General features: G+C 52.2%; 1 protein-coding gene and 2 long non-coding RNA genes across 13 annotated transcripts in view; 1 reads left to right on the top strand and 2 right to left on the bottom strand.

Annotated features, from left to right (window-relative positions):
• The window catches only part of LOC308477263 (uncharacterized protein), a 110944-nt gene extending 89697 nt beyond the window's left edge, over window positions 1–21247 (top strand). Inside the window, exons 1-4 of one of the 11 annotated variants that reach the window (XR_013986416.1) lie at window positions 14260–14351; window positions 16561–16637; window positions 17000–17389; window positions 17760–18418. Coding sequence is in view for 5 of the 11 variants with exons in the window: in XM_081005795.1 (XP_080861921.1) it covers window positions 17332–17389; window positions 17760–17892; window positions 20498–20630 (324 nt within the window). In the remaining 6 variants the exon portion in view is untranslated. The other 10 variants (XR_013986417.1, XR_013986418.1, XR_013986419.1 and 7 more) reach the window with 10 other exon arrangements.
• Window positions 21248–33591: 12344 nt separating this feature from the next.
• LOC308477289 lies at window positions 33592–87882 on the bottom strand. The gene is made up of 2 exons (XR_013986449.1): window positions 86842–87882; window positions 33592–34266 (listed from the first exon to the last, which is right to left on the bottom strand). It is a non-coding gene; the product is annotated as an uncharacterized lncRNA (long non-coding RNA).
• Window positions 87883–89720: 1838 nt separating this feature from the next.
• Window positions 89721–92807, bottom strand: LOC308477291. Its single transcript, XR_013986451.1, has 2 exons — window positions 90978–92807; window positions 89721–90818 (listed from the first exon to the last, which is right to left on the bottom strand). It is a non-coding gene; the product is annotated as an uncharacterized lncRNA (long non-coding RNA).
• Between the last annotated feature and the right edge of the window lie 49738 nt (window positions 92808–142545).

Below are 142545 nucleotides of genomic sequence, written 5' to 3'. Positions count from 1 at the left end.
ATTGAAATAAGCACAATCAAAGCTTATTTGTCTTATTTCTACGCGCATGGAAGCGAAAAGACAGTATTGTGTTATTTTGGTCTCATTACACACACTTTGCGATTTCTAGGTCAATGTGCATTAACACCAAGGAACACGACGAATTAAGCGTAATCCAAGATGCTTCTTTCTATGTTGCTGCAACCCAAAACAACCTGTTTGGCTTTGTTTAGGCTTATTACACTTTGCTTTGCTATTTGCAGGGGACTGAACACCGAAAGAACAATGCAAGCTTATTCGTCCTCTTTCTATTGAGATGGAACCAAAGCACCTATGCTTGGTTTGCGCTGATAATAAACATGTCACTCTGCGATTTTTGGGTGAATGTGCATTCTAACCCCCAAAACACCAATTTGAAATAAGCCCAATCAGAGCTTTATCATCTTCTTTTTATGTAGATGGAACCCAAAAGACCTTTTTGCTTTGGTTGGTGGTGATTCTTTTGCACACCCATAAAACCCCATGCGAATTGAAATAAGCACAATCAAAGCTTATTCGTCTTCTTTCTACGCATATGGAAGAGAAAAGACAATGTGGTGTTATTTTGTCTCATTACACACACTTTGAGATTTCTGGGTCAATGTGCATTAACACCAAAGAACACGACTTGAAATAAGCTATTACAATTCGCTTTGCTATTTGTGAGTGAATGAAAACCGAAAGAACAATCCAAGCTTATTCGTCCTCTTTCTATTGAGATGGAACCAAAACACCTATGCTTGGTTTGGGCTGATAAGAAACATGTCACTGCGACTTTTGTGTGAATGTGCATTCTAACCCCCAAAACACCAATTTGAAATAAGCCCAATCAGAGCTTTATCATCTTCTTTTTATGTAGTTGGAAGCCAAAACACCTTTTTGCTTTGGTTGGGGGTGATTCTGGTGCACACCCAAAAAACACCATGCGAATAGAAATAAGCACAATCAAAGCTTATTCGTCTTCTTTCTAAGCATATGGAAGCGGAAAGACGGTGTTGTGTTATTTTGGTCTCATTACACACACTTTGCCATTTCTGGGTCAATGTGCATTAACACCAAAGAACACAAAATAAGCAAATTCCAAGATTCTTCTTTCTATGTTGCTGCAACCCAAAACAACCTGTTTGGCTTTGTTTAGGCTTATTACACTTTGCTTTGCTATTTGTGGGGGAATGAACACCGAAAGAACAATGCAAGCTTATTCGTCCTCTTTCTATTGAGATGGAACCAAAACACCTATGCTTGGTTTGGGCTGATAACAAACATGTCACTCTGCGATTTTTGGGTGAAGGTGCATTTTAACCCCCAAAACACCTATTTGAAATAAGCCCAATCACAGCTTTATCATCTTTTTATGTAGTTGGAAGCCAAAACACCTTTTTGCTTTGGTTGGGGGTGATTCTGGTGCACACCGAAAAAACACCACGCGACATGAAATAAGCACAATCAAAGCTTATTTGTCTTATTTCTACGCGCATGGAAGCGAAAAGACAGTATTGTGTTATTTTGGTCTCATTACACACACTTTGCGATTTCTGGGTCAATGTGCTTTAACACCAAAGAACAAGACTTGGAATACACGAAATCAAAGATTTTTCGTTCTATGTAGCTGGAACCCAAAAGATCCTATTGGCTTTGTTTAGGCTTATTACAATTCGCTTTGCTATTTGTGAGTGAATGAACGCCGAAAGAACAATCCAAGCTTATTCGTCCTCTTTCTATTGACATGGAACAAACACACCTATGCTTGGTTTGGGCTGATAACAAACTTTTCACTCTGCGATTTTTGGGTGAAGGTGCATTCTAAACCCAAAAACACCAATTTGAAATAAGCCCAATCAGAGCTTTATCATCTTCTTTTTATGTAGATGGAACCCAAAAGACCTTTTTGCTTTGGTTGGTGGTGATTCGGGTGCACACCCTAAAAACACCATGCGAATTGAAATAAGCCCAATCAAAGTTGTTTCATCTTCTTTCTACGCATATGGAAGCGAAAACACAGTGTTGTGTTATTTTGGTCTGCATACACACACTTTGCGATTTCTGGGTCAATGTGCATTAACACCAAAGAACATGAAATAAGCGAAATCCAAGATTCTTCTTTCTATGCAGCTGGAAATCAAAACAACCTGTTTGGCTTTGTTTAGGCTTATTGCAGTTGGCGTTGCTATTTGTGGGTGAATAAACACCGAAAGAACAATCCAAGCTTATTTGTCCTCTTTCTATAGAGATTGAACCAAAACACCCATGCTTGGTTTGGGCTGATAACAAACATGTCACTTTCCGATTTTTGAGTGAATGTGCATTCTAACCCCAAAAACACCAATTTGAAATTAGCCCAATCAGAGCTATATCATCTTCTTTTTATGTAGATGGAACCCAAAAGACCTTTTTGCTCTGGTTGGTGGTGATTCTGGTGCACACCCTAAAAACACCATTCAAATTGAAATAAGCCCAATCAAAGTTGATTTGTCTTCTTTCTACGCATATGGAAGCGAAAATACAGTGTTGTGTTATTTTGGTCTGCATACACACCCTTTGCGATTTCTGGGTCAATGTGCATTAACACCAAAGAACACGAAATAAGCGAAATCCAAGATTCTTCTTTCTATGTAGCTGGAACCCAAAATAACCTGTTTGGCTTTGTTTAGGGTTAGGGTTAATAACAACAGATGATAACAACAGATGATGCAAGGAAGGAACTGTAGCCCAAGATAAGGCTACTTTAGCTACTTTAAATGAGTTACAGGGCCTCATGAGCTCCTGCTGCTTCATCTTTGGCAATCACTCATAGCCATGAACATGGTCTTAACAGTGAGTTGGTAATTCTGGATCCACACGTCCTTCCACAGTGGGGACAGGTTTCCAGGCGGGAGTTGGTCACAGTGAGGGTTTGCCAAACATGATTTCCTTTTAGCACATTTCTCCCTTTCTTCCTAAGTTTATAATACATCTTTTTATATTTGCCTTTAAACCTCTTTTGTTGAAAGTGCATTACACTTTCCATTTTTAAGTTTGGAATAGAATAGTTGCTTTGGAAGACTAATGAGGCATCTGAACAACATGACCATTCCAACAAATTTGATGTTGAAGAATCATTACTGCTTCCAGTACACTGTCTTCCCAAGTGATGTGTAACATTTTTCGGAGACACCATATCCATGTTTCACAAGCATACAATAGCTTTGTAAACAAGCATTTTGATTTCCCTGCAAATGTCCCGATCCTCTGCACTTCAGTTGGGAGAAAGCTGCACTCGCAGAGCTCAGGTGATGCTGGATTTTGGTATCAATGTGGAAAGATAACTGCCCAGGTAGGAAAAGTGATACACACTTTCCAACATTTGTGGTGCTGCAGAGGGGTTGTTTTGTGCTGGTTGTTTTGTGCTTTTTGGTGCAAGCACTTTGGTTTTGCGGATGTTGAGCAATAGGCCAAGCTATTCGTAAACTTCTGCAAAGGTAACGAGGATGGTTTGGAGGTCATCCTCTGAGTATGCACACACTATGTTGTCATCAGCATACTAAAGCTCTATGACGGAAGTTATGGTAACCTTACCCTTTGCTTTCAACTTACTCAAAGAGCTTTCCATCTTTTGACACGTTATTTCTACTCCGTAGGGGAGTTTTCATGGTGTCAGGGGTTCAGGGACAGAGGCACAGGGTAGGCAGGAGATGGAGAGCGATGGGGATGAGTCCCAGGACAGCGAGGAAGAGGATGACAATGACTCAAGAGATTCCATGAGTCTTTCCAGCGAATCAGAGGATTCCCAGAAGGGGGCGCCGGTGGTCAAGGCCAGGGGAGCCCCAGGGGGGACGTGTCAGGAGCAGGGGGCCAGCGGGGGATCCCAAAGTGGCAGCTGGGCGTCAGGACCAGCCTCCCCGCCAGAGTGCAGCGAAGGGGGTGGAGGTTTCAGTGTATCAGGGGAAGCAGCTCCGGCAGCAGAGAAGGGAGGGAGGTCGGAGCAAGCCACCCTCCCGGAAGGGGAGGGGAGTAGTGAAGGGAGTAGTGTAGCTGTTAAAAGGAAGGTTAGAGGTTGGGCGCGCGCGCCAAGTTCAAATGTAGAGGCGCGCGGAAGTACAGGGAGCCCGGAGGAGGGGCCAGGTCCCAAAGCCCGCAGGAGGGGGCAAGAGCAGTCTGGGGATTCCGCGTCAGAGGAATCCAGGAGGGGCGAAACCCCAGCGGGCAGGAAGACCCTGCGGAAAAGGAAAGAGAGAAAGAGGTGGAGCAGCGCAAGCCTCTTAAACTGGTGCAGGGGAGGGACTGACTCAGAGGGGACTTCAGCGGTCTAAGCGTAACAGACGTAGGGCTGCGCGCCTCGGATGTGAAGCAAACAATGAACTGCAATAAACACTTTTGTATATAAGAAGAGATAGGCGTTGGTCTTTTGTGAGCTGAGACTTGAGGCAGCCCTGACAGTAAGTCCCCTCTCACAGAAACCGCAAAATTTTTTTTTGCAAAGCTCACGAAGTTTGGCAGACATGACTACTGAGGAGCAGATAACGACCCTGCAAAACGCAGTCGCTGAACTCTCCGTTGCAGTACGGGTCTCTCAGAAGACAGTTGCCGAAGCAGAAGCGCGATGCCGGGATCTGCAAGCCAGGTGGGATCAGGCGTGCAAAGAGGGGTTCCCGGGGTCCAGATCAGAGGGAATCGGACTCGGACGGAGGGGGGGCAATTTAGTAGCCCACTTCGATGGAAACCTGAAGCATTATCCCAGTTTCAGAGCAGACGTCGTATACGCGCTGCATTTGCTTCGGAAAGACTTCAAAGATGAGGAGGAGAAGGTAGGTGTCAGGGCTTTATTGTGTCCCATTTGCATGGGGAAGCTAGAGCCTGGTTACGCAATTTGTGGCGCGAAGATGGTCCTGCCCGCAGGAACTCTGATGAATTTATCAAAGTCATGGACGCTTGCTTCCAATCTACAGTTGATGTTGATGTGGCGCGCCGGGAGATGCATGGATTGAGGCAGGGCAAGGCTACAGTGCGTCAGTACCATTCTCGCTTTTTTGCTTTGCTGAATGTGCTGGGCTGGGAAAAGGACTCATTGGCAGTGAGAGACTTGTTCTGGGAGGGGCTTCATGGCTCCGTAAAAGATGAGTTGGCCAGGGGGGACAGACCTCAAACCCTAGCAGACGTCGTGCAGAGGGCACTCACGATAGGAGTGTGCCATGAAGAACGCCCTTGGCACAGTGAGGAGGGGCGCCAAGTCCGCGCACCAGCTAGAACGCCTCCTTTTATTCCCAGCGACCTGGGACGTACGCATCCCTCGCCTAGGCTGAGGGAGGGGGAGGAACCAATGGAACTGGGTGGTGCAAAGGCTCAGACAGCTGCCGGAGCCTCAGCGTCCGGAGCAGTCAAGGCGAAGCCTCCTAGAGGGACCAGGAAGTGTTACGTCTGTGACAGTGCGCAGCACATGGCCAAAGAGTGTCCCCAGAGGCTCCAGAAGCACACTGCAGCCTTAGCAACAGTAACAGGGGAAGCGTTCCAAGGAGAACAGTTTCAGGGAAACGACAATGCCTGGCTGGAAGCAGAGATGCTGGGGCTCCGCCAGGCAAGTCAGTGAAGCAGTCCCCAGCGCTTTTGCAGCCTACAGACCCCTTACCACCCAAGCCAGTGGTGCAGCTCACTGCTACTCTCCAGCTACCTAATGGACTCACCCTGGAAGTCCCCATTACGATTGACTCAGGGAGCAACGCAGACTTCGTGGGGATGCAGTTCATCAAGCAGCATCGCATAGCGCTACTACCAGCCACGCTGCCTCTGAACGTCGTCACGGTAGATGGCAGGAAGTTGCTGGGTGGGCAAGTGCTACAATAGACGCCACCCATGCTGCTGAAAATTGGGAATCATCGCGAGGTCATCAGTTTCAATGTCACCCGACTGTCAGACACGCCTATAGTGTTAGGCATGAGTTGGCTGGATAGACACAGCCCATCATTAGCGTGGTACCAGCGGCAGCTCACCTTTGGCTCGTCCTACTGCGCACAACATTGCATCCAGACCGGCCAGGAGGAGGAGGGCCAGGAGGAAGGGCAACAGTTGCATCTAGGCATGGTGCAGGCAGTGCCCCACAAGTACAAGGGGTTTTTGGAGGTCTTCTGCGAAAAAGAAGCTGACCAATTACCACCCCACCGGCCCTACGACTGTGCAATTGACCTCTTACCAGGGGCGACGCTACCGACTGCGAAGCTGTATTCCATGTCTGAAGATGAGATGCAGGAACTCAGGGAGTTCATAGATCACAATCTGAAGCGGGGATTCATCCGAGAATCCAAGGCAGTGGGGGGCAGTCCTGTGTTTTGCGTGAAGAAGAAGGAAACGCCCCAAAAAAGGCTCATTGTGGACTATAGGGCCATAAACTCGATGACAAAGCCCAAGGCCTTCCCCATGCCCAAAATTGACGACCTGCTCGCGACGGTACGGAAGGGGAGGATCTTCACCAAGTTGGATTTACGCGGAGCATACAATCTAATACGCATGAGGGAAGGTGACGAGTGGAAGACGGCCATGTTCACACCGCTGGGCACCTATTAATACAGAGTTATGCCGTTTGGTCTCCAAAATGGCTCCCACTGTTTCCAAGCCTTCATGCACCACGTGCTAGCGGGACTCCTCTACAAGAAGTGCGTATGCTTCCTCGACGACATTCTGATCTTCTCAGAATCGCGGGAGACTCACGAGAGAGACGTAAAGGAGGTCCTGCAGAGGCTGCGGGAGCACAGACTCTACGCCAAACTGGAGAAGTGCCAGTTCGACGTGACGGAGGTGGATTTCCTGGGCTACCGGCTGTCCGACAAGGGACTAGCCATGGACAGCGCCAAGGTCCGCGCGGTGTTGGACTGGAATAGCCCGCGCAATCGGAAGGAGGGCCAGAGGTTCGTCGGCTTCGCCAACTTTTACCGCAAGTTCATCAGGGGTTTCGCGAAAGAGACGGCAGCTATCACGGACACCCTCAGTTCCAAGAAGAAAAAGTTCACATGGACGGACCAAGCGGAGCAGTCCTTCAGGAGACTTAAGAGCCTTTTCGCGTCCGAAGAACAGCTGCTACACGTGAATCCCGGCAGGCCCATGCGGGTTGAAACTGACGCATCTGACAGAGCAGTGGGGGCCGTCCTCTTGCAGGAAGATCCGCAAGGGAACTGGAGGCCCTGCGCTTTCTATTCCCGGAAGCTCAGCAAGTCGGAACAGAACTACACCATCTGGGACAGGGAGTTGTTGGCCATCCACGCGGCTTTCAAGGCGTGGCGGCACTTCCTCATCGGAGCCAAGCACACCGTGCAAGTCCGCACGAACCACAAGAACCTAGAGTATTGGCGCACGACGAAGCTCCAGAGCCAAAGGCACATGAGATGGGCGGAGTTCTTTGCGGATTTCGACTTCAGGATAGAGTATATCCCGGGAGACAACAACGTCATAGCGGATGCCCTCTCCAGGAAACCGCAGTATCTCGAGGAAGCGGCACCAGTGGCAGCCAGGCACATTTTCGCACCGCAGGCGTGGGCATGCGCTTCCGCCGCCGTGGACCTGGACGCGGTACGCCGCGCGCTACAGACGGATCCGTTCGCACAATCCAAGATGGAGGAGGTGCGCAGAGGGACAGCAAAGGACGACGAATTCCAGATACGCGACGGCCTGCTAACCCGCAAGGGTGCTCTCTACGTGCCGGGAGACGATCTCCGCGCGAAGGTTTTACAGCAGTTACACGACGCACCCAGCGCGGGTCACTTCGGCAAAGAAAAGACGGCGGACTTAGTAGCCAGGGACTTTTGGTGGCCCCAGATGCGAGGAGAGGTCGCGGATTACGTCGCCAGGTGTGACACGTGTCAGAGGTCCAAGCCAGTGCACAAGAAGCCAGCGGGATTGCTGGAACCGCTGGAGACGCCACTACAGCCGTGGGAAAGGGTGGCGCTGGACTTTGTTACTGATCTGCCCAGTTCGCGAGGCAAGACGGCGGTGCTTGTGGTTGTAGACCTGTTCACCAAGATGGCGCACTTCATTCCTTGCGCGAAGGTGGCAACAGCGGAACAGACCGCCAAGCTGTTCATAGACCACGTGTTCCGGGTGCACGGCTTACCCCGGTCCATCCTGTCCGACCGGGGTCGCCAATTCATTTCCAGTTTCTGGCAGAAGCTCCTGGGCATCCTGAATGTCAAGATCAACTTAGCGTCGGCGATACACCCGCAAACCAACGGCCAAGCGGAGAGGGTCAACGCCATCATGCAGCAGTACCTGCGATGTTACGCCAATCAAAAGCCTGCAACTTGGGTGGACTACTTACCGATGGCCGAGTTTGCCTACAACAACACGAAGCACGCGTCAACGGGGGTGACACCGTTCTTCGCCAACAATGGGCGACATCCCAGAACCTTCCCGGCGTTGGAGACAACGACGCAGGGGGAGTCGCAGGGAGCTGAGCATTTAGCAGCAGAATTGCAGGAGGTCCACGAGGAGCTACGACGGCACTTGGAACTAGCTAAACACGCCTACAAAGTGCAGGCAGACAGGCACAGGAGGGCAGGAGAAGACATCCAGGTGGGGGACTGGGTATGGTTAGCAGCCCAGGCGGTGCCGGCCAAGTCGTTAGCTAAGAAGAAGCTAGGACACAAACAGTTAGGGCCATACCAAGTTGAGGGCAGGATCAATCCCGTAGCTTTTTGGTAGACCCTCCCGGAATGTTCCAGAATGCACCCGGTCTTTCATAGGTCGGTGCTTACACCCTACAAGGCCCCACACAGATTTCAGGAGCCAGGGACGGCACCAGACCCACGTAGAAAGTCACAAGGGGGGGGAAGTCACCGAAGACCCCGCCACTCAACGAGGTCACGGAAATTCTGGACTCGAGATGGGGGGAGGAGGGAGTAGAATACCTCCTCGCCAGGGAAGGTACCCCGGCCAGCGCCAACAGTTGGGTGCCAGATTATGCTCTGGAGGAACCTCTTCTTAAAGACGAGATCCATGCACTCTTCCCACACAGGCCCATGCCAGCGGAGTATTTTGACGACTGGCTTTTTACGCCCACACTTTCAGGCAGCACCTTCCGGGGGTTCTCCTCCGCAGAGGAGACCACGCCAGAATCGAGCCCTCCAAGGGGATCGTGCTCGGGGGTGGACACGGACCGCTCTTACTGGTGGGACAATCAATCAGAAGAGGAGTGGCGCAGGGGGTGGCTAAGGGGGCCTCGGCAAGCAGCATCGCCTGAAGTAACAGGGGGAGGGGAGGACTTGGATGTGTTGGGGGAGGACCCCGGTTTCGAGCACTCATACACTGAACTGGAAGCAGAGGAGATCGACGTTGACGAACTGTATCCAGCATCTACCCCCGCTACAACGGAGCTCCCGGAACCTGCGCCCGAGCAGCGGGAGGGGGAAGGGGGGGCTTCGAGGGGGGGATGGATGTCAGGGGTTCAGGGACAGAGGCACAGGGTAGGCAGGAGATGGAGAGCGATGGGGATGAGTCCCAGAACAGCGAGGAAGAGGATGACAATGACTCTAGAGATTCCATGAGTCTTTCCAGCGAATCAGAGGATTCCCAGAAGGGGGCGCCGGTGGTCAAGGCCAGGGGAGCCCCAGGGGGGAAGTGTCAGGATCAGGGGGCCAGCGGGGGATCCCAAAGTGGCAGCTGGGCGTCAGGACCAGCCTCCCCGCCAGAGTGCAGCGAAGGGGGTGGAGGTTTCAGTGTATCAGGGGAAGCGGCTCCGGCAGCAGAGAAGGGAGGGAGGTCGGAGCAAGCCACCCTCCCGGAAGGGGAGGGGAGTAGTGAAGGGAGTAGTGTAGCTGTTAAAAGGAAGGTTAGAGGTTGGGCGCGCGCGCCAAGTTCAAATGTAGAGGCGCGCGGAAGTACAGGGAGCCCGGAGGAGGGGCCAGGTCCCAAAGCCCGCAGGAGGGGGCAAGAGCAGTCTGGGGATTCCGCGTCAGAGGAATCCAGGAGGGGCGAAACCCCAGCGGGCAGGAAGACCCTGCGGAAAAGGAAAGAGAGAAAGAGGTGGAGCAGCGCAAGCCTCTTAAACTGGTGCAGGGGAGGGACTGACTCAGAGGGGACTTCAGCGGTCTAAGCGTAACAGACGTAGGGCTGCGCGCCTCGGATGTGAAGCAAACAATGAACTGCAATAAACACTTTTGTATATAAGAAGAGATAGGCATTGGTCTTTTGTGAGCTGAGACTTGAGGCAGCCCTGACACATGGCAATGAAAATAATAGAAGTGGCAATTTTCATGGCAATGAAAATAATAGAACACAACCCTTGTTAACACCTGAGGCCACTGTGAATGGTTCGCTTTGAGAGCCATTGTTATCTGTGATTGTTGCCGTCATATTATCACAGAGGAGCCAAAGGATGTTCACAAATTTATATGGGCAGCCAATTTTCAGAAGGACAACCTACAAGGCATTACAATGTACAGTGTCAAAGGCCTTAGTCAGGTCAATAAACAACATGTAGGGGAAGTCCCCCCCCCCCTTAGTGGCACAGTTTCTATCTTTTTGCTAGATCTGAAAGGCCTTCCTTTCAATCTCACTGTCATTCTTATGAAACCAGTCCTTGATTTGGTACCCAACAGGCTACAATAATAGATGTTTTTAGCATTGTCCAGTGTTCCTCGATGTTATCAAGGAACTCCAAAAGCAGATGGTCCTTAAGAGTCGTTTGGAAGCAATCCCGTTTAATAGGATCTTGAAGAGCTTGAGTGTTCATTTTGCACCTTGGTTTCCTTCCCTGAAGACTTTGTTGAGGTATAATCTTGATAGCCATCATGAAATGTATTAATCTGTGATCTGTCCTGCGGTTGTCAGCACTTGTCATAGATGAGCACATCACGGTAATCTTCAGCTCAGACAATTACATAGTCAAAGAGGTGCCAGTGGTTCGACCGAGGGTGCTTGTTATAGGTAATAATAAGGTTGTGCGCTGCACATATAGTCAAAAGTAAGATTCCGTATTGGTTGCTGTTGCCAATTCCTTCTTTCCCAATTTTCCCAGGTCACAGATCGAAATGCATCACAACTCTTGCATTAAAATCACCCAGGAGTATTTTTTTATCCTCCTTAGGCATCTCCTTAGGTGTTTGGGGTGAGGGGTCAGAGTCTAGGGTAGGGATTTAGGGTTAGGATTTAGGATTTAGGGGCTAGGACCCCTAAATTGACCCCATTTAAAAATGACCCCAAACCCAACCCCTAGACCTAACCCCTAACCCCTTAACCCTCGCCCTAGCCCTAGCCCCAGCCCCTAAATCCTAAACCCTAAATCCCTACCCTAGACTCTGAGTCTCACCTCTAACCCCAAACAGTAAGGGTTAGGGTTTACGATTTAGGGTTGGGGTTAGGGTTCGGGGTTGGGTTCGGGTTCGGGCATTGGTAGGCAAACTGAGGCCTGGGGGCTGGATCTGACCCAATTGTCTTCTAAATCCGGCCCACAGATGGTCCAAGAATCAGCAGTTTTTACATGAGTAGAATGTGTTGTGGAATTCGTTCATTTTTTCCCTTCAAAATATAGCTGGCCCCCCACAAGGTCTAAGGGACAGCCCGATGCTGAAAAAGTTTGCTGACCCCTGGTTTAGGGTTAGGGTCAGGGATCTAGGGTTTGGATCAGGGTTTACAATTTAGGGTTTGGGGTTAGGGTTCGGTTTAGGGTTGGGGTTAGGTTAGGTTAGGTTAGGGCAGGGGTTGGCAAGCTTCACCTGCCATGGGCCGGATCACTTCCACAGAGATCATCTGTGGGCTGGACTGGCGCAGCGCGATGTCGGAAATGGTGTCTGCGCATGTCCATAGCGCTGGAAATCGCTTCTGCGCATGCCCAAACGCCGAAAATAGTGTCTGGACAATCACAGACCTGATTTCTGGTATCTGCGTGTACGCAGACACCGTTTCCAGTGCCACTTGGTAAGTCCCTGCGCTGTGGTGTGCTGCTTTAGCGCAGTGCACAGGGGACTTGCCGAGCAGGCGGCTTGGTTTGCGGGCAGCTCGTGGGTCGGTAAAACCGCATCTGGCCCATGGGCCGCACGTTGCCAACCCCTAGGGTTTAAGGGTTTAATGTTTGCGGTTAGGGTTAGGATTTAGAGTTTAGAGTTAGGGGTCAGAGTCTAGGGTAGGGATTTAGGGTTAGATTTAGGATTTAGGGGCTAGGACCCCTAAATTGACCCCATTTAAAAATGACCCCAAACCCAACCCCTAGACCTAACCCCTAACCCCTTAACCCTCGCCCTAGCCCTAGCCCCAGCCCCTAAATCCTAAACCCTAAATCCCTACCCTAGACTCTGAGTCTCACCTCTAACCCCAAACAGTAAGGGTTAGGGTTTACGATTTAGGGTTGGGGTTAGGGTTCGGGGTTGGGTTCGGGTTCGGGCATTGGTAGGCAAACTGAGGCCTGGGGGCTGGATCTGACCCAATTGTCTTCTAAATCCGGCCCACAGATGGTCCAAGAATCAGCAGTTTTTACATGAGTAGAATGTGTTGTGGAATTCGTTCATTTTTTCCCTTCAAAATATAGCTGGCCCCCCACAAGGTCTAAGGGACAGCCCGATGCTGAAAAAGTTTGCTGACCCCTGGTTTAGGGTTAGGGTCAGGGATCTAGGGTTTGGATCAGGGTTTACAATTTAGGGTTTGGGGTTAGGGTTCGGTTTAGGGTTGGGGTTAGGTTAGGTTAGGTTAGGGCAGGGGTTGGCAAGCTTCACCTGCCATGGGCCGGATCACTTCCACAGAGATCATCTGTGGGCTGGACTGGCGCAGCGCGATGTCGGAAATGGTGTCTGCGCATGTCCATAGCGCTGGAAATCGCTTCTGCGCATGCCCAAACGCCGAAAATAGTGTCTGGACAATCACAGACCTGATTTCTGGTATCTGCGTGTACGCAGACACCGTTTCCAGTGCCACTTGGTAAGTCCCTGCGCTGTGGTGTGCTGCTTTAGCGCAGTGCACAGGGGACTTGCCGAGCAGGCGGCTTGGTTTGCGGGCAGCTCGTGGGTCGGTAAAACCGCATCTGGCCCATGGGCCGCACGTTGCCAACCCCTAGGGTTTAAGGGTTTAATGTTTGCGGTTAGGGTTAGGATTTAGAGTTTAGAGTTAGGGGTCAGAGTCTAGGATAGGGGTGTAGGGTTAGGATTTAGGATTTAATGTTTGGGTTTCGGTTAGGGCTAGGGTTAAGGGGTAGGGGTTGCGGGTTAGGGTTAGGTTAGGGTTAGGCTCAGGGTCTAGGGTACAGGTTTAGGGTTAGGAGTTAGGGCTCGGTTTAGGGCTAGGGTTAGAGTTGGGGTTGGGGTTGGGTTAGGGTTTAGGGTTGGGGTTTACAAGTGGTTAGAGCGTGTGGCTGGGAAGCATTACCTAGTGGTTACAGCGAGGGACTGGGAAGCTTTGCCTAATTGTTAGAGTGACTTAATGGGAAGCATTGTCCAGTGGTTAGAGCAAGTAGCTATGCTTAAGAGTGAGTGGCTGGGAAGCAAGCAGCACTTCCTCTGCTCCCAGTGTCCTTCGTGGCATAATTGGATACCTAAATATCCCTTAAAGTGCCATTTAAGAGTGCAACATCTAGCAATTAAATTCAATCACCTTTGAGCACAAGGTTGTGACGTTGTTCTGTGTAAGGGACACCTGCATATTTCTGCCTTTCAGCGGGTTGGACTGGATGACCCTTCGGGTCCCTTTCAGCTATATTATACGATTCTTTGGAAAGTGCTTCAGAAAGAATAAACGGTGGGGGGCATTCTTTTAAGTTAGCTCACATGGCGAGGTGGTCCCTCTGAAACTTTATTATTTCTTGCATGGCAATTTGAGCTTGACATATGCTATGCCTGTTTTTACACGGGGCTCCTCTTTCTGTTCTTGTGGATGGGGGGGAAATCGGTCCCACTGATATTTCTTAGATTTGTATGGGCACTGCTGAATTCCTGCTCCGAAAAGGTGAAGGAGAAGGAGGGAGGGAGAAGAGGAGGTGGAGAAAAAGTCAGCAGCCGGAGCTCAGGAGGCGCCCTCTGCAGCCATTTTAGGAGAGGCACGGAGGATGGAAGAAGAATGACAAAAAAGGGCGGAAACAGAATAGCCAGGATGGGGGGGACTGCATGTGGAGAGGCTGCGGGTGCCATTTTTGAAGAGGGAAATGGCTGCCCGGAAGTGGAAAAGGGCGGATAATGTTACCGTAGCCATTTTGGATGAGGGAATTAATATCCGGAAGCCCCTCCATTTATGGCGGTTGTTGCCAGCGGCGCCATTTTGTGTCAGGGAAATAGATGCCGGAAGCGCCTCCATTTTGAAAGATGGGGGGAGAGGGACGTCGGCGGCAATAGGCGGAACTTCTCACGAATCTGGGCAAATCGCTGGGCGGATTAGCTAACCCTTTCCTCTCCGAGGTAGGATCCTCTCCGTGTTTGCCACCAGCCGGAGCTCGCGGTCCACGGGTAGCCGCTGGCCCCGGAGGGCGAGTCCTCTTTGCCCCTTTGCCTGCTTCGTTGAGAGGGGGAAATGTGTGGCCTGCATGCGCGGCCGGGGAACCCTTGGTCAAAATTCATTTTAAAGGCTGGGGGGGGGGGGCAGAACCGAATTAAGGGCGACGCAGGGTGTTGTCTTTTATTGTTATTTACTATAGTGGATTTATCTGGCGGTTCACAGGATAAAAAGACGGGGTAGAAATATCTGTAAATAGTTTTTAAAAACACCAATAACCTTCCCTCCCAGAAGCGTTTAAAGGCTGTAAAGCCCTTTAAAAATGCCTAAAAAGAACATTTGGGGCTTAGTCTCGTCTCCCCTAACCCTTAACAGTAGAGGTTTTTTTATTTATTCTATTTTGGGGAGAAACACCCCCGGCCCTGTCTCCTTTCCCCATTTCTCAGCAACTCCCAAGTAATTGGCTTGAGATCTCTATTGCATTTAACCCTTAGACAGCTTTTGTGAGCCTAATCAAGCAATGTGCTGAAAATTTAATTTGCTCAGACGAACCATTGCTTCCATCAGTGGTTTTGGAACCAGGTAATTCCTCCAGATTTATCCACACTAGCCAAGTAAAGTGAAAACACATACCTTGAATTGAATGCCACAAGAATAAATGGGGATCAGCCCCTGCTATAGTGGGCAGCCCCAAAAGCCATTTGTGTTGTTAAGATTTTCAAAAGCAGAAATAATATTTACAAAACAGCAACTTCAGACCAGTTTTGGACACTTGCAGCACTTTGCAATGTTAAGAGGTGCTCTAAAGAAAAGCACTTTCTACATTCATGAGCCTCATTTCCCCCCCCTCCCCTTTTGCTGGAGGTATAAATGTTGTTAGCAATGTGCAATCACCCTGAAGGCTTCAGGTCTGCTCCTGACTGTTGAAATGCTCCTGGGAAGACTGTAAGTCAGTCAGTAAACTCTGCTTCCAGTCAGTAAACTGATTGCAAGGTGTCCTTCATGGCATAACTTGCAGCTGCAGGAGAAGGTGTGGATCCTATACCTAAATATCCCTGAAAGTGTCATTTAAAAGTGCAACATCTAGCAATTAAATTCAATCACCTTTGAGCAGAAGGTTGTGACACCTGCATATTCCTGGGTTGCAGCGAGCTGGACTTGATGACCATCACAGGATTCTTTGGAAAATGCTTCAGAAATAATAGAAATAGCATTCATTTAAGTTAGTCGTATGATGGCACAGTAGTCTCACTTCCCTGTAAACTGTATTTTTTGCCCCATAGGGCGCACCTAGTTTTTTTTGGGGGGGGAAATAAAGGGGGGGAAATTATTTTTTCCCCCAGGCTGCGCTCCCCGGCTTTCGGGCTGCAGGTTGCTTGTCCGCAAGCCTTGGGAGCCTGGCAGGAAGTCGCGCCGGTCTCCCCAGGCTTGCGGATATCTGCCCGAAGCCTGGAGAGCAAGAGAGCTACCCCTCTCGCTCTCCAGGCTTCAGCGAAAGCCTGCATTTGCCCCATAGGACGCACACACATTTCCCCTTCATTTTTGGAGGGGAAAAGGTGCGTCCTATAGGGCAAAAAATACGGTACTTTATTACTCCTTGCACTGCAATTTGAGCTTGATATATCCTATGCCTGTTTTTACATGGACCCCCTCTTTCAGTTTTTCTGAAAGAAACCTGTCCCACTGATATTTCTCAGGTCTGTATGGGCTCTGCTGAATTCCTGCTCCAAAAAAGTGGAAACACTATGACAAGCTTAAAAAAATGTTTTAGTATAACTGAAAAATACAGAAGCTTTTCTACTAGGGATAACGGACACAGGTATAGCAAGAGAAGATCAGAAAATATTCCTCTATGCCACAGGAGTGGCAAGGATCCTAATTGCTAAAAACTGGAAAAAAGAAGCTGTGCCAACAAAAACGGAATGGCAAGACAAACTGTTAGAGTATATTGAACTGGCTAGATTAACAGAGGCAATTAGAGATCACACTAGACAAAGAGTTTCAAAAAGCATGGGGGAAAAGCAGAGAATACTTCACAAAACAGTGCCCTAAAATACATATGAGCTTCCTTGCAGTGGGTTGGACTAGATGCCCCTTGATGCCCCTTTCATGTATCCCATGCTCCCTGTCTCTCTTCCTCTCCTTTTAATGACACTTCCCCCGGTTTTTTCCTAGCTGGGCCGCCTCCGGGAACCTAAGTGCTGGCACCTGCAATTTCGCCTGCTGGCATTGTTCTGACAAGATCCATTGTGGTAAGTTTTGGCGTCACCAAAGACCGCTGGGATTGCTCTGACAAGATCCATTGACACCAGTTTTGGCGTCACCAAAGGAATTAAGGAGATGTGCTTCAATTCCCCTCGCAGATAGTATTTAACCCATCACGGCATCTCTCAAAGCATAGGAACTGTAGTTTCCTATGGGGGGAGAGAATATTCTGCGCAACCTTTCCCAAGGGAACTCTGGGAGTTATAGCTCTGACAGGGTCTCTTTGGGAAACGGAACAAACTACAGTTACCACAATGTCCCCCCAAAGCACCCTGGGAACTGTTGCTTGCTCTGGGTGTTGAGGGTTGTGGCATCTGAACAGTAAACAATCTGTCCTTGCATTCCACAGTATACAACTCCTTGCCGTCCCAAGCCCATTTCTCTTCCTAGGGAACTCTGGGAACTGTAGCTCATGGGAGGAACAGCACTTGGTGCCCTGAACTCTGGGAACCAATGGGCTGGCACCGCCGAGTGTCGCCTTGGCCTGCGACTTTGAAGGCACCGCCTGCAGCTGGGAGGACGTCAGCATGGGCACTGACCAGGGTAAACTTGCTTCATTTGAAAGGCAGAGAAGCATTGCTAAGCAGTTAGAGCACCCCTTTGACCTGGTGCCCCCCAACCAGGCTGGTACATGAGCACCTCGGAGCAGCGAACCAAGCCACCTGACTCCGCTCCCTGACCATGAGTGACGCGGCCACAGCCTGTGAACTCCGCACCTGGTACAGTATGGCCGAGAAAGGTAAGCTTGGGGCACTGGTGGTCAGAAATCCAACAGGCGCAGAGCCATGTGCTTGGCCTTTTTCCCTGTGTGGAGGAAATGCCACGAGGCACAGTTGTCGTAATTCCATATTGATATCACATATTACATTTCTAAGCTGCAGGACATACCGTGGTGATATCATATAATTATTATTTATTGATTTCCAGACTACTGACCCGCCTGGTAGGGCCGGCATAATGAAATATCATTCTTATCATGAAATTTACTGATGCCCTGCTTCCCGTCCCCCTTTGGGATTCCTGGCAGCTGACCGATAAAAATGTTTATATATCTATGGTTCCCATCTGCAAGGGTCAGGCTAGATGACCCCTGGTTCCTCACCCTGCAGGACTCAACGGGAGCTTCCCAGTGGAGCTGAGCCTCGGAAGCCAGATTGTCCCCTGTGGCGAAGCCCTGCGTCACCCTCAGGTGCCCGGCGCCCCCTGCTGGCCTACACCGGAAGAATCCGCAGTGCTTTCCAGGTGGGTCTTGGGCTCCTCACCCTCCCCGGCCGCTCCTTATCTGGAGCATGTCAAGAGCGCAGGTGACCTTCTCGGTGATGAGTGTGGCACTGGACAACGTGTAGTTCAGGAACTGTCGCCCCCAAAGTAAAGCTTTATTTTCCGCCTCCCCAAAACCTGGCCAACCAGATAGATTGCTTGGAGGCAACCCATTAATCCTCCCAACATTTCCAGGTCCCTGGAGCTGCGCCCCAAGTGAGCCGTGCCTGCCAAGCGGCTGCGTGGCCCCTGCCCGCCCTGAGGACTGTGGCAACGGTGGAGATGAACGGGGTTGCGGTGAGCGGTCAAGGGGGCATCCAAGGCCAGGGGAACATTGGCACCACCAGAAGGGAGGGGGTTACCAGTGTCGCAGGAACCCCCCCCCCAATCATTCAGTTTGTACAAACTTCACACACACACACACACACACACACACACACACACACTACATATGCTACACTTCTGTTATAAATTCATAGAAAATCAACCATATATCGGATTTGCACTGTTCCACTTTTATTTTACTCCATGAAGGAAGGACTACAAAATGGGGAAGGTTTGATACAGGGCAGCCATAATCCCTTCAGCATACCAGCACATACACAGGAGCCCTGCCCAGTTTCTATGCCAACCCTGATGGTCCTAGACAGAAGACCACCAAGATCACAAAGAACTTGCATATGGGAGTGGATTTGGCACGGACTGGAACAAAGGACAATAATCAGCTCTTCCCTCTGGGGGCAGGAAACTGCAAACTCCCCTCTGTCACCTGGAAAGTACACATGGGAGGAAAGGGGGAACCAGCCAGGAGACAGGACACAACTCCTCCCTCAACCCCTCCTTTCTGTGATGTATGTTTCTGGGGGTGGTCTTGATCTACAAGGTGGCAATTTCAAAAGTCTTTATAAGGTCTTGCACACCATTTTTCTGGGTCCTTCCTCTCTCCTGCAAGTGAGGGGAGCACCCTGTTGCAACAGATCAATAAAGGCCAAGCCTACAGGCTGCTGTTTTGCTCCAAGTTATCCTGGTTGGTGTCTTTGTTTTTGTCCAAGGGAGCCCTCGAAATTTTCCGTTAACACCAGGAAACCTCCCAACCAGGCCAAAGCATTTGAGGAGGGTGCAGAGTATGCTGGCTGAAATGGGGCTTACCCTGGGGAAAATCCTGAGCGGAAGTTGCAAGTTGGTGGCCACCACTGCCTCTTGTGGCAGGAAGTTCCATAATGTGCGCTTTGTAAAGAAGTACTTCCTTTCTTTGATGTGTCCTGAATCTTCCAGCGTCCAGCTCTGTGAGTTCTACCGTTATGAGAGGGAGAAAAACTTTCCTCTATCCACTTTCTCCAGGCCAGGTCTCATTGGCCTGGAGAAATCACATCTTTGCACAATTTAATGCACAAACAGTCAAAGAACAAATAGGAAATAGGAACAAATAGGAAAACTCCCCTGCGTTTGCTAAATAACCACATCCCTCATTTGTGTTGCTGGGATAAATTTATTTAACACTCTGATAAACTCACCTGCCAAAACACAGGAGAATATCAACAATCCAGCACAGAAAATTTTACCCATGGTGTTTTGTTTTTCCAGAATCATCTAAAACAGAAGGGAGAGGTCACCCGTTAACCTGTAAGGGAGCAAATATTCCTTTGAGAAGTTTCTCCCGAAATGGAAGGCACATGAGACTCTGTAATTCTCTTCTTTGGGAGGTGGGTGTCGTGCAAAGTGGCCTTGGGGAGCTGGATGCGAAGGAGGCACGTCCCAGGCCTTTGAACTGCAACAAGAACAACCTGGGAGCATCTCTCACCTCCTCACTCTGGGAGCCTGCACCTCCTCACTCTCTCAATCGCTCCGCTCCCAGGCGAGAACAAAGACCAACCTCTCTTGTGGGGTTAATGTTACACATGGCGTTCCCATTATGTAGGGACTGGTGATTTGCTTCATCATTAGGGTCCAGACTGAGGTTCCCAGGGTGGCACGTGGACTCCATGGCACCCTCATAGCACTCACCAAGGCCCCCTCTTAAAAAAGTTTCCCCAAAATCTGTTACGTTTTTACAGTGCTACAAGACCATTTGTTTTGGCAGTTGAGGGATTATTTATTTATTTATTTATTTATTTATTTATATTGCCCTTTATTTTACATCACTGTAAATTATTAAATAATAAAAAATAGTGTTTGTTATTTAGATCAATCAATATAGCTCATTGGGCAGAGCACAAGACTCTTAATCTCAGGGCCATCCTTTGAGCCCCATGTTCCCAGGGTTCCCTGGCAAGAAGGGAACTCTACCCCTAACAAAATCCTAACCCTAACCCAGGGCCATGGGCCAGATCACTCCCACAGAAATCACATCTGTGCGTGTCTGCGGCTCTGGAAATTGCTTCTGCGCATACCCAGACGCTGAAAATCACTGGGACAGCTCAGTCTGTAGAGCAGGAGACTTTCCATCTCAAAGTCCTGGGTTTGAGGGGCAAAAAGATTCTTCCCTTGCAGAGGGTTGAACTACAAAAGGACCTTTGCTTTCCTGCTCTCTCCCAAACTGGGAAACTCCCAATGGAAAGTGCTCTGACCTTTCTCTTTTTCTTCATAGGGGTTTTCACACCGTACAGTATCTGCTCTCTGACCGGGCTTGGTTTAAAAGCCTCCAAGTATTCCTTGGATCGAGCAGTGCTAATATTTGCTCTGCTAATCTTTCCACCAAAGCTGGCCGGCTTCTGGATTAAACACTGGATTACGTTCTGTATTTAAAACAAATGTCAAATCAATAAAAAAATTTCAAGAGAAATGCTAAAAATATAATTGAGACGAGACAATTTAAGGAAAATTCACCAGAAAGTATTCCTCTTTGTTGCGGTTAGTGGCTGTGGACATGGCATAACATTACAGCACATGACTCCACCCCCGAAGAATCATGGGAACTGTAGTTTGAAAAAGTGTTTTCATTTTTAGATTCCACCACAGGAACACAGGTTCAACGGAGTTGCTGTCCATCTGAAGATCATAAGGCCTTTTGTGCCTATATCAATCCCTCGGGTGGTAAAATCAAAGAAGTACAAAATACTTTACAACTATATATATAAATATATATAAATTCCAACACACAGAGGAGCCTTTGCTGGAAGGCTGCGGGGCTATGCCTGGGAATCAAACTCACTGAACTAAGAACTTCTGAGAGAATGTGTATAGGATTGCACTATAAAGGCCTAAAATTTTGACCAAGATTCATGGGTTTGAGTCCCATGTTGCGCGAAAGATTCCTGCATGACCCTTGGGGTCCCTTCCAACTCTACAATTAGCGAAGTATACATCAATATAAAATAAAAATGTGCTTTTAATGAAAGGGCTTCTGCTGTGCTGTTTTTATTGCCATTATTAGTTTGGTTTTACAAGATATTTATATGTATACACACACAGTTTTAATTCTATCAGTGTTTAATTGCTTTTTAATTGTAGATCCCCCGCCCAGGTTTTAGCTTGTCTTCTTTTCATCCGTAAACTGTCTTGGGTTCCCATCAGGGAAAAAGGCAGGGTACAAATAAATGTATAATAATTATAATAATACCGGTAATTTCAAACTGGGCATTTTTTGTTTCCAATATACAATGCTGGCAAGAGAGAAAGGCCACCCATAACTTAGAGTGCAGAGGTGAAACAAGCATATGATCCCCCAATGAGGGGTGTCATAGAAATTTAATAAAATTAGTTTAATCAATGTAATAATAACATTGCCTTGACCTGCTTGGCTGAAAAATCTCGCATGGCTTCTGGAAAACCCAGTGGAGGCCGTAGTTGAACTGGGGGGGGGGGGCACATGCAAACACCTGGCCCATTGTCCCAGGCCTCCTTGCCACTGACATCCTTTCACCCATAATGCTGTGACCTCCAGGTGCTTGGGTCCCCTAGAAACACTGGTGAGGTGAGCTTTCATTTTCTTTTCCCACTGAGGATTGGAAAGAGTTGAAAGATTAGAAATATTTGAAAAAGATGGAGAAGAAGATCTGATAAGACCATTAAAACTAGCTGCCTCTGGTTGCTAACCGTTATTTTGGCAGATTATTATCAAACGGCCCTGGCTTCTTTTTTTGAAGTTTACAAAATAACAACAACAACAATTGTATACCCATAAATCTTACCCATAAATCTCAGGGCAGTTCACAGCATCAGATAAACAAAATAAAAAAACACAAAATACATAATAAAAACAAAGACAACCCAATAATTTATAGCCAGCCAAAGCTTGACTTTCTGATATCTGAAGATCAGTCTCCTATTAGAGGGACAGGAGCAGGCTTGGCAAAACTAGAAAGAAGTCTAAAGGAAATTCTCTGTGCCTCATCCTTGAATGATTTCGCTCTCTTGCCCATCATAAGGCAACCCTAGTGGGCAGCTCTTCCTCGGCTGACCCTTTGTCGGAAGGAGGGGGGTCCCTTGCTTCAGGGTCCTTGCTTGAGGCCGGGGGGCCTCTGTGGCCTTCCCTCCACTTCGACTGGAGACCCAGCTGCCCCCCCCCCCGGACAGGGAAAGCCGTGACAGCTGGACAGCCTCAAGGTCCGCATCTTGCCTCCGAAGACGCTTCGGCTGCCTCCAAAGACGCTTTGGACATTTAAGCCAGTGCAGAAGTTGGCAGCCAGGTTGCTAACCGGGGCAAGACAGATTCAGCATCTGACACAGATCCTACCTTGACAGCACCAGCTGCACCCAATTCCAAGGGCTACTTCTATTTATTTATTTTTTAATAATATTTATTCCAAATTTAAAATTACAAAAAAGAATAGAAAAGTCATACAAGATAAAATAAACATATAACAAAAAACAAATAGTAAAAAAGAAACTTAACAAAAAGTATAAAAATACATTACATTAAAATAAATCAAAAAGCAAATTAAACCTTTACCTAACCTTTTTTCCTTTTACTTATTTCCATGACCTCCTCGCACCTCCCCGCTTTGTATTCTAGTTTATATCATATTTCCAGCAGATCCTTCTAACCTTCTTTTCATTTACTTATTTTAACATTCAATAATATAATTAATCCTCCTCTTTCCCATCAATTTCTATACTTCATTTTTACTTAATTCATTATATCATATCTGCCAAAACGACCTAATATTCTTTTCCCAACCTCTTTCTAACATTCTTTTATGTTGCAATATTTTTGAAGATATGTGTCAAGGCTGCCTCAAGTCTCAGCTCACAAAAGACCAACGCCTATCTCCTCTTATATACAAAAGTGTTTATTGCAGTTCATTGTTTGCTCCACATCCGAGGCGCGCAGCCCTACGTCTGCTAGGCTTAGACCGCTGAAGTCCCCTCTGAATCCGTCCCTCCCCTGCACCAGTTTAAGAGGCTTGCGCTGCTCCACCTCTTTCTCTCTTTCCTTTTCCGCAGGGTCTTTCTGCCCGCTGGGGTTTCGCCCCTCCTGGATTCCTCTGACGCGGAATCAGACTGCTCTTGCCCCCTCCTGCGGGCTTTGGGACCTGGCCCCTCCTCCGGGCTCCCTGTACTTCCGCGCGCCTCTACATTTGAACTTGGCGCGCGCGCCCAACCTCTAACCTTCCTTTTAACAGCTACACTACTCCCTTCACTACTCCCCTCCCCTTCCGGGAGGGTGGCTTGCTCCGACCTCACTCCTTTCTCTGCTGCCGGAGCCGCTTCCCCTGATACACTGAAACCTCCACCCCCTTCGCTGCACTCTGGCGGGGTGGCTGGTCCTGACGCCCAGCTGCCACTTTGGGATCCCCCGCTGGCCCCCTGATCCTGACACTTCCCCCCTGGGGCTCCCCTGGCCTTGACCACCGGCGCCCCCTTCTGGGAATCCTCTGATTCGCTGGAAAGACTTATGGAATCTCTTGAGTCATTGTCATCCTCTTCCTCGCTGTCCTGGGATTCATCCCCATCGCTCTCCATCTCCTGCCTACCCTGTGCCTCTGTCCCTGAACCCCTGACATCCATCCCCCCCTCGAAGCCCCCCCTTCCCCCCTCCCGCTGCTCGGGCGCAGGTTCCGGGAGCTCCGTTGTAGCGGGGGTAGATGCTGGATACAGTTCGTCAACGTCGATCTCCTCTGCTTCCAGTTCAGTGTATGAGTGCTCGAAACCGGGGTCCTCCCCCAACACATCCAAACCCTTCCCTCCCCGTTACTTCAGGCGATGCTGCTTGCCAAGGCCCCCTTCGCCACCCCACTTCTGGTTGATCGTCCCACCAATAAGAGCGGTCCGTGTCCACCCCCGAGCACGATCCCCTTGGAGGGCTCGATTCCGGCGTGGTCTCCTCTGCGGAGGAGAACCCCCGGAAGGTGCTGCCTGAAAGTGTGGGCGTAAAAAGCCAGTCGTCAAAATACTCCGCTGGCATGGGCCTGTGTGGGAAGAGTGCATGGAACTCGTCTTTAAGAAGAGGTTCCTCCAGAGCATAATCTGGCACCCAACTGTTGGCGCTGGCCGGGGTACCTTCCCTGGCGAGGAGGTATTCCACTCCCTCCTCCCCCCATCTCGAGTCCAGAATTTCCGTGACCTCATTGAGTGTCGGGGTCCTCGGTGACTCCCCCCCCGGTGACTTTCTACGTGGGTCTGGTGCCGTCCCTGGCTCCTGAAATCTGTGTGGGGCCTTGTAGGGTGTAAGCACCGACCTATGAAAGACCGGGTGCATTCTGGAATCTTCTGGGAGGGTCAACCGAAAAGCTACGGGATTGATCCTGCCCTCAACTTGGTATGGCCCTAACTGTTTGTGTCCTAGCTTCTTCATAGCTAACGACTTGGCCGGCACCGCCTGGGCTGCTAACCATACCCAGTCCCCCACCTGGATGTCTTCTCCTGCCCTCCTGTGCCTGTCTGCCTGCACTTTGTAGGCGTGTTTAGCTAGTTCCAAGTGCCGTCGTAGCTCCTCGTGGACCTCCTGCAATTCTGCTGCTAAATGCTCAGCTCCCTGCGACTCCCCCTGCGTCGTTGTCTCCAACGCCGGGAAAGTCCTGGGATGTCGCCCATTGTTGGCGAAGAACGGTGTCACCCCCGTTGACGCGTGCTTCGTGTTGTTGTAGGCAAACTCGGCCATCGGTAAGTAGTCCACCCAAGTTGCAGGCTTTTGATTGGCGTAACATCGCAGGTACTGCTGCATGATGGCGTTGACCCTCTCCGCTTGGCCGTTGGTTTGCGGGTGTCTCGCCGACGCTAAGTTGATCTTGACATTCAGGATGCCCAGGAGCTTCTGCCAGAAACTGGAAATGAATTGGCGACCCCGGTCGGACAGGATGGACCGCGGTAAGCCGTGCACCCGGAACACGTGGTCTATGAACAGCTTGGCGGTCTGTTCCGCTGTTGCCACCTTCGCGCAAGGAATGAAGTGCGCCATCTTGGTGAACAGATCTACAACCACCAGCACCGCCGTCTTGCCCCGCGAATTGGGCAGATCAGTAACAAAGTCCAGCGCCACCCTTTCCCACGGCTGTAGTGGCGTCTCCAGCGGTTCCAGCAATCCCGCTGGCTTCTTGTGCACTGGCTTGGACCTCTGACAAGTGTCACACCTGGCGACGTAATCCGCGACCTCTCCCCGCATCTGGGGCCACCAAAAGTCTCTGGCTACTAAGTCCGCCGTCTTTTCTTTGCCGAAGTGACCCGCGCTGGGTGCGTCGTGTAACTGCTGTAAAACCTTCGCGCGGAGATCGTCTCCCGGCACGTAGAGAGCACCTTTGTGGGTCAGCAGGCCGTCGCGTATCTGGAATTCGCCGTCCTTTGCTGTCCCTCGTCGCACCTCCTCCATCTTGGATTGTGCGAACGGATCTGTCTGTAGCGCGCGTCGTACCGCGTCCAGGTCCACGGCGGAAGCGCACGCCCACGCTTGCGGTGCGAAAATGTGCCTGGCTGCCACTGGTGCCGCTTCCTCGAGATACTGCGGTTTCCTGGAGAGCGCATCCGCTATGACGTTGTTGTGTATACTCTATCCGGAAATCGAAATCCGCAAAGAACTCCGCCCATCTCATGTGCCTCTGGCTCTGGAGCTTCGCCGTGCGCCAATACTCTAGGTTCTTGTGGTCCGTACGGACCTGTACGGTGTGCTTGGCTCCGATGAGGAAGTGCCGCCACGCCTTGAAAGCCGCGTGGATGGCCAACAACTCCCTGTCCCAGATGGTGTAGTTCTGTTCCGACTTGCTGAGCTTCCGGGAATAGAAAGCGCAGGGCCTCCAGTTCCCTTGCGGATCTTCGTGCAAGAGGACGGCCCCCACTGCTCTGTCAGATGCGTCAGTCTCAACCCGCATGGGCCTGCCGGGATTCACGTGTAGCAGCTGGTCTTCGGACGCGAAGAGACTCTTAAGTCTCCTGAAGGACTGCTCCGCCTGGTCCGTCCAGGTGAACTTTTTCTTCTTGGAACTGAGGGTGTCCGTGATAGCTGCCGTCTCTTTCGCGAAACCCCTGATGAACTTGCGGTAAAAGTTGGCGAAGCCGACGAACCTCTGGACCTCCTTCCGATTGCGCGGGCTATTCCAGTCCAACACCGCGCGGACTTTGGCGCTGTCCATGGCTAGTCCCTTGTCGGACAGCCGGTAGCCCAGGAAATCCACCTCCGTCACGTCGAACTGGCACTTCTCCAGTTTGGCGTAGAGTCTGTGCTCCCGTAGCCTCTGCAGGACCTCCTTTACGTCTCTCTCGTGAGTCTCCTGCGATTCTGAGAAGATCAGAATGTCGTCGAGGAAGCATACGCACTTCTTGTAGAGGAGTCCCGCTAGCACGTGGTGCATGAATGCTTGGAAACAGTGGGAGCCATTTTGGAGACCAAACGGCATAACTCTGTATTCATAGGTGCCCAGCGGCGTTGTCAGAGCTGCTTCCAGATCCTAGCTCACAGAGGATCACGCTAGCCAGCGATCATTAAATAAAAGTCTTTATTGAGTTACAGTTTCCATTCTCAATCTGCTGCGTGCAACTCTACGTCTCATGGTTAGATCGGCGAAGCTCCGTCTGAGTCTCCGCCCCTTGTACACCAACTTAATATCCTAGCCCTGCTCCACCTTTTCCGCCTGACTGTTCTTCTCTGGGTCCCTCTGCCCCCCGGGGTCTCTTCCTTCCGGGATTCTTCTGACGCCGACCCCCCGGACCCTCCTGTCTCCTTGCGCCGGGCTTTAGGACCTGGCTCCCTTTCCGGGCTGCCTACTGCGCCACCTTCCTGTGCATTTGAACTTGGCGCGCGCGCCAAACCTTCCACCTTCCGTCTGACCGTTTCTTCGCTCCCCGATGGAGGTGTGGCCACTCCTGACTCGTGCCCTCCCCCCTGTTGTGAGCTGCCAGCGCTTGATCCCTGGCGCCCTTCCTCTTCCCTGCTCTCTGGCGGTGACGCTGGTCCCGATTTCCAACTGCTCCCCTCTGAGTCCCCTCTGGCTCTATCTTCCTGGGGTGTCCCCCTAGGCTCCCCCCTTGCCCTGGCCACTGGTGCTCCTTTCTGTGAATCTTCTGATTCACTGGAAAGACTCGGAGATCTCGGGTCGTCGTCATCACTCATCTTTTCTTCTGCCTCCTCCCCCTCGCTCTCTGTTTCCTCCCTTGCCCTTGCCTCTGCTCCTGAACCCCTGACATCCATCCCCCCCTCAAAGCCCCCTCTTCCCCCCTCCCCTCCTTCCGGTGCGGGAGCTGGGTGCTGCCGTGTCCGGGGGACGAATGTCGGATACAGTTCGCTCCCCGTGGCGGGCCTCCATCTGAAGTCTTCCGGTTCTTCCTCCCTGCTCTCGTCGACGACGGTCACCTCCGCTTCCATCTCTGTGCCGCCGTGCTCGAAACCCGGGTCGTCCCCGAAAACGTCCATGTCCGTCTCTCCCTCGCTTCCTTCTGGAGACGTTGCTCGTCCTGGACCCTCCAGCCACTTTCTGCGGAACTGCTCCTCTGGTCGATCATCCCACCAATACGAGGGTTCTGAAGCAGATCCCGAGGGTGACCCCTCCGGGGAACGGGCGTCTCGTGTCGGTTCCTCGTCCGAGTCGAACCCCCGGAACGTGCTGGCTGAAAGCGTGGGCGTGAAAAGCCAGTCGTCGAAAAAGTCTGCTGGCATGGGCCTATGTGGGAAGAGGGCATGAAACTCTTCTTTGAGCAGAGGTTCGTCTAAAGCGTAGCCCGGCACCCAGCTGTTGGCACTGGCCGGGGTGCCCTCCTTGGCGAGAAAGTATTCTACCCCCTCTTCCCCCCATCTGGAGTCCAAAATCTCCGTGACTTCGTTGATGCGCTCCTCCTGTGCCACTCCCCCTTGCCCGGTTCTCTCTCGGAGCGGACTCGGTGCCGTTCCTGGTTCCTGAAACCTGTGAGGTGCCTTGTAGGGAGTGAGCACCGATCTGTGGAACACCGGATGCATCCTGGAACCCTCCGGAAGCGCCAGCCTGAAAGCCACCGTGTTGACCTGCTCTTCGACTTGGTAGGGCCCCAGTTGTTTATGCCCTAGTTTCTTCTTCGCCAACGACCTGGCCGGCACTGCGTGGGCTGCTAACCAGACCCAGTCTCCCACATGGATCTCTTCGCCAACCCTTCTGTGTTTGTCCGCTTGTACCTTGTATGCGTGTTTAGCCAGCTCCAGGTGCCGCCGCAGCTGATCGTGGACCTCCTGCAACTCCGACGCGAACGCATCTGCTGTCTGCGGCTCCCCCTCCCCCATTCTTTCCAGTCCCGGGAAGGTTCTGGGGTGCCTCCCGTTGTTGGCGAAGAACGGCGTGACCCCCGTGGACACGTGCTTCGTGTTGTTGTAGGCGAACTCGGCGAGAGGCAGGTAATCCACCCACGTCGCAGGCTGTTGATTCGCATAACATCTCAGGTACTGCTGCATGATGGCATTGACTCGCTCCGCTTGCCCGTTGGTCTGCGGGTGTCTAGCCGACGCCAGGTTGATCTTGACGTTCAGGAAGCCCATCAGCTTCTGCCAGAAGTTCGAGATGAACTGTCGCCCTCGGTCGGACAGAATAGACCGCGGCAGACCGTGAACCTTGAACACGTGGTCTATGAACAGTTTGGCGGTTTGTTCCGCCGTGGCCACCTTCGCACACGGAATGAAATGTGCCATCTTGGAGAACAAGTCCACCACCACCAGCACAGCCGTCTTGCCCCTCGAGCTGGGCAGATCCGTGACAAAGTCCAGGGCCACTCTCTCCCATGGTTCGAACGGAGTTTGCAGCGGTTCCAGCAGTCCGGCCGGCGGTCTGTGCACTGGTTTGGCCCTCTGGCAGGTGTCACACCTCGCCACGTAGTCCGCGACTTCCCCTCTCATTCCGGGCCACCAGAAGTCTCTGGCGACTAATTCCACCGTCTTCTCCTTGCCAAAGTGCCCGGCAGTGGGCGCGTCGTGCAGCTGCTGCAGTACCTTGGGGCGAAGTTCGTCTCCCGGCACGTAGATTGCCCCTTTACGGATGAGCAATCCATCTCGCAGCTGGAACTCGTCGGTCGCTGCCGTGCCCCTGTGCACCTCTGCCATCTTTGCTTGCGCGAAGGAGTCATCCTGCAACGCTCGTCGCACCGCATCCAGGTCAACTGTCGCCGCCGCGCACGCCCACACTGTCGGTGCGAAGATGTGCATGGCGGCCGCTGGCGTTGCCTCCTCCAGATACTGTGGCTTACGGGAGAGAGCATCCGCCATGATGTTGGTGTCCCCCGGGACATACTCTATTCGGAAGTCGAAATTCGCAAAGAACTCAGCCCAACGTATCTGCCTCTGGTTCAGGAACTGTGCCGTGCGCCAGTGCTCTAGATTCTTGTGGTCCGTGCAGACCTGCACCGTGTGCTTGGCGCCGATCAGGAAGTGCCTCCACGCTTTGAACGCTGCATGAATGGCCAGCAACTCCCTGTCCCAGATGGTGTAGTTCTGTTCGGACTTGCTGAGCTTCCTTGAGTAAAACGCTCCCGGCCTCCAAACCCCCTGCGGGTCTTTCTGCAGCAGGACTGCTCCCACGGCTCTGTCCGAAGCGTCTGTCTCCACCCTCATCGGCCTGCTGGGGTTGACATGAAGCAGCTGCTCTTCCGACGCGAAGAGACGCTTGAGTGCCTGAAAGGACTGCTCCGCCTGCTCTGTCCAGATGAACTTCTTTTTCTTGGAGCTGAGCGTGTCCGTGATGGCCGCTGTCTGCATCGCAAAGCCTTTGATAAACTTGCGATAGAAGTTCGCGAAGCCGACAAACCGTTGGACCTCCTTCCGGTTGCGTGGGCTTTTCCAATCCAACACTGCTCGGACCTTGGCGCTGTCCATGGCGAGCCCTTTATCAGACAACTTGTAGCCCAGGAAATCCACCTCCGTCACGTCGAATTGGCACTTCTCCAGCTTGGCGTAAAGCCTATGTTGCTGTAGCCTGCTCAGCACTTCCTTGACGTGTCTGTCATGCTCCTGCTGCGATTCTGAAAAGATCAGGATGTCATCCAAGAAACAGACGCACGTCTTGTAGAGGAGCCCCGCCAACACGTGATGCATGAAAGCTTGAAAAACGTGGGAGCCATTTTGCAATCCAAAAGGCATAACTCTATATTCGTAGGTGCCCAGGGGCGTGAACATGGCTGTCTTCCACTCATCTCCCTCCCGCACGCGAATGAGGTTGTATGCCCCTCGCAGGTCCAACTTGGTGAACACTCTGCCCTTCCGTACCTTTGCGAGGAGGTCGTCGATTCGGGGCATGGGGAAGTCCGATGGCTTGGTCACACTGTTCAAGATGCGAAAGTCCACTACAAGTCTTTTTTGGGGCGTGTCCCGCTTCTTAACAAAGAATACCGGACTGCCCCCCGCTGCCTTGGACTCTCGGATGAAACCGCGCTCCAAATTATGATCTATGAACTCTTTGAGTTCCTGCAGTTCGTCCTCAGACATGGAATACAGCTTCCCTTTGGGCAGCGCCGCCCCCGGCAGCAGGTCAATTTTGCAGTCATATGGTCTGTGGGGGGGTAGCCTGTCTGCCTCCTTCTCGCAGAAAACCTCCAAAAATTCTGCGTACTTGTGGGGGACCGCTTGCAGCGTGCCTAGCTGCAGCTGTGACTCTTCTTCCTCTCCTTCCTGCCGGGGCACGATGCAGTGTTCAGCGCAAAAGGAAGAGCCGAAGGTCAGCTGCCTCTGGTACCAAGCCAGCGTCGGGCTGTGCTTGTCCAGCCAACTCATGCCCAATACAATGGGCGTGTCCGATAGTTGAGTGACGTTGAAGCTGATGATTTCCCTGTGATTCCCAAGTCGCATCACCATTGGTGGCGTCTGCTTCACCACTTGCCCCCCTAGCAGCTCCCTGCCATCCACCGTGACAACCTGCAGGGGCAGCGTGGCAGGCAGCAACTGTATGGCGTGCCGGTCGACAAAGTCCTGCCCTATAAAGTCCGCATTGCTTCCTGAGTCAATGGTGATTGGCACGTCCATGGTGATTCCATTGGGCAGCTGGAGAGATGCGGTGAGCTTCACTACTGGTTTGGGCGGGAGGGGGTCCATGGGCTGTAAAATCTCTGGGGACTGCTTCACAGACACGTCTGGCTGGGCCCCAGTGCCTCTTCCTCCAGCCAGACTCCGTCGTTTCCCTGCTGTGGTTGTCCTTGCTGCGTTGCTGCAGTTACCATTGCTGAGGCTGCAGTGTGCTTGTGGAGCCTCTGGGGACACTCTTTCGCCATATGCTGTGGATCATCGCAGATGTAACACTTCCTGTTCCCTCTAGGAGGCTTCGCTTTCACTGGTGCCGGTGCTAGGGCTCTGGCTGCTGACTGAGCCCTTGCACCTCCAACCTCCATAGGTTCCGCTCCTCCTCCTGACGGAGGCGTGGATTGCGCACGCGCTGCTTCTCTGGGAAGGAAGGAGGAGCCCCTGGCTGGTTCGCGCCCCCCACGCCCTTCGTCCCTGCTCCACGGACGTTCTTCCAGCCGCACCCCCACCGCCAGCGCCCTCTGAACGATCTCCTGCGTGGTCCGGGGTCTCTCCCCCCTCGCAATTTCATCTTTAACCGAGCTGTGCAATCCCTCCCAAAACAGGTCTCTTACTGGAGCCGAATCTCTGTCCCATTCCAGGGCACTGACCAAAGCGAAAAAGCGGACATGGTACTGCCTTACGCTGGCCCTCCCTTGCTTCAGTCCATGTATCTGCTTCCGAGCAAGATCCACGTCTATGCTTGATAAAAAGCACCCATCCATCGCTTTAATAAAGGCATCCGCATTTTGGAGCGCCGGATCCTTATCTCTCCACAAATTGCGCAGCCATGCTTTAGCATCTCCATGCAAATGGGACATGATGAATCCCACCTTCTCTTGCTCATCTCTAAAGTCGTTGTTCAGCAGTTGCAGTGCACACATTACATCTGCTCTAAAGTTGGGGTATTGTTGCAAATTCCCATCGAAGTGAGAGACCAGACCGCCTGTTCGTCTCCCCAACCCAATCCCCTCCGGTTTGGGTGTCAGTTGCCCTTGCTTCGTAAGCACTTCCAACCTGACCTGGAGATCCCTGTAGGCGGCAGCTGCGTCCTCCTCTCTCTTCCTGGATGCAAGAGCCTCGGCATTCAGTCGTGTCACTGCTTCTCTGAGTTCCGCTATCTGCTGTTCGGCCGTCATGTTGTCTGCCGTTCGTGAGCTCGCTAGTAGGCACCCGCTTTCTCTCCTCTCCGCGAGGCTGTAGATGCCCACAATTTGGGGACGGAGCTTACTGTCAGAGCTGCTTCCAGATCCTAGCTCACAGAGGATCACGCTAGCCAGCGATCATTAAATAAAAGTCTTTATTGAGTTACAGTTTCCATTCTCAAGCTGCTGCGTGCAACTCTACGTCTCATGGTTAGATCGGCGAAGCTCCGTCTGAGTCTCCGCCCCTTGTACACCAACTTAATATCTTAGCCCTGCTCCACCTTTTCCGCCTGACTGTTCTTCTCTGGGTCCCTCTGCCCCCCGGGGTCTCTTCCTTCCGGGATTCTTCTGACGCCGACCCCCCGGACCCTCCTGTCTCCTTGCGCCGGGCTTTAGGACCTGGCTCCCTTTCCGGGCTGCCTACTGCGCCACCTTCCTGTGCATTTGAACTTGGCACGCGCGCCAAACCTTCCACCTTCCGTCTGACCGTTTCTTCGCTCCCCGATGGAGGTGTGGCCACTCCTGACTCGTGCCCTCCCCCCTGTTGTGAGCTGCCAGCGCTTGATCCCTGGCGCCCTTCCTCTTCCCTGCTCTCTGGCGGTGACGCTGGTCCCGATTTCCAACTGCTCCCCTCTGAGTCCCCTCTGGCTCTATCTTCCTGGGGTGTCCCCCTAGGCTCCCCCCTTGCCCTGGCCACTGGTGCTCCTTTCTGTGAATCTTCTGATTCACTGGAAAGACTCGGAGATCTCGGGTCGTCGTCATCACTCATCTTTTCTTCTGCCTCCTCCCCCTCGCTCTCTGTTTCCTCCCTTGCCCTTGCCTCTGCTCCTGAACCCCTGACAGGACGAATAAGCTTGGATTGTTTTTTCGGTGTTCATTCACGGACAATTAGCAAAGCGAATTGTAATAAGCCTAAACAAAGCTAAATAGGTTCTTTTGGGTTCCAGCTACATAGAACGAAGAATCTTTGATTTCGCTTAATTCGTCGTGTTCTTTGGTGTTAATGCACGTTGACCCAGAAATCTCAATGTGTGTGTAATGAGACCAAAATAACACAGCATTGTCTTTTCGCCTCCATATGCGTAGAAGGAAGACAAATAAGCTTTGATTGCGTGGCGAGTTCCCGCCCCCCACCAGGATAAATAAAGACATGAGACACCATGGTTTAAGGTTAAATGGGCAAATTAGGCCACAACTTTATTGAATTCAGGAATGAGAGGCATTGGCCCTAACGACTATCCGGCTCCAGCCCATTTGCTGGAGACACGGGGAAGGGTTAACACTATATCAGGGGAGTCTCCCGCCGAGGCACGTCGACTAGGAGCTCCCCGGGTCACCGCTCGGGGGCGTGCCTTTGGCCCACACCTCCATAGGCTTCGGACAGGGCCACGCCCCCCGGAGTCCTTTAACGGACCACCCTTCGCTCACTGGGGGGAGGTGATGGCGTTCCTCCCCCCCCATCCTCTTAACCCCTTCTTACCAATGCCTACCGCCACACAAGCAATTGCTCACCGCCAATACTCTCATGCCTGAAACCAATCCCTTACCCCCTTTGCTATATCAGTAAGCCACATGTCATTTCCCGCATCTGAAAGATGCGAGCCATCAAGCCAAATATCATTTCCCGCATCCGAAAGATGCACGCCATCAAGCCAGTAGAGGGCCTTGCAGTTGCCCGGGTGGTCAATGACCCACCCACCCAGGGCTGCCACTCTACGCACCACCGCCCGATCCAAGGCTTTCCCTAGCCCTATTTATGGCTATCGGGCACCTGCTCTCTCTCCAAACCCTGCTTTCCATCAACAAGGCCCAAAGAATGGTGATGTTTGGATAAGAGGCCTTCAGTTCCTCAAAGTCACTAAAGATATGCCACATCAAGTCGGCTGCCTTTCTGTAAGCTAAATCCTTTTCGCCTAATTGGATAACTGAAGCATCTAGGGACCCTCCACTGCCGCTCTGGCCCTAATTGCGGGCCACATTTCGGCCCAGCGCCTTCCCCTCCGATAGATCCAAGATATATTGATGTAGTTAAGGTGCAGCCCGAGACCGGAATTGATGGCGCGGACCCTGGCCCAATGCACAATGCTGTGTCCGATTATCCAGATGCGCCCCCTCATAGCTCCTGCACCCTAGGGTCCCCGTTAATGGCATGGTTTCTATCCCAGTGGACAGTGCAGGGCCTATAATCCAAATGTGCACCACAACGTCACCTGAAAGCAAAAGAAGGTAACGAAGCCAACGAATATATCCCTTAAATGCATCAGACTTCCACTGCCCCCAAGTCCTTCATCCTTTCAGCTGAGAGTCCCAAATGCAGTGCTGTGGTGGCGGCCCCAATCCTAAAGGAGTTAGCCGCGAATTCAGCTGAGGATAAACTGCAGGCAGCAATCTCCCTTCGCATAATGCGCGTGGACTGATGCCGTGCAAGGCGGGAGCCATCCAAATGTATAAGGAATAGACCTGAGACGGTTGGTCTCACGTACATGAAATGTTTAGTGTCCTTTACTGCTGATCGGTTTTGGAACATTGGTCATGCAGGACTAAATTGGATCTGAACAAGGTCAGGTCTCTCAAACTAACCCCGGGCAGTGGATTCTGGTTGGCCCTTACAAACCACTTCGCCAATGCGCATAGCGCCAAAGGCAATGGAGTATGCAGCTGAAAATAATCGGGCCTTGTCCTCGGACCAACAGATACTTCTTATTTTATTTTATTATTATTATTTTAATTTTATTTAATTATTTAATTATTTTGGAATTGGCATAGAATGTCATAAGGGCCTTCTACCATCACTTTTAGGAGGCTGCAGCCTGCGCCAGCCCTACAACAACAACAACAACAACAACAACAATAATAATAATAATAATAATTTATTATTTGTACCCCGCCCATCTGGCTGTGTTTCCCCAGCCACTCTGGATGGCTTCCATAGAAACCAAAAATACACTAAAATATCACACATTACAAAACTTCCCTGAACAGCAGCCCTACAGTGCCCTTCACACTAATAAGTCCACACCAGGGTCTACGGATTAAACAACCTTACAGAAAAAGGGAGATTGCCGCCTACTGGATGTTTAAGAGTCTTTGCTGCACGACCCAGCACCCTCCAATGTACCAAGTATTGCAGAGCTTCAAGCCTAGTGTCAGGGGTTCAGGGACAGAGGCACAGGGTAGGCAGGAGATGGAGAGCGATGGGGATGAATCCCAGGACAGCGAGGAAGAGGATGACAATGACTCTAGAGATTCCATGAGTCTTTCCAGCGAATCAGAGGATTCCCAGAAGGGGGCGCCGGTGGTCAAGGCCAGGGGAGCCCCAGGGGGGACTTGTCAGGAGCAGGGGGCCAGCGGGGGATCCCAAAGTGGCAGCTGGGCGTCAGGACCAGCCTCCCCGCCAGAGTGCAGCGAAGGGGGTGGAGGTTCCAGTGTATCAGGGGAGGCGGCTCCGGCAGTAGAGAAAGGAGGGAGGTCGGAGCAAGCCACCCTCCCGGAAGGGAAGGGGAATAGTGAAGGGAGTAGCGTAGCTGTCAAAAGGAAAGTTAGAGGTTGGGGGCGCGCGCCAAGTTCAAATGTAGAGGCGTGCGGAAGTACAGGGAGCCCGGAGGAGGGGCCAGGTCCCAAAGCCCGCAGGAGGGGGCAAGAGCAGTCTGATTCCGCGTCGGAGGAATCCAGGAGGGGCGAAAGCCCAGCGGGCAGAAAGACCCTGCGGAAAAGGAAAGAGAGAAAGAGGTGGAGCAGCGCAAGCCTCTTAAACTGGTGCAGGGCGGGGACAGATTCAGAAGGGACTTCAGCGGTCTAAGCCTAGCAGACGTAGGGCTGCGCGCCTCGGATCTGAAGCAAACAATGAACTGCAATAAACACTTTTGTATATAAGAAAAGAAAGGCGTTGGTCTTTTGTGAGCTGAGACTTGAGGCAGCCTTGACAGTAAGTCCCTTCGCTAAAAAACTGCAAAAAAATTTTTTTTTGCAAAGCTCACGAAGTTTGGCAGACATGACTACTGAGGAGCAGATAACGACCATGCAAAACGCAGTCGCTGAACTCTCCGTTGCAGTACGGGTCTCTCAGAAGACAGTTGCCGAAGCAGAAGCGCGATGCCAGGATCTGCAAGCCAGGTGGGATCAGGCGTGCAAAGAGGGGTTCCCGGGGTCCAGATCAGAGGGAATCGCTCTCGGACGAAGGGGGGGCAATTTAGTAGCCCACTTGGATGGGAACCTGAAGCATTATCCCAATTTCAGAGCAGACGTCCTATACGCGCTGCATTTGCTTCGAAAAGACTTCAAAGATGAGGAGGAGAAAGTAGGCTTTATTGTGTCCCATTTGCATGGGGAAGCTAGAACCTGGTTACGCAATTTGTGGCGCGAAGATGGTCTTGCCCGCAGGGACTCTGACGAATTTATCAAAGCCATGGACGCTTGCTTCCAATCTACCGTTGACGTTGATGTGGCGCGCCAGGAGATGCATGGATTGTGGCAGGGCAAGGCTACAGTGCGTCAGTACCATTCTCGCTTTTTTGCATTGCTGAATGTGCTGGGCTGGGAAAAAGACTCCCTGGCAGTGAGAGACTTGTTTTGGGAGGGGCTTCATGGCTCAGTAAAAGATGAGCTGGCTAGGGGAGACAGACCTCAAACCCTAGCAGACGTCGTCCAGAGGGCACTCACGATAGGGGTGCGCCACGAAGAACGCCCTTGGCACAGTGAGGAGGGGCGTCACGTCCACCCACCAGCTAGAGCGCCTCCTTTTCTTCTTCCCAGGGACCTGGGACGTACAAATCCCTCGCCTATGCTGAAGGGAGGGGAGGAGCCAATGGAGCTGGGTCGTGCAAAGGCTCAGTCAGCTGCCGGAGCCTCAGCGTCCGGAGCAGTCAAGGCGAAGCCTCCTAGAGGGACCAGGAAGTGTTACATCTGTGACAGCCCACAGCACATGGCTAAAGAGTGTCCCCAGAGGCTCCAGAAGCACACTGCAGCCTTAGCAACAGTAACAGGGGAAGAGTTCCAAGGAGAACAGTTTCAGGGAAACGAGAATGCCTGGATGGAAGCAGAGATGCTGGGGCTCTGCCAGGCAAGTCAGTGAAGCAGTCCCCAGCGCTTTTGCAGCCTACAGACCCCTTACCACCCAAGCCAGTGGTGCAGCTCACTGCTACTCTCCAGCTACCTAATGGACTCACCCTGGAAGTCCCCATTACGATTGACTCAGGGAGCAACGCAGACTTCGTGGGGATGCAGTTCATCAAGCAGCATCGCATAGCGCTACTACCAGCCACGCTGCCTCTGAACGTCGTCACGGTAGATGGCAGAAAGTTGCTGGGTGGGCAAGTGGTACAAAAGACGCCACCCATGCTGCTGAAAATTGGGAATCATCGCGAGGTCATCAGTTTCAATGTCACCCAACTGTCAGACACGCCTATAGTGTTAGGCATGAGTTGGCTGGATAGACACAGCCCATCATTAGCGTGGTACCAGCGGCAGCTCACCTTTGGCTCGTCCTACTGCGCACAACATTGCATCCAGACAGGCCAGGAGGAGGAGGGCCAGGAGGAAGGGCAGCAGTTGCATCTAGGCATGGTGCAGGCAGTGCCCCACAAGTACAAGGGGTTTTTGGAGGTCTTCTGTGAAAAGGAAGCTGACCAATTACCACCCCACCGGCCCTACGACTGTGCAATTGACCTCTTACCAGGGGCGACGCTGCCGACTGCGAAGCTGTATTCCATGTCTGAAGATGAAATGCAGGAACTCCGGGAGTTCATAGATCACAATTTGAAGCGGGGATTCATCCGAGAATCCAAGGCCGTGGGGGGCAGTCCTGTGTTTTTCGTGAAGAAGAAGGACACGCCCCAAAAAAGGCTCATTGTGGACTATAGGGCCATCAACTCGATGACAAAGCCCAAGGCCTTCCCCATGCCCAAGATTGACGACCTGCTCGCGACGGTGAGGAAGGGGAGGATCTTCACCAAGTTGGATCTACGCGGAGCATACAATCTAATACGCATGAGGGAAGGTGACGAGTGGAAGACGGCCATGTTCACGCCGCTGGGCACCTATGAATACAGAGTTATGCCGTTTGGTCTCCAAAATGGCTCCCACTGTTTCCAAGCATTCATGCACCACGTGCTAGCAGGACTCCTCTACAAGAAGTGCGTATGCTTCCTCGACGACATTCTGATCTTCTCAGAATCGCAGGAGACTCACGAGAGAGACGTAAAGGAGGTCCTGCAGAGGCTACGGGAGCACAGGCTCTACGCCAAACTGGAGAAGTGCCAGTTCGACGTGACGGAGGTGGATTTCCTGGGCTACCGGCTGTCCGACAAGGGACTAGCCATGGACAGCGCCAAAGTCCGCGCGGTGTTGGACTGGAATAGTCCGCGCAATCGGAAGGAGGTCCAGAGGTTCGTCGGTTTCGCCAACTTTTACCGCAAGTTCATCAGGGGTTTCGCGAAAGAGACGGCAGCTATCACGGACACCCTCAGTTCCAAGAAGAAAAAGTTCACCTGGACGGACCAGGCGGAGCAGTCCTTCAGGAGACTTAAGAGTCTCTTCGCGTCCGAAGACCAGCTGCTACACGTGAATCCCGGCAGGCCCATGCGGGTTGAGACTGACGCATCTGACAGAGCAGTGGGGGCCGTCCTCTTGCAGGAAGATCCGCAAGGGAACTGGAGGCCCTGCGCTTTCTATTCCCGGAAGCTCAGCAAGTCGGAACAGAACTACACCATCTGGGACAGGGAGTTGTTGGTCATCCACGCGGCTTTCAAGGCGTGGCGGCACTTCCTTATCGGAGCCAAGCACACCGTGCAGGTCCGCACGGACCACAAGAACCTAGAGTATTGGCGCACGGCGAAGCTCCAGAGCCAGAGGCACATGAGATGGGCGGAGTTCTTTGCGGATTTCGATTTCCGGCTAGAGTATATCCCGGGAGACAACAACGTCATAGCGGATGCGCTCTCCAGGAAACCGCAGTATCTCGAGGAAGCGGCACCAGTGGCAGCCAGGCACATTTTCGCACCGCAAGCGTGGGCGTGCGCTTCCGCCGCCGTGGACCTGGACGCGGTACGACGCGCGCTACAGACGGATCCGTTCGCACAATCCAAGATGGAGGAGGTGCGAAGAGGGACAGCAAAGGACGGCGAATTCCAGATACGCGACGGTCTGCTGACCCGCAAAGGTGCTCTCTACGTGCCCGGAGACGATCTCCGCGCGAAGGTTTTACAGCAGTTACACGACGCACCCAGCGCGGGTCACTTCGGCAAAGAAAAGACGGCGGACTTAGTAGCCAGAGACTTTTGGTGGCCCCAGATGCGGGGAGAGGTCGAGGATTACGTCGCCAGGTGTGACATTTGTCAGAGGTCCAAGCCAGTGCACAAGAAGCCAGCGGGATTGCTGGAACCGCTGGAGACGCCACTACAGCCGTGGGAACGGGTGGCGCTGGACTTTGTTACTGATCTGCCCAGTTCGCGGGGCAAGACGGCGGTGCTTGTGGTTGTAGACCTGTTCACCAAGATGGCGCACTTCATTCCTTGCGCGAAGGTGGCAACAGCGGAACAGACCGCCAAGCTGTTCATAGACCACGTGTTCCGGGTGCACGGCTTACCGCGGTCCATCCTGTCCGACCGGGGTTGCCAATTCATTTCCAGTTTCTGGCAGAAGCTCCTGGGCATCCTGAATGTCAAGATCAACTTAGCGTCGGCGAGACACCCGCAAACCAACGGCCAAGCGGAGAGGGTCAACGCCATCATGCAGCAGTACCTGCGATGTTACGCCAATCAAAAGCCTGCAACTTGGGTGGACTACTTACCGATGGCCGAGTTTGCCTACAACAACACGAAGCACGCGTCAACGGGGGTGACACCGTTCTTCGCCAACAATGGGCGACATCCCAGAACCTTCCCGGCGTTGGAGACAACGACGCAGGGGGAGTCGCAGGGAGCTGAGCATTTAGCAGCAGAATTGCAGGAGGTCCACGAGGAGCTACGACGGCACTTGGAACTAGCTAAACACGCCTACAAAGTGCAGGCAGACAGGCACAGGAGGGCAGGAGAAGACATCCAGGTGGGGGACTGGGTATGGTTAGCAGCCCAGGCGGTGCCGGCCAAGTCGTTAGCTAAGAAGAAGCTAGGACACAAACAGTTAGGGCCATACCAAGTTGAGGGCAGGATCAATCCCGTAGCTTTTCGGTTGACCCTCCCAGAAGGTTCCCGAATGCACCCGGTCTTTCATAGGTCGGTGCTTACACCCTACAAGGCCCCACACAGATTTCAGGAGCCAGGGACGGCACCAGACCCACGTAGAGAATCACCGGGGGGGGAGTCACCGAGGACCCCGACACTCAACAAGGTCACGGAAATTCTGGACTCGAGATGGGGGGAGGAGGGAGTGGAATACCTCCTCGCCAGGGAAGGTACCCCGGCCAGCGCCAACAGTTGGGTGCCAGATTATGCTCTGGAGGAACCTCTTCTTAAAGACGAGTTCCATGCACTCTTCCCACACAGGCCCATGCCAGAGGAGTATTTTGACGACTGGCTTTTTACGCCCACACTTTCAGGCAGCACCTTCCGGGGGTTCTCCTCCGCAGAGGAGACCACGCCGGAATCGAGCCCTCCAAGGGGATCGTGCTCGGGGGTGGACACGGACCGCTCTTATTGGTGGGACGATCAACCAGAAGTGGGGTGGCGAAGGGGGCCTTGGCAAGCAGCATCGCCTGAAGTAACAGGGGGAGGGAAGGGTTTGGATGTGTTGGGGGAGGACCCCGGTTTCGAGCACGCATACACTGAACTGGAAGCAGAGGAGATCGACGTCGATGAACTGTATCCAGCGTCTACCCCCGCTACAACGGAGCTCCCGGAACCTGCGCCCGAGCAGCGGGAAGGGGGAAGGGGGGGCTTCGAGGGGGGGATGGATGTCAGGGGTTCAGGGACAGAGGCACAGGGTAGGCAGGAGATGGAGAGCGATGGGGATGAATCCCAGGACAGCGAGGAAGAGGATGACAATGACTCTAGAGATTCCATGAGTCTTTCCAGCGAATCAGAGGATTCCCAGAAGGGGGCGCCGGTGGTCAAGGCCAGGGGAGCCCCAGAGGGGACTTGTCAGGAGCAGGGGGCCAGCGGGGGATCCCAAAGTGGCAGCTGGGCGTCAGGACCAGCCTCCCCGCCAGAGTGCAGCGAAGGGGGTGGAGGTTCCAGTGTATCAGGGGAGGCGGCTCCGGCAGTAGAGAAAGGAGGGAGGTCGGAGCAAGCCACCCTCCCGGAAGGGGAGGGGAGTAGTGAAGGGAGTAGCGTAGCTGTCAAAAGGAAAGTTAGAGGTTGGGGGCGCGCGCCAAGTTCAAATGTAGAGGCGCGCGGAAGTACAGGGAGCCCGGAGGAGGGGCCAGGTCCCAAAGCCCGCAGGAGGGGGCAAGAGCAGTCTGATTCCGCGTCGGAGGAATCCAGGAGGGGCGAAAGCCCAGCGGGCAGAAAGACCCTGCGGAAAAGGAAAGAGAGAAAGAGGTGGAGCAGCGCAAGCTTCTTAAACTGGTGCAGGGGAGGGACTGACTCAGAGGGGACTTCAACGGTCTAAGCTTAACAGACGAGGGGCTGCGCGCCTCGGATGTGAAGCAAACAATGAACTGCAATAAACACTTTTGTATATAAGAAGAGATTGGCGTTGGTCTTTTGTGAGCTGAGACTTGAGGCAGCCCTGACAGTAAGTCCCCTCCCACAGAAACCGCAATTTTTTTTTTTTTGCAAAGCTCACGAAGTTTGGCAGACATGACTACTGAGGAGCAGATAACGACCCTGCAAAACGCAGTCGCTGAACTCTCCGCTGCAGTACGGGTCTCTCAGAAGACAGTTGCCGAAGCAGAAGCGCGATGCCATGATCTGCAAGCCAGGTGGGATCATGTGTGCAAAGAGGGGTTCCCGGGGTCCAGAGCAGAGGGAATCGGACTCGGACGGAGGGGGGGCAATTTAGTAGCCCACTTCGATGGAAACCTGAAGCATTATCCCAGTTTCAGAGCAGACGTCGTATACGCGCTGCATTTGCTTCGGAGAGACTTCAAAGATGAGGAGGAGAAGGTAGGCTTTATTGTGTCCCACTTGCATGGGGAAGCTAGAGCCTGGTTACGCAATTTGTGGCGTGAAGATGGTACTGCCCGCAGGAACTCTGATGAATTTATCAAAGCCATGGACGCTTGCTTCCAATCTACAGTTGATGTTGATGTGGCGCGCCGGGAGATGCATGGATTGCGGCAGGGCAAGGCTACAGTGCGTCAGTACCATTCTCGCTTTTTTGCTTTGCTGAATGTGCTGGGCTGGGAAAAGGACTCATTGGCAGTGAGAGACTTGTTCTGGGAGGGGCTTCATGGCTCCGTAAAGGATGAGTTGGCCAGGGGGGACAGACCTCAAACCCTAGCAGACGTCGTGCAGAGGGCACTCACGATAGGAGTGCGCCACGAAGAACGCCCTTGGCACAGTGAGGAGGGGCGCCAAGTTCGCGCACCAGCTAGAGCGCCTCCTTTTCTTCCCAGCGACCTGGGACATGCGCATCCCTCGCCTAGGCTGAGGGAGGGGGAGGAACCAATGGAACTGGGTGGTGCAAAGGCTCAGACAGCTGCCGGAGCCTCAGCGTCCGGAGCAGTCAAGGCGAAGCCTCCTAGAGGGACCAGGAAGTGTTACATCTGTGACAGTGCGCAGCACATGGCCAAAGAGTGTCCCCAGAGGCTCCAGAAGCACACTGCAGCCTTAGCAACAGTAACAGGGGAAGCGCTCCAAGGAGAGCAGTTTCAGGGAAACGACAATGCCTGGCTGGAAGCAGACATGCTGGGGCTCAGCCAGGCAAGTCAGTGAAGCAGTCCCCAGCGCTTTTGCAGCCTACAAACCCCTTACCACCCAAGCCAGTGGTGCAGCTCACTGCTACTCTCCAGCTACCTAATGGACTCACCCTGGAAGTCCCCATTACAATTGACTCAGGGAGCAACGCAGACTTCGTGGGGATGCAGTTCATCAAGCAGCATCGCATAGCGCTACTACCAGCCACGCTGCCTCTGAACGTCGTCACGGTAGATGGCAGGAAGTTGCTGGGTGGGCAAGTGGTACAACAGACGCCACCCATGCTGCTGAAAATTGGGAATCATCGCGAAGTCATCAGTTTCAATGTCACCCGACTGTCAGACACGCCTATAGTGTTAGGCATGAGTTGGCTGGATAGACACAGCCCATCATTAGCGTGGTACCAGCGGCAGCTCACCTTTGGCTCGTCCTACTGCGCACAACATTGCATCCAGACCGGCCAGGAGGAGGAGGGCCAGGAGGAAGGGCAACAGTTGCATCTAGGCATGGTGCAGGCGGTGCCCCACAAGTACAAGGGGTTTTTGGAGGTCTTCTGCGAAAAAGAAGCTGACCAATTACCACCCCACCGGCCCTACGACTGTGCAATTGACCTCTTACCAGGGGCGACGCTACCGACTGCGAAGCTGTATTCCATGTCTGAAGATGAGATGCAGGAACTCCGGGAGTTCATAGATCACAATTTGAAGCGGGGATTCATCCGAGAATCCAAGGCAGTGGGGGGCAGTCCTGTGTTTTTCGTGAAGAAGAAGGACACGCCCCAAAAAGGCTCATTGTGGACTATAGGGCCATAAACTCGATGACAAAGCCCAAGGCCTTCCCCATGCCCAAAATTGACGACCTGCTCGCGACGGTAAGGAAGGGGAGGATCTTCACCAAGTTGGATTTACGCGGAGCATACAATCTAATACGCATGAGGGAAGGTGACGAGTGGAAGACGGCCATGTTCACACCGCTGGGCACCTATGAATACAGAGTTATGCCGTTTGGTCTCCAAAATGGCTCCCACTGTTTCCAAGCCTTCATGCACCACGTGCTAGCGGGACTCCTCTACAAGAAGTGCGTATGCTTCCTCGACGACATTCTGATCTTCTCAGAATCGCAGGAGACTCACGAGAGAGATGTAAAGGAGGTCCTGCAGAGGCTGCGGGAGCACAGACTCTACGCCAAACTGGAGAAGTGCCAGTTCGACGTGACGGAGGTGGATTTCCTGGGCTACCGGCTGTCCGACAAGGGACTAGCCATGGACAGCGCCAAGGTCCGCACGGTGTTGGACTGGAATAGCCCGCGCAATCGGAAGGAAGTCCAGAGGTTCGTCGGCTTCGCCAACTTTTACCGCAAGTTCATCAGGGGTTTCGCGAAAGAGACGGCAGCTATCACGGACACCCTCAGTTCCAAGAAGAAAAAGTTCACATGGACGGACCAGGCGGACCAGTCCTTCAGGAGACTTAAGAGCCTCTTCGCGTCCGAAGACCAGCTGCTACACGTGAATCCCGGCAGGCCCATGCGGGTTGAGACTGACGCATCTGACAGAGCAGTGGGGGCCGTCCTCTTGCAGGAAGATCCGCAAGGGAACTGGAGGCCCTGCGCTTTCTATTCCCGGAAGCTCAGCAAGTCGGAACGGAACTACACCATCTGGGACAGGGAGTTGTTGGCCATCCACGCGGCTTTCAAAGCGTGGCGGCACTTCCTCATCGGAGCCAAGCACACCGTGCAAGTCCGCACGGACCACAAGAACCTAGAGTATTGGCGCACGGCGAAGCTCCAGAGCCAGAGGCACATAAGATGGGCGGAGTTCTTTGCGGATTTCGACTTCAGGATAGAGTATATCCCGGGAGACAACAACGTCATAGCGGATGCCCTCTCCAGGAAACCGCAGTATCTCGAGGAAGCGGCACCAGTGGCAGCCAGGCACATTTTCGCACCGCAGGCGTGGGCATGCGCTTCTGCCGCCGTGGACCTGGACGCGGTACGACGCGCGCTACAGACAGATCCGTTCGCACAATCCAAGATGGAGGAGGTGCGCAGAGGGACAGCAAAGGACGACGAATTCCAGATACGCGACGGCCTGCTAACCCGCAAGGGTGCTCTCTACGTGCCGGGAGACGATCTCCGCGCAAAGGTTTTACAGCAGTTACACGACGCACCCAGCGTGGGTCACTTCGGCAAAGAAAAGACGGCGGACTTAGTAGCCAGGGACTTTTGGTGGCCCCAGATGCGAGGAGAGGTCGCGGATTACGTCGCCAGGTGTGACACTTGTCAGAGGTCCAAGCCAGTGCACAAGAAGCCAGCGGGATTGCTGGAACCGCTGGAGACGCCACTACAGCCGTGGGAAAGGGTGGCGCTGGACTTTGTTACTGATCTGCCCAGTTCGCGGGGCAAGACGGCGGTGCTTGTGGTTGTAGACCTGTTCACCAAGATGGCGCACTTCATTCCTTGCGCGAAGGTGGCAACAGCGGAACAGACCGCCAAGCTGTTCATAGACCACGTGTTCCGGGTGCACGGCTTACCGCGGTCCATCCTGTCCGACCGGGGTCGCCAATTCATTTCCAGTTTCTGGCAGAAGCTCCTGGGCATCCTGAATGTCAAGATCAACTTAGCGTCGGCGAGACACCCGCAAACCAACGGCCAAGCGGAGAGGGTCAACGCCATCATGCAGCAGTACCTGCGATGTTACGCCAATCAAAAGCCTGCAACTTGGGTGGACTACTTACCGATGGCCGAGTTTGCCTACAACAACACGAAGCACGCGTCAACGGGGGTGACACCGTTCTTCGCCAACAATGGGCGACATCCCAGAACCTTCCCGGCGTTGGAGACAACGACGCAGGGGGAGTCGCAGGGAGCTGAGCATTTAGCAGCAGAATTGCAGGAGGTCCACGAGGAGCTACGACGGCACTTGGAACTAGCTAAACACGCCTACAAAGTGCAGGCAGACAGGCACAGGAGGGCAGGAGAAGACATCCAGGTGGGGGACTGGGTATGGTTAGCAGCCCAGGCGGTGCCGGCCAAGTCGTTAGCTAAGAAGAAGCTAGGACACAAACAGCTAGGGCCATACCAAGTTGAGGGCAGGATCAATCCCGTAGCTTTTCGGTTGACCCTCCCAGAAGGTTCCCGAATGCACCCGGTCTTTCATAGGTCGGTGCTTACACCCTACAAGGCCCCACACAGATTTCAGGAGCCAGGGACGGCACCAGACCCACGTAGAGAATCACCGGGGGGGGGGAGTCACCGAGGACCCCGACACTCAACGAGGTCATGGAAATTCTGGACTCGAGATGGGGGGAGGAGGGAGTGGAATACCTCCTCGCCAGGGAAGGTACCCCGGCCAGCGCCAACAGTTGGGTGCCAGATTATGCTCTGGAGGAACCTCTTCTTAAAGACGAGTTCCATGCACTCTTCCCACACAGGCCCATGCCAGAGGAGTATTTTGACGACTGGCTTTTTACGCCCACACTTTCAGGCAGCACCTTCCGGGGGTTCTCCTCCGCAGAGGAGACCACGCCGGAATCGAGCCCTCCAAGGGGATCGTGCTCGGGGGTGGACACGGACCGCTCTTATTGGTGGGACGATCAACCAGAAGTGGGGTGGCGAAGGGGGCCTTGGCAAGCAGCATCGCCTGAAGTAACAGGGGGAGGGAAGGGTTTGGATGTGTTGGGGGAGGACCCCGGTTTCGAGCACGCATACACTGAACTGGAAGCAGAGGAGATCGACGTCGATGAACTGTATCCAGCGTCTACCCCCGCTACAACGGAGCTCCCGGAACCTGCGCCCGAGCAGCGGGAAGGGGGAAGGGGGGGCTTCGAGGGGGGGATGGATGTCAGGGGTTCAGGGACAGAGGCACAGGGTAGGCAGGAGATGGAGAGCGATGGGGATGAATCCCAGGACAGCGAGGAAGAGGATGACAATGACTCTAGAGATTCCATGAGTCTTTCCAGCGAATCAGAGGATTCCCAGAAGGGGGCGCCGGTGGTCAAGGCCAGGGGAGCCCCAGAGGGGACTGGTCAGGAGCAGGGGGCCAGCGGGGGATCCCAAAGTGGCAGCTGGGCGTCAGGACCAGCCTCCCCGCCAGAGTGCAGCGAAGGGGGTGGAGGTTCCAGTGTATCAGGGGAGGCGGCTCCGGCAGTAGAGAAAGGAGGGAGGTCGGAGCAAGCCACCCTCCCGGAAGGGGAGGGGAGTAGTGAAGGGAGTAGCGTAGCTGTCAAAAGGAAAGTTAGAGGTTGGGGGCGCGCGCCAAGTTCAAATGTAGAGGCGCGCGGAAGTACAGGGAGCCCGGAGGAGGGGCCAGGTCCCAAAGCCCGCAGGAGGGGGCAAGAGCAGTCTGATTCCGCGTCGGAGGAATCCAGGAGGGGCGAAAGCCCAGCGGGCAGAAAGACCCTGCGGAAAAAGAAAGAGAGAAAGAGGTGGAGCAGCGCAAGCTTCTTAAACTGGTGCAGGGGAGGGACTGACTCAGAGGGGACTTCAACGGTCTAAGCTTAACAGACGAGGGGCTGCGCGCCTCGGATGTGAAGCAAACAATGAACTGCAATAAACACTTTTGTATATAAGAAGAGATTGGCGTTGGTCTTTTGTGAGCTGAGACTTGAGGCAGCCCTGACAGTAAGTCCCCTCCCACAGAAACCGCAATTTTTTTTTTTTTGCAAAGCTCACGAAGTTTGGCAGACATGACTACTGAGGAGCAGATAACGACCCTGCAAAACGCAGTCGCTGAACTCTCCGCTGCAGTACGGGTCTCTCAGAAGACAGTTGCCGAAGCAGAAGCGCGATGCCAGGATCTGCAAGCCAGGTGGGATCATGTGTGCAAACAGGGGTTCCCGGGGTCCAGAGCAGAGGGAATCGGACTCGGACGGAGGGGGGGCAATTTAGTAGCCCACTTCGATGGAAACCTGAAGCATTATCCCAGTTTCAGAGCAGACGTCGTATACGCGCTGCATTTGCTTCGGAGAGACTTCAAAGATGAGGAGGAGAAGGTAGGCTTTATTGTGTCCCACTTGCATGGGGAAGCTAGAGCCTGGTTACGCAATTTGTGGCGCGAAGATGGTACTGCCCGCAGGAACTCTGATGAATTTATCAAAGCCATGGACGCTTGCTTCCAATCTACAGTTGATGTTGATGTGGCGCGCCGGGAGATGCATGGATTGCGGCAGGGCAAGGCTACAGTGCGTCAGTACCATTCTCGCTTTTTTGCTTTGCTGAATGTGCTGGGCTGGGAAAAGGACTCATTGGCAGTGAGAGACTTGTTCTGGGAGGGGGCTTCATGGCTCTGTAAAGGATGAGTTGGCCAGGGGGGACAGACCTCAAACCCTAGCAGACGTCGTGCAGAGGGCACTCACGATAGGAGTGCGCCACGAAGAACGCCCTTGGCACAGTGAGGAGGGGCGCCAAGTTCGCGCACCAGCTAGAGCGCCTCCTTTTCTTCCCAGCGACCTGGGACATGCGCATCCCTCGCCTAGGCTGAGGGAGGGGGAGGAACCAATGGAACTGGGTGGTGCAAAGGCTCAGACAGCTGCCGGAGCCTCAGCGTCCGGAGCAGTCAAGGCGAAGCCTCCTAGAGGGACCAGGAAGTGTTACATCTGTGACAGTGCGCAGCACATGGCCAAAGAGTGTCCCCAGAGGCTCCAGAAGCACACTGCAGCCTTAGCAACAGTAACAGGGGAAGCGCTCCAAGGAGAGCAGTTTCAGGGAAACGACAATGCCTGGCTGGAAGCAGACATGCTGGGGCTCAGCCAGGCAAGTCAGTGAAGCAGTCCCCAGCGCTTTTGCAGCCTACAAACCCCTTACCACCCAAGCCAGTGGTGCAGCTCACTGCTACTCTCCAGCTACCTAATGGACTCACCCTGGAAGTCCCCATTACAATTGACTCAGGGAGCAACGCAGACTTCGTGGGGATGCAGTTCATCAAGCAGCATCGCATAGCGCTACTACCAGCCACGCTGCCTCTGAACGTCGTCACGGTAGATGGCAGAAAGTTGCTGGGTGGGCAAGTGGTACAACAGACGCCACCCATGCTGCTGAAAATTGGGAATCATCGCGAAGTCATCAGTTTCAATGTCACCCGACTGTCAGACACGCCTATAGTGTTAGGCATGAGTTGGCTGGATAGACACAGCCCATCATTAGCGTGGTACCAGCGGCAGCTCACCTTTGGCTCGTCCTACTGCGCACAACATTGCATCCAGACCGGCCAGGAGGAGGAGGGCCAGGAGGAAGGGCAACAGTTGCATCTAGGCATGGTGCAGGCGGTGCCCCACAAGTACAAGGGGTTTTTGGAGGTCTTCTGCGAAAAAGAAGCTGACCAATTACCACCCCACCGGCCCTACGACTGTGCAATTGACCTCTTACCAGGGGCGACGCTACCGACTGCGAAGCTGTATTCCATGTCTGAAGATGAGATGCAGGAACTCCGGGAGTTCATAGATCACAATTTGAAGCGGGGATTCATCCGAGAATCCAAGGCAGTGGGGGGCAGTCCTGTGTTTTTCGTGAAGAAGAAGGACACGCCCCAAAAAGGCTCATTGTGGACTATAGGGCCATAAACTCGATGACAAAGCCCAAGGCCTTCCCCATGCCCAAAATTGACGACCTGCTCGCGACGGTAAGGAAGGGGAGGATCTTCACCAAGTTGGATTTACGCGGAGCATACAATCTAATACGCATGAGGGAAGGTGACGAGTGGAAGACGGCCATGTTCACACCGCTGGGCACCTATGAATACAGAGTTATGCCGTTTGGTCTCCAAAATGGCTCCCACTGTTTCCAAGCCTTCATGCACCACGTGCTAGCGGGACTCCTCTACAAGAAGTGCGTATGCTTCCTCGACGACATTCTGATCTTCTCAGAATCGCAGGAGACTCACGAGAGAGATGTAAAGGAGGTCCTGCAGAGGCTGCGGGAGCACAGACTCTACGCCAAACTGGAGAAGTGCCAGTTCGACGTGACGGAGGTGGATTTCCTGGGCTACCGGCTGTCCGACAAGGGACTAGCCATGGACAGCGCCAAGGTCCGCACGGTGTTGGACTGGAATAGCCCGCGCAATCGGAAGGAAGTCCAGAGGTTCGTCGGCTTCGCCAACTTTTACCGCAAGTTCATCAGGGGTTTCGCGAAAGAGACGGCAGCTATCACGGACACCCTCAGTTCCAAGAAGAAAAAGTTCACATGGACGGACCAGGCGGACCAGTCCTTCAGGAGACTTAAGAGCCTCTTCGCGTCCGAAGACCAGCTGCTACACGTGAATCCCGGCAGGCCCATGCGGGTTGAGACTGACGCATCTGACAGAGCAGTGGGGGCCGTCCTCTTGCAGGAAGATCCGCAAGGGAACTGGAGGCCCTGCGCTTTCTATTCCCGGAAGCTCAGCAAGTCGGAACGGAACTACACCATCTGGGACAGGGAGTTGTTGGCCATCCACGCGGCTTTCAAAGCGTGGCGGCACTTCCTCATCGGAGCCAAGCACACCGTGCAAGTCCGCACGGACCACAAGAACCTAGAGTATTGGCGCACGGCGAAGCTCCAGAGCCAGAGGCACATAAGATGGGCGGAGTTCTTTGCGGATTTCGACTTCAGGATAGAGTATATCCCGGGAGACAACAACGTCATAGCGGATGCCCTCTCCAGGAAACCGCAGTATCTCGAGGAAGCGGCACCAGTGGCAGCCAGGCACATTTTCGCACCGCAGGCGTGGGCATGCGCTTCCGCCGCCGTGGACCTGGACGCGGTACGACGCGCGCTACAGACGGATCCGTTCGCACAATCCAAGATGGAGGAGGTACGCAGAGGGACAGCAAAGGACGACGAATTCCAGATACGCGACGGCCTGCTAACCCGCAAGGGTGCTCTCTACGTGCCGGGAGACGATCTCCGCGCAAAGGTTTTACAGCAGTTACACGACGCACCCAGCGTGGGTCACTTCGGCAAAGAAAAGACGGCGGACTTAGTAGCCAGGGACTTTTGGTGGCCCCAGATGCGAGGAGAGGTCGCGGATTACGTCGCCAGGTGTGACACTTGTCAGAGGTCCAAGCCAGTGCACAAGAAGCCAGCGGGATTGCTGGAACCGCTGGAGACGCCACTACAGCCGTGGGAAAGGGTGGCGCTGGACTTTGTTACTGATCTGCCCAGTTCGCAAGGCAAGACGGCGGTGCTTGTGGTTGTAGACCTGTTCACCAAGATGGCGCACTTCATTCCTTGCGCGAAGGTGGCAACAGCGGAACAGACCGCCAAGCTGTTCATAGACCACGTGTTCCGGGTGCACGGCTTACCGCGGTCCATCCTGTCCGACCGGGGTCGCCAATTCATTTCCAGTTTCTGGCAGAAGCTCCTGGGCATCCTGAATGTCAAGATCAACTTAGCGTCGGCGAGACACCCGCAAACCAACGGCCAAGCGGAGAGGGTCAACTCCATCATGCAGCAGTACCTGCGATGTTACGCCAATCAAAAGCCTGCAACTTGGGTGGACTACTTACCGATGGCCGAGTTTGCCTACAACAACACGAAGCACGCGTCAACGGGGGTGACACCGTTCTTCGGCAACAATGGGCGACATCCCAGAACCTTCCCGGCGTTGGAGACAACGACGCAGGGGGAGTCGCAGGGAGCTGAGCATTTAGCAGCAGAATTGCAGGAGGTCCACGAGGAGCTACGACGGCAATTGGAACTAGCTAAACACGCCTACAAAGTGCAGGCAGACAGGCACAGGAGGGCAGGAGAAGACATCCAGGTGGGGGACTGGGTATGGTTAGCAGCCCAGGCGGTGCCAGCCAAGTCGTTAGCTAAGAAGAAGCTAGGACACAAACAGCTAGGGCCATACCAAGTTGAGGGCAGGATCAATCCCGTAGCTTTTCGGTTGACCCTCCCAGAAGGTTCCCGAATGCACCCGGTCTTTCATAGGTCGGTGCTTACACCCTACAAGGCCCCACACAGATTTCAGGAGCCAGGGACGGCACCAGACCCACGTAGAAAGTCACAAGGGGGGGGAAGTCACCGAGGACTCCGCCACTCAACGAGGTCACGGAAATTCTGGACTCGAGATGGGGGGAGGAGGGAGTAGAATACCTCCTCGCCAGGGAAGGTACCCCGGCCAGCGCCAACAGTTGGGTGCCAGATTATGCTCTGGAGGAACCTCTTCTTAAAGACGAGTTCCATGCACTCTTCCCACACAGGCCCATGCCAGCGGAGTATTTTGACGACTGGCTTTTTACGCCCACGCTTTCAGACAGCACCTTCCGGGGGTTCTCCTCCGCAGAGGAGACCACGCCAGAATCGAACCCTCCAAGGGGATTGTACTCTGGGGTGGACACGGACCGCTCTTATTGGTGGGACGATCAACGAGAAGTGGGGTGGCGACGGGAGCCTTGGCAAGCAGCATCGCCTGAAGTAACAGGGGGAGGGGAGGACTTGGATGTGTTGGGGGAGGACCCTGGTTTCGAGCACTCATACACTGAACTGGAAGCAGAGGAGATCGACGTCGACAGACTGTGTCCAGTATCTACCCCCGCTACAACGGAGCTCCCGGAACCTGCGCCCGAGCAGCGGGAGGGGGGAAGGGGGGGCTTCGAGGGGGGGATGGATGTCAGGGGTTCAGGGACAGAGGCACAGGGTAGGCAGGAGATGGAGAGCGATGGGGATGAATCCCAGGACAGCGAAGAAGAGGATGACAATGACTCAAGAGATTCCATGAGTCTTTCCAGCGAATCAGAGGATTCCCAGAAGGGGGCGCCGGTGGTCAGAGCCAGGGGAGCCCCAGGGGGGACGTGTCAGGAACAGGGGGCCAGCAGGGTATCCCAAAGTGGCAGCTGGGCGTCAGGACCAGCCTCCCCGCCAGAGTGCAGCGAAGGGGGTGGAGGTTCCAGTGTATCAGGGGAAGCAGCTCCGGCAGCAGAGAAGGGAGGGAGGTCGGAGCAAGCCACCCTCCCGGAAGGGGAGGGGAGTAGTGAAGGGAGTAGTGTAACTGTCAAAAGGAAGGTTAGAGGTTGGGCGCGCGCGCCAAGTTCAAATGTAGAGGCGCGCGGAAGTACAGGGAGCCCGGAGGAAGAGCCAGGTCCCAAAGCCCGCAGGAGGGGGGAAGAGCAGTCTGGGGATTCCGCGTCAGGGGAATCCAGGAGGGGCGAAACCCCAGGGGGCAGGAAGACCCTGCGGAAAAGGAAAGAGAGGAAGAGGTGGAGCAGCGCAAGCTTCTTAAACTGGTGCAGGGGAGGGACTGACTCAGAGGGGACTTCAACGGTCTAAGCTTAACAGACGTGGGGCTGCGCGCCTCGGATGTGAAGCAAACAATGAACTGCAATAAACACTTTTGTATATAAGAAGAGATTGGCGTTGGTCTTTTGTGAGCTGAGACTTGAGGCAGCCCTGACAAATGCGTTTCGTAAATTCCCAGAATGAAATTCTCAAGAGTGTAAGTATAAACAAAAGCAGTCAAATTAATTAGAGGATATCAATTCTAAGATCAGCCTAGCCAGAGACGCTGTAGCCAGCTCTATACAAGCTTATGCACCAAGAGGAGGGGCTCCCTGCAGCCCCTTGTGCACTCTTATTTAAGCTAGGTTCTTTTAATTGCGCCATCATCCTTTGTTTATATTGCTTATGTTTATTTCCTTTGTTTATATTGCTTTTGAATTTAAAACCAACGAGAAAGTGAGGGGCGCTCGAAAAGGAGATAGCTCCCACGTGGTTTTGCCTCTCCTAAAATGGCTGCCGCCGCAAGGCCACGTGGGCAATCAAAATGGCGGCCGTAATGCGTTCCTGTTGCCTAGCGACAATGAACATTTAACGCTAGCCCTTTAACACTGAAAAAATTCCGCAGCCTCAAGAGCAAAACCTGCAGGCATTCTCCACGTACCCCTTATGAACGTTAATTATTCCCCTGGTTTTCTCGCCGGTTAAGCTTAAAAGGGAGGGTTTGTAAAGTTACTTCCCACGTGGAATGCTTATAGTAAAATGGCGGCCGCCCGGAAGGGCACGTGGGCGGATGAAATGGCGGCCGGGGCGCGCTGGTTGCCCGGCAACGGCGCAGCTGCTTCCGAGGCTTTCCAAGTCTAAACTTCCGCGCGAAAATAAAACAGCCTGTAGAGGAAGCGATGCTCTGTGGAAGCCACTCACCCCCTCAAGAATGCTGCTGAAATGATTATTTAACAAGAAATTCTGCCCCTCACCCTGGCAAGAAAATGAAACACAACTGGCACAAAACGCAGCCCGCTCTCCTCCCGCAGCTGCCGTTCCGCCTAATTGCACCACGCTCCCCTGCACAAACCCCAAGCTAAAACCTGAAGCCCCAACAGCAAAACCTGATTGGATGGGTGCGCTGCGTCCTCCGTGGAAATAACGAAGAGGAGCTGTTACCGGAAAAATCCGAGGGCTCCCTTGGACAAAAACAAAGACACCAACCAGGATAACTTGGAGCAAAACAGCAGCCTGTAGGCTTGGCCTTTATTGAACTGTTGCAACAGGGTGTTCACTTGCAGGAGAGAGGAAAGACCCAGAAAGATGGTGTCAGAGCTGGCTCCAGGTCCCAGCTCACAGAGGACCAACGCTAGCCGGCAGTAATGTACAAAAGTCTTTATTGAAGTACAGTTTCCATTTTCAAGCCGCAGCGCCCCAGCTCTACGTCTAGGGGTTAGATCGGCGAAGCTCCATCTGAGTCTCCGCCCCCTGTACACCAGTTTAAGATTCTAGCCTTACTCCACCTCTTCCGTCTCTCCTTTCTCCTCTGGGTCCTGCTACCCCCCGGGGTCCCTTCCTTCCTGGATTCTTCTGACGCTGACGTTGACCCCCCTGACTCCTCCCCCTCTTTTCGGCGGGCTTTGGGACCTGGCTCCCTATCCGGGCCGCCAACTGCGCCGCCCTCCTGTACATTTGAACTTGGCGCGCGCGCCCAGCCTTCAACCTTCCTCTCGACCGTTTCCTCGCTCCCCGATGGAGGCGTGGCCAATCCTGACTCATGTCCTCCCACTGGCAGTGCGCCGCCTGATCCCGATGCCTAGGACTCCTCCCCCCTACTGCACTCTGGTGTGGACGCTGGTCCTGATTTCCAACTGCTGCTCTCTGAGTCCCCTCTGGCCCCTTCTTCCTGGGGTGTCCCCCTAGGCACCCCCCTTGCTCTGACCATGGGAGCCCCTTTCTGTGAATCTTCCGATTCGCTGGAAAGACTCAGAGACCTCGGACCGCTGTCATCGCTAACATTTCCTTCGGACTCCTCCCCCTCGCTCTCTATTTCCTCCCTTTCCTGTGCCTCTGCTCCTGAACCCCTGACATCCATCCCCCCCTCGAAGCCCCCCCTTCCCCCCTCCCCTCCTTCAGGTGTGGGTACTGGGTGCTCCGTCGTTGTGGGGGTGAGTGCCGGATACAGTTCGTCGCCCGTGGCGTGCATCCAGCCGGATAAGTCCGGCTCGTCCTCCGTGCTCTCGCCGACCTCAATTTCCTCTGCTTCCATCTCTTTGCCGCCGTGCTCGAACCCAAGGTCCTCCCCCAACACGTCCATGTCCGTCTCTCCCCCGGTCTCCTCCGGGGACGTTGCCTGCCAAGGACCCCCCAGCCACTTCCTGCGCCACTGCTCCTCTGGTCGATCGTCCCACCAATAGGAACGGTCTGAGGCAGACCCCGAGGGTGATCCCTCCGGGGAACGTGTTTCTAGTGCCGGTTCCTCGGCCGAGGTGAACCCCTGGAATGTGCTGGCTGAAAATGTGGGTGTGAAAAGCCAGTCGTCGAAATACTCGGCTGGCATGGGCCTGTGTGGGAAAAGGGCATGAAACTCATCCTTGAGAAGAGGTTCGTCCAAGGCATAGTCTGGCACCCAACTGTTGGCGCTGGCCGGGGTACCTTCTCTGGCGAGAAGATATTCTACTCCCTCTTCCCCCCATCTCGAGTCTAAAATCTCTGTGACCTCGTTGACGGGTTCCCGCCTTGGCGACCCCCCCCCTTGTGGGCGTCTCCCTGAACGGGTCTGGTGCCGTGCCTGGCTCCTGAAATCTATGAGGTGCTTTGTAGGGCGTGAGCACTGATCTATGGAAAACTGGGTGCATTCTGGATCCCTCCGGCAGTGTCAACCGGAAGGCCACTGGATTGACCTGTGCCTCGACTTGGTAAGGTCCTAGCTGCTTATGCCCTAGCTTCTTCTTCGCTAACGATCTGGCCGGCACTGCCTGGGCTGCTAACCAAACCCAGTCTCCCACCTGTATGTCTTCCCCAACCCTTCTGTGCTTGTCAGCCTGCAGTTTGTATGCGTGCTTTGCTAGTTCTAACTGCCTCCGAAGCTGTTCGTGAACCTCCTGCAACTCTGATGCTAAGGCTTCCGCTGCCTGTGGCTCCCCCTCCCCCGCTCTCGCTAATCCCGGGAAGGTTCTGGGATGCCTCCCGTTGTTGGCGAAGAACGGTGTCACCCCCGTGGACACGTGCTTCGTGTTGTTGTAGGCGAACTCAGCGAGCGGCAAATAGTCCACCCATGTTGCCGGCTGCTGATTTGCGTAGCATCGCAGGTACTGCTGCATGATGGCGTTGACTCGCTCCGCTTGTCCGTTCGTCTGCGGGTGTCTCGCCGACGCTAGGTTGATCTTGACGTTCAGGAAACCCATCAGCTTCTGCCAGAAGTTCGAGATGAACTGTCGCCCCCGGTCGGACAGGATAGACCGTGGCAGACCGTGAACCCTGAACACGTGGTCTATGAACAGTTTGGCGGTCTGTTCCGCCGTGGCCACCTTCGCGCACGGAATGAAGTGGGCCATTTTGGTGAACATGTCCACCACCACTAGCACTGCCGTCTTGCCCCTCGAGCTGGGTAGATCCGTGACAAAGTCCAGGGCCACCCTCTCCCACGGTTCGAGCGGTGTCTGCAGCGGTTCGAGCAGTCCCGCCGGCGGTTTGTGCACTGACTTGGCCCTTTGGCAGGTGTCGCACCTCGAGACGTAATCCGCGACTTCCCCCCGCATCTTGGGCCACCAAAAATCTCTGGCTACTAATTCTACCGTCTTCTCTTTGCCAAAGTGCCCGGCGGTGGGTGCGTCGTGCAACTGCTGCAGTACTTTCGCGCGGAGGTCGTCTCCCGGTACGTAGAGGGCCCCTCTGCGGATGAGCAATCCGTCGCGTATCTGGAACTCGTCGTCCTCCGCCGTGCCCCTGTGCACCTCCTCCATCTTGGCTTGTGCGAAGGGGTCCTCCTGCAGTGCTCGACGTACAGCATCCAGGTCCACGGTTGCTGAAGCGCACGCCCACGCTTTCGGTGCGAAAATGTGCTTGGCCGCTGCTGGTGCCGCCTCCTCGAGGTATTGCGGCTTTCTGGACAGTGCATCCGCCATGATGTTGTTGTCGCCTGGGATGTACTCTATCCTGAAGTCGAAATCCGCAAAGAACTCCGCCCATCGTATGTGCCTCTGGTTCAGGAACCTTGCCGTGCGCCAGTACTCCAGGTTTTTATGGTCCGTGCGGACCTGCACTGTGTGTTTGGCTCCAATGAGGAAGTGCCGCCACGCCTTGAATGCTGCATGAATGGCCAGCAACTCCCTGTCCCAGATGGTGTAGTTCTGCTCTGACTTGCTGAGCTTCCTGGAGTAGAAGGCACACGGTCTCCAGTCCCCATGCTGGTCTTGCTGCAACAGTACTGCTCCCACGGCTCTGTCTGAGGCGTCCGTTTCAACCCTCATCGGTCTGCTGGGATTCACATGCAGGAGCTGCTCTTCGGACGAGAAGAGACGCTTGAGTTTCTGAAAGGACTGCTCCGCTTGCTCCGTCCAGATGAACTTCTTCTTCTTGGAGCTGAGCGTGTCGGTAATGGCCGCCGTCTGCATCGCGAACCCCTTGATGAACTTGCGGTAAAAGTTGGCGAAACCGACAAACCGCTGGACCTCCTTCCGATTGCGCGGGCTCTTCCAGTCCAACACTGAGCGAACCTTGGCGCTGTCCATGGCGAGCCCCTTGTCCGACAACTTGTAGCCCAGGAAATCTACCTCCTTCATGTCGAACTGGCACTTCTCCAGCTTGGCGTACAGCCTGTGCTCCTGCAGTCTCTGCAGAACTTCCTTGACGTCTCCCTCGTGGGTCTCCTCTGATTCTGAAAATATCAGGATGTCGTCCAGGAAGCAGACGCATTTCTTGTAGAGGAGACCCGCCAATACGTGATGCATGAAGGCTTGAAAACAGTGGGAGCCATTTTGTAATCCAAAGGGCATAACTCTGTATTCATAGGTGCCCAGGGGCGTGAACATGGCAGTCTTCCATTCGTCGCCCTCCCATATGCGAATCAGGTTGTACGCCCCTCGCAGATCCAACTTTGTGAAAACGCGTCCTTTCCTCACCGTTGCGAGCAGGTCATCTATCTTGGGCATGGGAAAGGCTGTGGGCTTGGTTTTCGAGTTCAAAATTCTATAGTCCACCACAAGCCTTTTTTGGGGCGTGTCCTTCTTCTTCACAAAGAATACAGGACTGCCCCCCACTGCCTTCGACTCCTGGATGAAACCGTGCTTCAAGTTGAGGTCTATGAACTCCCTGAGTTCCTGCAGCTCGTCTTCAGACATGGAATACAGTTTCCCGGTTGGCAGCGTCGCCCCTGGCAGGAGGTCAATCTTGCAGTCATAGGACCTGTGGGGAGGCAGCTTGTCCGCTTCCTTCTCGCAGAAAACCTCCAAAAACGCTGCGTACTTGAGTGGCACTGCTTGCAGCGTGCCTAATTGTAGCTGCGGGTCATCCTCTTCCCCTTCCGGGCTAGGCAGAATGCAATGTTCCGCACAGTATGAGGAGCCGAAGGTCAGTTGTCGCTGGTACCACGCCAATGCTGGGCTGTGCCTGTGCAGCCAACTCATGCCTAATACTATAGGCGTGTCCGACAGTTGGGTGACATTGAAGCTGATGACTTCTCGGTGATTCCCAATTTGCATCACCATCGGAGGCGTTTGCTGCACCACCTGCCCCCCCAGCAATTCCCTGCCATCCACCGTGACAACCTTCAGAGGCAGCGTGGCTGGCAGGAGTGCTATGTTGTGCTCTTGAATGAAATCCAGTCCTATGAAGTCTGCGTTACTACCAGAGTCAATGGTAATCGGCACTTCCATAGTGAGTCCATTGGGTAGTTGGAGCGATGCTGTGAGCTGCACCACTGGTTTGGGCGGGAGGGGGTCTGTGGGCTGCAAAATCTCTGGGGACGGCTTCATTGACTTGTCTGGCTGGGCCCCAGTGCCTCTTCCTCCAGCCAGACTCTGTCGTTTCCCTGCTGTGGTTCTCTCTGCTGAGTTGCGTCTGTTACTGTTGCTGAGGCTGCAGTGTGCTTGTGGAGCCTCTGGGGACACTCTTTCGCCATGTGCTGAGCACTGTCGCAGATGTAGCACTTCCTGTTCCCTCTAGGAGGCTTCGCTTTGACTGCTCCCGGTGTTAGGGCTCTGGTTGCTGACTGAGCCCTGGCGCCTCCAATCTCCATCGGTTCCTCTCCCCCTCCCTGCGGAGGTGTGGATTGCGCACGCGCTGCATCCTTGGGAAAGAGGGGAGGTGCTCTCACTGGCGTACGTCCCCAACGTCGTCCTTCTCTGTTCCATGGACGTTCTTCCAGACGCACCCCAATTTGCAGCGCCCGCTGGACAACCTCCTGAGTGCTCTTTGGTCTCTCTTCCCTTGCAATCTCATCTTTCACATTTGCATTCAAGCCTTCCCAAAAAAGGTCTCTGGCTGGGGCAGAATCCTTCTCCCATCCCAGCGGATGGACTAATGCAAAAAAGCGGGAATGGTACTGCCTTACACTGGCTCTGCCTTGTTTGAACCCATGTATGTCTTTTCTGGCGATATCAATGTCTATATTTGATAAAAAACACGAATCCATCGCTTTAATGAATGCATCCGCATTTTGGAGCGCCGGATCCTTATCTCTCCACAGATTGCGCAGCCACGCTTTAGCTTCCCCATGCAAATGGGACAAGATAAACCCCACCTTCTCTTGCTCATCTCTAAAGTCTTTATCCAGCAGTTCCAGCGCAAACAGCACGTCTGCTCGGAAGTTAGGGTACTGCTGCAAATTCCCATCGAAATGAGATACCAGGCTGCCTCCTCTTTTCCCCAGCCCAATCCCCTCTGATTTGGGTCCCGGTTGCCCCTGCTTAGTAAGCACTTCCAACCTGGCTTGGAGATCCCTGCAGGCGGCAGCCGCTTCCTCTTCCCTTTTCCTGGATGCGAGTACCTCCGCGTTGAGTTGTGTCACTGCATCTTGCAGGGCTGCTAGTTGCTGTTCTGTAGTCATCTTGCCTGACTTTTGTGAGCTCGCGAAGCACCAATCTTCTTCCCTCGCTGCGTCCACTCACGTTACGAGGTTTTTGGTGCAAAACTTTTAGAGATGGAGCTTACTGTCAGAGCTGGCTCCAGGTCCCAGCTCACAGAGGACCAACGCTAGCCGGCAGTAATGTACAAAAGTCTTTATTGAAGTACAGTTTCCATTTTCAAGCCGCAGCGCCCCAGCTCTACGTCTAGGGGTTAGATCGGCGAAGCTCCATCTGAGTCTCCGCCCCCTGTACACCAGTTTAAGATTCTAGCCTTACTCCACCTCTTCCGTCTCTCCTTTCTCCTCTGGGTCCTGCTACCCCCCGGGGTCCCTTCCTTCCTGGATTCTTCTGACGCTGACGTTGACCCCCCTGACTCCTCCCCCTCTTTTCGGCGGGCTTTGGGACCTGGCTCCCTATCCGGGCTGCCAACTGCGCCGCCCTCCTGTACATTTGAACTTGGCGCGCGCGCCCAGCCTTCAACCTTCCTCTCGACCGTTTCCTCGCTCCCCGATGGAGGCGTGGCCAATCCTGACTCATGTCCTCCCACTGGCAGTGCGCCGCCTGATCCCGATGCCTGGGACTCCTCCCCCCTACTGCACTCTGGTGTGGACGCTGGTCCTGATTTCCAACTGCTGCTCTCTGAGTCCCCTCTGGCCCCTTCTTCCTGGGGTGTCCCCCTAGGCACCCCCCTTGCTCTGACCATGGGAGCCCCTTTCTGTGAATCTTCCGATTCGCTGGAAAGACTCAGAGACCTCGGACCGCTGTCATCGCTAACATTTCCTTCGGACTCCTCCCCCTCGCTCTCTATTTCCTCCCTTTCCTGTGCCTCTGCTCCTGAACCCCTGACAGATGGTGTGCAAGACCTTATAAAAACTTTGAAATTCCCATCCTCTAGGTCAAGCCCACCCCCAGAAACATCATGCATACATTACAGAAAGGAGGAGTTGACATCATGCATACATTACAGAAAGGAGGGGTTGAGGGAGGAGTTGTGGTGGCAACCTGAGTGTCCTGTCACCTGGCTGGTTCCTCCTTTCCCCTGCCCATGAGTCACTTCCAGGAGACAAAGGGGAGTTAGCAGTTTCCTGCCCCAGAGGGAAGATCTGATCATTGTCCTTTGTTTCAGTCCATGCTGAATCCACTCCCATATGCAAGTTCTTTGTGATCTTGATGGTCTTCTGTCTAGGACCATCAGGGTTGGCATAGCAACTTGCAGGGCTCCTGTGGATGTGCTGGGATGGTGAAGGGATTATGGCTGACCAGAACCAAGCCACCCCCCTTTGATAGTCCTTGTCATATGGAGTAAAATAAAAATGGAACAGTGCAAATCCGATGTATGGTTGATTTTTCTATGAATTTATAACAGAAGTGTGGCATATGTAGTGTGTGAGTGTGAGTGTGTGAAGTTTGTACAAACTGAATGATTGGGGTGGGGGGTTCCTGCTACAGTTCCCCCCTTCGGAGATAAGATTGCAAAGGTGGCTACTTTGCAATCCTTTTCTCCGCACAATTTAAGGTGGTAAATATTAACCTGCTATTCTCCATCCCAGATGCGTGTGTCCATGTGAACCTGAAAGGGACTTGGATGTCATGCTTCTTAAGGATATTTGCATAGAAATATAACAGTGTAACAGTGCACATAGTTAGACATAGGATATCACGTAAAATTAATATTTTGTTGCTCAGTTACTTGTGGTATTCTAGCACCTTGGAAGAAATATTTTCTCAATAGTGGTCTATGCTTTACATTTAGCAGGAAGGTCCACTAATGACTGAAAAATGCAGTTTGTTTTGTCCCCCGCCATTTTTGTGTTCTCAGGTGTCAAGGTAGCTCTTCTGTGGTCTCACATTGGCATGGTGTCACAGTAGTGGCAATCCCTGGTGAATCCACTTAGGGCTTTCATATTAACCATGTTGCCTGGCACTCACCGCAGCTGGCACAGGTTTAGGACACGTCATGAGAGAAATGTCTTTGCCTTGGCCATTCTATGGGATTTTATTATTATAGGCTCTGGTCTTGCAGTCATGGGAAGTTGCTCACTTGCACTTTAAGGACCAAAAAGCTAATTGCAGCCTGGATACACTTGCCCAAATTCAAACTGAGTCCAATTTGAATTTTTCTTGCCCCATGGTTCTCAACTTTTCTGTTAAAACAGAACCATCCAAATAAGTCAATTTAACTCTATAAGGGATTATTCCTGCTAAACCAAAGCATATACACCTTCCTGAAGCTTCTCCTTGGTAAAGCGAGTTTTAGCACATTTTAAATGGGCAGGGAAGTTGGCAGAGTGCCAGGTGAAACAACGAAATGTGGTTATAAATTTATCTAATCCTAAACATTTGACTACACAATAGCCTGACCTATTAGAACGCATAAAATGTATGAGAATCCTCCACTGGGGTGTAAGGAATAAGACATTAAACATAAAAACAATTACACACAAAATAGCCCCCGATTTGTGGAAATAACACACTGTCAGACACATTTCAACATTCCTACGTAATAACACATAATACAAAACAAACTAATTAAATATCAGTTGCATATCTTGAGACAATTGGGATATTTTATGTATGTATCTTTTGAATCCTGGAGCACAGTCTTGAGGTTCAAAAGTGAGAAGATGTCCTTGCAATTCAACTCCACCCCCCTTTGTCAGGCCCACTCCCCCGGCAGTCTATATCCTTTGAAAGAGATAGCTGTGGGCACTTTGAAACTTTGGTGTCTGTTGTTGTTGCAGGTCTTGTGGTGGCGAAGCTTTTCATTGGATCTGTAGTAACACATTTGTAGAAGTGATATCCTGTAAGGGGCAGGGTTTTGAGGACTTAAAAGACAGAGTTAGAAAAGGGAAGGGGCAAAAGGCAAAAAGGATGTCCTTCAGTTTCCGTTGGAAGCTGCAAATAATAAAAATCTTAGCGGATTAAGCATTTCATTCATTCCAATATTATTATCACATTTCCATATAATTACTGTTATTATCTGCCAAGTTTGTTTGCTTTCCTTCACTTAGTTTGGCTGTGGAAGAAACGGAGGGACAAAACCTTTGTTAATTTGAACACAATTGGCAAGTTATTAAACATTTTGCTTATGTGGGTCCGAGTTCACGTATCCTGTTTTAAAGGGAATTTTCTTATTTCCTTTGAAAATCTCTGTCAGGAATGCTGTTCCTATAATGCACACAAAGCCTGTTATAAAAGTTAAATCCCATTGGGGGTGGGAGAACTAGTCAAGAGTGGAACTCACAGTGGGAGCGCTTTGATATTTACCTGTGAAAAGAATTTGGCATGTTAAGATTTGAAACCTGGAAACCTCTTGACTTTTGATGGGCTAGTACTTAACCCTTTTGTCTTACGTAGCCCCTGGAGCAAAGGACACATTAAGGGTGATTTCCCTCAATGGTTCCAAGTTTTACATAAGGAAATTTGGATAAGTTTCTCCCTGCAGCCCAAGCTCTCGAAACCTCCTCTCCCCCCTACAGTTCCCCCCTTCCTCTCTCTCTCTCTCTTTCCTCCCCCCCTTTTTTTTATTTTAAGCTGATCTAGCCTCTGTGCATGTGCAGAGTTCATGTCTCAGCAAACCTTTTATACTATTGAAAATGTTGAATCTTTTGGCTAAATTACCATTTGAATAAGGGAAGGGAAGGGTAAGGAGTAGATTTTAAAAATAGGGTTAGATTTTAAAAACAAAAAAGAGAAACTCAGCGATTCAAGTATTCACTAAAGCTAGCAATTGCAGCCCAAGCAAAGGGACTGCTTCCTTTATGTACAGGAAAGGGCTAATATCCCTCTGGCCATTCGCAGAACAATGCCACACCCTTATATATGGGGAAAATGGCCAGAGAGTCAGAATTCATAGGATTTTTTTAACATTCACAGTCATTTCAGCCTTACCATTTGCAGACAAAAAATTTTTTTTCTGCCCTTTATTTACAGGATTGGTCAAGGCACATATGTATTTGTATGTGCTGAAACTTTGAATTGACTTTGAAGTCTGATTTTTAAATAGTAGACAAAATGATAAACACTGTAATCACTCAAATGCTTGATATTTATTACCAGTTGTGCTTCAAAAACATCACGGCTTCACCTCACACCTTTTAAAACTAAAGAGCAAAGCTAGGCTGAATTTCAACTCCATCACCACACCAGAATTTAAGAATTACCCTCCAATGCTTGCAGACACATGTCCTTCCACACAGCCACAAACTGGGAGAGTTGAAAGGGACCCTGGGGTCATCTAGTCCAACCCTCCAAAATATAGGGTTCACAGCAAGATTTCCCAGAAAGATTTGTACTACCAAAGAGACATACACATTTAAGTACAGATTTACAACTGGGAAAGGAAACATCTATGCTCCTATCATGTACTAAGGAAGAGGAAAATAAAAGTACCCAACTTTACACAGAACCCTTTTAGCAGATCTTGAGATAGTTTGAGTGAGTTTGCTTCCTTAGACTAAAGAATGCAAGTTCCTATAGAAATGATATTTAAAGGAAGATTGAAGTGAACAGTTTTTTTTTCCCCTAAGATAGGGAGAGGATCTTTTATTAAGCATAGTTAAAACAGCCATAGATTTGATTTAAAGGGAATACAAAAGTGAACAATTTCCCCCCCCTGAACTTGCAGAGGAATAGTAAGCCTAATTTAGATTATTATTATTTTTAATAACTACACATAGGAAAGTGAGATGCAGGGTACCTTAGGAAAGATTGCTCCCCCCCTCTTTGCAGTTTCCTTTAAAGGAAGCTTACTCAGGAGTAAATTTACCTGGCACAGAAGTAAGAAGGGGGAAAAACCTGAAAGATACAGAATGAAACAAGGGGGGGCATTTTCTAAGAAAAGAGGCCAGGAAGTCTTATAGAGACTGATATCAGGACTGGACTCAGATAGACAATTTTTGCTGGCCATGGAAACCTCTACATTTAATAACAATTTTTCTCAGAAAGAACACCATACTTTCATAGGCATAGGCTTAATGAAATACATACACTGCATTTTAGCTTGAGAGAGCAGTTGGCTCAACTAGGCTTTTGCAGCAGAAACATTAGTTTCTTCACAGCACATTTCAAAATATTGGAACAAAAAAGACTGGAACTCACACACTCAAAAGTTGCAGCAAAACATCATCTACCATCAACTTAAAATCATACTCCTCACTTAAGCTACTCGGAGGAAGACTCTTTGGAGCCTCTCTCAAATAACAAACATTTGCACACTTCATTCTTCTTCCTTTTTTTGTTGTTGTCCTGTTTAAGATTGATAAGGCCCAACATGCCTTTCTTAGATTTAAAATTTTTGAAGCAAGCTTGCAATTTTAAAACTATGTGCATTTAAGAACAGTCTGTGGATGCCGAGGCCAATGTAAATACAAACCCTTGAAATATTTCTAAATCTTTGAGTACATTTCATCATTTTTTAAAAAATTTTATTTTTTATTTTTTAGAGAAACTAAGATCTCTAATGCGTGGGCTCTCAGGCTGGGCTGTTATTATATCTACTACTGTCAGGGGTTCAGGGACAGAGGCACAGGGTAGGCAGGAGATGGAGAGCGATGGGGATGAATCCCAGGACAGCGAGGAAGAGGATGACAATGACTCTAGAGATTCCATGAGTCTTTCCAGCGAATCAGAGGATTCCCAGAAGGGGGCGCCGGTGGTCAAGGCCAGGGGAGCCCCAGGGGGGACGTGTCAGGAGCAGGGGGCCAGCGGGGGATCCCAAAGTGGCAGCTGGGCGTCAGGACCAGCCTCCCCGCCAGAGTGCAGCGAAGGGGGTGGAGCTTCCAGTGTATCAGGGGAGGCGGCTCCGGCAGTAGAGAAAGGAGGGAGGTCGGAGCAAGCCACCCTCCCGGAAGGGGAGGGGAGTAGTGAAGGGAGTAGCGTAGCTGTCAAAAGGAAAGTTAGAGGTTGGGCGCGCGCGCCAAGTTCAAATGTAGAGGCGCGCGGAAGTACAGGGAGCCCGGAGGAGGGGCCAGGTCCCAAAGCCCGCAGGAGGGGGCAAGAGCAGTCTGATTCCGCGTCGGAGGAATCCAGGAGGGGTGAAACCCCAGCGGGCAGAAAGACCCTGCGGAAAAGGAAAGAGAGAAAGAGGTGGAACAGCGCAAGCCTCTTAAACTGGTGCAGGGGAGGGACGGATTCAGAAGGGACTTCAGCGGTCTAAGCCTAGCAGACGTAGGGCTGCGCGCCTCGGATGTGAAGCAAACAATGAACTGCAATAAACACTTTTGTATATAAGAAGAGATAGGCGTTGGTCTTTTGTGAGCTGAGACTTGAGGCAGCCCTGACAGTAAGTCCCCTCTGACAAAACTGCAAAAATTTGTTTTTGCAAAGCTCACGAAGTTTGGCAGACATGACTACTGAGGAGCAGATAACGACCCTGCAAAACGCAGTCGCTGAACTCTCCGTTGCAGTACGGGTCTCTCAGAAGACAGTTGCCGAAGCAGAAAAGCGATGCCAGGATCTGCAAGCCAGGTGGGATCAGGCGTGCAAACAGGGGTTCCCGGGGTCCAGATCAGAGGGAATCGGTCTCGGACGGAGGGGGGGGCAATTTAGTAGCCCACTTCGATGGGAACCTGAAGCATTATCCCAATTTCAGAGCAGACGTCCTATACGCGCTGCATTTGCTTCGAAAAGACTTCAAAGATGAGGAGGAGAAAGTAGGCTTTATTGTGTCCCATTTGCATGGGGAAGCTAGAACCTGGTTACGCAATTTGTGGCGCGAAGATGGTCTTGCCCGCAGGGACTCTGACGAATTTATCAAAGCCATGGACGCTTGCTTCCAATCTACCGTTGACGTTGATGTGGCGCACCAGGAGATGCATGGATTGCGGCAGGGCAAGGCTACAGTGCGTCAGTACCATTCTCGCTTTTTTGCATTGCTGAATGTGCTGGGCTGGGAAAAGGACTCCCTGGCAGTGAGAGACTTGTTCTGGGAGGGGCTTCATGGCTCAGTAAAAGATGAGCTGGCTAGGGGAGACAGACCTCAAACCCTAGCAGACGTCGTGCAGAGGGCACTCACGATAGGGGTGCGCCACGAAGAACGCCCTTGGCACAGTGAGGAGGGGCGTCACGTCCGCCCACCAGCTAGAGCGCCTCCTTTTCTTCTTCCCAGGGACCTGGGACGTACAAATCCCTCGCCTATGCTGAAGGGAGGGGAGGAGCCAATGGAGCTGGGTCGTGCAAAGGCTCAGTCAGCTGCCGGAGCCTCAGCGTCCGGAGCAGTCAAGGCGAAGCCTCCTAGAGGGACCAGGAAGTGTTACATCTGTGACAGTGCACAGCACATGGCTAAAGAGTGTCCCCAGAGGCTTCAGAAGCACACTGCAGCCTTAGCAACAGTAACAGGGGAAGCGTTCCAAGGAGAACAGTTTCAGGGAAACGAGAATGCCTGGCTGAAAGCAGAGATGCTGGGGCTCCGCCAGGCAAGTCAGTGAAGCAGTCCCCAGCGCTTTTGCAGCCTACAGACCCCTTACCACCCAAGCCAGTGGTGCAGCTCACTGCTACTCTCCAGCTATCTAATGGACTCACCCTGGAAGTCCCCATTACGATTGACTCAGGGAGCAACGCAGACTTTGTGGGGATGCAGTTCATCAAGCAGCATCGCATAGCGCTACTACCAGCCACGCTGCCTCTGAACGTCGTCACGGTAGATGGCAGGAAGTTGCTGGGTGGGCAAGTGGTACAACAGACGCCACCCATGCTGCTGAAAATTGGGAATCATCGCGAGGTCATCAGTTTCAATGTCACCCAACTGTCAGACACACCTATAGTGTTAGGCATGAGTTGGCTGGATAGACACAGCCCATCGTTAGCGTGGTACCAGCGGCAGCTCACCTTTGGCTCGTCCTACTGCGCACAACATTGCATCCAGACCGGCCAGGAGGAGGAGGGCCAGGAGGAAGGGCAACAGTTGCATCTAGGCATGGTGCAGGCAGTGCCCCACAAGTACAAGGAAGCTGACCAATTACCACCCCACCGGCCCTACGACTGTGCAATTGACCTCTTACCAGGGGCGACGCTGCCGACTGCGATCACAATTTGAAGCGGGGATTCATCCGAGAATCCAAGGCCGTGGAGGGCAGTCCTGTGTTTTTCGTGAAGAAGAAGGACATGCCCCAAAAAAGGCTCATTGTGGACTATAGGGCCATCAATAATAATAATAATAATAATGTCAGAGCTGGCTCCAGGTCCCAGCTCACAGAGGACCAACGCTAGCCGGCAGTAATGTACAAAAGTCTTTATTGAAGTACAGTTTCCATTTTCAAGCCGCAGCGCCCCAGCTCTACGTCTAGGGGTTAGATCGGCGAAGCTCCATCTGAGTCTCCGCCCCCTGTACACCAGTTTAAGATTCTAGCCTTACTCCACCTCTTCCGTCTCTCCTTTCTCCTCTGGGTCCTGCTACCCCCCGGGGTCCCTTCCTTCCTGGATTCTTCTGACGCTGACGTTGACCCCCCTGACTCCTCCCCCTCTTTTCGGCGGGCTTTGGGACCTGGCTCCCTATCCGGGCTGCCAACTGCGCCACCCTCCTGTACATTTGAACTTGGCGCGCGCGCCCAGCCTTCAACCTTCCTCTCGACCGTTTCCTCGCTCCCCGATGGAGGCGTGGCCAATCCTGACTCATGTCCTCCCACTGGCAGTGCGCCGCCTGATCCCGATGCCTGGGACTCCTCCCCCCTACTGCACTCTGGTGTGGACGCTGGTCCTGATTTCCAACTGCTGCTCTCTGAGTCCCCTCTGGCCCCTTCTTCCTGGGGTGTCCCCCTAGGCACCCCCCTTGCTCTGACCATGGGAGCCCCTTTCTGTGAATCTTCCGATTCGCTGGAAAGACTCAGAGACCTCGGACCGCTGTCATCGCTAACATTTCCTTCGGACTCCTCCCCCTCGCTCTCTATTTCCTCCCTTTCCTGTGCCTCTGCTCCTGAACCCCTGACAAATAATAATAATAATAATTTATTATTTATACCCCGCCCATCTGGCCGGGCCTCCCCAGCCACTCTGGGCGGCTTCCAAAAGAATATTAAAATACTATGATACATCAACTCGATGACAAAGCCCAAGGCCTTTCCCATGCCCAAGATTGACGACCTGCTCGCGACGGTGAGGAAGGGGAGGATCTTTACCAAGTTGGATCTACGCGGAGCATACAATCTAATACGCATGAGGGAAGGTGACGAGTGGAAGACGGCCATGTTCACGCCGCTGGGCACCTATGAATACAGAGTTATGCCGTTTGGTCTCCAAAATGGCTCCCACTGTTTCCAAGCATTCATGCACCACGTGCTAGCAGGACTCCTCTACAAGAAGTGCGTATGCTTCCTCGACGACATTCTGATCTTCTCAGAATCGCAGGAGACTCACGAGAGAGACGTAAAGGAGGTCCTGCAGAGGCTACGGGAGCACAGACTCTACGCCAAACTGGAGAAGTGCCAGTTCGACGTGACGGAGGTGGATTTCCTGGGCTACCGGCTGTCCGACAAAGGACTAGCCATGGACAGCGCCAAAGTCCGCGCGGTGTTGGACTGGAATAGCCCGCGCAATCGGAAGGAGGTCCAGAGGTTCGTCGGTTTCACCAACTTTTACCGCAAGTTCATCAGGGGTTTCGCGAAAGAGACGGCAGCTATCACGGACACCCTCAGTTCCAAGAAGAAAAGGTTCACCTGGACGGACCAGGCGGAGCAGTCCTTCAGGAGACTTAAGAGTCTCTTCGCGTCCGAAGACCAGCTGCTACACGTGAATCCCGGCAGGCCCATGCGGGTTGAGACTGACGCATCTGACAGAGCAGTGGGGGCCGTCCTCTTGCAGGAAGATCCGCAAGGGAACTGGAGGCCCTGCGCTTTCTATTCCCGGAAGCTCAGCAAGTCGGAACAGAACTACACCATCTGGGACAGGAAGTTGTTGGCCATCCACGCGGCTTTCAAGGCGTGGCGGCACTTCCTCATCGGAGCCAAGCACACCGTGCAGGTCCGCACGGACCACAAGAACCTAGAGCATTGGCGCACGGCAAAGCTCCAGAGGCACATGAGATGGGCGGAGTTCTTTGCGGATTTCGATTTCCGGCTAGAGTATATCCCGGGAGACAACAACGTCATAGCGGATGCGCTCTCCAGGAAACCGCAGTATCTCGAGGAAGCGGCACCAGTGGCAGCCAGGCACATTTTCGCACCGCAAGCGTGGGCGTGCGTTTCCGCCACCGTGGACCTGGACGCGGTACGACGCGCGCTACAGACGGATCCGTTCGCACAATCCAAGATGGAGGAGGTGCGAAGAGGGACAGCAAAGGACGGCGAATTCCAGATACGCGACGGCCTGCTGACCCGCAAAGGTGCTCTCTACGTGCCGGGAGACGATCTCCGCGCGAAGGTTTTACAGCAGTTACACGACGCACCCAGCGCGGGTCACTTCGGCAAAGAAAAGACGGCGGACTTAGTAGCCAGAGACTTTTGGTGGCCCCAGATGCGGAGAGAGGTCGCGGATTACGTCGCCAGGTGTGACACTTGTCAGAGGTCCAAGCCAGTGCACAAGAAGCCAGAGGGATTGCTGGAACCGCTGGAGACGCCACTACAGCCGTGGGAAAGGGTGGCGCTGGACTTTGTTACTGATCTGCCCAGTTCGCGGGGCAAGACGGCGGTGCTGGTGGTTGTAGATCTGTTCACCAAGATGGCGCACTTCATTCCTTGCGCGAAGGTGGCAACAGCGGAACAGACCGCCAAGCTGTTCATAGACCACGTGTTCCGGGTGCACGGCTTACCGCGGTCCATCCTGTCCGACCGGGGTCGCCAATTCATTTCCAGTTTCTGGCAGAAGCTCCTGGGCATCCTGAATGTCAAGATCAACTTAGCGTCAGCGAGACACCCGCAAACCAACGGCCAAGCGGAGAGGGTCAGTGCAGCAGTACCTGCGATGTTACGCCAATCAAAAGCCTGCAACTTGGGTGGACTACTTACCGATGGCCGAGTTTGCCTACAACAACACGAAGTACGCGTCAACGGGGGTGACACTGTTCTTCGCCAACAATGGGCGACATCCCAGAACCTTCCCGGCGTTGGAGACAACGACGCAGGAGGAGTCGCAGGGAGCTGAGCATTTAGCAGCAGAATTGCAGGAGGTCCACGAGGAGCTACGACGGCACTTGGAACTAGCTAAACACGCCTACAAAGTGCAGGCAGACAGGCACAGGAGGGCAGGAGAAGACATCCAGGTGGGGGACTGGGTATGGTTAGTAGCCCAGGCGGTGCCGGCCAAGTCGTTAGCTAAGAAGAAGCTAGGACACAAACAGCTAGGGCCATACCAAGTTGAGGGCAGGATCAATCCCGTAGCTTTTCGGTTGACCCTCCCAGAAGGTTCCCGAATGCACCCGGTCTTTCATAGGTCGGTGCTTACACCCTACAAGGCCCCACACAGATTTCAGGAGCCAGGGACGGCACCAGACCCACGTAGAGAGTCACCAAGGGGGGGGAAGTCACCGAGGACCCCGACACTCAACGAGGTCACGGAAATTCTGGACTCGAGATGGGGGGAGGAGGGAGTGGAATACCTCCTCGCCAGGGAAGGTACCCCGGCCAGCGCCAACAGTTGGGTGCCAGATTATGCTCTGGAGGAACCTCTTCTTAAAGACGAGTTCCATGCACTCTTCCCACACAGGCCCATGCCAGAGGAGTATTTTGACGACTGGCTTTTTACGCCCACACTTTCAGGCAGCACCTTCCGGGGGTTCTCCTCCGCAGAGGAGACCACGCCGGAATCGAGCCCTCCAAGGGGATCGTGCTCGGGGGTGGACACGGACCGCTCTTATTGGTGGGACGATCAACCAGAAGTGGGGTGGCGAAGGGGGCCTTGGCAAGCAGCATCGCCTGAAGTAACAGGGGGAGGGAAGGGTTTGGATGTGTTGGGGGAGGACCCCGGTTTTGAGCACGCATACACTGAACTGGAAGCAGAGGAGATCGACGTCGATGAACTGTATCCAGCATCTACCCCCGCTACAACGGAGCTCCCGGAACCTGCGCCCGAGCAGTGGGAGGGGGGAAGGGGGGGCTTCGAGGGGGGGATGGATGTCAGGGGTTCAGGGACAGAGGCACAGGGTAGGCAGGAGATGGAGAGCGATGGGGATGAATCCCAGGACAGCGAGGAAGAGGATGACAACGACTCAAGAGATTCCATGAGTCTTTCCAGCGAATCAGAGGATTCCCAGAAGGGGGCGCTGGTGGTCAAGGCCAGGGGAGCCCCAGGGGGGACGTGTCAGGAGCAGGGGGCCAGCGGGGGATCCCAAAGTGGCAGCTGGGCGTCAGGACCAGCCTCCCCGCCAGAGTGCAGCGAAGGGGGTGGAGGTTCCAGTGTATCAGGGGAGGCGGCTCCGGCAGTAGAGAAAGGAGGGAGGTCGGAGCAAGCCACCCTCCCGGAAGGGGAGGGGAGTAGTGAAGGGAGTAGCGTAGCTGTCAAAAGGAAAGTTAGAGGTTGGGCGCGCGCGCCAAGTTCAAATGTAGAGGCGCACGGAAGTACAGGGAGCCCGGAGGAGGGGCCAGGTCCCAAAGCCCGCAGGAGGGGGCAAGAGCAGTCTGATTCCGCGTCGGAGGAATCCAGGAGGGGCGAAACCCCAGCGGGCAGAAAGACCCTGCGGAAAAGGAAAGAGAGAAAGAGGTGGAACAGCGCAAGCCTCTTAAACTGGTGCAGGGGAGGGACGGATTCAGAGGGGACTTCAGCGGTCTAAGCCTAGCAGACGTAGGGCTGTGCGCCTCGGATCTGAAGCAAACAATGAACTGCAATAAACACTTTTGTATATAAGAAAAGATAGGCGTTGGTCTTTTGTGAGCTGAGACTTGAGGCAGCCCTGACAACTACCTTCTGAGCACCATTAAGTTTACGGTTTCATGTTCTAGCTTTAGGTTATAGTTTAACAACACAAATTTGATGTGTTCAGCTCTCCCTAAGGGTTCACACCCTGATTTTGTTGAAGGATCCCTGAGGTGGCCACTGTGCCCTGGGTTCCAGGTGTTGAGTAAAAGCGACCCACGAGATGTTGCAAAGGTCCCTCAGTTTGGACTTTGAGAGTCCCTTCCTCCCTCTCAACTCTTTCCAGTTTAAGAGAACAAATTGAAGAGGGGTATCAGAGTCCTCCCTCGGTCGGAAAGGCTCCGCGGAAGCCTTATCGCCTGGAGGAGTCCAGCCTGAATGCTTGGAAGCATGGGCCCCCATTCTTTTGCAGTACGCTAAAGACAGAAAAAGTGGACACACACACACAAGGGAAGAAGGGGCAATGGAAAAGGAAAAGAGGGGCAGGGAAAAAAGGAAAAAAATATCCTTTCAGTACTCGAAGTATCCTTGACTAACCCAATTTCTACCTATCTGTAAGTCACAAATTACTTTCAGGAAAATCTCAGACATGAACCTAAAACAAAAATCATGGGTCTCCTCGCCTGAAACTCAAACCACGGGTCTCCCTGCCCGAAACTCAAACCACGGGTCTCCTCACCCGAAACTCAAACCACGGGTCTCCTCGCCCGAAACTCAAACCACTGGTCTCCTCGCCCGAAACTCAAACCACGGGTCTCCTCGCCCGAACCTCAAACCACGGGTCTCCCTGCCCGAAACTCAAACCACGGGTCTCCTCACCCGAAACTCAAACCACGGGTCTCCTCGCCCGAAACTCAAACCACGGATCCGGAATTCCTTTGCCTCAGCGCTGTTTACAAGACTAACCCTAGTGTGGGGCCCCAATTTGTGAACCTCCCGCTCTGCTCTCCACGACAGCCTCCTGCCTAGCCTTTAGACTAAATTCGGGCTCCCTACTGGACGCCTGCGCAATGCAGTGCCAGATCGAGGTCTGAGAAAAACAAAGTTCAGAAAGGAAGCAAATGACCTTGCGTTCTCACGTACCCGGGTCATCCCCAACAAGGGTCGCCGAGCAGGAGGGGCAGCTTCATTTGCGTAAGCAGGGGAGAGAGAGAGAGAGAGTAGGAAAGATTTGTATGGACGCCTCCGGACGACTCCGAGGGAGGACGTCAGAGAAATGCAAAGTACCGCGTTTTTCCCCAGCCACACTCCGAAAGGGAAAAAAGGGGGAGAGAAGGAGAGAGGGAGATTTGTAGGGACGCCTCCGGACGACTCCGAGGGAGGACGTCAGAGAAATGGCAAAGTACCGCGTTTTCCCCGGCCACGCTCCGAAAGGGAAAACGGGGGAGAAAAGGAGAGATTTTAGGACGTTCCTGGACGACTCCGAGAGGTAACGCCGGAAAACAACAAAGGTTCCACAATTTCCCCGGCCCAGCTCCGAAAGGGAAATAGGGGGAGAGAAAGAGAAAGTTTAGGACGTTCCTGGACGACTCCGAGGGGTAACGCCAGAGATAGAAGGAAGAAAAGGTCCCGCTGTCGTGGGGACGTTGCTTTCCACCCCCCCTCCCAAATTATTTTCTTCAAACCATACTCACGTTCGTAGATGTCCCTCGTGGATCCCGGGATCCTTTCCCCTTAGCCGGCTTGACCTTGCCTTTGCTTCCCCTGGTTGAGCTTTTGGTGACGATTGATTACCGCCCGCAAAGAGGAGGCAGGGAGAGAAAGAAGGATTCCTGGGCTAAGGTTGCCCAGTGGCGCCTGATCCCCTCTATCTCCCTCCTCACCTTCGCAGGAGAACCAAGTGTCCCTGAGCATGGTCGCCAAACTGTTACCGGAAAAATCCGAGGGCTCCCTTGGACAAAAACACCAACCAGGATAACTTGGAGCAAAACAGCAGCCTGTAGGCTTGGCCTTTACTGAACTGTTGCAACAGGGTATTCCCCTCACTTGCAGGAGAGAGGAAAGACCCAGAAAGATGGTGTGCAAGACCTTATAAAAACTTTGAAATTCCCATCCTCTAGGTCAAGCCCACCCCCAGAAACATCATGCATACATTACAGAAAGGAGGAGTTGACATCATGCATACATTACAGAAAGGAGGAGTTGACATCATGCATACATTACAGAAAGGAGGGGTTGAGGGAGGAGTTGTGGTGGTAACCTGAGTGTCCTGTCACCTGGCTGGTTCCTCCTTTCCCCTGCCCATGAGTCACTTCCAGGAGAGAAAGGGGAGTTGGCAGTTTCCTGCCCCAGAGGGAAGATCTGATCATTGTCCTTTGTTTCAGTCCATGCTGAATCCACTCCCATATGCAAGTTCTTTGTGATCTTGATGGTCTTCTGTCTAGGACCATCAGGGTTGGCATGGCAACTGGGCAGGGCTCCTGTGGATGTGCTGGGATGGTGAAGGGATTATGGCTGACCAGAACCAAGCCACCCCCATTTGATAGTCCTTGTCATATGGAGTAAAATAAAAATGGAACAGTGCAAATCCGATGTATGGTTGATTTTTCTATGAATTTATAACAGAAATGTGGCATATGTAGTGTGAGTGTGAGTGTGTGAAGTTTGTACAAACTGAATGATTGGGGTGGGGGGTTCCTGCTACAGAGCCAAACGTTCTTCCTTGAGCTCCTTGCAGGAAAAGGCAGTCAGCAGCCGAGGGCAAGCAACGGATCAGCAGAAAAAGCTCCACAAAGCGGGATAAATTCCTCTGAAGGGGGCATGCAGCAGCAGGCACGGCAAGCTCCTGAGGGCAGGGAACTTGCACCGAAACACACAGAGCTCCCTGTAAAACTGTAGACGTGAAAGAGATGCTGGAAGGAAAGCACACAAACACACACACACACAGTGATTTTAGCTCAATTACAGCTCCGGTGTTAAACTGGAGCAGCTGGAATGGAGCGCAAAGGGGGGAAACCCCCAGAAGGAAAAAAGCCCCAAATTGGTTTCAGCTCCAAAACTAGAGATAACAACTCCTGAACATCAAGCAGTTTAGAAATCAAGCAACACCAGCAGCGAATGCTGGAAATTCTCTGTAAAAGAAAGGGAGCTTTTTCTGTGAAGCTACAGCAAATTCCACGAGGTGCCTTGCAGCTCAAGAAGAAAGGCAACAAAGAAGAAAGGCAGGAAAGCTCCAGGCAACGCAGAGAAGATCTCCGACAAACAGGAACAGCTGATATGCGGGAAACAAACGTGGGGGCTGGCTGGCGAAAAGAGGGTGAGCCCCCTCTGCGCCGGCCCTAAATAGGGCAGACACGGCCGGGATTCCCCTGCTCTCGCGGGGGCTGAAACCAGCCCCCGCTCACGTGGGGGGTGGGCGTGAAGCCCGCAACCCAACCTCCTAGGCAGGCCGGAAGTGGCTTTGTGCTTATTTCAATTCGCATGGGGTTTTATGGGTGTGCACCAGAATCACCCCCAGCCAAAGCAAAAAGGTCTTTTGGGTTCCATCTACATAAAAAGAAGATGATAAAGCTCTGATTGGGCTTATTTCAAATTGGTGTTTTGGGGTTTAGAATGCACATTCACCCAAAAATCGCAGAGTGACATGTTTCTTATCAGCCCAAACCAAGCATAGGTGTTTTGGTTCCATCTCAATAGAAAGAGGACGGATAAGCTTGGATTGTTCTTTCGGTGTTCAGTCCCCCACCAATAGCAAAGCAAACTGTAATAAGCCTAAACAAAGCCAAACAGGTTGTTTTCGGTTGCAGCAACATAGAAAGAAGAATCTTGGATTTTGCTTATTTTGTGTTCTTTGGTGTTAATGCACATTGACCCAGAAATCGCAAAGTGTCTGTAATGAGACCAAAATAACACAACACTGTCTTTTAGCTTCCATGCACGTAGAAATAAGACAAATAGGCTTTGATTGTGCTTATTTCAATTCGCGTGGTGTTTTTTAGGTGTGCACCAGAATCACCCCCAACGAAAACAAAAAGGTCTTTTGGGTTCCATCTACATAAAAAGAAGATGATAAAGCTCTGATTGGGCATATTTCAAATTGGTGTTTTTGGGGTTAGAATGCACATTCACCCAAAAATCGCAGAGTGACATGTTTATTATCAGCCCAAACCAAGCATAGGTGTTTAGGTTCCATCTCAATAGAAAGAGGACGAATAAGCTTGCATTGTTCTTTCGGTGTTCAGTCCCCCACAAATAGCAAAGCAAAGTCTAATAAGCCTAAACAAAGCCAAACAGGTTGTTTTGGGTTGCAGCAACATAGAAAGAAGAATCTTGGATTTTGCTTATTTCGTGTTCTTTGGTGTTAATGCACATTGACCCAGAAATCGCAAAGTGTGTGTAATGAGACCAAAATAACACAACACCGTCTCTTCGCTTCCATACGCGTAGAAAGAAGACAAATAAGCTTTGATTGTGCTTATTTCAATTCGCATGGGGTTTTATGGATGTGCACCAGAATCACCCCCAACCAAAGCAAAAAGGTCTTTTGGGTTCCATCTACGTAAACAGAAGATGATAAAGCTCTGATTGGGCTTATTTCAAATTGGTGTTTTTGGGGTTAGAATGCACATTCACCCAAAAATCGCAGAGTGACATGTTTCTTATCAGCCCAAACCAAGCATAGGTGTTTTGGTTCCATCTCAATAGAAAGAGGACGGATAAGCTTGGATTGTTCTTTCGGTGTTCATTCACTCACAAATAGCAAAGCGAATTGTAATAAGCCTAAACAAACTAAATAGGTTCTTTTGGGTTCCAGCTACATAGAACGAGGAATCTTTGATTTCGCTTATTTCAAGTCGTGTTCTTTGGTGTTAATGCACATTGACCCAGAAATCTCAATGTGTGTGTAATGAGACCAAAATAACACAACATTGTTGTCAGGGGTTCAGGAGCAGAGGCAAGGGCAAGGGAGGAAACAGAGAGCGAGGGGGAGGAGGCAGAAGAAAAGATGAGTGATGACGACGACCCGAGATCTCCGAGTCTTTCCAGTGAATCAGAAGATTCACAGAAAGGAGCACCAGTGGCCAGGGCAAGGGGGGAGCCTAGGGGGACACCCCAGGAAGATAGAGCCAGAGGGGACTCAGAGGGGAGCAGTTGGAAATCGGGACCAGCGTCACCGCCAGAGAGCAGGGAAGAGGAAGGGCGCCAGGGATCAAGCGCTGGCAGCTCACAACAGGGGGGAGGGCACGAGTCAGGAGTGGCCACACCTCCATCGGGGAGCGAAGAAACGGTCAGACGGAAGGTGGAAGGTTGGGCGCGCGCGACAAGTTCAAATGCACAGGAAGGTGGCGCAGTAGGCAGCCCGGAAAGGGAGCCAGGTCCTAAAGCCCGCCGAAAGGAGGGAGAAGAGTCAGGGGGGTCAGCGTCAGCGTCAGAGGAATCCCGGAAGGAAGAGACCCCGGGGGGCAGAGGGACCCAGAGAAGAACAGTCAGGCGGAAAAGGTGGAGCAAGGCTAGGATATTAAGTTGGTGTACAAGGGGCGGAGACTCAGATGGAGCTTCGCCGATCTAACCATTAGACGTAGGGTTGCACGCAGCAGCTTGAGAATGGAAACTGTAACTCAATAAAGACTTTTATTTAATGATCGCTGGCTAGCGTGATCCTCTGTGAGCTAGGATCTGGAAGCAACTCTGACAGTAAGCTCCATCTCATGAATTGTGGGCATCTACAGCCTCGCGGAGAGGAGAGAAAGCGGGTGCCTACTAGCGAGCTCACGAACGGCAGACAACATGACGGCCGAACAGCAGATAGTGGAACTCAGAGAAGCAGTGTCGCGCCTGAATGCCGAGGCTCTTGCATCCAGGAAGAGAGAGGAGGACGCAGCTGCCGCCTACAGGGATCTCCAGGTCAGGTTGGAAGTGCTTACGAAGCAAGGGCAACTGACACCCAAACCGGAGGGGATTGGGTTGGGGAGACGAACAGGCGGTTTGGTCTCTCACTTCGATGGGAATTTGCAACAGTACCCCAACTTTAGAGCAGATGTAATGTGTGCACTGCAACTGCTGAACAAAGACTTTAGAGATGAGCAAGAGAAGGTGGGATTCATCATGTCCCATTTGCATGGAGATGCTAAAGCATGGCTGCGCAATTTGTGGAGAGATAAGGATCCGGCGCTCCAAAACGCGGATGCCTTTATTAAAGCGATGGATGGGTGCTTTTTGTCAAGCATTGACGTGGATCTTGCTCGGCAGCAGATACATGGACTGAAGCAAGGGAGGGCCAGCGTAAGGCAGTACCATGCCCGCTTTTTCGCTTTGGTCAGTGCTCTGGAATGGGACAGAGATTCGGCTCCTGTAAGAGACCTGTTTTGGGAGGGATTGCACGGCTCGGTTAAAGATGAAATTGCGAGGGGGGAGAGACCCCGGACCACGCAGGAGATCGTTCAGAGGGCGCTGGCGGTGGGGGTGCGGCTGGAAGGACGTCCGTGGAGCAGTGGCGAAGGGCGTGGAGGGCGCGAACCAGCCAGGGGCTCCTCCTTCCTTCCCAGAGAAGCAGCGCGTGCGCAATCCACGCCTCCGCCAGGAGGAGGAGCGGAACCTATGGAGGTTGGAGGTGCAAGGGCTCAGTCAGCAGCCAGAGCCCTAGCACCGGCAGCAGTGAAAGCGAAGCCTCCTAGAGGGAACAGGAAGTGTTACATCTGCGATGATCCACAGCATATGGCGAAAGAGTGTCCCCAGAGGCTCCACAAGCACACTGCAGCCTCAGCAATGGTAACTGCAGCAACGCAGCAAGGACAACCACAGCAGGGAAACGACGGAGTCTGGTTGGAAGAGGCACTGGGGCCCAGCCAGACGTGTCAGTGAAGCAGTCCCCAGAGATTTTACAGCCCATGGACCCCCTCCCGCCCAAACCGGTAGTGAGGCTCACCGCGTCGCTCCAGCTGCCCAATGGAATCACCATGGACGTGCCAATCACCATTGACTCCGGAAGCAATGCGGACTTTATAGGGCAGGACTTTGTCGACCGGCACGCTATACAGTTGCTGCCTGCCACGCTGCCCCTGCAGGTTGTCACGGTGGATGGCAGGGAGCTGCTAGGGGGGCAAGTGGTGAAGCAGACGCCACCAATGGTGATGCGACTTGGGAATCACAGGGAAATCATCAGCTTCAATGTCACTCAACTATCGGACACGCCCATTGTATTGGGCATGAGTTGGCTGGACAAGCACAGCCCGACGCTGGCTTGGTACCAGAGGCAGCTGACCTTCGGCTCTTCCTTTTGCGCTGAACACTGCATCGTGCCCAGGCAGGAAGGAGAGGAAGAGGAGTCACAGCTGCAGCTAGGCACGCTGCAAGCGGTTCCCCACAAGTACGCAGAATTTTTGGAGGTTTTCTGCGAGAAGGAGGCAGACAGGCTACCCCCCCACAGACCATATGACTGCAAAATTGACCTGCTGCCGGGGGCGGCGCTGCCCAAAGGGAAGCTGTATTCCATGTCTGAGGACGAACTGCAGGAACTCAAAGAGTTCATAGATCATAATTTGGAGCGCGGTTTCATCCGAGAGTCCAAGGCAGCGGGGGGCAGTCCGGTATTCTTTGTTAAGAAGCGGGACACGCCCCAAAAAAGACTTGTAGTGGACTTTCGCATCTTGAACAGTGTGACCAAGCCATCGGACTTCCCCATGCCCCGAATCGACGACCTCCTCGCAAAGGTACGGAAGGGCAGAGTGTTCACCAAGTTGGACCTGCGAGGGGCATACAACCTCATTCGCATGCGGGAAGGAGATGAGTGGAAGACAGCCATGTTCACGCCCCTGGGCACCTACGAATATAGAGTTATGCCTTTTGGATTGCAAAATGGCTCCCACGTTTTTCAAGCTTTCATGCATCACGTGTTGGCGGGGCTCCTCTACAAGACGTGCGTCTGTTTCTTGGATGACATCCTGATCTTTTCGGAATCGCAGCAGGAGCATGACAGACACGTCAAGGAAGTGCTGAGCAGGCTACAGCAACATAGGCTTTACGCCAAGCTGGAGAAGTGCCAATTCGACGTGACGGAGGTGGATTTCCTGGGCTACAAGTTGTCTGATAAAGGGCTCGCCATGGACAGCGCCAAGGTCCGAGCAGTGTTGGATTGGAAAAGCCCACGCAACCGGAAGGAGGTCCAACGGTTTGTCGGCTTCGCGAACTTCTATCGCAAGTTTATCAAAGGCTTTGCGATGCAGACAGCGGCCATCACGGACACGCTCAGCTCCAAGAAAAAGAAGTTCATCTGGACAGAGCAGGCGGAGCAGTCCTTTCAGGCACTCAAGCGTCTCTTCGCGTCGGAAGAGCAGCTGCTTCATGTCAACCCCAGCAGGCCGATGAGGGTGGAGACAGACGCTTCAGACAGAGCCGTGGGAGCAGTCCTGCTGCAGAAAGACCCGCAGGGGGTTTGGAGGCCGGGAGCGTTTTACTCAAGGAAGCTCAGCAAGTCCGAACAGAACTACACCATCTGGGACAGGGAGTTGCTGGCCATTCATGCAGCGTTCAAAGCGTGGAGGCACTTCCTGATCGGCGCCAAGCACACGGTGCAGGTCTGCACGGACCACAAGAATCTAGAGCACTGGCGCACGGCACAGTTCCTGAACCAGAGGCAGATACGTTGGGCTGAGTTCTTTGCGAATTTCGACTTCCGAATAGAATATGTCCCGGGGGACACCAACATCATGGCGGATGCTCTCTCCCGTAAGCCACAGTATCTGGAGGAGGCAACGCCAGCGGCCGCCATGCACATCTTCGCACCGACAGTGTGGGCGTGCGCGGCGGCAACTGTTGACCTGGATGCGGTGCGACGAGCGTTGCAGGATGACTCCTTCGCGCAAGCAAAGATGGCAGAGGTGCACAGGGGCACGGCAGCGACCGACGAGTTCCAGCTGCGAGATGGATTGCTCATCCGTAAAGGGGCCATCTACGTGCCGGGAGACGAACTTCGCGCCAAGGTACTGCAGCAGCTGCACGACGCGCCCACTGCCGGGCACTTTGGCAAGGAGAAGACGGTGGAATTAGTAGCCAGAGACTTCTGGTGGCCCGGAATGAGAGGGGAAGTCGCGGACTACGTGGCGAGGTGTGACACCTGCCAGAGGGCCAAACCAGTGCACAGACCGCCGGCCGGACTGCTGGAACCGCTGCAAACTCCGTTCGAACCATGGGAGAGAGTGGCCCTGGACTTTGTCACGGATCTGCCCAGCTCGAGGGGCAAGACGGCTGTGCTGGTGGTGGTGGACTTGTTCTCCAAGATGGCACATTTCATTCCGTGTGCGAAGGTGGCCACGGCGGAACAAACCGCCAAACTGTTCATAGACCACGTGTTCAAGGTTCACGGTCTGCCGCGGTCTATTCTGTCCGACCGAGGGCGACAGTTCATCTCGAACTTCTGGCAGAGGCTGATGGGCTTCCTGAACGTCAAGATCAACCTGGCGTCGGCTAGACACCCGCAGACCAACGGGCAAGCGGAGCGGGTCAATGCCATCATGCAGCAGTACCTGAGATGTTATGCGAATCAACAGCCTGCGACGTGGGTGGATTACCTGCCTCTCGCCGAGTTCGCCTACAACAACACGAAGCACGTGTCCACGGGGGTCACGCCGTTCTTCGCCAACAACGGGAGGCACCCCAGAACCTTCCCGGGACTGGAAAGAATGGGGGAGGGGGAGCCGCAGACAGCAGATGCGTTCGCGTCGGAGTTGCAGGAGGTCCACGGTCAGCTGCGGCGGCACCTGGAGCTGGCTAAACACGCATACAAGGTACAAGCGGACAAACACAGAAGGGTTGGCGAAGAGATCCATGTGGGAGACTGGGTCTGGTTAGCAGCCCACGCAGTGCCGGCCAGGTCGTTGGCGAAGAAGAAACTAGGGCATAAACAACTGGGGCCCTACCAAGTCGAAGAACAGGTCAACCCGGTGGCTTTCAGGCTGGCTCTTCCGGAGGGTTCCAGAATGCATCCGGTGTTCCACAGATCGGTGCTCACTCCCTACAAGGCACCTCACAGGTTTCAGGAACCAGGAACGGCACCGGGTCCGCTCCGAGAGAGAACCGGGCAAGGGGGAGTGGCACAGGAGGAGCGCATCAACGAAGTCACGGAGATTTTGGACTCCAGATGGGGGGAAGAGGGGGTAGAATACCTTCTCGCCAAGGAGGGCACCCCGGCCAGTGCCAACAGCTGGGTGCCGGGCTACGCTTTAGACGAACCTCTGCTCAAAGAAGAGTTTCATGCCCTCTTCCCACACAGGCCAATGCCAGCAGACTTTTTCGACGACTGGCTTTTCACGCCCACGCTTTCAGCCAGCACGTTCCGGGGGTTCGACTCGGACGAGGAACCGACACGAGACGCCCGTTCCCCGGAGGGGTCACCCTCGGGATCTGCTTCAGAACCCTCGTATTGGTGGGATGATCGACCAGAGGAGCAGTTCCGCAGAAGGTGGCTGGAGGGTCCAGGACGAGCAACGTCTCCAGAAGGCAACGAGGGAGAGATGGACATGGACGTTTTCGGGGACGACCCGGGTTTCGAGCACGGCGGCACAGAGATGGAAGCGGAGGTGACCGTCGTCAACGAGAGCAGGGAGGAAGAACCGGAAGACTTCGGATGGCGGCCCGCCACGGGAAGCGAACTGTATCCGACATTCGTCCCCCTGACACAGCAGCACCCAGATCCCGCACCGGAAGGAGGGGAGGGGGGAAGAGGGGGCTTCGAGGGGGGGATGGATGTCAGGGGTTCAGGAGCAGAGGCAAGGGCAAGGGAGGAAACAGAGAGCGAGGGGGAGGAGGCAGAAGAAAAGATGAGTGATGACGACGACCCGAGATCTCCGAGTCTTTCCAGTGAATCAGAAGATTCACAGAAAGGAGCACCAGTGGCCAGGGCAAGGGGGGAGCCTAGGGGGACACCCCAGGAAGATAGAGCCAGAGGGGACTCAGAGGGGAGCAGTTGGAAATCGGGACCAGCGTCACCGCCAGAGAGCAGGGAAGAGGAAGGGCGCCAGGGATCAAGCGCTGGCAGCTCACAACAGGGGGGAGGGCACGAGTCAGGAGTGGCCACACCTCCATCGGGGAGCGAAGAAACGGTCAGACGGAAGGTGGAAGGTTGGGCGCGCGCGACAAGTTCAAATGCACAGGAAGGTGGCGCAGTAGGCAGCCCGGAAAGGGAGCCAGGTCCTAAAGCCCGCCGAAAGGAGGGAGAAGAGTCAGGGGGGTCAGCGTCAGCGTCAGAGGAATCCCGGAAGGAAGAGACCCCGGGGGGCAGAGGGACCCAGAGAAGAACAGTCAGGCGGAAAAGGTGGAGCAAGGCTAGGATATTAAGTTGGTGTACAAGGGGCGGAGACTCAGATGGAGCTTCGCCGATCTAACCATTAGACGTAGGGTTGCACGCAGCAGCTTGAGAATGGAAACTGTAACTCAATAAAGACTTTTATTTAATGATCGCTGGCTAGCGTGATCCTCTGTGAGCTAGGATCTGGAAGCAACTCTGACAATTGTCTTTTCGCTTCCACATGCATAGAAAGAAGACAAATAAGCTTTGATTGTGCTTATTTCAGTTCGCATGGGGTTTCATGGGTGTGCACCAGAATCACCACCAACCAAAGCAAAAAGGTCTTTTGGGTTCCATCTACATAAAAAGAAGATGATACAGCTCTGATTGGGCTTATTTCAAATTGGTGTTTTTGGGGTTAGAATGCACATTCACCCAAATATCGCAGAGTGACATGTTTGTTATCAGCCCAAACCAAGCATAGGTGTTTTGGTTCCATCTCAATAGAAAGAGGACGAATCAGCTTGCATTGTTCTTTCGGTGTTCAGTCCCCCACAAATAGCAAAGTGTAATAAGCCTAAACAAAGCCAAACAGGTTGTTTTGGGTTGCAGCAACATAGAAAGAAGAATCTTGGATTTTGCTTATTTCCTGTTCGTTGGTGTTAATGCACATTGACCCAGAAATCTCAAAGTGTGTGTACTGTGACCAAAATAACACAACACCGTCTTTTCGCTTCCATACGCGTAGAAAGAAGACGAATAAGCTTTGATTGTGCTTATTTCTATTCGCATGGTGTTTTTTGGGTGTGCACCAGAATCACCCCCAACCAAAGCAAAAAGGTGTTTTGGCTTCCAACTACATAAAAAGAAGATGATAAAGCTATGATTGGGCTCATTTCAAATTGGTGTTTTTGGGGTTAGAATGCACATTCACCCAAAAATCGCAGAGTGACATGTTTCTTATCAGCCCAAACCAAGCATAGGTGCTTTGGTTCCATCTCAATAGAAAGTGGACGAATAAGCTTGGATTGTTTTTTCGGTGTTCATTCACGCACAATTAGCAAAGCGAATTGTAATAAGCCTAAACAAAGCTAAATAGGTTCTTTTGGGTTCCAGCTACATAGAACGAAGAATCTTTGATTTTGCTTAATTCGTCGTGTTCTTTGGTGTTAATGCACGTTGACCCAGAAATCTCAATGTGTGTGTAATGAGACCAAAATAACACAGCATTGTCTTTTCGCTTCCATATGCGTAGAAGGAAGACAAATAAGCTTTGATTGCGTGGCGAGTTCCCGCCCCCCACCAGGATAAATAAAGACACGAGACACCATGGTTTAAGGTTAAATGGGAGAATTAGGCCACAACTTTATTGAATTCAGGAATGAGAGGCATTGGCCCTAACGACTATCCGGCTCCAGCCCATTTGCTGGAGACACGGGGAAGGGTTAACACTATATGGGGGAGTCTCCCGCCGAGGCACGTCGACTAGGAGCTCCCCCGGGTCACCGCTCGGGGGCGTGCCTTTGGCCCACACCTCCATAGGCTTCGGACAGGGCCACGCCCCCCGGAGTCCTTTAACGGACCACCGTTCGCTCACTGGGGGGAGGTGATGGCGTTCCTCCCCCCACACACATCCTCTTAACCCCTTCTTACCAATGCCTACCGCCAATGCCGAAGAGTTGTGACGAGTTGCTACGAGGTAGGCAAAAAACCAGATGGCTGTAAATTGCCCATTGGGAAAAATTCCTACCATGCCCATAGCAACAGACCATAGCAAAGTCCATAGCAAAGTCAGAGACCTACCTAAAGCCTACCTAAAGGGAGGGAGGGCGGGAAAACGTGGGGGCTAGCTGGCGAAAAGAGGGTGAGCCCCCTCTGCGCCGGCCCTAAATAGGGCAGACACGGCCGGGATTCCCCTGCTCTCGCGGGGGCTGAAACCAGCCCCCGCTCACGTGGGGGGTGGGCGTGAAGCCCGCAACCCCACCTCCTGGGCAGGCCGGAAGTGGCTTTGCGTGGCGAGTTCCCGCCCCCCACCAGGATAAATAAAGACACGAGACACCATGGTTTAAGGTTAAATGGGCGAATTAGGCCACAACTTTATTGAATTCAGGAATGAGAGGCATTGGCTTAGGCATTGGTCCTAACGACTATCCGGCTCCAGCCCATTTGCTGGAGACACGGCTCGCCGCCAATACTCTCATGCCTGAAACCAATCCCTTACCCCCTTTGCTATATCAGTAAGCCACATGTCATTTCCCGCATCTGAAAGATGCGAGCCATCAAGCCAAATATCATTTCCCGCATCCGAAAGATGCACGCCATCAAGCCAGTAGAGGGCCTTGCAGTTGCCCGGGTGGTCAATGACCCACCCACCCAGGGCTGCCACTCTACGCACCACCGCCCGATCCAAGGCTTTCCCTAGCCCTATTTATGGCTATCGGGCACCTGCTCTCTCTCCAAACCCTGCTTTCCATCAACAAGGCCCAAAGAATGGTGATGTTTGGATAAGAGGCCTTCAGTTCCTCAAAGTCACTAAAGATATGCCACATCAAGTCGGCTGCCTTTCTGTAAGCTAAATCCTTTTCGCCTAATTGGATAACTGAAGCATCTAGGGGCCCATCGCTGCCGCTCTGGCCCTAATTGCGGGCCACATTTCGGCCCAGCGCCTTCCCCTCCGATAGATCCAAGATATATTGATGTAGTTAAGGTGCGGCCCGAGACTGGAATTGATGGCGCGGACCCTGGCCCAATGCACAATGCTGTGTCCGATTATCCAGATGCGCCCCCTCATAGCTCCTGCACCCTAGGGTCCCCGTTAATGGCATGGTTTCTATCCCAGTGGACAGTGCAGGGCCTATAATCCAAATGTGCACCACAACGTCACCTGAAAGCAAAAGAAGGTAACGAAGCCAGGTCAAGTATACTGTGAACAATCACAAGGTCTTACGAATATATCCCTTAAATGCATCAGACTTCCACTGCCCCCAAGTCCTTCATCCTTTCAGCTGAGAGTCCCAAATGCAGTGCTGTGGTGGCAGCCCCAATCCTAAAGGAGTTAGCCGCGAATTCAGCTGAGGATAAACTGCAGGCAGCAATCTCCCTTCGCATAATGCGCGTGGACTGATGCCGTGCAAGGCGGGAGCCATCCAAATGTATAAGGAATAGACCTGAGACGGTTGGTCTCACGTACATGAAATGTTTAGTGTCCTTTACTGCTGATCGGTTTTGGAACATTGGTCATGCAGGACTAAATTGGATCTGAACAAGGTCAGGTTTCTCAAACTAACCCCAGGCAGTGGATTCTGGTTGGCCCTTACAAACCACTTCGCCAATGCGCATAGCGCCAAAGGCAATGGAGTATGCAGCTGAAAATAATCGGGCCTTGTCCTCGGACCAACAGATACTTCTTATTTTATTTTATTATTATTATTATTTTATTTAATTTAATTATTTATTTATTTTGGAATTGGCATAGAATGTCATAAGGGCCTTCTACCATTACTTTTAGGAGGCTGCAGCCTGCGCCAGCCCTGCAACAACAACAACAACAACAATAATAATAATAATAATAATAATAATAATTTATTATTTGTACCCCGCCCATCTGGCTGTGTTTCCCCAGCCACTCTGGATGGCTTCCATAGAAACCAGAAATACACTAAAATATCACACATTACAAAACTTCCCTGAACAGCAGCCCTACAGTGCCCTTCACACTAATAAGTCCACACCAGGGTCTATGGATTAAACAAACTTACAGAAAAAGGGAGATTGCCGCTGTGAGAGCTGCTTCCAGATCCTAGCTCACAGAGGATCACGCTAGCCAGCGATCATTAAATAAAAGTCTTTATTGAGTTACAGTTTCCATTCTCAAGCTGCTGCGTGCAACTCTACGTCTCATGGTTAGATCGGCGAAGCTCCGTCTGAGTCTCCGCCCCTTGTACACCAACTTAATATCCTAGCCCTGCTCCACCTTTTCCGCCTGACTGTTCTTCTCTGGGTCCCTCTGCCCCCCGGGGTCTCTTCCTTCCGGGATTCTTCTGACGCCGACCCCCCGGACCCTCCTGTCTCCTTGCGCCGGGCTTTAGGACCTGGCTCCCTTTCCGGGCTGCCTACTGCGCCACTTTCCTGTGCATTTGAACTTGGCGCGCGCGCCAAACCTTCCACCTTCCGTCTGACCGTTTCTTCGCTCCCCGATGGAGGTGTGGCCACTCCTGACTCGTGCCCTCCCCCCTGTTGTGAGCTGCCAGCGCTTGATCCCTGGCGCCCTTCTTCTTCCCTGCTCTCTGGCGGTGACGCTGGTCCCGATTTCCAACTGCTCCCCTCTGAGTCCCCTCTGGCTCTATCTTCCTGGGGTGTCCCCCTAGGCTCCCCCCTTGCCCTGGCCACTGGTGCTCCTTTCTGTGAATCTTCTGATTCACTGGAAAGACTCGGAGATCTCGGGTCGTCGTCATCACTCATCTTTTCTTCTGCCTCCTCCCCCTCGCTCTCTGTTTCCTCCCTTGCCCTTGCCTCTGCTCCTGAACCCCTGACAGCCGCCTACTGGATGTTTAAGAGTCTTTGCTGCACGACCCAGTACCCTCCAATGTACCAAGTATTGCAGAGCTTCAAGCCTAGCATTTATTCATTCATTCATTCATTCATTCATTATTTATTTATTTATTATTATTATTTTCTATTTATTATAAATTTGCCTTGGAACTCCATAAAGTCCAACCAAGCCTTTTTAAAAGATCTAAGCGTGGATGGGGCTCCTGAAGCTAATACTCCCTTCAGGACATCACATTCCCAAGGCTCCAAAGGTGCTCCCGGAATGGCTGTGGCACTTTGCTGCGCCTGAGCATCTGTGATGTCATTGTTAACCCTAGGGGTAAATTTGGTAGAGAAATAGATGTTTAATTCTAAGCACAAAAGGACAAAGGTCCGGGGCAGATCTGCCACTCTAGGAGAGTGCGATAATTGCTTTGACAGGACACTGACAACCGTTTGATTGTCGGTCCAGAAGCATACCTGGTGATTCCTGAACTCGTCAGCACGCAAATGCCATTGTACTTTTCCAGGAACTTCAACCCAACCTTCAGGTCTGACTTGACCACTTTAGAGAGGCGCACTCAGTTTTGCGGAGCACGCAGTCCCGCTGACAGCTTAGCCAATCGCCCACAAAAGGGGCGGCCAGGGGACACTACCCAGCATGCAAAGTTGAGGTGACCGAAGCGTGAATTGACTCTGGCCAAGGGTGATCTTCTTGAGAGGAAGAAGTTGCAGAATTAATGCTAGCCTCTCCCTTGGTAGGCGGGATGTTTGTGCAATTGTGTCCAATTCAATACCCAAAATAGGTTATGGTCAAAACTGGACCCTCTATTTTGTCCGCCACCAAAAGGTACCCCAAGCTCCTCAGCCAGGGAGGTGAAAGCCTCTAAAGGAGAAGCGCAATCAGGGTTATTACTAATGATGGGGGGGGAAGAGTTATCGAGGTAATGGGTCACCCCTTCAGAACCAGTTCTAAAGCGAAGAGCCCAGTCCAAAATTGCACTAAATGACTCAAAGGCTGCACGAGCTACTGAGCACCCTATCGGCATAGATTTGTCTATGGAATAAACCCTCTCAAATCTAAAACCTAGCCATAGAAATTCCTCAGGGTGAATTGGCAGGAGACGGAAAGTCGACTCAATGTCGCACTTAGCCAAGAGCGCGCCCCTGCTGAACCTGCGCATACGCTTTATAGCCTGATCAAGGAGGCATACTTCACAGAACAAGGCTTCTGTGGTATTGCATCATTGACTGAGCCGCCTCTAGGGTAGGGTAGGTTGTGGATCATAGGATACTCTCCTGGAGTCTATGGGGGGACAATGCCTAAAGGTGAAATGAGTAAACCCGCTATAGGTGGCTCCCTGAAGGGGCCGGCCACCCTCCCGGCCAGAAATTTCTTTAATTTCTTTTTGCAATAGCTGGGATTTCCCAAACTGATTCTTTGGTTTGAGGGGGGGGGGTTTCCCTGAGTTAGGGGGTAATGAAACGAGGATCTTGAAGCCATAAGAGAAACTCTTTCCCAGGGTACTTTGCTGCCTCTATTTTAGAGTATTTATCAAGAAAGGTTCTAAGAGGTGAGAGCTTAACAGAAGAGAACATCACAGTCAAGGGCCAAATTCATACCAATTAGTGGCTGTTCTTTTTGGCGGGTCTGTGAGCTTTTCAAGACCCCTGGTGGAAATTCCCCCCGCTGCCCGGAAAGGGCTGTTTACCTTTAAAACATGAAGGCACTTCTCACATTCATGCGCATACTTACAATTTGGCCCCTGGCACACACCCGTGTTGTACTCCCAGCAAACCTCATGGTGAGGGACTCGCTTAGCTTCAAATTTTCTAACTTTCCTTTTCCACATAGGGACCCATATGCTCCATCCAGTAATTCTGGTCGCTCAGAACCCAGCAGGTGGTGGGCAGCAGGAAGCTTTTCTGAATCGTCCTCGGCATTAGAAGGCTTACTTCTTTTGCTCTTCTTGGCCGAATGCTTCTTCTTACTTAGACTTCTTTCTCCCTTGCCCATCGTTGGAGACTGGTGCTGTTCTGCAGCCGCTGCCACTTCCTGTTGCCCCTGCGTCTCTTCCTCCGATGATGTTTCGGAGCCCCCTTCCACGGTAAAGGCTGAGGTTGTGAATGCTGTAGCATACTGGGAAAGTCTGGGGTATACTGAGGGGCAGAAAGGTTAAAATTGTAAGCATGAGCCCTACCTCCCGAGGATCTGTCATTGGAAACCCAGGGACACATAGACTGTAATTATGTGTGAGGATGCATAAATGGATTGCTACCCGAATGTGGAACCCTAAATAAGGAGGCAAAAGTGCAAGGGAGCTCCTCATTGCTGGACGGCAGTACTCACTATTTGGGAAGAGGCCGCAGTGACCATGGGCCTGAATTGTTGGTAAAGGTTTCAAAAGCAGAGGAAACACTGACTAGGCCTGTGGGTTGCAGGGCACAGGAGGCTACCCTGACCCATCTCGGACACGGACCCACTGTTGAATCATTGGCTGCTCTCAGCACTGCCGCGGTGGCCACGGAGGTGCCGGGGCGGTCCACAACGTTAGGTGGCGTATCCGGGATGCATTCTAGGGTGAGCGCCAGAGGTACCGCTGCCACCTGGTCTGCAGGTCTATATTGCCTATAAAATGTCTAAAAAGCATTCAACAACTGTGCCAAAGCCTATGGGTTACTAGGCACTACGAAGGCCTGGGACCCCTCCTGGTTCCCTCGTGCCACCCCAGTTATAGCAGCATTTTGCTGGTTCTCTTGAGCAGACATAGTTTGATACCCTTAATTAGCCTGGTTCTGTAAAATCAACGCCAACTAGCTTGGATTATATGCGTGAGCTGCGAGCAATATCACTGTAGTTCAGTATTGTCTGCACTGGTAAGTTTAAAGGACCCAAAGATGCCTAACTAATCTCTAACAAATTGTATTTAGCTGCAAACAATATCACCGTAGCTCAGTATTATCTGCACTGGATAGCTGTCCAAAATACCAGCCCACACCTCAAAGCAATGTATTCAGAGGAATACTGAGTCTATAATAAACAGAAGAGAACCTTTGATAATGTAAGCAGCTATGCAGCAAGCTAGAGGTAGAATTATAAATTGTAACCCAGCAATACAGCAGTGAAAAATGATAAATTGACTTATGCAACAAACCTATAAGCAAAGCAAAGCTCCAAAGAGCCCTTAAGCACTATTATCAAAATCAACCAAATGAATTAAATTGCCAGATTAAATATATACTTATAAACTAACAGATGAAATACCAGAAAGAGATGAACGTAGAAGAGGCATGAGCTATTTACTTTAGATTCCCTATAAACCTGTATGCAAAGATATAAAACCCGGATCTCTTTTTCCTTATAACTATGAATTGACTATACCAAATTATAAAACTTAATGCCTAGGCAGAGAGTAAATGACACAGCTCCTCAGAGCACCGCAAGCTGAATGAAATAATTTGAATTCCAATATACTGTGCACTAATGCTTCAATTTAATTTAAATGCGTTTCGTAAATTCCCAGAATGAAATTCTCAAGAGTGTAAGTATAAACAAAAGCAGTCAAATTAATTAGAGGATATCAATTCTAAGATCAGCCTAGCCAGAGACGCTGTAGCCAGCTCTATACAAGCTTATGCACCAAGAGGAGGGGCTCCCTGCAGCCCCTTGTGCACTCTTATTTAAGCTAGGTTCTTTTAATAGGGCCATCATCCTTTGTTTATATTGCTTATGTTTATTTCCTTTGTTTATATTGCTTTTGAATTTAAAACCAACGAGAAAGTGAGGGGCACTCGAAAAGGAGATAGCTCCCACGTGGTTTTGCCTCTTCTAAAATGGCTGCCGCCGCAAGGCCACGTGGGCAATCAAAATGGCGGCCGTAATGCGTTCCCGTTGCCTAGCGACAATGAACATTTAACGCTAGCCCTTTAACACTGAAAAAATTCCGCAGCCTCAAGAGCAAAACCTGCAGGCATTCCCCACGTACCCCTTATGAACGTTAATTATTCCCCTGGTTTTCTCGCCGGTTAAGCTTAAAAGGGAGGTGTCAGAGCTGCTCCCAGATCCTAGCTCACAGAGGATCACGCTAGCCAGCGATCATTAAATAAAAGTCTTTATTGAGTTACAGTTTCCATTCTCAAGCTGCTGCGTGCAACCCTACGTCTAATGGTTAGATCGGCGAAGCTCCATCTGAGTCTCCGCCCCTTGTACACCAACTTAATATCCTAGCCTTGCTCCACCTTTTCCGCCTGACTGTTCTTCTCTGGGTCCCTCTGCCCCCCGGGGTCTCTTCCTTCCGGGATTCCTCTGACGCTGACGCTGACCCCCCTGACTCTTCTCCCTCCTTTCGGCGGGCTTTAGGACCTGGCTCCCTTTCCGGGCTGCCTACTGCGCCACCTTCCTGTGCATTTGAACTTGGCACGCGCGCCCAACCTTCCACCTTCCGTCTGACCGTTTCTTCGCTCCCCGATGGAGGTGTGGCCACTCCTGACTCGTGCCCTCCCCCCTGTTGTGAGCTGCCAGCGCTTGATCCCTGGCGCCCTTCCTCTTCCCTGCTCTCTGGCGGTGACGCTGGTCCCGATTTCCAACTGCTCCCCTCTGAGTCCCCTCTGGCTCTATCTTCCTGGGGTGTCCCCCTAGGCTCCCCCCTTGCCCTGGCCACTGGTGCTCCTTTCTGTGAATCTTCTGATTCACTGGAAAGACTCGGAGATCTCGGGTCGTCGTCATCACTCATCTTTTCTTCTGCCTCCTCTCCCTCGCTCTCTGTTTCCTCCCTTGCCCTTGCCTCTGCTCCTGAACCCCTGACATCCATCCCCCCCTCGAAGCCCCCTCTTCCCCCCTCCCCTCCTTCCGGTGCGGGATCTGGGTGCTGCCGTGTCAGGGGGACGAATGTCGGATACAGTTCGCTTCCCGTGGCGGGCCGCCATCCGAAGTCTTCCGGTTCTTCCTCCCTGCTCTCGTTGACGACGGTCACCTCCGCTTCCATCTCTGTGCCGCCGTGCTCGAAACCCGGGTCGTCCCCGAAAACGTCCATGTCCGTCTCTCCCTCGTTGCCTTCTGGAGACGTTGCTCGTCCTGGACCCTCCAGCCACCTTCTGCGGAACTGCTCCTCTGGTCGATCATCCCACCAATACGAGGGTTCTGAAGCAGATCCCGAGGGTGACCCCTCTGGGGAACGGGCGTCTCGTGTCGGTTCCTCGTCCGAGTCGAACCCCCGGAACGTGCTGGCTGAAAGCGTGGGCGTGAAAAGCCAGTCGTCGAAAAAGTCTGCTGGCATTGGCCTATGTGGGAAGAGGGCATGAAACTCTTCTTTGAGCAGAGGTTCGTCTAAAGCGTAGCCCGGCACCCAGCTGTTGGCACTGGCCGGGGTGCCCTCCTTGGCGAGAAGGTATTCTACCCCCTCTTCCCCCCATCTGGAGTCCAAAATCTCCGTGACGTCGTTGATGCGCTCCTCCTGTGCCACTCCCCCTTGCCCGGTTCTCTCTCGGAGCGGACCCGGTGCCGTTCCTGGTTCCTGAAACCTGTGAGGTGCCTTGTAGGGAGTGAGCACCGATCTGTGGAACACCGGATGCATTCTGGAACCTTCCGGAAGAGCCAGCCGGAAAGCCACCGGGTTGACCTGTTCGTCGACTTGGTAGGGCCCCAGTTGTTTATGCCCTAGTTTCTTCTTCGCCAACGACCTGGCCGGCACTGCGTGGGCTGCTAACCAGACCCAGTCTCCCACATGGATCTCTTCGCCAACCCTTCTGTGTTTGTCCGCTTGTACCTTGTATGCGTGTTTAGCCAGCTCCAGGTGCCGCCGCAGCTGATCGTGGACCTCCTGCAACTCCGACGCGAACGCATCTGCTGTCTGCGGCTCCCCTTCCCCCATTCTTTCCAGTCCCGGGAAGGTTCTAGGGTGCCTCCCGTTGTTGGCGAAGAACGGCGTGACCCCCGTGGACACGTGCTTCGTGTTGTTGTAGGCGAACTCGGCGAGAGGCAGGTAATCCACCCACGTCGCAGGCTGTTGATTCGCATAACATCTCAGGTACTGCTGCATGATGGCATTGACCCGCTCCGCTTGCCCGTTGGTCTGCGGGTGTCTAGCCGACGCCAGGTTGATCTTGACGTTCAGGAAGCCCATCAGCCTCTGCCAGAAGTTTGAGATGAACTGTCGCCCTCGGTCGGACAGAATAGACCGCGGCAGACCGTGAACCTTGAACATGTGGTCTATGAACAGTTTGGCGGTTTGTTCCGCCGTGGCCACCTTCGCACACGGAATGAAATGTGCCATCTTGGAGAACAAATCCACCACCACCAGCACAGCCGTCTTGCCCCTCGAGCTGGGCAGATCCGTGACAAAGTCCAGGGCCACTCTCTCCCATGGCTCGAACGGAGTTTGCAGCGGTTCCAGCAGTCCGGCCGGCGGTCTGTGCACTGGTTTGGACCTCTGGCAGGTGTCACACCTCGCCACGTAGTCCGCGACTTCCCCTCTCATTCCGGGCCACCAGAAGTCTCTGGCTACTAATTCCACCGTCTTCTCCTTGCCAAAGTGCCCGGCAGTGGGCGTGTCGTGCAGCTGCTGCAGTACCTTGGCGCGAAGTTCGTCTCCCGGCACGTAGATGGCCCCTTTACGGATGAGCAAACCATCTCGCAGCTGGAACTCGTCGGTCGCTGCCGTGCCCCTGTGCACCTCTGCCATCTTTGCTTGCGCGAAGGAGTCATCCTGCAACGCTCGTCGCACCGCATCCAGGTCAACTGTCGCCGCCGCGCACGCCCACACTGTCGGTGCGAAGATGTGCATGGCGGCCGCTGGCGTTGCCTCCTCCAGATACTGTGGCTTACGGGAGAGAGCATCCGCCATGATGTTGGTGTCCCCCGGGACATACTCTATTCGGAAGTCGAAATTCGCAAAGAACTCAGCCCAACGTATCTGCCTCTGGTTCAGGAACTGTGCCGTGCGCCAGTGCTCTAGATTCTTGTGGTCCGTGCAGACCTGCACCGTGTGCTTGGCGCCGATCAGGAAGTGCCTCCACGCTTTGAACGCTGCATGAATGGCCAGCAACTCCCTGTCCCAGATGGTGTAGGTCTGTTCGGACTTGCTGAGCTTCCTTGAGTAAAACGCTCCCGGCCTCCAAACCCCCTGCGGGTCTTTCTGCAGCAGGACTGCTCCCACGGCTCTGTCCGAAGCGTCTGTCTCCACCCTCATCGGCCTGCTGGGGTTGACATGAAGCAGCTGCTCTTCCGACGCGAAGAGACGCTTGAGTGCCTGAAAGGACTGCTCCGCCTGCTCTGTCCAGATGAACTTCTTTTTCTTGGAGCTGAGCGTGTCCGTGATGGCCGCTGTCTGCATCGCAAAGCCTTTGATAAACTTGCGATAGAAGTTCGCGAAGCCGACAAACCGTTGGACCTCCTTCCGGTTGCGTGGGCTTTTCCAATCCAACACTGCTTGGACCTTGGCGCTGTCCATGGCGAGCCCTTTATCAGACAACTTGTAGCCCAGGAAATCCACCTCGGTCACATCGAATTGGCACTTCTCCAGCTTGGCGTAAAGCCTATGTTGCTGTAGCCTGCTCAGCACTTCCTTGACGTGTCTGTCATGCTCCTGCTGCGATTCCGAAAAGATCAGGATGTCATCCAAGAAACAGACGCACGTCTTGTAGAGGAGCCCCGCCAACACGTGATGCATGAAAGCTTGAAAAACGTGGGAGCCATTTTGCAATCCAAAAGGCATAACTCTATATTCGTAGGTGCCCAGGGGCGTGAACATGGCTGTCTTCCACTCATCTCCCTCCCGCATGCGAATGAGGTTGTATGCCCCTCGCAGGTCCAACTTGGTGAACACTCTGCCCTTCCGTACCTTTGCGAGGAGGTCGTCGATTCGGGGCATGGGGAAGTCCGATGGCTTGGTCACACTGTTCAAGATGCGAAAGTCCACTACAAGTCTTTTTTGGGGCGTGTCCCGCTTCTTAACAAAGAATACCGGACTGCCCCCCGCTGCCTTGGACTCTCGGATGAAACCGCGCTCCAAATTATGATCTATGAACTCTTTGAGTTCCTGCAGTTCGTCCTCAGACATGGAATACAGCTTCCCTTTGGGCAAACCTGCCCCCGGCAGCAGGTCAATTTTGCAGTCATATGGTCTGTGGGGGGGTAGCCTGTCTGCCTCTTTCTCGCAGAAAACCTCCAAAAATTATGCGTACTTGTGGGGAACCGCTTGCAGCGTGCCTAGCTGCAGCTGTGACTCCTCTTCCCCTCCTTCCTGCCTGGGCACGATGCAGTGTTCAGCGCAAAAGGAAGAGCCGAAGGTCAGCTGCCTCTGGTACCAAGCCAGCGTCGGGCTGTGCTTGTCCAGCCAACTCATGCCCAATACAATGGGCGTGTCCGATAGTTGAGTGACATTGAAGCTGATGATTTCCCTGTGATTCCCAAGTCGCATCACCATTGGTGGCGTCTGCTTCACCACTTGCCCCCCTAGCAGCTCCCTGCCATCCACCGTGACAACCTGCAGGGGCAGCGTGGCAGGCAGCAACTGTATAGCGTGCCGGTCGACAAAGTCCTGCCCTATAAAGTCCGCATTGCTTCCGGAGTCAATGGTGATTGGCACGTCCATGGTGATTCCATTGGGCAGCTGGAGCGACGCGGTGAGCCTCACTACCGGTTTGGGCGGGAGGGGGTCCATGGGCTGTAAAATCTCTGGGGACTGCTTCACTGACACGTCTGGCTGGGCCCCAGTGCCTCTTCCTCCAACCAGACTCCTTCGTTTCCCTGCTGTGGTTGTCCTTGCTGCGTTGCTGCAGTTACCATTGCTGAGGCTGCAGTGTGCTTGTGGAGCCTCTGGGGACACTCTTTCGCCATATGCTGTGGATCATCGCAGATGTAACACTTCCTGTTCCCTCTAGGAGGCTTCGCTTTCACTGCTGCCGGTGCTAGGGCTCTGGCTGCTGACTGAGCCCTTGCACCTCCAACCTCCATAGGTTCCGCTCCTCCTCCTGGCGGAGGCGTGGATTGCGCACGCGCTGCTTCTCTGGGAAGGAAGGAGGAGCCCCTGGCTGGTTCGCGCCCTCCACGCCCTTCGTCCCTGCTCCACGGACGTCCTTCCAGCCGCACCCCCACCGCCAGCGCCCTCTGAACGATCTCCTGCGTGGTCCGGGGTCTCTCCCCCCTCGCAATTTCATCTTTAACCGAGCCGTGCAATCCCTCCCAAAACAGGTCTCTTACAGGAGCCGAATCTCTGTCCCATTCCAGGGCACTGACCAAAGCGAAAAAGCGGGCATGGTACTGCCTTACGCTGGCCCTCCCTTGCTTCAGTCCATGTATCTCCTGCCGAGCAAGATCCACGTCAATGCTTGATAAAAAGCACCCATCCATCGCTTTAATAAAGGCATCCGCATTTTGGAGCGCCGGATCCTTATCTCTCCACAAATTGCGCAGCCATGCTTTAGCATCTCCATGCAAATGGGACATGATGAATCCCACCTTCTCTTGCTCATCTCTAAAGTCTTTGTTCAGCAGTTGCAGTGCACACATTACATCTGCTCTAAAGTTGGGGTACTGTTGCAAATTCCCATCGAAGTGAGAGACCAGACCGCCTGTTCGTCTCCCCAACCCAATCCCCTCCGGTTTGGGTGTCAGTTGCCCTTGCTTCGTAAGCACTTCCAACCTGACCTGGAGATCCCTGTAGGCGGCAGCTGCGTCCTCCTCTCTCTTCCTGGATGCAAGAGCCTCGGCATTCAGTCGTGTCACTGCTTCTCTGAGTTCCACTATCTGCTGTTCGGCCGTCATGTTGTCTGCCGTTCGTGAGCTCGCTAGTAGGCACCCGCTTTCTCTCCTCTCCGCGAGGACGTAGATGCCCACAATCTGGGGATGGAGCTTACTGTCAGAGCTGCTCCCAGATCCTAGCTCACAGAGGATCACGCTAGCCAGCGATCATTAAATAAAAGTCTTTATTGAGTTACAGTTTCCATTCTCAAGCTGCTGCGTACAACCCTACGTCTAATGGTTAGATCGGCGAAGCTCCATCTGAGTCTCCGCCCCTTGTACACCAACTTAATATCCTAGCCTTGCTCCACCTTTTCCGCCTGACTGTTCTTCTCTGGGTCCCTCTGCCCCCCGGGGTCTCTTCCTTCCGGGATTCCTCTGACGCTGACCCCCCTGACTCTTCTCCCTCCTTTCGGCGGGCTTTAGGACCTGGCTCCCTTTCCGGGCTGCCTACTGCGCCACCTTCCTGTGCATTTGAACTTGGCACGCGCGCCCAACCTTCCACCTTCCGTCTGACCGTTTCTTCGCTCCCCGATGGAGGTGTGGCCACTCCTGACTCGTGCCCTCCCCCCTGTTGTGAGCTGCCAGCGCTTGATCCCTGGCGCCCTTCCTCTTCCCTGCTCTCTGGCGGTGACGCTGGTCCTGATTTCCAACTGCTCCCCTCTGAGTCCCCTCTGGCTCTATCTTCCTGGGGTGTCCCCCTAGGCTCCCCCCTTGCCCTGGCCACTGGTGCTCCTTTCTGTGAATCTTCTGATTCACTGGAAAGACTCGGAGATCTCGGGTCGTCGTCATCACTCATCTTTTCTTCTGCCTCCTCTCCCTCGCTCTCTGTTTCCTCCCTTGCCCTTGCCTCTGCTCCTGAACCCCTGACAGGAGGGTTTGTAAAGTTACTTCCCACGTGGAATGCCTATAGTAAAATGGCGGCCGCCCGGAAGGGCACGTGGGCGGATGAAATGGCGGCCGGGGCGCGCTGGTTGCCCGGCAATGGCGCAGCTGCTTCCGAGGCTTTCCAAGTCTAAACTTCCGCGCGAAAATAAAACAGCCTGTAGAGGAAGCGATGCTCTGTGGAAGCCACTCACCCCCTCAAGAATGCTGCTGAAATGATTATTTAACAATAAATTCTGCCCCTCACCCTGGCAAGAAAATGAAACACAACTGGCACAAAACGCAGCCCGCTCTCCTCCCGCAGCTGCCGTTCCGCCTAATTGCACCACGCTCCCCTGCACAAACCCCAAGCTAAAACCTGAAGCCCCAACAGCAAAACCTGATTGGATGGGTGCGCTGCGTCCTCCGTGGAAATAACGTTCTTCCTTGAGCTCCTTGCAGAAAAGGCAGTCAGCAGCCGAGGGCAAGCAACGGATCAGCAGAAAAAGCTCCACAACGCTGGATAAATTCCTCTGAAGGGGGCATGCAGCAGCAGGCACGGCAAGCTCCTGAGGGCAGGGAACTTGCACCGAAACACACAGAGCTCCCTGTAAAACTGTAGACGTGAAAGAGATGCTGGAAGGAAAGCACACAAACACACACACAGTGATTTTAGCTCAATTACAGCTCCGGTGTTAAACTGCAGCAGCTGGAATGGAGCGCAAAGGGGGGAAACCCCCAGAAGGAAAAAAGCCCCAAATTGGTTTCAGCTCCAAAACTAGAGATGTTCAGGAGTTGTTAACATCAAGCAGTTTAGAAATCAAGCAACACCAGCAGCGAATGCTGGAAATTCTCTGTAAAAGAAAGGGAGCTTTTTCTGTGAAGCTACAGCAAATTCCACGAGGTGCCTTGCAGCTCAAGAACAAAGGCAACAAAGAAGCAAGACAGGAAAACTCCAGGCAACGCAGATAAGATCTCCGACAAACAGGAACAGCTGATATGCGGGAAACAAACGTGGGGGTTGGCTGGCGAAAAGAGGGTGAGCCCCCTCTGCGCCGGCCCTAAATAGGGCAGACACGGCCGGGATTCCCCTGCTCTCGCGGGGGCTGAAACCAGCCCCTGCTCACGTGGGGGGTGGGCGTGAAGCCCGCAACCCCACCTCCTGGGCAGGCCGGAAGTGGCTTTGTGCTTATTTCAAATGGCATGGGGTTTTATGGGTGTGCACCAGAATCACCCCCAACCAAAGCAAAAAGGTCTTTTGGCTTCCAACTACATAAAAAGAAGATGATAAAGCTCTGATTGGGCTTATTCCAAATAGGTGCTTTTGGGGTTAGAATGCACATTCACCCAAAAATCGCAGAGTGACATGTTTATTATCAGCCCAAACCAAGCATAGGTGTTTTGGTTCCATCTCAATAGAAAGAGGACGAATAAGCTTGCATTGTTCTTTTGGTGTTCAGTCCCCCACAAATAGCAAAGCAAAGTGTAATAAGCCTAAACAAAGCCAAACAGGTTGTTTTGGGTTGCAGCAACATAGAAAGAAGAATCTTGGATTTTGCTTATTTCATGTTCTTTGGTGTTAATGCACATTGACCCAGAAATCGCAAAGTGTGTGTAATGAGACCAAAATAACACAACACTGTCTTTTCGCTTCCATGCGAGTAGAAATAAGACAAATAGGCTTTGATTGTGCTTATTTCAATTCGCGTGGTGTTTTTTAGGTGTGCACCAGAATCACCCCCAACGAAAACAAAAAGGTCTTTTGGGTTCTGTCAGGGGTTCAGGAGCAGAGGCAAGGGCAAGGGAGGAAACAGAGAGCGAGGGGGAGGAGGCAGAAGAAAAGATGAGTGATGACGACGACCCGAGATCTCCGAGTCTTTCCAGTGAATCAGAAGATTCACAGAAAGGAGCACCAGTGGCCAGGGCAAGGGGGGAGCCTAGGGGGACACCCCAGGAAGATAGAGCCAGAGGGGACTCAGAGGGGAGCAGTTGGAAATCGGGACCAGCGTCACCGCCAGAGAGCAGGGAAGAGGAAGGGCGCCAGGGATCAAGCGCTGGCAGCTCACAACAGGGGGGAGGGCACGAGTCAGGAGTGGCCACACCTCCATCGGGGAGCGAAGAAACGGTCAGACGGAAGGTGGAAGGTTGGGCGCGCGTGCCAAGTTCAAATGCACAGGAAAGTGGCGCAGTAGGCAGCCCGGAAAGGGAGCCAGGTCCTAAAGCCCGCCGAAAGGAGGGAGAAGAGTCAGGGGGGTCAGCGTCAGAGGAATCCCGGAAGGAAGAGACCCCGGGGGGCAGAGGGACCCAGAGAAGAACAGTCAGGCGGAAAAGGTGGAGCAAGGCTAGGATATTAAGTTGGTGTACAAGGGGCGGAGACTCAGATGGAGCTTCGCCGATCTAACCATTAGACGTAGGGTTGCACGCAGCAGCTTGAGAATGGAAACTGTAACTCAATAAAGACTTTTATTTAATGATCGCTGGCTAGCGTGATCCTCTGTGAGCTAGGATCTGGAAGCAACTCTGACAGTAAGCTCCATCTCAGTAAATTGTGGGCATCTACAGCCTCGCGGAGAGGAGAGAAAGCGGGTGCCTACTAGCGAGCTCACGAACGGCAGACAACATGACGGCCGAACAGCAGATAGCGGAACTCAGAGAAGCAGTGTCGCGCCTGAATGCCGAGGCTCTTGCATCCAGGAAGAGAGAGGAGGACGCAGCTGCCGCCTATAGGGATCTCCAGGTCAGGTTGGAAGTGCTTACGAAGCAAGGGCAACTGACACCCAAACCGGAGGGGATTGGGTTGGGGAGACGAACAGGCGGTCTGGTCTCTCACTTCGATGGGAATTTGCAACAGTACCCCAACTTTAGAGCAGATGTAATGTGTGCACTGCAACTGCTGAACAAAGACTTTAGAGATGAGCAAGAGAAGGTGGGATTCATCATGTCCCATTTGCATGGAGATGCTAAAGCATGGCTGCGCAATTTGTGGAGAGATAAGGATCCGGCGCTCCAAATCGCGGATGCCTTTATTAAAGCGATGGATGGGTGCTTTTTATCAAGCATTGACGTGGATCTTGCTCGGCAGCAGATACATGGACTGAAGCAAGGGAGGGCCAGCGTAAGGCAGTACCATGCCCGCTTTTTCGCTTTGGTCAGTGCTCTGGAATGGGACAGAGATTCGGCTCCTGTAAGAGACCTGTTTTGGGAGGGATTGCACGGCTCGGTTAAAGATGAAATTGCGAGAGGGGAGAGACCCCGGACCACGCAGGAGATCGTTCAGAGGGCGCTGGCGGTGGGGGTGCGGCTGGAAGGACGTCCGTGGAGCAGCGGCGAAGGGCGTGGAGGGCGCGAACCAGCCAGGGGCTCCTCCTTCCTTCCCAGAGAAGCAGCGCGTGCGCAATCCACGCCTCCGCCAGGAGGAGGAGCGGAACCTATGGAGGTTGGAGGTGCAAGGGCTCAGTCAGCAGCCAGAGCCCTAGCACCGGCAGCAGTGAAAGCGAAGCCTCCTAGAGGGAACAGGAAGTGTTACATCTGCGATGATCCACAGCATATGGCGAAAGAGTGTCCCAAGAGGCTCCACAAGCACACTGCAGCCTCAGCAATGGTAACTGCAGCAACGCAGCAAGGACAACCACAGCAGGGAAACGACGGAGTCTGGTTGGAGGAAGAGGCACTGGGGCCCAGCCAGACGTGTCAGTGAAGCAGTCCCCAGAGATTTTACAGCCCATGGACCCCCTCCCGCCCAAACCGGTAGTGAGGCTCACCGCGTCGCTCCAGCTGCCCAATGGAATCACCATGGACGTGCCAATCACCATTGACTCCGGAAGCAATGCGGACTTTATAGGGCAGGACTTTGTCGACCGGCACGCTATACAGTTGCTGCCTGCCACGCTGCCCCTGCAGGTTGTCACGGTGGATGGCAGGGAGCTGCTAGGGGGGCAAGTGGTGAAGCAGACGCCACCAATGGTGATGCGACTTGGGAATCACAGGGAAATCATCAGCTTCAATGTCACTCAACTATCGGACACGCCCATTGTATTGGGCATGAGTTGGCTGGACAAGCACAGCCCGACGCTGGCTTGGTACCAGAGGCAGCTGACCTTCGGCTCTTCCTTTTGCGCTGAACACTGCATCGTGCCCAGGCAGGAAGGAGGGGAAGAGGAGTCACAGCTGCAGCTAGGCACGCTGCAAGCGGTTCCCCACAAGTACGCAGAATTTTTGGAGGTTTTCTGCGAGAAGGAGGCAGACAGGCTACCCCCCCACAGACCATATGACTGCAAAATTGACCTGCTGCCGGGGGCGGCGCTGCCCAAAGGGAAGCTGTATTCCATGTCTGAGGACGAACTGCAGGAACTCAAAGAGTTCATAGATCATAATTTGGAGCGCGGTTTCATCCGAGAGTCCAAGGCAGCGGGGGGCAGTCCGGTATTCTTTGTTAAGAAGCGGGACACGCCCCAAAAAAGACTTGTAGTGGGCTTTCGCATCTTGAACAGTGTGACCAAGCCATCGGACTTCCCCATGCCCCGAATCGACGACCTCCTTGCAAAGGTACGGAAGGGCAGAGTGTTCACCAAGTTGGACCTGCGAGGGGCATACAACCTCATTCGCATGCGGGAAGGAGATGAGTGGAAGACAGCCATGTTCACGCCCCTGGGCACGTACGAATATAGAGTTATGCCTTTTGGATTGCAAAATGGCTCCCACGTTTTTCAAGCTTTCATGCATCACGTGTTGGCGGGGCTCCTCTACAAGACGTGCGTCTGTTTCTTGGATGACATCCTGATCTTTTCGGAATCGCAGCAGGAGCATGACAGACACGTCAAGGAAGTGCTGAGCAGGCTACAGCAACATAGGCTTTACGCCAAGCTGGAGAAGTGCCAATTCGACGTGACGGAGGTGGATTTCCTGGGCTACAAGTTGTCTGATAAAGGGCTCGCCATGGACAGCGCCAAGGTCCGAGCAGTGTTGGATTGGAAAAGCCCACGCAACCGGAAGGAGGTCCAACGGTTTGTCGGCTTCGCGAACTTCTATCGCAAGTTTATCAAAGGCTTTGCGATGCAGACAGCGGCCATCACGGACACGCTCAGCTCCAAGAAAAAGAAGTTCATCTGGACAGAGCAGGCGGAGCAGTCCTTTCAGGCACTCAAGCGTCTCTTCGCGTCGGAAGAGCAGCTGCTTCATGTCAACCCCAGCAGGCCGATGAGGGTGGAGACAGACGCTTCGGACAGAGCCGTGGGAGCAGTCCTGCTGCAGAAAGACCCGCAGGGGGTTTGGAGGCCGGGAGCGTTTTACTCAAGGAAGCTCAGCAAGTCCGAACAGAACTACACCATCTGGGACAGGGAGTTGCTGGCCATTCATGCAGCGTTCAAAGCGTGGAGGCACTTCCTGATCGGCGCCAAGCACACGGTGCAGGTCTGCACGGACCACAAGAATCTAGAGCACTGGCGCACGGCACAGTTCCTGAACCAGAGGCAGATACGTTGGGCTGAGTTCTTTGCGAATTTCGACTTCCGAATAGAGTATGTCCCCGGGGAAACCAACATCATGGCGGATGCTCTCTCCCGTAAGCCACAGTATCTTGAGGAGGCAACGCCAGCGGCCGCCATGCACATCTTCGCACCGACAGTGTGGGCGTGCGCGGCGGCGACAGTTGACCTGGATGCGGTGCGACGAGCGTTGCAGGATGACTCCTTCGCGCAAGCAAAGATGGCAGAGGTGCACAGGGGCACGGCAGCGACCGACGAGTTCCAACTGCGAGATGGTTTGCTCATCCGTAAAGGGGCCATCTACGTGCCGGGAGACGAACTTCGCGCCAAGGTACTGCAGCAGCTGCACGACGCGCCCACTGCCGGGCACTTTGGCAAGGAGAAGACGGTGGAATTAGTAGCCAGAGACTTCTGGTGGCCCGGAATGAGAGGGGAAGTCGCGGACTACGTGGCGAGGTGTGACACCTGCCAGAGGTCCAAACCAGTGCACAGACCGCCGGCCGGACTGCTGGAACCGCTGCAAACTCCGTTCGAACCATGGGAGAGAGTGGCCCTGGACTTTGTCACGGATCTGCCCAGCTCGAGGGGCAAGACGGCTGTGCTGGTGGTGGTGGATTTGTTCTCCAAGATGGCACATTTCATTCCGTGTGCGAAGGTGGCCACGGCGGAACAAACCGCCAAACTGTTCATAGACCACGTGTTCAAGGTTCACGGTCTGCCGCGGTCTATTCTGTCCGACCGAGGGCGACAGTTCATCTCGAACTTCTGGCAGAGGCTGATGGGCTTCCTGAACGTCAAGATCAACCTGGCGTCGGCTAGACACCCGCAGACCAACGGGCAAGCGGAGCGGGTCAATGCCATCATGCAGCAGTACCTGAGATGTTATGCGAATCAACAGCCTGCGACGTGGGTGGATTACCTGCCTCTCGCCGAGTTCGCCTACAACAACACGAAGCACGTGTCCACGGGGGTCACGCCGTTCTTCGCCAACAACGGGAGGCACCCCAGAACCTTCCCGGGACTGGAAAGAATGGGGGAGGGGGAGCCGCAGACAGCAGATGCGTTCGCGTCGGAGTTGCAGGAGGTCCACGGTCAGCTGCGGCGGCACCTGGAGCTGGCTAAACACGCATACAAGGTACAAGCGGACAAACACAGAAGGGTTGGCGAAGAGATCCATGTGGGAGACTGGGTCTGGTTAGCAGCCCACGCAGTGCCGGCCAGGTCGTTGGCGAAGAAGAAACTAGGGCATAAACAACTGGGGCCCTACCAAGTCGAAGAACAGGTCAACCCGGTGGCTTTCAGGCTGGCTCTTCCGGAGGGTTCCAGAATGCATCCGGTGTTCCACAGATCGGTGCTCACTCCCTACAAGGCACCTCACAGGTTTCAGGAACCAGGAACGGCACCGGGTCCGCTCCGAGAGAGAACCGGGCAAGGGGGAGTGGCACAGGAGGAGCGCATCAACGAAGTCACGGAGATTTTGGACTCCAGATGGGGGGAAGAGGGGGTAGAATACCTTCTCGCCAAGGAGGGCACCCCGGCCAGTGCCAACAGCTGGGTGCCGGGCTACGCTTTAGACGAACCTCTGCTCAAAGAAGAGTTTCATGCCCTCTTCCCACATACGCCAATGCCAGCAGACTTTTTCGACGACTGGCTTTTCACGCCCACGCTTTCAGCCAGCACGTTCCGGGGGTTCGACTCAGACGAGGAACTGACACGAGACGCCCGTTCCCCGGAGGGGTCACCCTCGGGATCTGCTTCAGAACCCTCGTATTGGTGGGATGATCGACCAGAGGAGCAGTTCCGCAGAAGGTGGCTGGAGGGTCCAGGACGAGCAACGTCTCCAGAAGGCAACGAGGGAGAGACGGACATGGACGTTTTCGGGGACGACCCGGGTTTCGAGCACGGCGGCACAGAGATGGAAGCGGAGGTGACCGTCGTCAACGTGAGCAGGGAGGAAGAACCGGAAGACTTCGGATGGCGGCCCGCCACGGGAAGCGAACTGTATCCGACATTCGTCCCCCTGACACGGCAGCACCCAGATCCCGCACCGGAAGGAGGGGAGGGGGGAAGAGGGGGCTTCGAGGGGGGGATGGATGTCAGGGGTTCAGGAGCAGAGGCAAGGGCAAGGGAGGAAACAGAGAGCGAGGGGGAGGAGGCAGAAGAAAAGATGAGTGATGACGACGACCCGAGATCTCCGAGTCTTTCCAGTGAATCAGAAGATTCACAGAAAGGAGCACCAGTGGCCAGGGCAAGGGGGGAGCCTAGGGGGACACCCCAGGAAGATAGAGCCAGAGGGGACTCAGAGGGGAGCAGTTGGAAATCGGGACCAGCGTCACCGCCAGAGAGCAGGGAAGAGGAAGGGCGCCAGGGATCAAGCGCTGGCAGCTCACAACAGGGGGGAGGGCACGAGTCAGGAGTGGCCACACCTCCATCGGGGAGCGAAGAAACGGTCAGACGGAAGGTGGAAGGTTGGGCGCGCGCGCCAAGTTCAAATGCACAGGAAAGTGGCGCAGTAGGCAGCCCGGAAAGGGAGCCAGGTCCTAAAACCCGCCGAAAGGAGGGAGAAGAGTCAGGGGGGTCAGCGTCAGCGTCAGAGGAATCCCGGAAGGAAGAGACCCCGGGGGGCAGAGGGACCCAGAGAAGAACAGTCAGGCGGAAAAGGTGGAGCAAGGCTAGGATATTAAGTTGGTGTACAAGGGGCGGAGACTCAGATGGAGCTTCGCCGATCTAACCATTAGACGTAGGGTTGCACGCAGCAGCTTGAGAATGGAAACTGTAACTCAATAAAGACTTTTATTTAATGATCGCTGGCTAGCGTGATCCTCTGTGAGCTAGGATCTGGAAGCAACTCTGACAAGCACTGTCAGGGGTTCAGGAGCAGAGGCAAGGGCAAGGGAGGAAACAGAGAGCGAGGGAGAGGAGGCAGAAGAAAAGATGAGTGATGACGACGACCCGAGATCTCCGAGTCTTTCCAGTGAATCAGAAGATTCACAGAAAGGAGCACCAGTGGCCAGGGCAAGGGGGGAGCCTAGGGGGACACCCCAGGAAGATAGAGCCAGAGGGGACTCAGAGGGGAGCAGTTGGAAATCAGGACCAGCGTCACCGCCAGAGAGCAGGGAAGAGGAAGGGCGCCAGGGATCAAGCGCTGGCAGCTCACAACAGGGGGGAGGGCACGAGTCAGGAGTGGCCACACCTCCATCGGGGAGCGAAGAAACGGTCAGACGGAAGGTGGAAGGTTGGGCGCGCGTGCCAAGTTCAAATGCACAGGAAGGTGGCGCAGTAGGCAGCCCGGAAAGGGAGCCAGGTCCTAAAGCCCGCCGAAAGGAGGGAGAAGAGTCAGGGGGGTCAGCGTCAGCGTCAGAGGAATCCCGGAAGGAAGAGACCCCGGGGGGCAGAGGGACCCAGAGAAGAACAGTCAGGCGGAAAAGGTGGAGCAAGGCTAGGATATTAAGTTGGTGTACAAGGGGCGGAGACTCAGATGGAGCTTCGCCGATCTAACCATTAGACGTAGGGTTGCACGCAGCAGCTTGAGAATGGAAACTGTAACTCAATAAAGACTTTTATTTAATGATCGCTGGCTAGCGTGATCCTCTGTGAGCTAGGATCTGGAAGCAGCTCTGACAAGCACGAATAAGCTTCCATTGTTCTTTCGGTGTTCAGTCCCCCACAAATAGCAAAGCAAAGTGTAATAAGCCTAAAGAAAGCCAAACAGGTTGTTTTGGGTTGCAGCAACATAGAAAGAAGAATCTTGGATTTTGCTTATTTCGTGTTCTTTGGTGTTAATGCACATTCACCCAGAAATCGCAAAGTGTGTGTAATGAGACCAAAATAACACAACACTGTCTTTTCGCTTCCATATGCGTAGAAGGAAGACAAATGAGCTTTGATTGTGCTTATTTCAATTCGCATGTGGTTTTATGGGAGTGCACCAGAATCAACCCCAACCAAAGTAAAAAGGTCTTTTGAGTTCCATCTACATAAAAAGAAGATGATAAAGCTCTGATTGGGCTTATTTCAAATTGGTGTTTTTGGGGTTAGAATGCACAATCACCCAAAAATCGCAGAGTGACATGTTTATTATCAGCGCAAACCAAGCATAGGTGTTTTGGTTCCATGTCAATAGAAAGAGCACGAATTAGCTTGCATTGTTCTTTCGGTGTTCAGTCCCCCACAAATAGCAAAGCAAAGTGTAATAAGCCTAAAGAAAGCCAAACAGGTTGTTTTGGGTTGCAGCAACATAGAAAGAAGAATCTTGGATTTTGCTTATTTCGTGTTCTTTGGTGTTAATGCACATTCACCCAGAAATCGCAAAGTGTGTGTAATGAGACCAAAATAACACAACATTGTCTTGTCGCTTTCATATGCGTAGAAAGAAGACAAATAAGCTTTGATTGTGCTTATTTCAATTCGCATGGGGTTTTGTGGGTGTGCATCAGAATCACCCCCAACCAAAGCATAAAGGTCTTTTGGGTTCCTACATAAAAAGAAGATGATAAAGCTCTGATTGGGCTTATTTCACATTGGTGTTTTGGGGGTTAGAATTCACAATCACCCAAAAATCGCAGTGACATTGTCAGGGGTTCAGGAGCAGAGGCAAGGGCAAGGGAGGAAACAGAGAGCGAGGGAGAGAACACAACATTGTCTTGTCGCTTTCATATGCGTAGAAAGAAGACAAATAAGCTTTGATTGTGCTTATTTCAATTCGCATGGGGTTTTGTGGGTGTGCATCAGAATCACCCCCAACCAAAGCATAAAGGTCTTTTGGGTTCCTACATAAAAAGAAGATGATAAAGCTCTGATTGGGCTTATTTCACATTGGTGTTTTGGGGGTTAGAATTCACAATCACCCAAAAATCGCAGTGACATTGTCAGGGGTTCAGGAGCAGAGGCAAGGGCAAGGGAGGAAACAGAGAGCGAGGGAGAGGAGGAAGAAGAAAAGATGAGTGATGACGACGACCCGAGATCTCCGAGTCTTTCCAGTGAATCAGAAGATTCACAGAAAGGAGCACCAGTGGCCAGGGCAAGGGGGGAGCCTAGGGGGACACCCCAGGAAGATAGAGCCAGAGGGGACTCAGAGGGGAGCAGTTGGAAATCAGGACCAGCGTCACCGCCAGAGAGCAGGGAAGAGGAAGGGCGCCAGGGATCAAGCGCTGGCAGCTCACAACAGGGGGGAGGGCACGAGTCAGGAGTGGCCACACCTCCATCGGGGAGCGAAGAAACGGTCAGACGGAAGGTGGAAGGTTGGGCGCGCGTGCCAAGTTCAAATGCACAGGAAGGTGGCGCAGTAGGCAGCCCGGAAAGGGAGCCAGGTCCTAAAGCCCGCCGAAAGGAGGGAGAAGAGTCAGGGGGGTCAGCGTCAGCGTCAGAGGAATCCCGGAAGGAAGAGACCCCGGGGGTCAGAGGGACCCAGAGAAGAACAGTCAGGCGGAAAAGGTGGAGCAAGGCTAGGATATTAAGTTGGTGTACAAGGGGCGGAGACTCAGATGGAGCTTCGCCGATCTAACCATGAGACGTAGAGTTGCACGCAGCAGCTTGAGAATGGAAACTGTAACTCAATAAAGACTTTTATTTAATGATCGCTGGCTAGCGTGATCCTCTGTGAGCTAGGATCTGGAAGCAGCTCTGACAGTAAGCTCCATCCCTAGATTGTGGGCATCTACGTCCTCGCGGAGAGGAGAGAAAGCGGGTGCCTACTAGCGAGCTCACGAACGGCAGACAACATGACGGCCGAACAGCAGATAGTGGAACTCAGAGAAGCAGTGACACGACTGAATGCCGAGGCTCTTGCATCCAGGAAGAGAGAGGAGGACGCAGCTGCCGCCTACAGGGATCTCCAGGTCAGGTTGGAAGTGCTTACGAAGCAAGGGCAACTGACACCCAAACCGGAGGGGATTGGGTTGGGGAGACGAACAGGCGGTCTGGTCTCTCACTTCGATGGGAATTTGAAACAGTACCCCAACTTTAGAGCAGATGTAATGTGTGCACTGCAACTGCTGAACAAAGACTTTAGAGATGAGCAAGAGAAGGTGGGATTCATCATGTCCCATTTGCATGGAGATGCTAAAGCATGGCTGCGCAATTTGTGGAGAGATAAGGATACGGCGCTCCAAAATGCGGATGCCTTTATTAAAGCGATGGATGGGTGCTTTTTATCAAGCATTGACGTGGATCTTGCTCGGCAGCAGATACATGGACTGAAGCAAGGGAGGGCCAGCGTAAGGCAGTACCATGCCCGCTTTTTCGCTTTGGTCAGTGCTCTGGAATGGGACAGAGATTCGGCTCCTGTAAGAGACCTGTTTTGGGAGGGATTGCACGGCTCGGTTAAAGATGAAATTGCGAGGGGGGAGAGACCCCGGACCACGCAGGAGATCGTTCAGAGGGCGCTGGCGGTGGGGGTGCGGCTGGAAGGACGTCCGTGGAGCAGGGACGAAGGGCGTGGAGGGCGCGAACCAGCCAGGGGCTCCTCCTTCCTTCCCAGAGAAGCAGCGCGTGCGCAATCCACGCCTCCGCCAGGAGGAGGAGCGGAACCTATGGAGGTTGGAGGTGCAAGGGCTCAGTCAGCAGCCAGAGCCCTAGCACCGGCAGCAGTGAAAGCGAAGCCTCCTAGAGGGAACAGGAAGTGTTACATCTGCGATGATCCACAGCATATGGCGAAAGAGTGTCCCCAGAGGCTCCACAAGCACACTGCAGCCTCAGCAATGGTAACTGCAGCAACGCAGCAAGGACAACCACAGCAGGGAAACGACGGAGTCTGGTTGGAGGAAGAGGCACTGGGGCCCAGCCAGACGTGTCAGTGAAGCAGTCCCCAGAGATTTTACAGCCCATGGACCCCCTCCCGCCCAAACCGGTAGTGAGGCTCACCGCGTCGCTCCAGCTGCCCAATGGAATCACCATGGACGTGCCAATCACCATTGACTCCGGAAGCAATGCGGACTTTATAGGGCAGGACTTTGTCGACCGGCACGCTATACAGTTGCTGCCTGCCACGCTGCCCCTGTAGGTTGTCACGGTGGATGGCAGGGAGCTGCTAGGGGGGCAAGTGGTGAAGCAGACGCCACCAATGGTGATGCGACTTGGGAATCACAGGGAAATCATCAGCTTCAATGTCACTCAACTATCGGACACGCCCATTGTATTGGGCATGAGTTGGCTGGACAAGCACAGCCCGACGCTGGCTTGGTACCAGAGGCAGCTGACCTTCGGCTCTTCCTTTTGCGCTGAACACTGCATCGTGCCCAGGCAGGAAGGAGGGGAAGAGGAGTCACAGCTGCAGCTAGGCACGCTGCAAGCGGTTCCCCACAAGTACGCAGAATTTTTGGAGGTTTTCTGCGAGAAGGAGGCAGACAGGCTACCCCCCCACAGACCATATGACTGCAAAATTGACCTGCTGCCGGGGGCGGCGCTGCCCAAAGGGAAGCTGTATTCCATGTCTGAGGACGAACTGCAGGAACTCAAAGAGTTCATAGATCATAATTTGGAGCGCGGTTTCATCCGAGAGTCCAAGGCAGCGGGGGGCAGTCCGGTATTCTTTGTTAAGAAGCGGGACACGCTCCAAAAAAGACTTGTAGTGGACTTTCGCATCTTGAACAGTGTGACCAAGCCATCGGACTTCCCCATGCCCCGAATCGACGACCTCCTCGCAAAGGTACGGAAGGGCAGAGTGTTCACCAAGTTGGACCTGCGAGGGGCATACAACCTCATTCGCATGCGGGAGGGAGATGAGTGGAAGACAGCCATGTTCACGCCCCTGGGCACCTACGAATATAGAGTTATGCCTTTTGGATTGCAAAATGGCTCCCACGTTTTTCAAGCTTTCATGCATCACGTGTTGGCGGGGCTCCTCTACAAGACGTGCGTCTGTTTCTTGGATGACATCCTGATCTTTTCGGAATCGCAGCAGGAGCATGACAGACACGTCAAGGAAGTGCTGAGCAGGCTACAGCAACATAGGCTTTACGCCAAGCTGGAGAAGTGCCAATTCGACGTGACCGAGGTGGATTTCCTGGGCTACAAGTTGTCTGATAAAGGGCTCGCCATGGACAGCGCCAAGGTCCGAGCAGTGTTGGATTGGAAAAGCCCACGCAACCGGAAGGAGGTCCAACGGTTTGTCGGCTTCGCGAACTTCTATCGCAAGTTTATCAAAGGCTTTGCGATGCAGACAGCGGCCATCACGGACACGCTCAGCTCCAAGAAAAAGAAGTTCATCTGGACAGAGCAGGCGGAGCAGTCCTTTCAGGCACTCAAGCGTCTCTTCGCGTCCGAAGAGCAGCTGCTTCATGTCAACCCCAGCAGGCCGATGAGGGTGGAGACAGACGCTTCGGACAGAGCCGTGGGAGCAGTCCTGCTGCAGAAAGACCCGCAGGGGGCTTGGAGGCCGGGAGCGTTTTACTCCAGGAAGCTCAGCAAGTCTGAACGGAACTACACCATCTGGGACAGGGAGTTGCTGGCCATTCATGCAGCGTTCAAAGCGTGGAGGCACTTCCTGATCGGCGCCAAACACACGGTGCAGGTCTGCACGGACCACAAGAATCTGGAGCACTGGCGCACGGCACAGTTCCTGAACCAGAGGCAGATACGTTGGGCTGAGTTCTTTGCGAACTTCGACTTCCGAATAGAGTATGTCCCGGGGGACACCAACATCATGGCGGATGCTCTCTCCCGTAAGCCACAGTATCTGGAGGAGGCAACGCCAGCGGCCGCCATGCACATCTTCGCACCGACAGTGTGGGCGTGCGCTGCTGCAACAGTTGACCTGGAGGCGGTGCGACGAGCGTTGCAGGATGACTCCTTCGCGCAAGCAAAGATGGCAGAGGTGCGCAAGGGCACGGCAGCGACCGACGAGTTCCAGCTGCGAGATGGATTGCTCATCCGTAAAGGGGCCATCTACGTGCCGGGAGACGAACTTCGCGCCAAGGTACTGCAGCAGCTGCACGACGCGCCCACTGCCGGGCACTTTGGCAAGGAGAAGACGGTGGAATTAGTCACCAGAGACTTCTGGTGGCCCGGAATGAGAGGGGAAGTTGCGGACTACGTGGCGAGGTGTGACACCTGCCAGAGGTCCAAACCAGTGCACAGACCGCCGGCCGGACTGCTGGAACCGCTGCAAACTCCGTTCGAGCCATGGGAGAGAGTGGCCCTGGACTTTGTCACGGATCTGCCCAGCTCGAGGGGCAAGACGGCTGTGCTGGTGGTGGTGGATTTGTTCTCCAAGATGGCACATTTCATTCCGTGTGCGAAGGTGGCCACGGCGGAACAAACCGCCAAACTGTTCATAGACCACGTGTTCAAGGTTCACGGTCTGCCGCGGTCTATTCTGTCCGACCGAGGGCGACAGTTCATCTCGAACTTCTGGCAGAGGCTGATGGGCTTCCTGAACGTCAAGATCAACCTGGCGTCGGCTAGACACCCGCAGACCAACGGGCAAGCGGAGCGGGTCAATGCCATCATGCAGCAGTACCTGAGATGTTATGCGAATCAACAGCCTGCGACGTGGGTGGATTACCTGCCTCTCGCCGAGTTCGCCTACAACAACACGAAGCACGTGTCCACGGGGGTCACGCCGTTCTTCGCCAACAACGGGAGGCACCCTAGAACCTTCCCGGGACTGGAAAGAATGGGGGAGGGGGAGCCGCAGACAGCAGATGCGTTCGCGTCGGAGTTGCAGGAGGTCCACGATCAGCTGCGGCGGCACCTGGAGCTGGCTAAACACGCATACAAGGTACAAGCGGACAAACACAGAAGGGTTGGCGAAGAGATCCATGTGGGAGACTGGGTCTGGTTAGCAGCCCACGCAGTGCCGGCCAGGTCGTTGGCGAAGAAGAAACTAGGGCATAAACAACTGGGGCCCTACCAAGTCGACGAACAGGTCAACCCGGTGGCTTTCAGGCTGGCTCTTCCGGAGGGTTCCAGAATGCATCCGGTGTTCCACAGATCGGTGCTCACTCCCTACAAGGCACCTCACAGGTTTCAGGAACCAGGAACGGCACCGGGTCCGCTCCGAGAGAGAACCGGGCAAGGGGGAGTGGCACAGGAGGAGCGCATCAACGAAGTCACGGAGATTTTGGACTCCAGATGGGGGGAAGAGGGGGTAGAATACCTTCTCGCCAAGGAGGGCACCCCGGCCAGTGCCAACAGCTGGGTGCCGGGCTACGCTTTAGACGAACCTCTGCTCAAAGAAGAGTTTCATGCCCTCTTCCCACATAGGCCAATGCCAGCAGACTTTTTCGACGACTGGCTTTTCACGCCCACGCTTTCAGCCAGCACGTTCCGGGGGTTCGACTCGGACGAGGAACCGACACGAGACGCCCGTTCCCCGGAGGGGTCACCCTCGGGATCTGCTTCAGAACCCTCGTATTGGTGGGATGATCGACCAGAGGAGCAGTTCCGCAGAAGGTGGCTGGAGGGTCCAGGACGAGCAACGTCTCCAGAAGGCAACGAGGGAGAGACGGACATGGACGTTTTCGGGGACGACCCGGGTTTCGAGCACGGCGGCACGGAGATGGAAGCGGAGGTGACCGTCGTCAACGAGAGCAGGGAGGAAGAACCGGAAGACTTCGGATGGCGGCCCGCCACGGGAAGCGAACTGTATCCGACATTCGTCCCCCTGACACGGCAGCACCCAGATCCCGCACCGGAAGGAGAGGAGGGGGGAAGAGGGGGCTTCGAGGGGGGGATGGATGTCAGGGGTTCAGGAGCAGAGGCAAGGGCAAGGGAGGAAACAGAGAGCGAGGGAGAGGAGGCAGAAGAAAAGATGAGTGATGACGACGACCCGAGATCTCCGAGTCTTTCCAGTGAATCAGAAGATCCACAGAAAGGAGCACCAGTGGCCAGGGCAAGGGGGGAGCCTAGGGGGACACCCCAGGAAGATAGAGCCAGAGGGGACTCAGAGGGGAGCAGTTGGAAATCAGGACCAGCGTCACCGCCAGAGAGCAGGGAAGAGGAAGGGCGCCAGGGATCAAGCGCTGGCAGCTCACAACAGGGGGGAGGGCACGAGTCAGGAGTGGCCACACCTCCATCGGGGAGCGAAGAAACGGTCAGACGGAAGGTGGAAGGTTGGGCGCGCGTGCCAAGTTCAAATGCACAGGAAGGTGGCGCAGTAGGCAGCCCGGAAAGGGAGCCAGGTCCTAAAGCCCGCCGAAAGGAGGGAGAAGAGTCAGGGGGGTCAGCGTCAGCGGCAGAGGAATCCCGGAAGGAAGAGACCCCGGGGGGCAGAGGGACCCAGAGAAGAACAGTCAGGCGGAAAAGGTGGAGCAAGGCTAGGATATTAAGTTGGTGTACAAGGGGCGGAGACTCAGATGGAGCTTCGCCGATCTAACCATGAGACGTAGAGTTGCACGCAGCAGCTTGAGAATGGAAACTGTAACTCAATAAAGACTTTTATTTAATGATCGCTGGCTAGCGTGATCCTCTGTGAGCTAGGATCTGGAAGCAGCTCTGACAAGCACGAATAAGCTTCCATTGTTCTTTCGGTGTTCAGTCCCCCACAAATAGCAAAGCAAAGTGTAATAAGCCTAAACAAAGCCAAACAGGTTGTTTTGGGTTGCAGCAACATAGAAAGAAGAATCTTGGATTTTGCTTATTTCGTGTTCTTTGGTGTTAATGCACATTGACCCAGAAATCGCAAAGTGTGTGTAATGAGACCAAAAAACACAACACTGTATTTGCGCTTCCATATGCGTAGAAGGAAGACAAATGAGCTTTGATTGTGCTTATTTCAATTCGCATGGGGTTTTATGGGAGTGCACCAGAATCACCCCCAACCAAAGTAAAAAGGTCTTTTTGGTTCCATCTACATAAAAAGAAGATGATAAAGCTCTGATTGGGCTTATTTCAAATTGGTGTTTTTGGGGTTAGAATGCACAATCACCCAAAAATCGCAGAGTGACATGTTTATTATCAGCGCAAACCAAGCATAGGTGTTTTGGTTCCATGTCAATAGAAAGAGCACGAATTAGCTTGCATTGTTCTTTCGGTGTTCAGTCCCCCACAAATAGCAAAGCAAAGTGTAATAAGCCTAAAGAAAGCCAAACAGGTTGTTTTGGGTTGCAGCAACATAGAAAGAAGAATCTTGGATTTTGCTTATTTCGTGTTCTTTGGTGTTAATGCACATTCACCCAGAAATCGCAAAGTGTGTGTAATGAGACCAAAATAACACAACATTGTCTTTTCGCTTTCATATGCGTAGAAAGAAGACAAATAAGCTTTGATTGTGCTTATTTCAATTCGCATGGGGTTTTATGGGAGTGCACCAGAATCACCCCCAACCAAAGCATAAAGGTCTTTTTGGTTCCATCTACATAAAAAGAAGATGATAAAGCTCTGATTGGGCTTATTTCAAATTGGTGTTTTGGGGGTTAGAATGCACAATCACCCAAAAATCGCAGAGTGACATGTTTATTATCAGCGCAAACCAAGCATAGGTGTTTTGGTTCCATGTCAATAGAAAGAGCACGAATTAGCTTGCATTGTTCTTTCGGTGTTCAGTCCCCCACAAATAGCAAAGCAAAGTGTAATAAGCCTAAAGAAAGCCAAACAGGTTGTTTTGGGTTGCAGCAACATAGAAAGAAGAATCTTGGATTTTGCTTATTTCGTGTTCTTTGGTGTTAATGCACATTCACCCAGAAATCGCAAAGTGTGTGTAATGAGACCAAAATAACACAACATTGTCTTTTCGCTTTCATATGCGTAGAAAGAAGACAAATAAGCTTTGATTGTGCTTATTTCAATTCGCATGGGGTTTTATGGGAGTGCACCAGAATCACCCCCAACCAAAGCATAAAGGTCTTTTTGGTTCCATCTACATAAAAAGAAGATGATAAAGCTCTGATTGGGCTTATTTCAAATTGGTGTTTTGGGGGTTAGAATGCACAATCACCCAAAAATCGCAGAGTGACATGTTTATTATCAGCGCAAACCAAGCATAGGTGTTTTGGTTCCATGTCAATAGAAAGAGCACGAATTAGCTTGCATTGTTCTTTCGGTGTTCAGTCCCCCACAAATAGCAAAGCAAAGTGTAATAAGCCTAAACAAAGCCAAACAGGTTGTTTTGGGTTGCAGCAACATAGAAAGAAGAATCTTGGATTTTGCTTATTTCGTGTTCTTTGGTGTTAATACACATTCACCCAGAAATCGCAAAGTGTGTGTAATGAGACCAAAATAACACAACATTGTCTTTTCGCTTTCATATGCCTAGAAAGAAGACAAATAAGCTTTGATTGTGCTTATTTCAATTCGCATGGGGTTTTGTGGGTGTGCATCAGAATCACCCCCAACCAAATCATAAAGGTCTTTTGGGTTCCTACATAAAAAGAAGATGATAAAGCTCTGATTGGGCTTATTTCAAATTGGTGTTTTGGGGGTTAGAATTCACAATCACCCAAAAATCGCAGTGACATGTTTATTATGAGACCAAACCAAGCATAGGTGTTTTGGTTCCATGTCAATAGAAAGAGCACGAATAAGCTTCCATTGCTCTTTCGGTGTTCAGTCCCCCACAAATAGCAAATCAAAGTGTAATAAGCCTAAAGAAAGCCAAACAGGTTGTTTTGGGTTGCAGCAACATAGAAAGAAGAATCTTGGATTTTGCTTATTTCGTGTTCTTTGGTGTTAATGCACATTGACCCAGAAATCGCAAAGTGTGTGTAATGAGACCAAAAAACACAACACTGTATTTGCGCTTCCATATGCGTAGAAGGAAGACAAATGAGCTTTGATTGTGCTTATTTCAATTCGCATGGGGTTTTATGGGAGTGCACCAGAATCACCCCCAACCAAAGTAAAAAGGTCTTTTTGGTTCCATCTACATAAAAAGAAGATGATAAAGCTCTGATTGGGCTTATTTCAAATTGGTGTTTTTGGGGTTAGAATGCACAATCACCCAAAAATCGCAGAGTGACATGTTTATTATCAGCGCAAACCAAGCATAGGTGTTTTGGTTCCATGTCAATAGAAAGAGCACGAATTAGCTTGCATTGTTCTTTCGGTGTTCAGTCCCCCACAAATAGCAAAGCAAAGTGTAATAAGCCTAAAGAAAGCCAAACAGGTTGTTTTGGGTTGCAGCAACATAGAAAGAAGAATCTTGGATTTTGCTTATTTCGTGTTCTTTGGTGTTAATGCACATTCACCCAGAAATCGCAAAGTGTGTGTAATGAGACCAAAATAACACAACATTGTCTTTTCGCTTTCATATGCGTAGAAAGAAGACAAATAAGCTTTGATTGTGCTTATTTCAATTCGCATGGGGTTTTATGGGAGTGCACCAGAATCACCCCCAACCAAAGCATAAAGGTCTTTTTGGTTCCATCTACATAAAAAGAAGATGATAAAGCTCTGATTGGGCTTATTTCAAATTGGTGTTTTGGGGGTTAGAATGCACAATCACCCAAAAATCGCAGAGTGACATGTTTATTATCAGCGCAAACCAAGCATAGGTGTTTTGGTTCCATGTCAATAGAAAGAGCACGAATTAGCTTGCATTGTTCTTTCGGTGTTCAGTCCCCCACAAATAGCAAAGCAAAGTGTAATAAGCCTAACGAAAGCCAAACAGGTTGTTTTGGGTTGCAGCAACATAGAAAGAAGAATCTTGGATTTTGCTTATTTCGTGTTCTTTGGTGTTAATGCACATTCACCCAGAAATCGCAAAGTGTGTGTAATGAGACCAAAATAACACAACATTGTCTTTTCGCTTTCATATGCGTAGAAAGAAGACAAATAAGCGTTGATTCTTCTTATTTCAATTCGCATGGGGTTTTGTGGGTGTGCATCAGAATCACCCCCAACCAAAGCATAAAGGTCCTTTGGGTTCCTACATAAAAAGAAGATGAGAAAGCTCTGATTGGGCTTATTTCAAATTGGTGTTTTGGGGGTTAGAATTCACAATCACCCAAAAATCGCAGTGACATGTTTATTATGAGACCAAACCAAGCATAGGTGTTTTGGTTCCATCTCTATAGAAAGAGCACGAATAAGCTTCCATTGTTCTTTCGGTGTTCAGTCCCCCACAAATAGCAAATCAAAGTGTAATAAGCCTAAACAAAGCCAAACAGGTTGTTTTGGGTTGCAGCAACATAGAAAGAAGAATCTTGGATTTTGCTTATTTCGTGTTCTTTGGTGTTAATGCACATTGACCCAGAAATCGCAAAGTGTGTGTAATGAGACCAAAAAACACAACACTGTATTTGCGCATCCATATGCGTAGAAGGAAGACAAATGAGCTTTGATTGTGCTTATTTCAATTCGCATGGGGTTTTATGGGAGTGCACCAGAATCACCCCCAACCAAAGCATAAAGGTCTTTTTGGTTCCATCTACATAAAAAGAAGATGATAAAGCTCTGATTGGGCTTATTTCAAATTGGTGTTTTTGGGGTTAGAATGCACAATCACCCAAAAATCGCAGAGTGACATGTTTATTATCAGCGCAAACCAAGCATAGGTGTTTTGGTTCCATGTCAATAGAAAGAGCACGAATTAGCTTGCATTGTTCTTTCGGTGTTCAGTCCCCCACAAATAGCAAAGCAAAGTGTAATAAGCCTAAAGAAAGCCAAACAGGTTGTTTTGGGTTGCAGCAACATAGAAAGAAGAATCTTGGATTTTGCTTATTTCGTGTTCTTTGGTGTTAATGCACATTCACCCAGAAATCGCAAAGTGTGTGTAATGAGACCAAAATAACACAACATTGTCTTTTCGCTTTCATATGCGTAGAAAGAAGACAAATAAGCTTTGATTGTGCTTATTTCAATTCGCATGGGGTTTTGTGGGTGTGCATCAGAATCACCCCCAACCAAAGCATAAAGGTCTTTTGGGTTCCTACATAAAAAGAAGATGATAAAGCTCTGATTGGGCTTATTTCAAATTGGTGTTTTGGGGGTTAGAATGCACAATCACCCAAAAATCGCAGAGTGACATGTTTATTATCAGCGCAAACCAAGCATAGGTGTTTTGGTTCCATGTCAATAGAAAGAGCACGAATAAGCTTCCATTGTTCTTTCGGTGTTCAGTCCCCCACAAATAGCAAAGCAAAGTGTAATAAGCCTAAAGAAAGCCAAACAGGTTGTTTTGGGTTGCAGCAACATAGAAAGAAGAATCTTGGATTTTGCTTATTTCGTGTTCTTTGGTGTTAATGCACATTGACCCAGAAATCGCAAAGTGTGTGTAATGAGACCAAAAAACACAACACTGTATTTGCGCTTCCATATGCGTAGAAGGAAGACAAATGAGCTTTGATTGTGCTTATTTCAATTCGCATGGGGTTTTATGGGAGTGCACCAGAATCACCCCCAACCAAAGTAAAAAGGTCTTTTTGGTTCCCTCTACATAAAAAGAAGATGATAAAGCTCTGATTGGGCTTATTTCAAATTGGTGTTTTTGGGGTTAGAATGCACAATCACCCAAAAATCGCAGAGTGACATGTTTATTATCAGCGCAAACCAAGCATAGGTGTTTTGGTTCCATGTCAATAGAAAGAGCACGAATTAGCTTGCATTGTTCTTTCGGTGTTCAGTCCCCCACAAATAGCAAAGCAAAGTGTAATAAGCCTAAAGAAAGCCAAACAGGTTGTTTTGGGTTGCAGCAACATAGAAAGAAGAATCTTGGATTTTGCTTATTTCGTGTTCTTTGGTGTTAATGCACATTCACCCAGAAATCGCAAAGTGTGTGTAATGAGACCAAAATAACACAACATTGTCTTTTCGCTTTCATATGCGTAGAAAGAAGACAAATAAGCTTTGATTGTGCTTATTTCAATTCGCATGGGGTTTTATGGGAGTGCACCAGAATCACCCCCAACCAAAGCATAAAGGTCTTTTTGGTTCCATCTACATAAAAAGAAGATGATAAAGCTCTGATTGGGCTTATTTCAAATTGGTGTTTTGGGGGTTAGAATGCACAATCACCCAAAAATCGCAGAGTGACATGTTTATTATCAGCGCAAACCAAGCATAGGTGTTTTGGTTCCATGTCAATAGAAAGAGCACGAATTAGCTTGCATTGTTCTTTCGGTGTTCAGTCCCCCACAAATAGCAAAGCAAAGTGTAATAAGCCTAAAGAAAGCCAAACAGGTTGTTTTGGGTTGCAGCAACATAGAAAGAAGAATCTTGGATTTTGCTTATTTCGTGTTCTTTGGTGTTAATGCACATTCACCCAGAAATCGCAAAGTGTGTGTAATGAGACCAAAATAACACAACATTGTCTTTTCGCTTTCATATGCGTAGAAAGAAGACAAATAAGCTTTGATTGTGCTTATTTCAATTCGCATGGGGTTTTATGGGAGTGCACCAGAATCACCCCCAACCAAAGCATAAAGGTCTTTTTGGTTCCATCTACATAAAAAGAAGATGATAAAGCTCTGATTGGGCTTATTTCAAATTGGTGTTTTGGGGGTTAGAATGCACAATCACCCAAAAATCGCAGAGTGACATGTTTATTATCAGCGCAAACCAAGCATAGGTGTTTTGGTTCCATGTCAATAGAAAGAGCACGAATTAGCTTGCATTGTTCTTTCGGTGTTCAGTCCCCCACAAATAGCAAAGCAAAGTGTAATAAGCCTAAACAAAGCCAAACAGGTTGTTTTGGGTTGCAGCAACATAGAAAGAAGAATCTTGGATTTTGCTTATTTCGTGTTCTTTGGTGTTAATACACATTCACCCAGAAATCGCAAAGTGTGTGTAATGAGACCAAAATAACACAACATTGTCTTTTCGCTTTCATATGCCTAGAAAGAAGACAAATAAGCTTTGATTGTGCTTATTTCAATTCGCATGGGGTTTTGTGGGTGTGCATCAGAATCACCCCCAACCAAATCATAAAGGTCTTTTGGGTTCCTACATAAAAAGAAGATGATAAAGCTCTGATTGGGCTTATTTCAAATTGGTGTTTTGGGGGTTAGAATTCACAATCACCCAAAAATCGCAGTGACATGTTTATTATGAGACCAAACCAAGCATAGGTGTTTTGGTTCCATGTCAATAGAAAGAGCACGAATAAGCTTCCATTGCTCTTTCGGTGTTCAGTCCCCCACAAATAGCAAATCAAAGTGTAATAAGCCTAAAGAAAGCCAAACAGGTTGTTTTGGGTTGCAGCAACATAGAAAGAAGAATCTTGGATTTTGCTTATTTCGTGTTCTTTGGTGTTAATGCACATTGACCCAGAAATCGCAAAGTGTGTGTAATGAGACCAAAAAACACAACGCTGTATTTGCGCTTCCATATGCGTAGAAGGAAGACAAATGAGCTTTGATTGTGCTTATTTCAATTCGCATGGGGTTTTATGGGAGTGCACCAGAATCACCCCCAACCAAAGTAAAAAGGTCTTTTTGGTTCCATCTACATAAAAAGAAGATGATAAAGCTCTGATTGGGCTTATTTCAAATTGGTGTTTTTGGGGTTAGAATGCACAATCACCCAAAAATCGCAGAGTGACATGTTTATTATCAGCGCAAACCAAGCATAGGTGTTTTGGTTCCATGTCAATAGAAAGAGCACGAATTAGCTTGCATTGTTCTTTCGGTGTTCAGTCCCCCACAAATAGCAAAGCAAAGTGTAATAAGCCTAAAGAAAGCCAAACAGGTTGTTTTGGGTTGCAGCAACATAGAAAGAAGAATCTTGGATTTTGCTTATTTCGTGTTCTTTGGTGTTAATGCACATTCACCCAGAAATCGCAAAGTGTGTGTAATGAGACCAAAATAACACAACATTGTCTTTTCGCTTTCATATGCGTAGAAAGAAGACAAATAAGCTTTGATTGTGCTTATTTCAATTCGCATGGGGTTTTGTGGGTGTGCATCAGAATCACCCCCAACCAAAGCATAAAGGTCTTTTGGGTTCCTACATAAAAAGAAGATGATAAAGCTCTGATTGGGCTTATTTCAAATTGGTGTTTTGGGGGTTAGAATGCACAATCACCCAAAAATCGCAGAGTGACATGTTTATTATCAGCGCAAACCAAGCATAGGTGTTTTGGTTCCATGTCAATAGAAAGAGCACGAATAAGCTTCCATTGTTCTTTCGGTGTTCAGTCCCCCACAAATAGCAAAGCAAAGTGTAATAAGCCTAAAGAAAGCCAAACAGGTTGTTTTGGGTTGCAGCAACATAGAAAGAAGAATCTTGGATTTTGCTTATTTCGTGTTCTTTGGTGTTAATGCACATTCACCCAGAAATCGCAAAGTGTGTGTAATGAGACCAAAATAACACAACACTGTATTTGCGCTTCCATATGCGTAGAAGGAAGACAAATGAGCTTTGATTGTGCTTATTTCAATTCGCATGGGGTTTTATGGGAGTGCACCAGAATCACCCCCAACCAAACTAAAAAGGTCTTTTTGGTTCCATCTACATAAAAAGAAGATGATAAAGCTCTGATTGGGCTTATTTCAAATTGGTGTTTTTGGGTTAGAATGCACAATCACCCAAAAATCGCAGAGTGACATGTTTATTATCAGCGCAAACCAAGCATAGGTGTTTTGGTTCCATGTCAATAGAAAGAGCACGAATTAGCTTGCATTGTTCTTTCGGTGTTCAGTCCCCCACAAATAGCAAAGCAAAGTGTAATAAGCCTAAAGAAAGCCAAACAGGTTGTTTTGGGTTGCAGCAACATAGAAAGAAGAATCTTGGATTTTGCTTATTTCGTGTTCTTTGGTGTTAATGCACATTCACCCAGAAATCGCAAAGTGTGTGTAATGAGACCAAAATAACACAACATTGTCTTTTCGCTTTCATATGCGTAGAAAGAAGACAAATAAGCTTTGATTGTGCTTATTTCAATTCGCATGGGGTTTTGTGGGTGTGCATCAGAATCACCCCCAACCAAAGCATAAAGGTCTTTTGGGTTCCTACATAAAAAGAAGATGATAAAGCTCTGATTGGGCTTATTTCAAATTGGTGTTTTGGGGGTTAGAATGCACAATCACCCAAAAATCGCAGAGTGACATGTTTATTATCAGCGCAAACCAAGCATAGGTGTTTTGGTTCCATGTCAATAGAAAGAGCACGAATTAGCTTGCATTGTTCTTTCGGTGTTCAGTCCCCCACAAATAGCAAAGCAAAGTGTAATAAGCCTAAAGAAAGCCAAACAGGTTGTTTTGGGTTGCAGCAACATAGAAAGAAGAATCTTGGATTTTGCTTATTTCGTGTTCTTTGGTGTTAATGCACATTCACCCAGAAATCGCAAAGTGTGTGTAATGAGACCAAAATAACACAACACTGTATTTGCGCTTCCATATGCGTAGAAGGAAGACAAATGAGCTTTGATTGTGCTTATTTCAATTCGCATGGGGTTTTATGGGAGTGCACCAGAATCACCCCCAACCAAAGCATAAAGGTCTTTTTGGTTCCATCTACATAAAAAGAAGATGATAAAGCTCTGATTGGGCTTATTTCAAATTGGTGTTTTTGGGGTTAGAATGCACAATCACCCAAAAATCGCAGAGTGACATGTTTATTATCAGCGCAAACCAAGCATAGGTGTTTTGGTTCCATGTCAATAGAAAGAGCACGAATTAGCTTGCATTGTTCTTTCGGTGTTCAGTCCCCCACAAATAGCAAAGCAAAGTGTAATAAGCCTAAAGAAAGCCAAACAGGTTGTTTTGGGTTGCAGCAACATAGAAAGAAGAATCTTGGATTTTGCTTATTTCGTGTTCTTTGGTGTTAATGCACATTCACCCAGAAATCGCAAAGTGTGTGTAATGAGACCAAAATAACACAACATTGTCTTTTCGCTTTCATATGCGTAGAAGGGAAGACAAATAAGCTTTGATTGTGCTTATTTCAATTCGCATGGGGTTTTGTGGGTGTGCATCAGAATCACCCCCAACCAAAGCATAAAGGTCTTTTGGGTTCCTACATAAAAAGAAGATGATAAAGCTCTGATTGGGCTTATTTCAAATTGGTGTTTTGGGGGTTAGAATTCACAATCACCCAAAAATCGCAGTGACATGTTTATTATGAGACCAAACCAAGCATAGGTGTTTTGGTTCCATGTCAATAGAAAGAGCACGAATAAGCTTCCATTGCTCTTTCGGTGTTCAGTCCCCCACAAATAGCAAATCAAAGTGTAATAAGCCTAAAGAAAGCCAAACAGGTTGTTTTGGGTTGCAGCAACATAGAAAGAAGAATCTTGGATTTTGCTTATTTCGTGTTCTTTGGTGTTAATGCACATTGACCCAGAAATCGCAAAGTGTGTGTAATGAGACCAAAAAACACAACACTGTATTTGCGCTTCCATATGTGTAGAAGGAAGACAAATGAGCTTTGATTGTGCTTATTTCAATTCGCATGGGGTTTTATGGGAGTGCACCAGAATCACCCCCAACCAAAGTAAAAAGGTCTTTTTGGTTCCATCTACATAAAAAGAAGATGATAAAGCTCTGATTGGGCTTATTTCAAATTGGTGTTTTGGGGGTTAGAATGCACAATCACCCAAAAATCGCAGAGTGACATGTTTATTATCAGCGCAAACCAAGCATAGGTGTTTTGGTTCCATGTCAATAGAAAGAGCACGAATTAGCTTGCATTGTTCTTTCGGTGTTCAGTCCCCCACAAATAGCAAAGCAAAGTGTAATAAGCCTAAAGAAAGCCAAACAGGTTGTTTTGGGTTGCAGCAACATAGAAAGAAGAATCTTGGATTTTGCTTATTTCGTGTTCTTTGGTGTTAATGCACATTCACCCAGAAATCGCAAAGTGTGTGTAATGAGACCAAAATAACACAACATTGTCTTTTCGCTTTCATATGCGTAGAAAGAAGACAAATAAGCTTTGATTGTGCTTATTTCAATTCGCATGGGGTTTTGTGGGTGTGCATCAGAATCACCCCCAACCAAAGCATAAAGGTCTTTTGGGTTCCTACATAAAAAGAAGATGATAAAGCTCTGATTGGGCTTATTTCAAATTGGTGTTTTGGGGGTTAGAATGCACAATCACCCAAAAATCGCAGTGACATGTTTATTATCAGCGCAAACCAAGCATAGGTGTTTTGGTTCCATGTCAATAGAAAGAGCACGAATAAGCTTCCATTGTTCTTTCGGTGTTCAGTCCCCCACAAATAGCAAAGCAAAGTGTAATAAGCCTAAAGAAAGCCAAACAGGTTGTTTTGGGTTGCAGCAACATAGAAAGAAGAATCTTGGATTTTGCTTATTTCGTGTTCTTTGGTGTTAATGCACATTCACCCAGAAATCGCAAAGTGTGTGTAATGAGACCAAAATAACACAACACTGTATTTGCGCTTCCATATGCGTAGAAGGAAGACAAATGAGCTTTGATTGTGCTTATTTCAATTCGCATGGGGTTTTATGGGAGTGCACCAGAATCACCCCCAACCAAACTAAAAAGGTCTTTTTGGTTCCATCTACATAAAAAGAAGATGATAAAGCTCTGATTGGGCTTATTTCAAATTGGTGTTTTTGGGGTTAGAATGCACAATCACCCAAAAATCGCAGAGTGACATGTTTATTATCAGCGCAAACCAAGCATAGGTGTTTTGGTTCCATGTCAATAGAAAGAGCACGAATTAGCTTGCATTGTTCTTTCGGTGTTCAGTCCCCCACAAATAGCAAAGCAAAGTGTAATAAGCCTAAAGAAAGCCAAACAGGTTGTTTTGGGTTGCAGCAACATAGAAAGAAGAATCTTGGATTTTGCTTATTTCGTGTTCTTTGGTGTTAATGCACATTCACCCAGAAATCGCAAAGTGTGTGTAATGAGACCAAAATAACACAACATTGTCTTTTCGCTTTCATATGCGTAGAAGGAAGACAAATAAGCTTTGATTGTGCTTATTTCAATTCGCATGGGGTTTTGTGGGTGTGCATCAGAATCACCCCCAACCAAAGCATAAAGGTCTTTTGGGTTCCTACATAAAAAGAAGATGATAAAGCTCTGATTGGGCTTATTTCAAATTGGTGTTTTGGGGGTTAGAATGCACAATCACCCAAAAATCGCAGAGTGACATGTTTATTATCAGCGCAAACCAAGCATAGGTGTTTTGGTTCCATGTCAATAGAAAGAGCACGAATAAGCTTCCATTGTTCTTTCGGTGTTCAGTCCCCCACAAATAGCAAAGCAAAGTGTAATAAGCCTAAAGAAAGCCAAACAGGTTGTTTTGGGTTGCAGCAACATAGAAAGAAGAATCTTGGATTTTGCTTATTTCGTGTTCTTTGGTGTTAATGCACATTGACCCAGAAATCGCAAAGTGTGTGTAATGAGACCAAAATAACACAACACTGTATTTGCGCTTCCATATGCGTAGAAGGAAGACAAATGAGCTTTGATTGTGCTTATTTCAATTCGCATGGGGTTTTATGGGAGTGCACCAGAATCACCCCCAACCAAACTAAAAAGGTCTTTTTGGTTCCATCTACATAAAAAGAAGATGATAAAGCTCTGATTGGGCTTATTTCAAATTGGTGTTTTTGGGGTTAGAATGCACAATCACCGAAAAATCGCAGTGACATGTTTATTATCAGCGCAAACCAAGCATAGGTGTTTTGGTTCCATGTCAATAGAAAGAGCACGAATTAGCTTGCATTGTTCTTTCGGTGTTCAGTCCCCCACAAATAGCAAAGCAAAGTGTAATAAGCCTAAAGAAAGCCAAACAGGTTGTTTTGGGTTGCAGCAACATAGAAAGAAGAATCTTGGATTTTGCTTATTTCGTGTTCTTTGGTGTTAATGCACATTCACCCAGAAATCGCAAAGTGTGTGTAATGAGACCAAAATAACACAACATTGTCTTTTCGCTTTCATATGCGTAGAAGGAAGACAAATAAGCTTTGATTGTGCTTATTTCAATTCGCATGGGGTTTTGTGGGTGTGCATCAGAATCACCCCCAACCAAAGCATAAAGGTCTTTTGGGTTCCTACATAAAAAGAAGATGATAAAGCTCTGATTGGGCTTATTTCAAATTGGTGTTTTGGGGGTTAGAATGCACAATCACCCAAAAATCGCAGAGTGACATGTTTATTATCAGCGCAAACCAAGCATAGGTGTTTTGGTTCCATGTCAATAGAAAGAGCAAGAATAAGCTTCCATTGTTCTTTCGGTGTTCAGTCCCCCACAAATAGCAAAGCAAAGTGTAATAAGCCTAAAGAAAGCCAAACAGGTTGTTTTGGGTTGCAGCAACATAGAAAGAAGAATCTTGGATTTTGCTTATTTCGTGTTCTTTGGTGTTAATGCACATTCACCCAGAAATCGCAAAGTGTGTGTAATGAGACCAAAATAACACAACACTGTATTTGCGCTTCCATATGCGTAGAAGGAAGACAAATGAGCTTTGATTGTGCTTATTTCAATTCGCATGGGGTTTTATGGGAGTGCACCAGAATCACCCCCAACCAAACTAAAAAGGTCTTTTTGGTTCCATCTACATAAAAAGAAGATGATAAAGCTCTGATTGGGCTTATTTCAAATTGGTGTTTTTGGGGTTAGAATGCACAATCACCCAAAAATCGCAGAGTGACATGTTTATTATCAGCGCAAACCAAGCATAGGTGTTTTGGTTCCATGTCAATAGAAAGAGCACGAATTAGCTTGCATTGTTCTTTCGGTGTTCAGTCCCCCACAAATAGCAAAGCAAAGTGTAATAAGCCTAAAGAAAGCCAAACAGGTTGTTTTGGGTTGCAGCAACATAGAAAGAAGAATCTTGGATTTTGCTTATTTCGTGTTCTTTGGTGTTAATGCACATTCACCCAGAAATCGCAAAGTGTGTGTAATGAGACCAAAATAACACAACATTGTCTTTTCGCTTTCATATGCGTAGAAAGAAGACAAATAACCTTTGATTGTGCTTATTTCAATTCGCATGGGGTTTTATGGGAGTGCACCAGAATCACCCCCAACCAAAGCATAAAGGTCTTTTTGGTTCCATCTACATAAAAAGAAGATGATAAAGCTCTGATTGGGCTTATTTCAAATTGGTGTTTTGGGGGTTAGAATGCACAATCACCCAAAAATCGCAGAGTGACATGTTTATTATCAGCGCAAACCAAGCATAGGTGTTTTGGTTCCATGTCAATAGAAAGAGCACGAATAAGCTTCCATTGTTCTTTCGGTGTTCAGTCCCCCACAAATAGCAAAGCAAAGTGTAATAAGCCTAAACAAAGCCAAACAGGTTGTTTTGGGTTGCAGCAACATAGAAAGAAGAATCTTGGATTTTGCTTATTTCGTGTTCTTTGGTGTTAATGCACATTCACCCAGAAATCGCAAAGTGTGTGTAATGAGACCAAAATAACACAACATTGTCTTTTCGCTTTCATATGCGTAGAAAGAAGACAAATAAGCGTTGATTGTGCTTATTTCAATTCGCATGGGGTTTTGTGGGTGTGCATCAGAATCACCCCCAACCAAAGCATAAAGGTCTTTTGGGTTCCTACATAAAAAGAAGATGATAAAGCTCTGATTGGGCTTATTTCAAATTGGTGTTTTGGGGGTTAGAATGCACAATCACCCCAAAATCGCAGAGTGACATTGTCAGAGTTGCTTCCAGATCCTAGCTCACAGAGGATCACGCTAGCCAGCGATCATTAAATAAAAGTCTTTATTGAGTTACAGTTTCCATTCTCAAGCTGCTGAGTGCAACCCTACGTCTAATGGTTAGATCGGCGAAGCTCCATCTGAGTCTCCGCCCCTTGTACACCAACTTAATATCCTAGCCTTGCTCCACCTTTTCCGCCTGACTGTTCTTCTCTGGGTCCCTCTGCCCCCCGGGGTCTCTTCCTTCCGGGATTCCTCTGACGCTGACGCTGACCCCCCTGACTCTTCTCCCTCCTTTCGGCGGGCTTTAGGACCTGGCTCCCTTTCCGGGCTGCCTACTGCGCCACCTTCCTGTGCATTTGAACTTGTCGCGCGCGCCCAACCTTCCACCTTCCGTCTGACCGTTTCTTCGCTCCCCGATGGAGGTGTGGCCACTCCTGACTCGTGCCCTCCCCCCTGTTGTGAGCTGCCAGCGCTTGATCCCTGGCGCCCTTCCTCTTCCCTGCTCTCTGGCGGTGACGCTGGTCCCGATTTCCAACTGCTCCCCTCTGAGTCCCCTCTGGCTCTATCTTCCTGGGGTGTCCCCCTAGGCTCCCCCCTTGCCCTGGCCACTGGTGCTCCTTTCTGTGAATCTTCTGATTCACTGGAAAGACTCGGAGATCTCGGGTCGTCGTCATCACTCATCTTTTCTTCTGCCTCCTCCCCCTCGCTCTCTGTTTCCTCCCTTGCCCTTGCCTCTGCTCCTGAACCCCTGACATCCATCCCCCCCTCGAAGCCCCCTCTTCCCCCCTCCCCTCCTTCCGGTGCGGGATCTGGGTGCTGCTGTGTCAGGGGGACGAATGTCGGATACAGTTCGCTTCCCGTGGCGGGCCGCCATCCGAAGTCTTCCGGTTCTTCCTCCCTGCTCTCGTTGACGACGGTCACCTCCGCTTCCATCTCTGTGCCGCCGTGCTCGAAACCCGGGTCGTCCCCGAAAACGTCCATGTCCATCTCTCCCTCGTTGCCTTCTGGAGACGTTGCTCGTCCTGGACCCTCCAGCCACCTTCTGCGGAACTGCTCCTCTGGTCGATCATCCCACCAATACGAGGGTTCTGAAGCAGATCCCGAGGGTGACCCCTCCGGGGAACGGGCGTCTCGTGTCGGTTCCTCGTCCGAGTCGAACCCCCGGAACGTGCTGGCTGAAAGCGTGGGCGTGAAAAGCCAGTCGTCGAAAAACTCTGCTGGCATTGGCCTGTGTGGGAAGAGGGCATGAAACTCTTCTTTGAGCAGAGGTTCGTCTAAAGCGTAGCCCGGCACCCAGCTGTTGGCACTGGCCGGGGTGCCCTCCTTGGCGAGAAGGTATTCTACCCCCTCTTCCCCCCATCTGGAGTCCAAAATCTCCGTGACTTCGTTGATGCGCTCCTCCTGTGCCACTCCCCCTTGCCCGGTTCTCTCTCGGAGCGGACCCGGTGCCGTTCCTGGTTCCTGAAACCTGTGAGGTGCCTTGTAGGGAGTGAGCACCGATCTGTGGAACACCGGATGCATTCTGGAACCCTCCGGAAGAGCCAGCCTGAAAGCCACCGGGTTGACCTGTTCTTCGACTTGGTAGGGCCCCAGTTGTTTATGCCCTAGTTTCTTCTTCGCCAACGACCTGGCCGGCACTGCGTGGGCTGCTAACCAGACCCAGTCTCCCACATGGATCTCTTCGCCAACCCTTCTGTGTTTGTCTGCTTGTACCTTGTATGCGTGTTTAGCCAGCTCCAGGTGCCGCCGCAGCTGATCGTGGACCTCCTGCAACTCCGACGCGAACGCATCTGCTGTCTGCGGCTCCCCCTCCCCCATTCTTTCCAGTCCCGGGAAGGTTCTGGGGTGCCTCCCGTTGTTGGCGAAGAACGGCGTGACCCCCGTGGACACGTGCTTCGTGTTGTTGTAGGCGAACTCGGCGAGAGGCAGGTAATCCACCCACGTCGCAGGCTGTTGATTCGCATAACATCTCAGGTACTGCTGCATGATGGCATTGACCCGCTCCGCTTGCCCGTTGGTCTGCGGGTGTCTAGCCGACGCCAGGTTGATCTTGACGTTCAGGAAGCCCATCAGCCTCTGCCAGAAGTTTGAGATGAACTGTCGCCCTCGGTCGGACAGAATAGACCGCGGCAGACCGTGAACCTTGAACACGTGGTCTATGAACAGTTTGGCGGTTTGTTCCGCCGTGGCCACCTTCGCACACGGAATGAAATGTGACATCTTGGAGAACAAGTCCACCACCACCAGCACAGCCGTCTTGCCCCTCGAGCTGGGCAGATCCGTGACAAAGTCCAGGGCCACTCTCTCCCATGGTTCGAACGGAGTTTGCAGCGGTTCCAGCAGTCCGGCCGGCGGTCTGTGCACTGGTTTGGCCCTCTGGCAGGTGTCACACCTCGCCACGTAGTCCGCGACTTCCCCTCTCATTCCGGGCCACCAGAAGTCTCTGGCTACTAATTCCACCGTCTTCTCCTTGCCAAAGTGCCCGGCAGTGGGCGCGTCGTGCAGCTGCTGCAGTACCTTGGCGCGAAGTTCGTCTCCCGGCACGTAGATGGCCCCTTTACGGATGAGCAAACCATCTCGCAGCTGGAACTCGTCGGTCGCTGCCGTGCCCCTGTGCACCTCTGCCATCTTTGCTTGCGCGAAGGAGTCATCCTGCAACGCTCGTCGCACCGCATCCAGGTCAACTGTTGCCGCCGCGCACGCCCACACTGTCGGTGCGAAGATGTGCATGGCGGCCGCTGGCGTTGCCTCCTCCAGATACTGTGGCTTACGGGAGAGAGCATCCGCCATGATGTTGGTGTCCCCCGGGACATATTCTATTCGGAAGTCGAAATTCGCAAAGAACTCAGCCCAACGTATCTGCCTCTGGTTCAGGAACTGTGCCGTGCGCCAGTGCTCTAGATTCTTGTGGTCCGTGCAGACCTGCACCGTGTGCTTGGCGCCGATCAGGAAGTGCCTCCACGCTTTGAACGCTGCATGAATGGCCAGCAACTCCCTGTCCCAGATGGTGTAGTTCTGTTCGGACTTGCTGAGCTTCCTTGAGTAAAACGCTCCCGGCCTCCAAACCCCCTGCGGGTCTTTCTGCAGCAGGACTGCTCCCACGGCTCTGTCTGAAGCGTCTGTCTCCACCCTCATCGGCCTGCTGGGGTTGACATGAAGCAGCTGCTCTTCCGACGCGAAGAGACGCTTGAGTGCCTGAAAGGACTGCTCCGCCTGCTCTGTCCAGATGAACTTCTTTTTCTTGGAGCTGAGCGTGTCCGTGATGGCCGCTGTCTGCATCGCAAAGCCTTTGATAAACTTGCGATAGAAGTTCGCGAAGCCGACAAACCGTTGGACCTCCTTCCGGTTGCGTGGGCTTTTCCAATCCAACACTGCTCGGACCTTGGCGCTGTCCATGGCGAGCCCTTTATCAGACAACTTGTAGCCCAGGAAATCCACCTCCGTCACGTCGAATTGGCACTTCTCCAGCTTGGCGTAAAGCCTATGTTGCTGTAGCCTGCTCAGCACTTCCTTGACGTGTCTGTCATGCTCCTGCTGCGATTCCGAAAAGATCAGGATGTCATCCAAGAAACAGACGCACGTCTTGTAGAGGAGCCCCGCCAACACGTGATGCATGAAAGCTTGAAAAACGTGGGAGCCATTTTGCAATCCAAAAGGCATAACTCTATATTCGTAGGTGCCCAGGGGCGTGAACATGGCTGTCTTCCACTCATCTCCTTCCCGCCTGGGCACGATGCAGTGTTCAGCGCAAAAGGAAGAGCCGAAGGTCAGCTGCCTCTGGTACCAAGCCAGCGTCGGGCTGTGCTTGTCCAGCCAACTCATGCCCAATACAATGGGCGTGTCCGATAGTTGAGTGACATTGAAGCTGATGATTTCCCTGTGATTCCCAAGTCGCATCACCATTGGTGGCGTCTGCTTCACCACTTGCCCCCCTAGCAGCTCCCTGCCATCCACCGTGACAACCTGCAGGGGCAGCGTGGCAGGCAGCAACTGTATAGCGTGCCGGTCGACAAAGTCCTGCCCTATAAAGTCCGCATTGCTTCCGGAGTCAATGGTGATTGGCACGTCCATGGTGATTCCATTGGGCAGCTGGAGCGACGCGGTGAGCCTCACTACCGGTTTGGGCGGGAGGGGGTCCATGGGCTGTAAAATCTCTGGGGACTGCTTCACTGACACGTCTGGCTGGGCCCCAGTGCCTCTTCCAACCAGACTCCGTCGTTTCCCTGCTGTGGTTGTCCTTGCTGCGTTGCTGCAGTTACCATTGCTGAGGCTGCAGTGTGCTTGTGGAGCCTCTGGGGACACTCTTTCGCCATATGCTGTGGATCATCGCAGATGTAACACTTCCTGTTCCCTCTAGGAGGCTTCGCTTTCACTGCTGCAGGTGCTAGGGCTCTGGCTGCTGACTGAGCCCTTGCACCTCCAACCTCCATAGGTTCCGCTCCTCCTCCTGGCGGAGGCGTGGATTGCGCACGCGCTGCTTCTCTGGGAAGGAAGGAGGAGCCCCTGGCTGGTTCGCGCCCTCCACGCCCTTCGCCACTGCTCCACGGACGTCCTTCCAGCCGCACCCCCACCGCCAGCGCCCTCTGAACGATCTCCTGCGTGGTCCGGGGTCTCTCCCCCCTCGCAATTTCATCTTTAACCGAGCCGTGCAATCCCTCCCAAAACAGGTCTCTTACAGGAGCCGAATCTCTGTCCCATTCCAGAGCACTGACCAAAGCGAAAAAGCGGGCATGGTACTGCCTTACGCTGGCCCTCCCTTGCTTCAGTCCATGTATCTGCTGCCGAGCAAGATCCACGTCAATGCTTGACAAAAAGCACCCATCCATCGCTTTAATAAAGGCATCCGCGTTTTGGAGCGCCGGATCCTTATCTCTCCACAAATTGCGCAGCCATGCTTTAGCATCTCCATGCAAATGGGACATGATGAATCCCACCTTCTCTTGCTCATCTCTAAAGTCTTTGTTCAGCAGTTGCAGTGCACACATTACATCTGCTCTAAAGTTGGGGTACTGTTGCAAATTCCCATCGAAGTGAGAGACCAAACCGCCTGTTCGTCTCCCCAACCCAATCCCCTCCGGTTTGGGTGTCAGTTGCCCTTGCTTCGTAAGCACTTCCAACCTGACCTGGAGATCCCTGTAGGCGGCAGCTGCGTCCTCCTCTCTCTTCCTGGATGCAAGAGCCTCGGCATTCAGGCGCGACACTGCTTCTCTGAGTTCCACTATCTGCTGTTCGGCCGTCATGTTGTCTGCCGTTCGTGAGCTCGCTAGTAGGCACCCGCTTTCTCTCCTCTCCGCGAGGCTGTAGATGCCCACAATTCATGAGATGGAGCTTACTGTCAGAGTTGCTTCCAGATCCTAGCTCACAGAGGATCACGCTAGCCAGCGATCATTAAATAAAAGTCTTTATTGAGTTACAGTTTCCATTCTCAAGCTGCTGCGTGCAACCCTACGTCTAATGGTTAGATCGGCGAAGCTCCATCTGAGTCTCCGCCCCTTGTACACCAACTTAATATCCTAGCCTTGCTCCACCTTTTCCGCCTGACTGTTCTTCTCTGGGTCCCTCTGCCCCCCGGGGTCTCTTCCTTCCGGGATTCCTCTGACGCTGACGCTGACCCCCCTGACTCTTCTCCCTCCTTTCGGCGGGCTTTAGGACCTGGCTCCCTTTCCGGGCTGCCTACTGCGCCACCTTCCTGTGCATTTGAACTTGTCGCGCGCGCCCAACCTTCCACCTTCCGTCTGACCGTTTCTTCGCTCCCCGATGGAGGTGTGGCCACTCCTGACTCGTGCCCTCCCCCCTGTTGTGAGCTGCCAGCGCTTGATCCCTGGCGCCCTTCCTCTTCCCTGCTCTCTGGCGGTGACGCTGGTCCCGATTTCCAACTGCTCCCCTCTGAGTCCCCTCTGGCTCTATCTTCCTGGGGTGTCCCCCTAGGCTCCCCCCTTGCCCTGGCCACTGGTGCTCCTTTCTGTGAATCTTCTGATTCACTGGAAAGACTCGGAGATCTCGGGTCGTCGTCATCACTCATCTTTTCTTCTGCCTCCTCCCCCTCGCTCTCTGTTTCCTCCCTTGCCCTTGCCTCTGCTCCTGAACCCCTGACAGACATGTTTATTATCAGCGCAAACCAAGCATAGGTGTTTTGGTTCCATGTCAATAGAAAGAGCACGAATAAGCTTCCATTGTTCTTTCGGTGTTCAGTCCCCCACAAATAGCAAAGCAAAGTGTAATAAGCCTAAACAAAGCCAAACAGGTTGTTTTGGGTTGCAGCAACATAGAAAGAAGAATCTTGGATTTTGCTTATTTCGTGTTCTTTGGTGTTAATGCACATTGACCCAGAAATCGCAAAGTGTGTGTAATGAGACCAAAAAACACAACACTGTATTTGCGCTTCCATATGCGTAGAAGGAAGACAAATGAGCTTTGACTGTGCTCATTTCAATTCGCATGGGGTTTTGTGGGAGTGCACCAGAATCACCCCCAACCAAAGTAAAAAGGTCTTTTGAGTTCCATCTACATAAAAAGAAGATGATAAAGCTCTGATTGGGCTTATTTCAAATAGGTGTTTTGGGGGTTAGAATGCACAATCACCCCAAAATCGCAGAGTGACATGTTTATTATCAGCGCAAACCAAGCATAGGTGTTTTGGTTCCATGTCAATAGAAAGAGCACTGTCAGGGGTTCAGGAGCAGAGGCAAGGGCAAGGGAGGAAACAGAGAGCGAGGGGGAGGAGGCAGAAGAAAAGATGAGTGATGACGACGACCCGAGATCTCCGAGTCTTTCCAGTGAATCAGAAGATTCACAGAAAGGAGCACCAGTGGCCAGGGCAAGGGGGGAGCCTAGGGGGACACCCCAGGAAGATAGAGCCAGAGGGGACTCAGAGGGGAGCAGTTGGAAATCGGGACCAGCGTCACCGCCAGAGAGCAGGGAAGAGGAAGGGCGCCAGGGATCAAGCGCTGGCAGCTCACAACAGGGGGGAGGGCACGAGTCAGGAGTGGCCACACCTCCATCGGGGAGCGAAGAAACGGTCAGACGGAAGGTGGAAGGTTGGGCGCGCGCGCCAAGTTCAAATGCACAGGAAAGTGGCGCAGTAGGCAGCCCGGAAAGGGAGCCAGGTCCTAAAGCCCGCCGAAAGGAGGGAGAAGAGTCAGGGGGGTCAGCGTCAGCGTCAGAGGAATCCCGGAAGGAAGAGACCCCGGGGGGCAGAGGGACCCAGAGAAGAACAGTCAGGCGGAAAAGGTGGAGCAAGGCTAGGATATTAAGTTGGTGTACAAGGGGCGGAGACTCAGATGGAGCTTCGCCGATCTAACCATTAGACGTAGGGTTGCACGCAGCAGCTTGAGAATGGAAACTGTAACTCAATAAAGACTTTTATTTAATGATCGCTGGCTAGCGTGATCCTCTGTGAGCTAGGATCTGGAAGCAACTCTGACAGTAAGCTCCATCTCAGTAAATTGTGGGCATCTACAGCCTCGCGGAGAGGAGAGAAAGCGGGTGCCTACTAGCGAGCTCACGAACGGCAGACAACATGACGGCCGAACAGCAGATAGCGGAACTCAGAGAAGCAGTGTCGCGCCTGAATGCCGAGGCTCTTGCATCCAGCAAGAGAGAGGAGGACGCAGGTGCCGCCTATAGGGATCTCCAGGTCAGGTTGGAAGTGCTTACGAAGCAAGGGCAACTGACACCCAAACCGGAGGGGATTGGGTTGGGGAGACGAACAGGCGGTCTGGTCTCTCACTTCGATGGGAATTTGCAACAGTACCCCAACTTTAGAGCAGATGTAATGTGTGCACTGCAACTGCTGAACAAAGACTTTAGAGATGAGCAAGAGAAGGTGGGATTCATCATGTCCCATTTGCATGGAGATGCTAAAGCATGGCTGCGCAATTTGTGGAGAGATAAGGATCCGGCGCTCCAAAATGCGGATGCCTTTATTAAAGCGATGGATGGGTGCTTTTTATCAAGCATTGACGTGGATCTTGCTCGGCAGCAGATACATGGACTGAAGCAAGGGAGGGCCAGCGTAAGGCAGTACCATGCCCGCTTTTTCGCTTTGGTCAGTGCTCTGGAATGGGACAGAGATTCGGCTCCTGTAAGAGACCTGTTTTGGGAGGGATTGCACGGCTCGGTTAAAGATGAAATTGCGAGAGGGGAGAGACCCCGGACCACGCAGGAGATCGTTCAGAGGGCGCTGGCGGTGGGGGTGCGGCTGGAAGGACGTCCGTGGAGCAGTGGCGAAGGGCGTGGAGGGCGCGAACCAGCCAGGGGCTCCTCCTTCCTTCCCAGAGAAGCAGCGCGTGCGCAATCCACGCCTCCGCCAGGAGGAGGAGCGGAACCTATGGAGGTTGGAGGTGCAAGGGCTCAGTCAGCAGCCAGAGCCCTAGCACCGGCAGCAGTGAAAGCGAAGCCTCCTAGAGGGAACAGGAAGTGTTACATCTGCGATGATCCACAGCATATGGCGAAAGAGTGTCCCCAGAGGCTCCACAAGCACACTGCAGCCTCAGCAATGGTAACTGCAGCAACGCAGCAAGGACAACCACAGCAGGGAAACGACGGAGTCTGGTTGGAGGAAGAGGCACTGGGGCCCAGCCAGACGTGTCAGTGAAGCAGTCCCCAGAGATTTTACAGCCCATGGACCCCCTCCCGCCCAAACCGGTAGTGAGGCTCACCGCGTCGCTCCAGCTGCCCAATGGAATCACCATGGACGTGCCAATCACCATTGACTCCGGAAGCAATGCGGACTTTATAGGGCAGGACTTTGTCGACCGGCACGCTATACAGTTGCTGCCTGCCACGCTGCCCCTGCAGGTTGTCACGGTGGATGGCAGGGAGCTGCTAGGGGGGCAAGTGGTGAAGCAGACGCCACCAATGGTGATGCGACTTGGGAATCACAGGGAAATCATCAGTTTCAATGTCACTCAACTATCGGACACGCCCATTGTATTGGGCATGAGTTGGCTGGACAAGCACAGCCCGACGCTGGCTTGGTACCAGAGGCAGCTGACCTTCGGCTCTTCCTTTTGCGCTGAACACTGCATCGTGCCCAGGCAGGAAGGAGGGGAAGAGGAGTCACAGCTGCAGCTAGGCACGCTGCAAGCGGTTCCCCACAAGTACGCAGAATTTTTGGAGGTTTTCTGCGAGAAGGAGGCAGACAGGCTACCCCCCCACAGACCATATGACTGCAAAATTGACCTGCTGCCGGGGGCGGCGCTGCCCAAAGGGAAGCTGTATTCCATGTCTGAGGACGAACTGCAGGAACTCAAAGAGTTCATAGATCATAATTTGGAGCGCGGTTTCATCCGAGAGTCCAAGGCAGCGGGGGGCAGTCCGGTATTCTTTGTTAAGAAGCGGGACACGCCCCAAAAAAGACTTGTAGTGGACTTTCGCATCTTGAACAGTGTGACCAAGCCATCGGACTTCCCCATGCCCCGAATCGACGACCTCCTCGAAAAGGTACGGAAGGGCAGAGTGTTCACCAAGTTGGACCTGCGAGGGGCATACAACCTCATTCGCATGCGGGAAGGAGATGAGTGGAAGACAGCCATGTTCACGCCCCTGGGCACCTACGAATATAGAGTTATGCCTTTTGGATTGCAAAATGGCTCCCACGTTTTTCAAGCTTTCATGCATCACGTGTTGGCGGGGCTCCTCTACAAGACGTGCGTCTGTTTCTTGGATGACATCCTGATCTTTTCGGAATCGCAGCAGGAGCATGACAGACACGTCAAGGAAGTGCTGAGCAGGCTACAGCAACATAGGCTTTACGCCAAGCTGGAGAAGTGCCAATTCGACGTGACGGAGGTGGATTTCCTGGGCTACAAGTTGTCTGATAAAGGGCTCGCCATGGACAGCGCCAAGGTCCGAGCAGTGTTGGATTGGAAAAGCCCACGCAACCGGAAGGAGGTCCAACGGTTTGTCGGCTTCGCGAACTTCTATCGCAAGTTTATCAAAGGCTTTGCGATGCAGACAGCGGCCATCACGGACACGCTCAGCTCCAAGAAAAAGAAGTTCATCTGGACAGAGCAGGCGGAGCAGTCCTTTCAGGCACTCAAGCGTCTCTTCGCGTCGGAAGAGCAGCTGCTTCATGTCAACCCCAGCAGGCCGATGAGGGTGGAGACAGACGCTTCGGACAGAGCCGTGGGAGCAGTCCTGCTGCAGAAAGACCCGCAGGGGGTTTGGAGGCCGGGAGCGTTTTACTCAAGGAAGCTCAGCAAGTCCGAACAGAACTACACCATCTGGGACAGGGAGTTGCTGGCCATTCATGCAGCGTTCAAAGCGTGGAGGCACTTCCTGATCGGCGCCAAGCACACGGTGCAGGTCTGCACGGACCACAAGAATCTAGAGCACTGGCGCACGGCACAGTTCCTGAACCAGAGGCAGATACGTTGGGCTGAGTTCTTTGCGAATTTCGACTTCCGAATAGAGTATGTCCCGGGGGAAACCAACATCATGGTGGATGCTCTCTCCCGTAAGCCACAGTATCTGGAGGAGGCAACGCCAGCGGCCGCCATGCACATCTTCGCACCGACAGTGTGGGCGTGCGCGGCGGCGACAGTTGACCTGGATGCGGTGCGACGAGCGTTGCAGGATGACTCCTTCGCGCAAGCAAAGATGGCAGAGGTGCACAGGGGCACGGCAGCGACCGACGAGTTCCAACTGCGAGATGGTTTGCTCATCCGCAAAGGGGCCATCTACGTGCCGGGAGACGAACTTCGCGCCAAGGTACTGCAGCAGCTGCACGACGCGCCCACTGCTGGGCACTTTGGCAAGGAGAAGACGGTGGAATTAGTAGCCAGAGACTTCTGGTGGCCCGGAATGAGAGGGGAAGTCGCGGACTACGTGGCGAGGTGTGACACCTGCCAGAGGTCCAAACCAGTGCACAGACCGCCGGCCGGACTGCTGGAACCGCTGCAAACTCCGTTCGAACCATGGGAGAGAGTGGCCCTGGACTTTGTCACGGATCTGCCCAGCTCGAGGGGCAAGACGGCTGTGCTGGTGGTGGTGGATTTGTTCTCCAAGATGGCACATTTCATTCCGTGTGCGAAGGTGGCCACGGCGGAACAAACCGCCAAACTGTTCATAGACCACGTGTTCAAGGTTCACGGTCTGCCGCGGTCTATTCTGTCCGACCGAGGGCGACAGTTCATCTCGAACTTCTGGCAGAGGCTGATGGGCTTCCTGAACGTCAAGATCAACCTGGCGTCGGCTAGACACCCGCAGACCAACGGGCAAGCGGAGCGGGTCAATGCCATCATGCAGCAGTACCTGAGATGTTATGCGAATCAACAGCCTGCGACGTGGGTGGATTACCTGCCTCTCGCCGAGTTCGCCTACAACAACACGAAGCACGTTGTCAGAGCTGCTTCCAGATCCTAGCTCACAGAGGATCACGCTAGCCAGCGATCATTAAATAAAAGTCTTTATTGAGTTACAGTTTCCATTCTCAAGCTGCTGCGTGCAACTCTACGTCTCATGGTTAGATCGGCGAAGCCCCATCTGAGTCTCCGCCCCTTGTACACCAACTTAATATCCTAGCCTTGCTCCACCTTTTCCGCCTGACTGTTCTTCTCTGGGTCCCTCTGCCCCCCGGGGTCTCTTCCTTCCGGGATTCCTCTGACGCTGACGCTGACCCCCCTGACTCTTCTCCCTCCTTTCGGCGGGCTTTAGGACCTGGCTCCCTTTCCGGGCTGCCTACTGCGCCACCTTCCTGTGCATTTGAACTTGGCACGCGCGCCCAACCTTCCACCTTCCGTCTGACCGTTTCTTCGCTCCCCGATGGAGGTGTGGCCACTCCTGACTCGTGCCCTCCCCCCTGTTGTGAGCTGCCAGCGCTTGATCCCTGGCGCCCTTCCTCTTCCCTGCTCTCTGGCGGTGACGCTGGTCCTGATTTCCAACTGCTCCCCTCTGAGTCCCCTCTGGCTCTATCTTCCTGGGGTGTCCCCCTAGGCTCCCCCCTTGCCCTGGCCACTGGTGCTCCTTTCTGTGAATCTTCTGATTCACTGGAAAGACTCGGAGATCTCGGGTCGTCGT

Source organism: Podarcis pityusensis (genome assembly GCF_964106645.2).
Source record: "Podarcis pityusensis genome assembly, chromosome: 5".
NCBI classification, from domain to species: Eukaryota; Metazoa; Chordata; class Lepidosauria; order Squamata; family Lacertidae; genus Podarcis; species Podarcis pityusensis.
This window is presented reverse-complemented; position numbering and strand designations above follow the sequence as displayed.